Below are 121,896 nucleotides of genomic sequence, written 5' to 3' on the forward strand. Positions count from 1 at the left end.
TCAAAACCTCGGCAAAGTCTGAGAGGGCAAAAAAATTCACATATCTCAGTAGCTTTGTCAAGAACTCTAAGTGCATCTTAATTTCAGTTTATTGATCCTACTCCTCTTGTGCACCTTCCTGCACCCACTCTATGTTCCTTTGTACAGACAGATATGGCTGCTTGGCTCTGGAGGCTCTTGATCTACTGAAACCTCAAACAAAAAAGAAAACAAGTTAGGTGTAGTCTACAAAATAAATACGAATCTCTTGGGCAAACTGGAGTTTGCATGCTAAGAAACAAAACATGGTATTTCTCATGCTTTTTTGGCTCTCTTTAATAGGATGCTAATGAAAAATAAAAAGGTGTGAGGTAGAGCAGGGAAGGTCCGAGCCAAAGAGTGAGCAGAGGACAGAAAACACATATTACTGTATCTATAACCTCATCATCTAGACCACTACTGTAAGGAGACTTAGCTACTGCAGTTAGTTATACTGCCTTACCGTAGCATCGTAAATTTTATGAAGTTTCCTTGATAATAAAACATCATGCATTCATTTTATAATTGTTAGTAACGGAGAACCTGTTTAAAGATTTTCCTTTGATGTGTGTTTTTTTCTGGGCGACTGATCTTTATGAATAACTCTTCAGTAACGTTGCCCTCGAAACGCGGATTTTGTTTTTTAAACTACAGTACGTTGCAAATTAACTCAGTGGAATTCACAAGGGGCTTACGGGAGGTGTCAAAAAGAAAGCTATTGTATCTTGGTTGATTTATGACCATCTTTAAGACTCCACCTTGGCTGCACTTTGCTCAGGGAAACCTGTGACGTTCAGCTGTAGCAGTGAATCAGACTAGGATGTTAGCAGAAACCAAAAAATGAAGGATGAAATATAACCTCATTTGGCACATTTTTTCTCCTTGCAAAATCAAATAATGTAATGTGCATATGTGAACGCTCATTTTACTTGTAATTGATTTGCAGGTATGGCAACACCATCTGGGACTGATAGGGAGTAGATAGCTTCTAAGGATAAGAAACCTTGCAGAGCAGACACTGCCAAAAGATACAAATATTGGTATTTCGTGCCCTTGAAATACTCAGTAGGATGGACAAATTAGCCGTACAGTAGTAACACCTGTACCCTAAGTCACTTTTTCCATCAATATACACAAGACCTTTCACAAAAGAAATCAAAATAATCATCCACCTGTGACATGCCCGAAAGATCATTTGTCAGACCAAATCAGAGGTAGGTAGGGAACTCAGTGTGGATCCTAATTCCTCATGAAAGTCAACGACACCACATCTCCCCTCCTATATTTAGCTGAATCAGGGAAAGTGGTTTCTATAAGAAGTTTCGTACTGGCAAACTGGATACGAGAGAGCCCTTGTTCTGGAGGATTTGGGTGGTGTGCTGGCAGTCCACGCTCCAACGCATCGTGGAGCGGTGCCAGGAGAAAGCAGGAGAGGTAAAATGAACAATATCTGCCTGGGAGAACGTCCAAGATTTATTTCTGACCCTGGCCAAAAGGCAGGAAGAAAACTCTTGCTGTAACCCAAGCGGGCAGCTCTGCGGGGAAAGAGAAGACTTCTTCCTTCTGAGTGTCCCAAAATAAGGAAACCACAATGTGCAGTACAAAATCCAGTTTACTTGTTCAGTGATGCACATAAGTACTGGTCACTTCATCAAATCTACTATTTTCTCATTAAAAAAACACATCGATTATTCATCTGAATCCTTCTTGCAACACAGTGGGAGAACCAAGGGTACCTCTATGGACAAGCCCTGAGCAAACTCTCTCCTATCAATGGTTCAAGGAAGAATTTTATTGCTTTTCTCTAGCAATAATCCCAGAGAATATACCCATAAAAGCTCAAAATAGAGAAAAATGTTTCATGCTCCCTGTGTTAGAAAGGGAAGTTAGCCTACTGCCACACTTTTCCTTTAAGACCCCATAGACGAAAGAAATACAAAGAATTCTTCAGTCCAAATGGACTCTCAAGTTCACAGAATATGTCATAGGCACATTACTATTTTAGGGTTGCTTTTTTTTCTTTTTGTTTTTAAATAAATTGCCCTGTGGGAAAAGCTGGCTGCAAGTCAACACCACAGAAACCTAATTTTAACTCAAATGAATACAACTATTTACAAGGCCCCCTTACTGTAAAGGAAAAACCCTGCCATTGCTGGCAGGTTGGATGTGATATGAACACATATTTCTGAGACTTTCAAATGGACTGGCTTAAAAAAAATACTGTTTTTACTCATGCATCTTTAATGTTCAAACTCTTCTTGGCAGCTCCCAGTCAGAAGCACTGCCATTCAAAATCATAGAATGACAGACATTAATATGGAAACATTCAAGCTTTTAACTGAGCTGGAACAATAATTATGCCATCCAATTTTATTTTGAAGAATATGGAGAATATGGAGATCTCCACTAGCAGACAAGATCCAAATGGCAAAGATATAAAGAGGTGTTTAGGGAAAATAAAATAGAAGATTTTTGACCACGGCGCACTGCACAGCATCAGAAACCTCATTTGAAACTAAAAATATCATTGCAGGGGTACCGGGGGATTCATGGCATGACACAATAGTGAATCAGGTCTTTACTACAGGAAACACTAATGCTCTGAAAACACCGTGCTAACACATCAAGGAAACAGCCATCCAAAGGGGAATTCATCGTTGCACAACCTACACCACACTTTCCCTAAATATAAATAAATTATATGAACATATGCTCTGTACGCTACTCCCAGATGCTGGAAGTGCAAAGACCAATAAGGCAAACCAAGGCTCGCAGGGAAAGTCTGTCATTAAACACAACACTCGGGGAGCGTGGAGGGGGAACAGCTTTTAATGAAACAGGTCGCGACAGTTTGGAAGAAGCTGACAACAACCGGGAACGCTGGAGCTGACGTCTCCAAGTTTTCTCAGTCTTGGTTAAAAACAAGAGCCATAACCCCTCGCAGACAATGAAATTGCATTTTATTACACCTATAAAAGCGTGCAGGTTTTTTCTGAGACAATAAACAGATGGTTGTCTTATGTTCAGGAGCAAATGGGAACAGGCTACTTAGTGTAGGTATTAGGTACTGCTGATAGACTAAATTATGAAGTACTTTTGTGAGTGTTTGGCCAGCTAGGGTAGTATCTTGCACAGACCATCATGCTCTCTTCAGGAGGAGGGAGAAGAATCACAGAATCTACTGGGTTGGAAAAGACCTCAGAGATCACCAAGTCCAACCCTTGGTCCAACTCCAGTCCATTGACTAGATCATGGCACTAAGTGCCATGTCCAATCTCAGTTTAAAAACCTCCAGGGCCGGTGAGTCCAGCACCTCCCTGGGCAGCCATTCCAATGCCTGACCACTCTCCCTGTGAAGAATTTCTTTCTCATATCCAGCCTAAATCTCCCCTGGCAGAGTTGAAGCCCATGGCCCCTTGTCCTATTGCTGATGCCTGGGAGAAGAGACCAATCCCCACCTGGCTAGAACTGCCCTTCTGGTAGCTCTAGAGAGTGATGAGCTCACCTCTAAGCCTCCTCTTCTCCAGAAGAGGCAGGGAGGTCCAACATGCAAGAGCTGAAAGGGAAAAATAGAATTTAAAAAATAAATAAATAAATAAAACCCCACCACCAGTAAGATCGTTTAAATTTGACTTCAATGATCCTGTTTACAGAGATGATCTCCAACAGGGCCTGTTCACATAGTCCAGTGAGGTGATGTCTCTGCTCACCACCTGCTTGTCCACAGTCCAGGTCCAAATGACAGCGAGTGGTTTTTTTAGCTACTGCCAAGGCAAAATTCAAAAAAAGTCTTTTCCATTAGCCTGAATTGGGCATTTGCAAACATCCTGCTATGTTTGTGGGCCAAGGGACTGATAGTCACCCTTCAAACCACAGGGATAAATCCATAAGGTAAACCAAATAGAATTTTCCCTCTGTGTGTGCACATGCTAATGTGTATGTCTGTGTCCCTATACTAATGCAATAGAATTCTCTGTGAAAATCTGAATTACACTTTCAAGTTGCAGCACACGTTAATTTGTCAGGATTTGGAAACCGATTCAGGCCTTAGTCTTGTCTAGACTAGACTATCGTAATTCTCTGACAAATTACATTTTTCCAGTTGCTTGAACAGTCCTCACAAAAGGATCGTCTCCTCATGCTTCTCCATTGGGAGAAACATTAAAACACTCCTGTCCTGCTCCATTTTCTTCACTGTGTAATCTTTTAATTTATAGACAGACACCTGAAATTACCACAATAACATGCATGTACAAGGAAACAGTCAGAAACCCCAATCCCAAAAATCTTTGTGCCTGTGCTTAACCTGAAGCAAGTAAACATCACCATTTCCCCATGGGACACTATTTGTGTATTTAAGAACATAATTATTTGCAGGATCAGGGCCAGAAGGTGTGCCTTGGGCACAGCCTTTGATACACACACACAAGACATTTCTGAACTGTTACTCAGAAAAACTGCAGCACAGGCAGCACTGTCATAGTATCCTAAGGCAGGCTGAGTGCAAGATGAGACAGAGGTCGAGACTAAGTCTTACTTGGGCCAATCTAAATTGCTTGGGAGCCCCAGCCATGTGATCATGTGAATTATCACTTTTGCATCTACTCAGCTACCCCTACGCTTTGCCAAATACCCAGAGAGCTGGTGGCATTGGGCAGGCAAAGCATTTCCTCAGCATCCTGGAAAGGGTTTGGATGCAGGACATGAGTAGAAGTCAGTTTTCATGTCTGGAAGCCTCTTTGGAAAGGCTTCAAGTCGCTGCCAGTTTTTTCCCAGACTGTCCTATCTAGGCAGCCTCTAGGGAGCTTGAATAATTTTCTCTTCGCTTACCAATTCAAAGGCATTCTTTGCCTTGATATGCAGCCCCGGTGAAGTCATCTCTAAATCCCTAGTTTTCTTTGAAGACATATCTCTATAATCAGCCTAGAAAGTTTCCTGACTCCTGTATGAGATGGCAGATTTTTTAAGCCAACATTTCTGTCTGAGATCTATACTGCAGTGAATCTGGAAGGGAAAATCTTTACAAACACTCAGCAAGCTTCCCATACAGTAGGAACATAATCACCTTTTGGTTTTTTTGTATGAATATTAGAAAAACCCTACCAATGACTAACAAAACAGAGCTTCATCTTCTAGCAGGTGGGTAAAACAGGTACCAAAAAATATCCAGGCAGAAAAGGGCTTGAAGAGGAAGGAACAACACAGAAACAGTATCTTGAAATTTTGAGAGCTGCAATTCTGAGAATTTGAATTACCAGGGTTGGTGGGAACTTCATTAGAGGATTATCACCTTTCGATAAAAAAATGAGTTTTAATTGTCTGTAAGATTGTACTCAACAACCCTAAAGCAACCCAAAAGCTAGTTTTTCACAAAAATCCTAGTTTTTGACATGTTTGGGATCTGACCTGATTTTTTTGCCAAATAATTCTTTATAACTAGCAAATAGCTTAAGGTACAGGAGGTGAAGAGAAGCATTTTTAAGGCAAGGGCATCTGACACATTGCAAAAACACTGCTAAGGCAGCATTAAAGTTTTAAGCAACATTGTGCATCTTCATTTGGGGCAGAAGGGCGCAAGCTGTGCAAGTTGCATTTGTGCCTTTGCTGCCGCTGGAGATCAAATGTTCAGCGGGCATTTGCAGATGGAGGTGCACAGAAAAAGAGGAATTCTTTAACACCTGCTTGTCTGTGCCAGTTCCTTTATTCCCCGCTCCTCTGGCCTGTGTTTGGACAATTCCATTCTCCGGGTGCCGGGATCTCTTGGCAAATTTCCTGAGACAGGCAGTCAGCTATTTTCTAGGAAAAGGGATGGTAATTGGGGGGATATCCCGCTTTTGATGTGCAGGGCAATTAAATCCTCAATGAATGGAGAAGAAAATGAACCATTCGGTGTCACTTGAAAGCAGAGATGTGTAGTGCCATTTCTACGCACCGGTGTGAAATACAGAGGGGCACAAGGGCAGAGCAGAGCTCTTTATGTTGCAGCCGGAGCCGCTCGCAGATGCAAGGGCACAACAGCCCATTCACAAGGGAGACTATACAATAGGTCATGAGAAAAAACCTGTTGCTCCTTATTAAGTTTGCAAATACTGTATCTGGAAGGATTCAGAGATGTGGTTGTACCAGATGAAAGGTCCCAACTGGAATTAGGATGTGCGGCAATTCTACATCACGATCAGGTCTGATTAAACTGGTATTCATCCAGCAGGCTTTGTACAAATTATTCATTTACCATTTTTAATGGGTTTTGGCTTACTTTTAAATTAGTTCTAACAGTTCTACACCCTGAAACAATCTGGTCAATTAATAACACTCTACTATTCACATTTTTGCATCCAATCTTACAAATATTTTCAAGAAGAAAGCAAACTGCTCATGGCATTCATCCTGCCTTCAAAAGAGCTAATACAAAAGATTAGGGGAATGTAAGCAAATCCTGATACTTTCTTAAATTCCACAGAGTTTAAAATAGAGTTTAGTTTGTGTAGAGGCAACTTCCTTTTTGAACAGCAAGGAAACTGGGGAAAAAACAACATGGGATTGTTAGCGAGCTTCTGCAATGTGGTCTTTAAGCTACTTTTCAAGCCAGGCATAGTACGGCATGGCAGGACAGGTGAGGTCCTATAGAGGAAATCAAAAGTATGAAAGTCAGCATTATGCTACCTGCAAAGAGCAGAGGCCAAATTCAGGTTCTGGGTAAGCACAGCCTTTGGAAGGAAAAATATGACTAGTGAGGAGACCCGATTTTGGCTTTTCTGGTTTGAATTCAATTACACACACAGGTGAAAATTAAAAAATTCAGATGTCTGACTGATTCAGGAGTGCAAATCTCCTCTATTTCCAGCTGCTGCATGCTTTCAAGATCCTGCTCTCAACCATCAAGACTGCACGAGTATGAATGTATCTCAGTATCAGATCAATTTAAATTCAGATATACATATTTCCAGGTACCAGATGTACAGAGCTAATTGAATTTGTATGTGGATGCCATGAAATGCATGATGTAGCTATTTCTTCTAAAACACTTCTCTCTCTCTAACAAAGACAGTTCTCACTGAACAGCTTGTATGGTGTCTAGCTAAGTTAATTTATTTATAAAATTGTTTCCACCTTCAGTTGTTAGAGTTAAAATAATAATCTGAATCTGTTTACAAATCACATCAGAAAAAAAAGGCTGTGACTATTATCTTGTTACACATAAGCGTGGCCAACTGTTGGGCAGGAACAGAAGACAGTCAATTACATCTGAAATACCTCTGGGAATCAGCTTTACAACACTGTAAGGATTAAGAAACTCATTAGGGTCGTTTCTGCTCCTGCAGAGTGGTTTGCATTGAGGGGCTGATGCTGGGGCCATCGAAACCCATGGGAGATCTGTCACAGCTGGAGTGGCAGCAAGGGGGGAGTCAAGGGTGCCAGAGATGAGAGGTGGCTTTAAGTCAACATGAAGCAAAACTGATAATATAGAAAGAGTGGGAGGAAAAAAAGAAAAAAAAAAATAAAAGAAAAAAGAAAAAATGTATTTGTTCAATTCTATAAGGATTTGAGAGTTTGGGCTTTGAAATGTGAATTAGCACTCTCATATGAGCAAGTGTTTACTTTTCCTGTCTAACTCATTTGCTTCATTACTGAAGATCCCCAGAGTCTTATCTAGATCCAAGTGGGTTTATACTTTAACTCTCGACATGCCATTTTAAAACAGAGTTTTAAGAAGCCTCTCCTGCTCTCCACTGCTGATACACCAAACCCAGGGCTATGAACAAATACAAGTACATAAACTCATGAGAAAAGATTGCTTCAGAAAGACAATCTTATTACTATTTTCTTACATATGAATTAGAATGAAATCCTTGTTGCATTTTGCTACAATAAAGCAAAATTCTTTAAGAACTTATTGGGAAAAGGATCATTTTCTTTGAAGTGTTTCTTTTTCAATGCAGACTAGGTTATTTCAGTTGAAAGCAATCAAGTAGTATTTTCCAAAGCAGTTGCAAAGCAAACTCTTTTTTATTACTGCCATTCAGGAGAAATACAACCTAAATTAAAATCAAGGTTATCTGACTACTTTATTCACATGGTTTTGCATACGAGAAATGTAACATTCAAAAATTTCATGTATGTACCACAGTATTCAAGTAAAACACAATGCCTATGAGAAAAGTGCCTAGAAAAAGCACTGCAAACACAGCATTTGGTAACATGCTCTCCTTGTTTCATATTTCCTTCCTCCCCTTCAATCATTCAGAAGTGGGTCAATATTCAACAAACAGAAAATACAGATTACACAACCAGCTTGCTACTCCGCATATTATTTTATCCATCAATCTGTTTAAAAATAGCAGAAAAAAAATAATTATGAGCTCCTTTTCTACATCCAAACTGACAAGCTTGTTAGCCTATGCCCTACAATGGGCCTAAATTTTTTGTCTCAAGTACTGCCAAGAAGGTGTTCATACTTTTCCAAAAAGCACATCTTGGGAGTCTGGTTGTAAGGTTTCATGCATTGGTTAAATAAAATTAGAAATCCAGCCTAAAAGACATCAAACATGTCACAGACATCTAGACATGATATTCCATTACAGAAGTTGTTTGGAAATGGTACAGTTTGATGCTACGGTTTCCTTCATTTAATTTAAAATTACCTCAAGAATGTTAATCATGTCACAGCAGTAAATCCCCCGTGTGCCAAGTATTTTCCAGAAAACCTAAAACTCTTTGTTCACACTGATTGGGATCTCCAGGGGATTAGGTCGTCTGCCCATAGAGAGGCAAATGAGAGGGAATAATTCAAACCTGTCTTTGAAATTCGTGGTGCCTCATAATCCATCATAACCACTAGTCTCAAGTGGGAATCAATAGCAAGGATTCATCAAGGCCATAATTTGCCAGTTTACCTGAATATAGGTATTATAGGTATTGACTCAAAGTATCACCTGAGGGCTACAACTGAGCCTGCAACCCACAAGGTGCTGCACAAACCTCTAGCAAAGGAGAGGCCCTGCCCTTTAGAGAGGTGAATCACCTCCTGGTACAGCTACTGGCTGTTACGAGCAAGGTGGCTACAGGGGTCCCATGGCAGCCAAACTCTTCGACTGCTGCTCTTGGACAGCACTGTCTGAAGTAGACATCTTGCGGGACATCTCATAGGACATCTCAAGCAGGACATCTTGCAGCACTCCTGGAGCAGGACATCTCACAGGACATCTGGAGCAGGACATCTTGCAGGACATCTGAAGCAGGACATCTCATAGGACAAATTGCAGGACATCTCGCAGGACATCTGAAGCAGGACATCTTGCAGGACATCTGAAGCAGGACATCTCATAGGACAACTTGCAGGACATCTCGCAGGACATCTGAAGCAGGACATCTCACAGGACATCTTGCAGGACTTCTGAAGCAGGACATCTCGCAGGACATCTGAAGCATGACATCTTGCAGGACTTTTGAAGCAGGACATCTCGCGGGACTTCTGAAGCAGGACATCTCACAGGACTCCTGAAGCAGGACATCTCACAGGACTCCTGGAGCAGGACATCTCATAGGACTTGAGTGCATGATCAGCTACCACCCATCAGCTGAGGCATTACAGTTCTCTCCATGCAAGATTTTAGCCCACAGCAAAGGCAAAGTAATGAAATTAGCAAAACATGCTCTCCTGCAGATTATGTTATGACGAGTTGCATCACTATTGCAAAAGGGCAGGAGTACACACGAGGCTTGTTCCCAAGTCTTTGCTGACACAGGGAAATTTGATTGTGTTTTGGAGCCCTAGTTCTCCTGAGAGCCAACATGTTTATGAACATGGACTTCTCCCACACACATCTGTCACACATCTGAGGGGTGACAAATAGGCACGCAAGGAGAGCAAAGGCTCCAACTATTGAATCTCACATGAGCTTAACAAGAAAACAAGTTTGGACTCAGACATATGGGCTCAGGCTGCCAAGCAACTTGAGTTTGCAGAATAAAAGCACTTGTGCCAGCAGTGGAAGTGAGAACCAAGTCTGACTTCAGAGCTTACCAGGAGGAAAATAAAGAGGAGAAAGGGGAAGTAAAGTTTCTTTCTGTGTCACGAGGGAAAAGAGACAAGAAGCAGATGATGTGCCAGTGCCAGGAATAATGAACTCTAGAGCACCTAATAAAAATGTTCAGAGGGTCCTATGATTTCAAAGAGAAAGAGGCTGCAGAGAGATATCACTGTTTTCACACATATTCCACAGAAAAATCATGAACAGAAAGGAGGGAAGCATGCTTGCACTTCAGAGTGAAAGAGTCTGGGGCTCTGTGTTTAATTTGGAAGACAAAATGGCTCGCCAAATAGGAGTGGGATCATTTGTAGGACACATGAATAAACTTGCTTCAACAGAAGACATTTTTAAGAGAAACTGTTCCAGGCTTAGAGGAAACACCTCCAGTCTGCAGTGGCAGCTGGACAACCCAGATGGAGAGGAGAATGACAATAGCCACTAGTGGGGAGCCAAGTACGGTGACTTGAGACAGAGGCTTTGTGGGATGGAGACAGAGCATAAATATCGTACTCCAATAGAAAAAGCATTTATAAAATGAAGAAAAGGATATCCAGCTTAAAAAGGTCTGGTGAAGGATTGTCAGAGCCAATTCACAGTAAAAGCAGCACAGAAAAGCTAATTCTACTGAGGAGAACATCAACAGCAGACCTTGAACAGACACAATGATATGTCTGCGCTGAAGATGACTAACAGCTAATTCACTGGTGTACCTGGAATGAGAAGAAATCTTGTTCCAGGTGAATGATGCTAAATAGCAGTTACATGGCAGAGCAAACGCACCCGCAAACTTGTGCTGGGGGGAAGGCAAGGAGAGGGAAGCACCAGAGAGGAACCACAGGCTGGGCCCAAGCAGTTCAGAGCATCAGGAAGAAAACACGTGAGATACAGCCAAAGTAAACAGGAGACGGATCTTCAAGGCTGCAGCGGCCTATAAGAAAGTTGGGAACAGACTATTCAGCAGGGCCTGTGGAAGTAAGACAACAGCTGAGGGTTTAAACTAAAGGAGAGGAGATTCAGGCTGGACATGAGGAAGAAATTTTTGACACTGTGAGAGCCTGTCCCAGGTTGGCCAGAGAGGTGGTGGATGAACCATCCCTGGAGACATCCCAGGCCAGGCTGGACAGGGCTCTGAGCAACCTGAGCTGGTGAAGATGTCCCTGCTCATGGCAGGGGTTGGACTATGATTCTAGGACACGGTTGTGTTTAGGGAACCCATTTCCAGCCAGGCTGCAGGGTGCACCGTGCCATGCAAGGAGCCTTATAGAACCAGAGTCTGGCCACCTATTTCCAGTACCTGCATATCTCAGAGGGAGGTTCCAGGCAACCCAACAGAGCTTCACACTGAGTGAATAAAACAGTAAAACTATTCATTTTCTGGAACCGGCCAAAATTCATCAAGTGCCATAAGACGCAAGGTGAGAGAGCAGCTGTACATACAAGCCCAGATTTTATTTGAAGGAATTTTACAGCAGTCTCAGTAGCTGAACCAGCTGACATCATGATGCAGAGACACCATTCAACTCTGAGGGAAGCCAAAGGATTTATCTGCTGGTCAAGGATACAGGAAGCACAAAGGAGACATGCAAACAGTACCGGGACTGACAGGAGGATGAGTCTGTGCAGCTTTAATAAATCCAGCCTGAGAAAAAACCCCTTTTTTGCAAGGAGCCTATTCATCCACTAGCAACTCTAGGCAATGGCATATGGTAACAAGCCAAATGGCAGCAAAACATGAGTCAGAGGAGACAGATACTGACCCAAAATAACCCAGTTAAGTGTTATCAGAAGTCACTTCTGATCCACTTCCACAAAGTCACTTTACAACTCAGTTAAAGCAAGTGCATCCCCTCCTTGGCTTATAAGTTCCTAGAACTGAAAATAATGCCATTATGCAAAATGGAGTATGTTTAAATTTACCTAAGTGGGATATTTTACATAGAAGATCTCAAGAAAAATATGAGCAGTAAGAAAAACACGGCATATTGTCTAAACTCCACCTATTGCAGGCAGACACCTAACATTTCTGGAAAAACTTTTAGTTGCATCTAATGCATTAAAAAAGCCTCAAAATAGTGTTTCATGATTGTGCCTTCATGTATAGAGAAGAGGCACAAACCTCACCAGTTTCCAACTATCCAGCTGAAAAGAGCTGCAACACGGCTAGACTGGCTTGCATTAATTCCCTCCGACCTCACAGGGAGAATAAATACATTGAACATCAAGAGGAGTCCAGGTATTACTCTAAGCAGAGTCTATATAATTACTAAAAATAGATGCTATGGAAAATCCCTGTGCCTTAAGCCATTGCAGCTTCGGGCCGAATTCCAGAGGCTGTCACAACTGACAATGTGCACATTTGTTAAGCAGCAATGCAGGCCACATCTAGCTGATTGGGGACTATATAATGTATGTTTTACTAATGAATTTTATGCTTGCTTTGCCAAATCAGCTAGTTTATTTGGGCACGTTCATGCAAATTGTACGCCGAAAGAAAATTCTTCAACTTTCCAGTGCTGTGGAATAAAGAGGACGTGTTCTCTGAGTCGAGGAGCACATTTAGAACACTGAACAAGGGTCTTGAAGGCTTTGAGGAGGGTCTACCACAGCATGATTAGGGGCTTTTGCATTCTGGAATGGTTTATTTTTTTTAGAAGAAAATATTTTTCCTCTCTTATATTTCCTATATAAACTGGGCGTGGGGGAAATAGGGAAAATAACAGAAAACCATTCTTGCTTACAAGAAAATTGTGTCAATGAAGCAAGTGGGAGATGGAGGGTTCCTGGTGCGCTGTGACCCCGGCTGAGCCATCTCCTACTACTCCTGCCCATCACAGCCCATATCTCCCTATTGCTCTGGGAGATAAGCCCTCAAATACAGGATAAAACCTGATTGTCAGCAAGACCGTCTTGGGAACTGCATATTGGCTTTCTCCTTAAAACTGGTCAACAACTCTGCTGCTGTTGGCTGCTGCCCATCTTCATCCCCTCCCAAAGATGCGTCTTCCTCTCCTAGACATGTAATTTCCACAGCCTGGCATTAAGCAAACCAGGGTAGCTCATTGCTCATCTTACCTGAATAGGAGACAGGAAAATCCAGTAGTGCCCAGGTGGGTGAGGATGAGCAGAGCAGACGTCTGCATTTACAGCTTCTTCATTCCCTCTTAGGGCTCTAAGCACTTGGCCAAGAGAGAAAATACAAGAACTATTAGGATGGGAGAGGAGTCAGCACTTCCAAGTGAAACCTTGTTTTGCTGGCACAGTGTAAGAAGGGAAGAAAATCTAATTCCATACAATTTGCCACTCTCCTTTGATTAAATCTTATTTTTTCAAGTTTTTCACCCTCTGCGCTTGCTTTTTCCACGTTTTTCACCCTCTGCGCTTCTCCGTCCCTTCCCCCCCCAACCCTCCTCACAATTCCCAGATTGTGCTTTAAACAACAATACCGCAGCTGAAAAGGCTATTATGCAGATTCATGAATACATAATTCCAAAAAAAAAAACCATCAAGCTACCACAACAGTTGCTCTTAACTCTTTATTTTAACTCTATTGTCGGCCAGGCGGCGACGTTCAGCTGCGACAGTAGACGAGAGAAATATGACACACGCAGGTTTTCCCACAGCCTTTCGCCCCTTCTCCAGGCTAATCCCATTGAGAGCATTGATGCCCAAAGCACAATGCGGGGATCCCTGCCGAGGGCCGGGGACCGGCCGCAGCTCAGCCGCCCCGTGCCAAGGGATCCCCCGTCACAGTTCGGATCTGTTTTCTTCTTATTTAGGGGGGGACGTGTAGGATGAACCTCTTTGCAGTGATCTGAGTCTGGCTGTAAATGACAGAGCTGCTGTGTTAGCTTGGATGTGGGGAAAAAATTCATTTATCGCGTGGTTATCAGGCAGTCCAGTAAGCAAAACTGCATTACTGCAAAAATTGTGCTTGTTTTAAAAAACAAAACAATGACAAACAATAAAAAAAGACCCAGAAGACACAAACCAAACTCCAAACAAACCAACCAACAAATACAAAATAAAAGAGCCAAAAAAACACCACAAACCCACCAAAAACCCTATTGAATATACCAGTTTCTACCTGTTTGTTTGCCTTTTTGGAATAATTTTCATGAACGCCAAGAAACAGGCTTTACGGTCAGCACCTTCAGGAGTCGAGGAGTCCGTACACCTTCAAATCAAAAGCAGTTATTTCAATTTAAAGAGTAAATTAATTAATATATAATATTAATATATAATTCCAATACCACTCAGGTCAGTAGACCGGTCCATAGCATGCTGCCAGTTGCAGTCTGGCTCTGCATGATGTGCTGCTGTTAACTTGCCTAACAGCCCAAATGTGAGCCTCAGTATCTGTAAAATGGCCCCTCTAATTTAGCCCATAAAAGACTATTCCTGGTTAGTGTCAGTTTATCGTCCACAGTTTTCCAGACAGCTCCGTTCTCCTCCAAAGACCAAAGAACACTCAGCCCAAAGGTAGTTTTGGCATTTAAATTAAATCACAGTAATTGTGTGCCTTTTTGCCTATTTCCACATGACTGTAATCCAAACAAGTACAGTGACTCCTCGGTGCCCTGTAAAGATCCCACACAAGAGAATGAGATACCCAACTCTTTAGCGAGTGGATTAATTGTGAAAAGCCCATCTCTAAAACTCAGCACAAGAATCTCTAATGGTCTACGGACAAGTGAATGATGGTCTGATTTTTATTAAGTTTCGCACAAAGGTAAATTAGTGTCTTTCGCTATGGCAACAGCAATAAAAGGATATAGAATGACTCCAAGAGGTCCTGGCTGGCTGGGGAAATGGGTTGACATTCTGTAAGCCTATTCAAGCAGCAAAGGGTTTCATTATGTTCACTTCCCCCAGGCTGATGGGTCCCATCACGGTGGTGCCCCCCATCCCACTGCCAGGGATGGGACAAGATGAGAGCAGGAAAAAGAGAGCTCATCCAGACCCCTAAAATCATGGGGTTTGAAAGGAAACCATACAGCTAAAAGGAGGGAGAAGGATGCGGTTAAGTGCTACCCGGGGAAAAAAAGAAAAACACCAGGTCAAAGACAGCTTGAGGCTGATGAATCTCAGGCAAAGCTTAAATTCTGCTTCATCAGCCAATTCAGCAAACTGCGGACCCAGAGCTACAAGATACCTGGTGTGGGGACTGACTTCAGCTTAACCACCAGAGTTAATGCTTTTTGCCAAAAACACACACATGTGGGTCTTAGCGCTGCTGTGGCTGGGTTCTCAGGAGATGGACTATATGATGTCTTTCCCTTAAAACATCAATGCTCTTTTCCATCAATCACTGTCATCTTCTATAGATCCCAATGCCCAGAGACTTGGTTAAAGATACAGAAAAAACAAACAAACAAACTAGAAGAAAGGCCATTGTTATTCGCACTCTGAATGGAATGAATAAAGGAATAAACCACTAGAGATTGAGCATTTAGGCTGGTGAGTGTTATGCTGCTGGGGCAGGTTCCTATACTGTGATTTTTCACTAGTGAACCTTTCACCTGCATGACAAAATCCAGTCTTTCTCCACTTTCAGTTCAAAAATGTCATAAATATCAAACTTGTCATAGTAACGGGAGCCTTACAGTCTTGCACGAACCTATCAAGCCGTCCTCTGCAGAGTCTGACCCAAGCTCTTGATTTCTTCCCTACTGACTCTGGATTGAGTTACTCACACAATCCTGTGCTCCTCATCTGCTCCCACAGTCCTCCTGGGGATGTAATTTTGGTTTTCACTCAACTGTAGACTCGTAGAATGATTTAGGTGGGGAGGTGGGACCTTTGGAGGTGAGCTGGTCCCACTCCCTGTTATCTAAACATTTCCGTTCAGCTGTCTATTTTTTGAATTTGTAAGAATTCTCTTGTACCTGTCTCCGAGCTTCACTTTATCTGTCGTCTTCTTGATCCTGCAACTGCTTCGTGGACTTTCACCCTGGGGACTGCAAAGCACTTTGTCAAAGCAAAAACCAGCAGAGACGAGTGACTAAAGGAGGGGGAAGAAACTATCAGGAGTGTTCGAGGTCATAGCCCGAGGGCCTTAATCCATTAAAATAAACAGTAATCTTCCCCCAAGGAAATGTTCTGTAACTTTTAATCTCATTTCTTCTGGAGTTGATAGAAAAAGAGGGGAAAGGCATTGACTTTTTGTTACTTTTTATTTACTCAAACGCACAGGATACCGACTATCTTAGGTCCAGCTTCATTGTTGTCTTACCTTACTTGAAATTCTTCCAGACAGTTTGATAAATGAATTGTGAAGTGGTCCAGCATCAGTGGTTCTTTCTGCAGCGCTATCAATAGAATATGCTCTTAAAGTACAGATCTCCCCCAAATACCAGGGGAAAAACCCTTTCAAGAGAGCAGCTGCACACTGCATATGTGCTCTGTTTATGGAAAGAGTAAACATGAAAAACAGACACATTTGGTTTTAATTCACTTGAACTGACCCAAGGAGTCCTCCCCAGAGATAATACTCAGGTCAGCCCATAAATTTTCCAATAAGTGTGCATGAGTCTCACTGCATGTCCTCTATTAAGAAAAAGAAAAGCCAGCAAGTTGTGTAGGGATGGATTTCTGAGCAGATATCCGATAAAGACACTGACACAAAACCAGTGTATTTGTGGACTATTTCACCAGAAAGGTCGTTCAGTGTACCAGCACAGATCCACAGCCCATGTGAAAACCTTCTCCTGCAGACAGAAGTACCTCATGTTACCAGAAGCAAGAGTCAGAGGCTCAGACACAACACATTGAATAATATCTTACCCTGCAAAGAGCCTCACTGAAGCCAACAGATGAAATCATGGGCTCAGATACCATTCAACACCGCTATCACAACATGATCCATGATTACAGCTGCTGGGAAAACATTCCCACTTCTTCCCTCCACCCAATTTTTAGACAAGTTGAAGGGATTTTGTCATAGAGCAGCAAATTTTTATTTTATCTTAGTTCTTTATGGCAACATAAATCTGGAAAATCCTGAAGCAGGTTCCAAAACATGGTCCTATTAATTAGAATCAAAATCTTACAACTTTCTAAGTCCTCTATAGCAAATCGCAAGGCTGGACCACACCATGGTGTCCTGGCTCTGGTGGAGTCATCAAAACATTCCTCGTGGGCTTTGCTTTAAGCATCTGCTTATGTGGTCTGCTGAGCCCAAGCCCTGCAATGCAACAGATCCCTGCAAAAAGTGGCATTTGTCAATGGAGATCCGCTGATCTACGGCGTCTGGTGTTACCGCTGTATTGACTTTCGATATGCTTTGTATTCGTTTTAGTTGTGGGTTTTACTTTGCTGACACAGGGAACGACAATTTTGACTCATAGTTAAGGCAATGACAGCCATTATACAATATAAAGGATGCAAACGCAGGATGCCACCCATTGTGCAACTAGAGAATTCACCTCTGATTTCCTGCCGCTACCCTGATTTCACAACGCTAACATCCCAGCATTTAGTCTTTGCTGCATTGGGGGTTTCTTTTACTTTTCCATTGCCTTTTTCATGACAACGGTGATGATTCCAGCGTTACTTTAAGTGCTATACCCAATTCAGGTCTCTTACACGGCTTTGAAATTCGAAAATCCTAAACTCCCTTTCAACAAAGACATAGCTGGAAGCACAGGAGGACAGCCCTGATGTACGCCAATTTATCTTAATTCCCCAAACTCAAGCCAACTGCTCTCAGTAATATTCCACTGAGGAGTTAATATTGATGAAACTCTGCCAAATACAAGAGCAAAAATCCCTTTTTTCAATTAGATGTTTTTAACATCTCCAAAACAGAGTTCCATCACGCGACAACATCTTGAATTAATTGAGCTACGGGCAATCCTCGTTCTTTTTTGTGTACTATGAAATGTAGGAAACACAGATGCTGTCTGTTTAAACTGTCAAACAAGTTTCCTGATGGTAGCTATCATGTCTGCTACAGACTTGCTGGTTTTAACAAATGTTGTGAATGTGAAGTTGGAACATGTGTGCAAAATATTCCAAGCTATAAACATCGGAACCATTAGAAGTTTGGTGAAGGTTTGTACCATCATTGTGAGAAGAGCTGTAACCGCTCTGGTCTGGCTAAAGGGTTTCAGGAAGGCTTTTCTATTTCAAATATTACCACACTTCTTGTGAAAAGCCTTGTCACCTAAAACAGGGGACCCTTACTTAAAACTGCAGGAAACTAAGCAAATAGTTGGTGCCTAAAAATCCTTTGATTTTTCTCAGTTCAAGTTAAGAACAAAAGAAATGCTGCAGGTAATTTATGGCGTTTCTTATTAGTACAATCCTTGAAAAACAGGAGGCTTAACTCAGTAAGAACTCTGAGAAATCTCAGATGCTGCATCTAACAGCCAGATACTATCTCTCCACACACATTTCTGTAGGTAAAATTGTTGAGAAGTACGACAAGCATGAGATCTTTATGGGCCAGACACACCTGAGTGACTATTGCAGGTGTGCAGCAGGGAAAAGGGACAAGGTCATGGGGGAGAACTTCCAGAAAAGGGATGAAATCACAAGATCTGTGGTTATTCTGATGGGCTTCTGAGTCACAGCTGACACAATTAAGACATTGAGCTTATAAATTCATGCTACACACTAACTTTATCCTTTTAAGAAGGGCTACAAGAAGCTTTGCTATAGTACACGGTTACTTCTTGATCCAGATGATTTTTATCTCCAGTAAAAACAAGATGCATAGACAAGTGTTTGTAGTAGTAATAGGTGGTTCAGGAGATCATAATCCCGATTTTACTTACTATAAAATACACTAATGAACAATGGTATAGGGAGGTTTGAAAAGGATTACAGACGCTGGCTGGAACAGGAGCTGAGAAACCTCTTTCTTGTTATGTCAGAATGAACCTTTTGATTAAATATCCAACTATTACTACACATCACTAGCAATTGGAGGACGTAATGAGGTCAGACTGCTGGCTTTTAAAACCACCGCATCATTTCTGCTCGATGCAGAGTAAGAAAAACAGATTACACCCTGTGGAGCCGATTCAGAAGAGAGCTCGGGCTGCCTGCCAGGCCAGATACCGGTCTATTTGATTTCCCTGACCTTATTTTTGCGAGAAGCGGAGTCACCTCTAAAGGCCTCAAGAACTATATAGGGGTAGGAAACCATTCTGCACTCAGCTACCGAGATTTGGGAGTTGCTTCCCTGCCACAGTGACACTCAGTAAGAGCGATTTGGAGCGATGGGATTTTCTGAGACCATCAAAACACTTTCAAGTACCAGCAAATTGAAACATAAGGTGCCCATGGGGAGAGACATGACATTGTGAAGCCGGAGCCCCAAGGCATTTTGGATCAATGTACAACGCGCTGTTCATGGGACTCAGTGAAACAATTACAGCCCTCCCGTTGATTGCCTTTGTTTTCTACCGTGAATCAATAGATTATCAACTGTAAATGTCAACGTGTTCGTTCTTTCCTAGGAGGTCACTCTGCAAGGTAACGGTGAAGAACACACGTTACTTGACTAAATACACTTTTGAATTACTAGCTATGGACAAATGTCTCAATTTCTAGGGAATTGAAAGATCCCTATATGTGCAAAAGAAAAAGTGAGGACACAAAAAACCCCTCAAAATCTCCAGGGAACTGTGAATGGAAAATCAGCTCTTAAGATGTATCAAAATCTTCAGGCATAGGAAGCGTATTCCTCTTTGTAAACAGGACATCTATTTAGACACCTTCACTCCTTTGGATTGAGTAGGTTTCTGTTGGGAGAGTTCTGCCTTTTCAGGAACGTCCGTTTTTAATTTAGCAAGTCTCATTTTTCTCTTTCAGTATTCTGGTTTTTCCCCCACTGTGGAAGCAATAATTATTATTTTTATTTTACAATACAAGGCAATTAAAGAAAAATATAGATTTAATATATCAAAAGCAGATCAAAAGAAGATGCATGAGCTCCAATTTCATGACATTGCACTGGAATCCCTAGAATATCTCTATCCTGTTAAACAGGCCCATGAATACAGGAGGTTCGAGAGGATCACCATCTGCAGCAGGTATTGATTTGGAGTGAAGAGTGTCAGCCATGCAATGGGCGCTTTGCATTATGTCAGAACCTGAAGCTCGTCGGTGTAAAACTGAGACTATACATTAGTCGAGGTCCAGCATTATTCCCTTGACTTTGCTGCCAGGTCCCACTTTGGGCAGCCACCTTTTATCTACATAAATGCCCTTCTCATCCCAAGTGAACACTTAAACCACTGAAGGTTTTCATCAGGTTGCTGCCATGTTTATTTTCGCTGAGAAGGCAGCGTCTCATGTATCCCCCAATTACAACTTGGTAAGAAAGTGCTAATTTATTCCTGGCTGAAATGTGCTGACAGCCTCCAAATGAACGAAGGAAGCGACAGAAATACTTCTGTCTCACAGCACCATGGAACATCCCTATTTTATCTAAGAATGACAACGCCTCTCCATAAAAGTATTTGTTGAGAGGGAACAAGCTATAAGAGTTATTATGAAGTATACAAGCTCTCAAGGATGCTAACATAGCAAGAGGAGTATGAAAATACAATATACAATAATATTATAGAATATTATGCAATAATAATATGATACAATAACCAGGAAATCCAGTGTGGTGATTTGAAAAGTCAGCATGGGGGAAGTTCCCTCTCCTTGGATGGTCCTAAGGCACCACCAACCCTCCAGAAGACACAACATGTGGAGCAAGAGGTTCCTCTGAAGCCCAGCTCCTCCCAGCCTTCTGCCAGATCCTGGAGAGCAGTTTATTCCCTCCCTTTACTGAAACCAGCTTAGTAAGGAGTATTTATAAAACATCTGGGATGTTATGGACTGCAAAAATCTCAACTTGAGGACACCTGCAGCACCCGTCACAAGAAAGGCTCTTCCAGGCACTGCAATAGTGTATTTGTATGAAAAATAATAAATAATTTTAAACCAGGAAGCTTCTTTTTTCAACTGATTTGTCTTTGACTGCTTTCATCTTGAGCAACAGAGACCGATACGTTCACAAAACAAACGGGTTGCAATGCCCTTGGCAATAAAGTGTTGCAGTCTCATGACCTCTAAGTTCACTACTAGAAACCTGATTTTGGTATCACTTTATTACCTGCATAGGTGAGAATGAAGTCCTGATATCAAAAATAACTTATGATAAAAACAAAAGAGGGATAAGGACAGCAGAAAAATAATGTACTTTTTTTTTTTCCCCAGCTTTCACAATCAATGCACTAGAAACCTCACTGAGACAAGACACCCCAGCGCAGCTGTGAACTGAGCATTGTTTTTTCTTTAACTTAAAATGTTGTGTTTGACTTAAAACTATCAGTTGGCTTCTGAAAAGGCCTTAGCAAGGGAATGGACAAGTCAGCAGTAACCAAGTGCAACTGCTAATTGCCAGTGAGCGCAACACACACCTCTCCCACCAGCAGATGCAGCCACACCGTTCATTTTTGGAGACAGCATTCTCCCTGAGATGCACTGATTTAGTTCTTGCAAACCCATTGGGAAATACAGGCTAGTTATCGAAATGCAAGCAATAAACAGCATATTAGACATTACTGATGCTCCAACTGCACATGCGTTGAGTTGATCAATTAAACTACAACATTGAAAGGAATAACAAAAATTACTTAATCTAGAATACCATCAAAAGCATTTGGAGGTGGATAACTCCAACAGCTGGCCCACCCTCAAGTGTTCTACAGATCTTAATTTCAGTAATATGCTAGCAGTATAATTTTAATAAATCTAGAATTGTAAAATCCAGACTATTAGTTTTAAAAATCAGGATTAGAAGCGATTTCAATAAATCTGTGCATCATTCAGCTAATGAAAAAATTAAACTTGGAACGAGACGTTAATGAAAGAGACCCAGAAAATGTGGATACTCAGACAAGAAGTAACCTTAGTGCTATGATGAGGTTCGCAAGCTGGACCATGCCCTCTCGTGGCTGCAGGTTGAGAGCATTTAAGGAGAGAAAAATGCTACTTGCTGGTAGAGTAAGGGTTGGTTCTTCACTGTATTTTACGGAAGTGTGGTAGATAAACAGAAAATACAGATCTGTGTTAAACAGAAAAAATCAGTTAGGATAGTAACAGTTCTTATGTTGACAAAGCAACATTTATTTGCTGATGTAAAACACTGAAATAATTATGACATTGATTACTGGAGCAGCTGGCACTAGGACACCATGCTAAAAAAGTGGACCAATGGGGGAATATTTAAGAAAGCTCAATAAAACATTTTAAAAACATGACTATTTTGAAAGGTAATTGGGATTGTTTAGCTTGGAAAAAATAGCAGGTTGACTTGCTGACAATCTTCTAACTTGTCTAGAGCTGTTGTAAAGAAAAACTACAGGGATTGCTTTTCTCATTCAGGAAGGACAGAACAAACCAGGTTCACTTGCAACCAAAAGTATGAAAAATAAATACCAGATATTAAAATCTTTCAATAACAAGGCTACTACGGACTGCAGAAAATCACTTCAGGGAACTTATTGAACTGCCTTCGCTAGTGATTAATGCAAAGAGTGAAGTTCACCCCATGAGGCTTCAGCCTGGAGAAGACACAGGAGAAGCAGCAAAGAGTTTTTCTAAGTCCCATCCAGCTTACACTTTTCTGATACTTTGTAGACATTGTATGAATTCTGTTAAAATTCTCCAATTTTTTTGCTATAAATGCACTACACTGAGCTTAACTTATTCCCCCCCCCGCCAATATTCTACAATGCTCTATTGATTTCTCCTAGACAATGGGAAATGAATAAAATCTGACATATTTATTTGAAAGCCGGCAGCAGACTCAATTGTAAATAAATCCTGCTCTTTCTGCACACAAAGGTTGCAGACTGACTGTCCCTGAGGACTCTGCTCTCTTCTCACTACTTAATAGACTTTCTAACACTTTCTTTTGTCCTGATAGCAATCTCTCAGCAGGACTTCTGGCAGACACATGTATTATGTGTCAAAACCAGAGTGGAAATAACGGATGGGAAGCACAAAAATCTGATGGGAATAGTTATAATGAGGAAATGAATATAAATAAAACAGCAAAACATAACCGTGAAGAGATACAGCCAAAAAGCTTCTGAACTGTTACTTGATTTGCCCAAGATCAGCCCGTTTTCAGAGTTAAGAGTGTTTTGTACTAATATAGATAGCATTAACACATGCTATACTTGGTTTTATATGTTAATTTCATTTATTTACATTCCTGTTTATTTTAATACTGTTAGAAAACAAAGCTCTCCCAAGACGAGCCTTAAATGTGCTATAAAATGCATATGGTAGATTAATTTATAGAATACTGTTTATTTAGGAATCTACGGACCACAACTAGCACCTGAACACTATGTTTAGTATGAGTTGTTACTGTACATCTGTTTCTGTAAATGCATTTCAGCTTATACAACATATTTTGACACCATTATCTTTGTATTTAAGCAGTTCTATTCACAACATTTTCTGTTTATTAAGTGTTTGTATACTTGGCAACTTAGTCACTGTACTTTTAAAAAAAGAAACATATAAAATGAGCTTATTATAATCAACCTAGCTGGTATACTCATTTTGTTAGCAGCTACGGTTCACATATTTGGTTGACACCGTGTATAAAGGGTGTTATTTATTAATATACAATTTGTTTTCCACAGAGCACTTTTATTTCCCCAGTGAGACTAATCTCTGTCTTACAACTAAAGGCAAATCACATGGCTACTTACCTGTTAATGATCCTCCGACCAGGAGACACCTTCGGTTCCCCTCTCTGTCACACAGGGTCACAGAACCACAGAATGTCAGGGGTTGGAAGGGACCTGGAAAGCTCATCCAGTGCAATCCCCCCATGGAGCAGGAACACCCAGATGAGGTTACACAGGAAGGTGTCCAGGCGGGTTGGAATGTCTGCAGAGAAGGAGACTCCACAACTCCCCTGGGCAGCCTGGGCCAGGCTCTGCCACCCTCACTGAGAAGAAGATTCTTCTCAAATTTAAGTGGAACCTCTTGTGTTCCAGTTTGAAACCATTACCCGTTGTCCTATCATTGGTTGTCACTGAGAAGAGCCTGGCTCCATCCTCTGAAACCATTACCCCTTGTCCTATCATTGGTTGTCACTGAGAAGAGCCTGGCTCCATCCTCCTGACACTCACCCTTTATATATCTGTAAACATTAATGAGGTCACCCCTCAGTCTCCTCTTGTCCAGTTCCAGAGCCCCAGCTCCCTCAGCCTTTCCTCACACGGGAGATGCTCCACTCCCTTCAGCATCTTTGTTGCCCTGCGCTGGACTCTCTCCAGCAGTTCCCTGTCCTTCTGGAACTGAGGGGCCACAACCAGACACAATATTCCAGGTGTGGTCTCACCAGGGCAGAGTAGAGGGGCAGGAGAACCTCTCTGACCTACTGACCACCCCCCTTCTAATACACCCCAGGATGTCATTGGCCTTCCTGGCCACAAGGGCCCAGTGCTGGCTCATGGTCACCCTGCTGCCCACCAGGGCTGGTCATCTCCAACCCTTCCTCAACCAAGGAGAACATCTCACCACCTTGCCCTCTGAAGGACAACCACAGAGTCAGGGCTTGGAAACTCTCCATCGCTTTGACTAACTTAAGAAAATAAACCATTTGGCAAATGGAAACAATCATCTCGGTTTTTTTTTTAATGCTCAGTATGTGAGATTATAAGTAAAAGGCTCTGAAGGTGCAGCTTTATAAATATATTGGGTACAATACGTGGCTGTGATGCTTCTGGAAATGCTGATGATTCCCCCAAAACATGGTGATGGTTTCTGCCCTAGATATTGTCTACACCCTTCCAAAAGCAGACGTTCCTCTAGCAGGACTGGGACAGAACGAGCAAGAAGAACCATTAACAAACTCATGTCTGAAGGATTATCTGGGACAACCGGAATGAGAGGGAATTCAGAAATAAATGGCTGATCGGGCTGGTCACTTCAGAACAATCACCTGGCACAGACATTAACGGAACTTCTGACTGATGGATGTAGACTCCAAAGGAGCAATGAAACAGAAAAAATAAATATTCCCAGGAGTACGATTTGAAGGACAAAGCCTTGGAAACTGGGCCACCGCAAGCCTTGGCACACCGGGATTTCGAGCCCAGGTGGCATTTGGCTTCAACAAAAATCTCATTCATGGAATTACATGGAACTCTGCCCCTTTCAACGGGAAAACAAATCAGTGTTCGGTTACCTTTGTGCATGTAATCCAGATTTCTGGGTTGCTTGTTTGGCTGTTTGCTTCAGATAAAGTATCTTTTCAACCAGCTGGAAATGGTATATAGCTTAACTAAAATAAACAGCTAGTACTATCTAGCCTCCATTTGTGAAAATTATTCTATTCTATTCTATTCTATTCTATTCTATTCTATTCTATTCTATTCTATTCTATTCTATTCTATTCTCAAAAGAACTACAAATTCTGTTTCAAAGCATAAACTCTCCATTAATTTGTCTAAGCCAGAATTAAAATTTAGTTGTAAAATACGGGGATACGTTTGGAACTCAGAGGTATCCCTTCTAACCACTACTACTGTTTTTGACTCCCCTGATTCTGCTGAACACTTAGACAACCTCCAAGAGAATGAATTCCTACAAAGTAAGACAGAAGTCACACTTGTCGCTATTATTTACTTATAATAATTCACAGAGACTAGAAATAAATTTATTTTCTATACTTAGAAATCAAACAGGCCTGGTGAAAAGCAATTACAAACTCAACATGCAGGTTCTTTTGCATTTAGTGAAATGTGTTGATGCTGAAAATAAGTAAGCTTCCCATTTATTTCCAATTAAAACAAAGAAAGGTATTTTTTAGCACTGGTCACAGATCTGCACTTTCTTACAACCATTTTATGCTCATTTATCAACAGACAAGGCAACCTTAGAGATTAAATCTCACAAATTAACTACACTGAAAAACCTCTTATAAAATAGGTTTTACTAAATTAAACATCTCTAAAGTCAACAATTCTCAGTGACAACATCTTATTAAATAAAATTGTAATAGTGGTGAATTTTCAGCTCCTCTGAAGTCAATCGCAAAATTTACAGAACTTCATCCTCAGACTCTTCCATTTCTAAACCAGGGATAGAGGTATCAGTCCTGAAGAATACCACACCAATTTCCTTCTAAAATAACACTGAAGAAGTGAGTCAAATCTCGACATACTACACCCGATGAACTCAATTTTTGACTTAATTTCAACATTGACTGTTTTTTTTAGATATACATATATTTTTGAGTTCAGTAAGAGTTAGAAGCCCAGGTAGTGCTGCAGTTCCAGGGGAGGTCAGAAAGGAAAAGCACCATGTCAGAATTCACAGAAAACGGTCATTTACCTTTAGTGGTCACGCCAATCACAACCTCAAGCTGTACTCAATTTTCCATTTTATACTTACCTCACTTCTCTTTAACTGCAGCCTTTAAAAGATGCCCAAGAGAAACAGAGCATCATGTGAAAGTCCAACTACATATCTAGAAGGCAAATCAGTAACAAATTGCGGGCACAAAAGATGGAGCTCCTCAAGAACTCTCAGTGATGAGGGTGATGTTACATCTGCTCCCTTACAATTTAACAGAAACTTCTCCAGGAGCACAGCAAGAACCATCGTTAAATGGTTTTCATAATCTTTAAGATTTTGCAAGTCATACTAGAACTCCTCTGTGCCCATTAACTGATTTTATGTAATATATAATGTTTTTCTCATTTAGTTTGGTTTGAAGCCATACGGGCATGACCACTTTCCAACACATTGGGTAGGCAAAAAATGTTACATTATTTAACATTTCACTGAGTGACAAGAGTATTTTCTCCACAGAAAGGAACTCCTTATTATAATGTTCATAAGTCGCATTTAGTGGTTCTCCCCTGACAATAGGTTTAGATATAGACATGGACAAACTACCTTGTTTGGTATACAGAAGCTTCTCTGTACCAGGCAAGAGACAAACACATACCAGATTTAATGCTGACAGACATAATTGATTTTGTTGCAGACTGGGAGTAGATCAATACAATAAATCCCCTTAATAAGACATAAAATTACTTTTTTAAATTACTGTTGAAGCTGTGCTCTCTGTCAATAATATTAAAATGATCGAACAGATATGGAAAAAAAGTTAAATCTGCAATGCACTTGAATCCCCAAATTCTTACGTGTAGTTCCACATAAAAATCAACCATTAATATTATTGGCCAAGTGTTTAAAATTAAATCAAGCCCATGAATGACAAGAGATGTTACTCTCAGAGAGTAAAACTTCCCTATCTGGGGAAAAACATCTACACATATATTCTTAAATAAGAATCTTTCTTCAATGTTTAACAAGAAAGTTCAACTTGATTCAAGGTGAATATGAGCTCCTGTTATCCAAGAAGATACACAAATGCATTGGTATCATTTCGATGTTGTGACAGGCTACTGAATTATACAACGGTGTTATTTCCCCAAATTCCTATAACTTGTATGACTTGGTAGGGACACAAACTACTAATGACAGCATTCATATATAAGAAAATAAAGTGCTTTGATAAAGCATCACAACTTCCTGTGTTTCCAACAGAAGTATTTAGTAAAACATTATTAAAGATGTTAACCTGTGAGCTGCTGCACCATAAACAAAACAGTCAGTAAAAATGCAGAAATATGATATTTAAGTCTTCCCATACAATTCTGTAGAATAAAAATTGCAACAAAAGCCAGCAGTGGTACTTCAGGCCTTTTTTTTAGCATAGTTTTGAAATGTGCACTGAGGAGCTTCAGGGGAAACCTCCCAAGCTCTATTTCACATTAGCGATGTGCATTAAAAATCTGCTCTTTTTAGACACAGGATAAGGCTTATACCAAAAAACCCACTGTGCCACTTGGCTGCATATCTTTGGTATATTTATAGTGCAACTATTCTCTTTCTTCTCTAAAGGGGAAAGTTTTCCAAAGCCCTGCATCATCAACTCCTACATTCACTAGGACCTCAGACACTAACCTACGGCTTTAAACAAATGAAGAATGTGCAGTGAAGATATTTTCCTCCCGGTTTTTAAATATACTACTGAAATAAAATTAAACCATGCCAAATTTCACGTTAGAAAGTAACAGCACATTTCAATTCTCTTGCAAGAGTTTAGGAGCATACAAATGCGAGCATACATTTCATGGCAATTTTAAATGACAGATAGCCAAGGTGCTATTCAAAAACATTTGTAATTTAATTATTATTATTCTAGATTTAGTCAACCTTTGCCTCTACAAAAAAGACGCCTGTTTTTAATTTTGCTTAGATACTTTCAATTACTCAAAATGCACAGAAAGGCTAGAACTACTTAATTAAAATATATTGCAAGCATGTTTTTCTAAGCTTATATTGCTAAAGCCTTGCTGTATTATAAATTTTATTGGAGCTGGCCTTTAAACACAGTACCATGTATTCACACAAGCCTGGATATATACCCGCGTTTTGTACTGCTATTTGCGTAGACATACCAACACACAACTACAGTAGACACCATCCAGTGGCAGTGCAATAAAATGTAGCGCCATCAAAATGCCATTTAATGATTTTTTTTTTCAACTCCTAAACAACAACATCCTTTCTGAACAGGTCTGGCCAACCAAACTTGCGTATTGCTGAACGCTGGCTTCGTCGCTTGGCCCCTTCCTTCTTTTCTTGTACACGCTGTAAGGCATCACGATTCTCTTGTGAAGTACCCTCACCCTACCCAGCTCTTTAATACGACCTTCATCAACTGCAAAAGAAGCAGAGAACACAAAAAATTAGTTATGCATATTGTCCATATGATCTTAATTTATGCAACGAACTTCAATATGCGTAATGAAAACTGTATGAAGCGATAAAATTAATCTGCGGATGAAAGCAGAGCTGATCCACAGAGCTGTCTTCTTGACAACAAAACCTAGATTGCAAAGCAATTGTATTTGTGGTGTGTGAAAAAATAAATCACGCATCGCACATTTCTAATGGTGACATATAGCATTTCTGAAAATACGTCTCTTGTTGTATCTTAAAATTCACGTTCGTTTGATGCTCGCTGGAGGCCACTTCCAGAAGTGAAACTCTATCTGGGAAATACTTCCAAACACAACTAACGAGATTTGCTGTTAATGCCATATTGCACTTAATTCCTACACCACTTGCAAACCCACCAGCAAGAAGCACTCCCCCAATTGTGAAAAGTGCATTGACAGCAACTAGAAGCCTCTGCAGTGTTTGCCTCAGGTAAGCATCAGGCAAGAAAATACCTCCTTCCCAGGTAAAACTCCCTGGCCCTCCAGCCCCCATCTTTTTTCCCCTCATTTATACTGGTTCCTGAGTTTTCCTAGTAGAACAAAGGTAAACAAACGTCCTTAATTCAAGTCTGAGCGCCGAGCTCTGCAGTGCAAGCGCTTGTTGGGTGGGCATGACATAATTCCTCAAGCTTTCAAAGATACACACATCATAGCTGAATGTTGTTAACCTGACCTACAGACCCCTTGTGACTTAACTGAACCAGAATCATGCACATAAGAGCATCATGGAACAAGTTAAAGCTTCCTTATTTTAATGATGACGCTACTACTGCTGAATAATAACATTATATAGCCACTGCCTGTCAGAAAAATCTGCTCTACAGTGCTAGACGACTCTAAAGAATGTGAGAGAACACACCACATGGCCAAGGCCATTGAAGGATAAATTCATAAAATTATTATAAAACATCAGTAAAAGAAATTTTGGACTTTTTCTGAACTTTAGGTTTAAAAAGCCACCAATGTGAGAGCCAACTTACACACAGAAGCTGAAATAAGAGTTTGAGAATAGAACCATATAAATTCAAACAGTAAGAGAGATGCTCACTAGAACATCAGCATCTGGGCACATAAAGTACTCAAAGATTCAACCTTTTTTCAGCATGAGGATATTATTCTGACTGACGAGACAGCACAGATAAGTAAAATTGTTAACTTTAACTATTGCATGAACCTGCCCCAAATTAAAATATTTTATAAGTTCATGTGCTTATTTTAAGTTAGAACACTGAGGGCTCCTTGAAGAGGAGATGGAGGTACTCACCCAACATCATTCCCCACCTACAGCACCCACAATGAAACCCTCTGCTGATCATCAGTTGACTCAAAATCAAACCAACTGCTGTGGAAAATCAGATCAGTTGAACTGCTACTTCATAAGCAAAAATAGTTTTTATTTATAAGAAAATAAACAGAGAGAGAACTTTTTCCGCAAGTTTCACAAATGACAATAGATGCAAAGCACACAAGATATGACACCAGCTCTGGGAAGCAAGTCACCAAGTCCTGCCTTATTTTCTCATTTACATACCTGAAGCTCACTAGACTTGGCCCAGGTAAGCTAAACAAATTGTCTGGAAGGATCTGAAGAAATCTATAAGACAAATCTCTCTATTCAAATGTAGTCCTTACTATAGAAAAACTTAATACTCTTTATGCTTTATTAAAGACAAAGGAGGTCATTAAATGCTTTTCTTTGCAAGACATTCTTAAGACCCTGTCCTTATTCATCCACAGAAATGCCTTATAAATGTTCTCCTGCCAATTGCCTGAATTTAGTATGTGAAACTTAACAAAGTCTGCTTTACAAAGCTGAAAATGACTTCATTACTTTTATCTGTGTTTTGATTCGTGACATGAAAGCACAATGTATTTCTTAAGACTTAACTAGGAAAATGTGGTTTGAAGGAAGAAAATCTGAATGGTACTTGCTAAGATTGCATTCTCCACTAATTATTGTTGGCAATTGCTTTAGATAAACACTCAAGTCAAAAACATTTTATGGCTTTCTCTCCGTCTTTGAAATCCATTTGGTTTTTGATGTGTGGCCAACACCTTTCTGATATCCCAAGAGGTTGTTATTCCTACCAGCCCTACCGCCTCTTCTATTACATCCTCATCCTTTCTCAGAGTTCACCAAGGAAAAATTTGCAAGTTTAGCTTCTGGAGGTGACACAAGTGTAAAGTTATTTTAACTTCTTAAATTCCAAAGTTTATATTTACTGCACCTCTAGGCTGACTGTAAGTTTGTGCCCTGAAATGGATTTAGGCCAAGCCTAGCCTCCACAGTCTCACGCCAAAAGCCCTTTCAAAGCTGTTCACTACTCACTGCTGATACTCTTTCAAGTAACACTGACGCACAATACTCTGGATGAGTTCATCTTTTGGCTCGTAGCATTCCTGGCCTGCAGATTCAGTTTCTTACAGTAACTGAACTTACCGTACCTTCAGTTTCACTACAGCCTCACTGGCTCAGCTGAACTCCGTTCTTATTGCTCAACATATGTTTTTATACACTTACTTCACTTTTATGAACCACATCAAGGGTGGTCAGTGCATTATCCTTCTTGCACACTCGTTCTAGCTCTACAGCCACATGAAACTGCTACGATGACAAAGGGTTCTAGGAAATTTGCTAAGCACTGCATTTTTTACCATTTATTTATTTCTGTGCATCCTCTCCAGACATGTCTGGAAACACTTTGTCACTTGAGATGACTGGATTTGGTGGAAGCAGTTCTATCAACAAAGACGGTACAGCACTGCTAATATCCTTTCGACTTCCTGGGACTTTGCCTTTGTATCTGTGAAAATTACCTTCTCATGGAGCTGTTGAGTAATTGGAGTCTATAGAAGAGACACTGTCACTTCACATGTAAAACATACAAGGTTTTACTCCGTAATTCAGTTACATGTATCAATATTGTTTGGAGACTAGATACATAAAAACCCTAAACTTCAGAAAAATCAATTCTGTAGGTTGAAAGTACCGGTTGTTTTAGGAAACTGAGCAAGCGAGGATGCCAGATGTCTGTCTTTACAGAAGTATCATCCTGTAAGTCTCAAAGCTAAGAATACGTCTGAATTCTTGTTGAATAAATAAGCTGTCACTTCTTTCTCTTCTCCCTTTTGGTCCTAAACCATAAAATTATTTATATAGCATTCACCTATTGAAATTTGAATATAGGCGAGATTTCATATATAATTCAGCCTTGCCAATGTGATGCCATAAAAAATTGCAAAGATTGCAAATAGGTATTAAAATTCTTTGTTCCCAGCCCCGTATCACTATTAAATGCAACTCATACATAGATTTATTTTTCTAAAAAAACCCGAAAACATATCAGATCTGTTGCTAAGTATCAGTAAAAAACAAAGCACAAAGTAGAAGGGATCTAAGACTCTCTATACAATGGTTTGTCTTGGCAGATAGGAGGCACATACTGGTTTGATTTCTTGGTGCAGCTACACACCCACATGCATCTTCATCAAAGATTGTCGAGACACACTGCATAATAAGCTCAAAGTAAGAGCCGTGGTCTTCAGAGGCAGCCCCAGAAATACTTTTATACTCAAGAGACCAGGAGGAATGAGAAGAGCAGGAACCCTGACACACTCCCATTCAATTCTGCTTTTATTTCTTTGCGCAACCCAAACCAATTTCCCCCCAAAACTGCGACTTCCCTCCTGAAACCAAAACACGAGTTTCAAATCCTGATATGGGTTCCTGCTGAAATACCAACATGAAATAAGGCAGAGGAATTATTTTACCATTTCTATTCACGGCAATAGCATCGGCGTGCATTTACACAGAAATTTAATGTTTCACGTTCTGAATTTTTTCCCACAGGTAGGAATTGATTAGCACTTTTATAAAATTATTTTGGGAAGCCAACACCCAAATATTTTTGTTCTCTGGGCACATTAATCTTTATTATTACTACCTAAAACAAGCTGAAGTGCAAACCAACTACATCTGGTCAGAGAGTCGGGCAGGCACGTGCGAAGCCGCATCCCCACACAGGCGCAGAGCCAACATCGCGATGAAAACAGTGCGATGGTTCAAAGGCTTTTGGAGCAAACTGTTGCTAAACCAGCTTTTCGAGGGCGGCCGATTTGGGTCAAAGCTGGTTTTGATCAATAGCGATGTGGAAAGCCGGGTTGGAGCGGCAGCGCTCGGAGCCGCGTGCGATGGGTGTGATGGGTTCCCTCCTCCCTCTGGATATTCCACATGGACATGGCATTTGTAATTTGTCAGGGGATAATCTAGAAATGCGAGCAAGCTAACCTTTTTTTTAATCTTATTTTCCATCTACAGGAAAATAAGTGAAGAAATAATTAAAAATAAGCGACAAATTTATTGACTTTCTTATTTTTTAAACAGGAAAAAGGACAAGTGCCAATTTTCAGGAAAAAAACTCACATTAGTCATAGGGAAATATTTCTTACGTTTTCTGTACAGAGTGGATTCAGAATTAGATTAGTAAGCAGCCTTACTGAGGTCTGGTATTTCTAATTCAAAAGAGAAACGTGGCAATCCTGCTAAACTCTGAAATGATGCTGTTTCTGATCAAAGGTTTCGGTTTCCTTAAATGATACTTAAAAACCTTCTGGAACAAAGAAAGTACTTGACCATCTTCAGTTTGTGCTACACAGAGAACCTGGACTTCTTTTTCTCCATAGCAGGATGAAACAGCAGAAGAAAGAAAGTGAACAGGCAAAGAGCCAGTCCTAATTCAACGTTCAACATGAACTGAAACCTGTGATTCCCTTTGAAAGCAGTCTTTGAAGGACACTCCCACATAAATAACTCCTATTACAAACTGGTATCCATTTTGCTTAAAAATGGAATCTTAGAAAAACTATTTTTACCTCTGAGCATTAAATCCACAGGAAAAATAAAGTATGAAGATTAACGCTTGACAACTGTAACTTTGAGACTGACCAACGGGTATCCTTGGGTTTTGGTTTTGTTGCAAGTTGGTTTTGGTGTTTAATTTTCCATTCTGAAGCAGTGAGGACTTGCATCGTTGTAAAAGATGAACACTGTTCATGTTTCCCAAATCCAACTAAAATAACGTGTAAAATTCAACTTACAAGGAGTTAAAAGGTTTCATGATACCCAAGCTTTCAAACTAGGTGTAAAAATGATCAAAAGCAGCACCCATCCTTTGCTGGTTACACTAGAGCAATGTTCATTTTTTGGAGAAACACTACAGCCTTGTTGAAATAGCCACATCTGGTTTACATGACCTTGTCATAGTTAATGATCAATGATTTTAAAACAAAGACATTTTAAAAGTTAAAAGGAAGAAACAAACTAACATTTCAAATTTTATGACTGAAATATAGGAGATATGAATTACTGGAAATAGAAAATGTTTCTACCTCAATCAGAAGTGTAATGTATCTGACCTTTGAATTTAAGCTCATTTATTACAAAATTTAAAGCATTATTTCTTTTCCTTTGCCAGCAAAGCATACAAAGTCATCCTCAAAAGTGAAATAGACAATACATAGTGACAAAAGAAGCAACACCCATTAGCAGCAATATTTCTATAAAACAGTTTAAATGTGTTTTTTCTCATGTTGCTTCATTCATCCTAGACTCATACATTAAGAAATATTAAAGACTTGTATGCCTTGGGGTATAAAAATACTAACTTGAACGAAAATAAGAGTACAGTTAAAATGAAGCATAAACAACAAGTACAATTCAATGAAAAGAATTCTTAATTAAAACCAGAAAGCACAAGTCACAAAGGAAGTACAGTAATATACTCTCAATCAGCCAACTCTCTGCAGTTACTCTAACAAGAAAAAAAAATAGGAACTTTTGAAATAATTGTTCAAAAAGAGAATGTTTCTAAGGAGAAAAACGCATCTTATCTAACTATTGTCAAGAAGACAGAAGAAAACACAGTTTTAAAAGTATAACTTGAAGGGAACCTTAAAACGGGTGAAGATGGGAAGTTGCAATGAGGGTAAATCCTAAAACCATTTTCCACACAAAACATTTTCGGCTCCGTGCCTGAAATCATACGGCTGGTTTATGATTTGCAATTCAATCTGGAGAAGCAAGCAGCCTAATCACCCGACAAACGCGTTCAGAATCCGCTCCCCCTGCTGCGCCACGCGGAAACAATAACTCATTGTGTTTTGACTCTTATTATTCTAGTAGTAAACATGAATAGGGGCCAATGGAAAACATTTCCTGGGAATACAGGAGTTCAGAGCAGTTCTCGTTTTCAGCTGTAATTCACAGGAATTAAGCAAAGGCTCCTGGTTTACCTGGAAATACAATCTTTTGCCTAATGGTAAAATACAAGTATGGTCCACTGGTGTGGACACATTTGAAAGAGATGCACATAAAAGAATAAGTATAAAATCCTGGTTTATTTATGAGGAGCTCTCATAGAATAGAACTATTCTAACCTACCTCAGTTTATTATCCTGAAATATGGTGTTAGGGAACAGACTGCCTGAGCTTATTGAGACTTACTGACTGAGAAATGGCTACCGAAGGCTGGGTTTAAATGGTACTGATACTTGTCGAAGGCCTTGCTTTCCAGGGATGAACTATAAAAACAAAAACTACCAGGTGAAACGTTACTTAAATGAGACTGAACGACTGCTTACCCAAAACCAGCATCCAGTGCCTCCAAGTCAAGACACTTAGACAAAAAAAACAAACATAGGAATATAATCTAGGAGATGGCAAGTGGACAAAGATAACTATTTCACTTTTAGATGCTTTTCCAGAAGACAAAATGAACCAGTCGATTCTTTTGAAGTTGTATCTCTGACACTACTCTTGATGACTTCAGATATGAGAAATGACAATGTGAATTGCCAATGAAGAATATTAACTCCATATCCAGGAGGCTTTGGTGTTTGTTATGTTTTGTTTCTTGTTTTTAATACCCTTCCTTTTTGGTACAGCTCGGATTTAACTGCAGGAACAATGAGACACTAGCTCTGTACATGTCCCTGCTGACTGTCCCCAAACTCTTCTGTGGTTGCAGAACCAGGTTTTGCAGATCCAAACTAGTTAGGACAAAGTTTTACAAGCTCACTCAAGCCACAATTCATTTTTGCTGGACTCTGCAGGCATTTCTGGTGCCCAGTTCTGATCACACTGGGTTCTGGGGAGGTTTATTTGCTCTGGGTCAGCATTGATGAGCATGGCCAAGCTTTCTCCTGCATGTCTCTGTGTTTCTCAGAACCCCCATTAGCTGAGTTTTTCTGTTCTTCAAAGTACCTGAGGCATTCAGAACAACACGGGAATGTTCAGTATTTTGAGCTGCTCCTTTCTCTTTAGAGACAGAAGGGAAAATCACGGTGAAAATCCAACACGCACTTGGAAACAGGACACGAAAGTAAATCTCTAATTCAGTCACTAACAGGGAATTAAACCAGCACACGTATCTTTCCAGAGAGTTTAGCAAGGTATCTGTCATCTCAAGATCATCATCAAAAGTGACTCATTTACTGTTGGGAGAGACACATTAAACATGCCATTAAATCTGTGAATTAAAGGCTGAGAATACTAAATTAGGGACGCACCTTAAATAGAAAAGACGAGGGATGGAAAGCAACTGCCACACAAGCACTTCCTATTAGAGATGAATGAAATATTTCATTCCTCATGAAAAATATTACTAAATATTTTTCTTAGATAAACACAGAATGCTTACCTCATTACTAACTCCAGCAGAACTTTAAAACTAGGAACAACACTGACATCTCAAACAGAATTGGTTATTCCATCTATTTCCTGAACATATTTTACATTAAAAAAACCCCAGAAATGCTGCATAAACTGCATTTACCCAAGAAGCCAAATACTCAACTTCAAAAAAATCAGTGATTTTCTAACTACGAAGTGGCACAGATGAGTCAATCTCTGGTTTGTAGCACAAACAGTGACCTAAAACGACGTACTGACCTTCACACCTGGGTGAGAGCAAAAAGCGACCGGCCATCCCACTATCTGGAATTCTGCAAATTCCACTGATTGCAAAGCTGAGATTTATGACATGTCAAAGTGTTTCAGACTTTATTTTTCATGTCAAATAATTTTACAAGGTCTAACAATGAGAAATTGAGAAAACACACATTGTAACTTTAATAGGCCACAATCACCCTCTGGAATATAAACTTGCATTCAACAAATTTAAAAGAATTGTGGCTGAGATAGAAATATTAATTAAAACAAAAGGAATTTTAGAAATTCTGGTGTTGTGGGGTTTTTTGTTTGGTAGGAGAAGGAGAAGAAAGAAAGGAAGGAGAAGAAAGAAAGGAAGGAGAAGAAAGAAAGGAAGGAGAAGAAAGAAAGGAAGGAGAAGAAAGAAAGGAAGGAAGGAGAAGAAAGAAAGGAAGGAGAGAAACAAGCAAAAAAAACCCCAAGCCAAAACCAAATATAAGAGTCAAGCTGAGAATGACAAATGCAAGTGTTTCCATGAAACAGGCAAAACTGAAGCAATTGGCGGTAGCTTATCAGCAAAATAAATCAGATTACAGCAATCAATTTACTGGCTAAATTAATTAAAATGTGGAATCAATTATGTTGCATGCGAAAAGTCGGGATGTCAGCAGAGCGGAGAGTAAACAAGTGCTGAGGCCCGAGGATGGTTATGGAAGGTCTGACCCTGCACCAAACTCACCGCGGCGGCTGGTGCCACGTGGCTGAGCCGGGACTCATGACATCCCTGTGGTGTCCCCTCCACATCTGCTCCGTGTCTGCCCCTAATTACAGCTTTTAACTTTTATCACATTTAGAAACTAATCCCATATGCTAGTTCTCCTCGGCATGAAATAAATCTGCGTGATGGCTCTACTTATCCACGTTATTTGATTTTTAATTTCTGTTCTTGTGTCTCTAACACCTTCTGAGTATGGAAAATGATTCCTGTGAGGTTTGGCAGTCCCTGTCCTTCCCTACATTCCCCTGAATCTTCACCCACTAACGAGTTCACTTCTGGTCTAGTCACAAAAAGAAAAGCAGAATTATTCCACTAGAGAATCAAACATCACGACATTCAAATCTTGAGCACACAAAGATTCGTCTCTTCAATGTGAGGAGATATGCCAGGATATCTTCATTTTTCAAGCAAAGTCCTCAAAATTAATGTAATTTCAAAATACATCTGTTCATTACACAACCTCTATGATGGTCATTTTGGATTAAAACATATTTTTAGGAATTCTGCAGCCCAAGCCAGATGTTTCATGAACTACACTAGAAGTCAGACAACGGTGCTTCTTGAGGGGCGCTGGTTTACTGCGCTACGTGTATTATATGTTAGAGGCAGATACATTTACAATATCAATAAATACAAATTTTTAAATCACATATATTTAGCAAAGTTCAAAATTTGCAAGAACAATGCAAAACGGAGTTCACGTTATGACCGTACTTCAAATCACATTTTAAAGACCTTCTGGTCCTTGCAATCGTTTTGCAAGACTCCATTTCAGAGCGGATGGTTCAGAGTCATTTCCAGCCCACAAGTCAATTTATGCTGTGCCAGTTCCTTAGGACCCACCAATTAAGTTAATAACATTAACTTTTTATTACAGAAGCACTGGAATATTAAAGCATATATTTGCATACAAGGCTAAAATCCCACACCAGTCATTTGCATTTAGTCCAAATATACTAAAAAGTGAGGGAAAAATTTGCCTGCCTACACCTTCTTGGCACTATCATCATTGTCCAAGTATCTTATACGCTCAAGGGTCACACTAGGTTTAGAAATATGCATTTTGATGATTCCAAGTGTTTATAGACTTAATGAGAAACAGATACAAACTTGTAAGATGTGTCTCTTCTAGAGAAGCTGCTAGAAATTATATGTCTGCCTTTTTCTTGGTTATAGAATTCAAATTTATTACCTATGGCTCTAATAAGAGAGTGGGCAGTTAGTTCTTTAGAAGAATTGAGTTCATGATCTATCAGGATTTATTTAAACTGTTTCCTAACTCTTCAAAGTACACAACATTGGATCTTTAAACAAATTATAAACAGCAATTGTTTGAGAGCAAACCAGCAATTTCTCCCAATCAGATTGCACAGTTCTAAACAATTTGATCTTTTCCATCTGTGATAGTTTTGTGACCACACTGTCCTCATCTCAAGAACTTCAGTGCATTTATAAACATTAATCTGCACCACACTACCCTTATAAACATTAACATGTACTGTCTTTTGCATTAATCCATCTGACTAGACCCAAAGATGCAAAACTACACATGGACACCACTTTGACAGGGATCTAAACCATCAGACGTGACCAAATGACAACAGCAGTTCACTTCATGGATACAAATATGTCATCTTGGCCTTTTCGTTATGAGGGGGAGGAAGAATAAGACCAGAATCACACTAATACACTATACTTTTAAAATAGATCTTAAAATTAAACAGCCTCTGTACTCAATGGGGAAAAGAATAAAGAGAAAAAAAATCAAAATACTTGTATTGACATACACAGAAACATAAAACTTATTTGAAATATGCCCTTTTTATTAGTAAAGAATATCTCTAAATTGTACATAAAATTGAATGTTTTGAAAAACGCAACAGTAGAAATCAAGGTTATTGCAATAGTTGCGATGGATAATTTTTCTAGGGAAAGCACTGTGCACACAAATATATTCTTAAAATAAAAACAGTTTTGTACAACTGTCCAAGCCTGCAGACTTCTGGGTAAGAATTCCAAGTTTTATTTACTACTAGAACTAACCCTCAGTTTCTTGCAAGAAGCATTAAGATGCATAATCAAGTCATTAGTAAGAGGATTCAGAAGTAATTAAACACTGGGAATGTGGTTTGCCTTTTCCTACTCTGGCTTATTATGTCCAGCAGAATAACAATGCCACAAAGCTGTGAAAATTTTCATTTTGTACTTAGCAAAGAAAATGGAGTTTCTTCTGTCATATATGAGAAAGATGCATTTCTGAAGGATAAAAAAATCAGCTTGTGTTCCTAGAAGTTTTAAAAATTTGGTAAAAACTTGCAATAAAAGTTACAAGACTACTATGGCAAAAGTAGTAAGCAATATTCTCCGGTTCACTAACTCTTTTTTTCACTTGTATGTGAACATGAGGCAATTTGTAAGACTTTTTGGCTTTCAACATCTGTCTTTTGCACAGACACAGCCCCACCAGTTCCTGGGTGGCTGCAGGCAGATCACTGAAAAGCAGAGAGAAAGACAAATTATCTTCTCCTGATTCCAATGCCTATCGTCATTTGGGCTCAGCCCAGCTGGAAATAGCTCTAAAGCCCAAATTCTTCTAAGGACCTCCAACAGGGTCTGTATTGCTCTGTGGAGATGGCAAAGCCTGCTCTCCATCAAGAACCAGGAGGAAGGTGGGCACTGAATGATTGGGCACTGGAAAATCCCTGCTGTTGTCAGACCTTGGCTTCGCAAGCTCTTTGGGTTTCTCATCTAGTTTCTTTCTACATAGTGTACCTAAAAAAGGCCTCTCTTACTCATCTCTACAAATATCCATCTGGATTTTCAAGTTTTAATCCTACCATTACCTATTTTAACAACTTTCTTCTGCTCTTGTCAAGTCCTCAACATTCTGCCTATATGAACTACTGCAAAATTTGCTTCCCCATCTTTCCATGTGTGTCACTACCAGGTCCCCATACCCTGATCACATCAGCCTGGCCTCACTTCTGAAGCTTTCCACAGGCTGTTTCAACCCTATCTTCACTCCTAGCACCTAGAGGCAGTAATACCAGTTCTACCTCTGACTATGGCATCTGAGAGCCCAGACTAACATCTGGTTTTGAAGGAAACTCTTTTATGTCTGCCCGTATTCTTCATTTCTCCTACACCTCTCATGCTGTGGAAGATTTCCCCATAAACTCTAAAAGATAACTGATGTATTTTGTTAGATCCCTCTTCAAAACTCTACTTCACTGTGACTACAAAAAAATGATACAGTCAGTTTAGTCTATTATTACTATTTAGTCTTTTAATAGTTTAGTCTATTACTATAACTGACCAGACAAATGAGAGGTGCTTCTCTCTTTCTTTCTACCATCCTTTTGCATCCCTCATGGTTTATGTTAGACTATACTCTCTGGAGCAAAGAGGGTCTTGTGTCCAAGAACACACGAAGCCAGCACAGAGTCCATGTATGCCTTTGTTATGTGTATTTTTCAACACTGGAGAAAGCCCTTTCATTTTAATTACTATATTCCATTTGATTCCATTTTGATTTCACTCTATTATTAAATATACAGGAAGCTGAACAGATGTCTCTTAGCTCAACCAATTTATCAACTTCAGCAAACTAATCAGTTTAGGGGGGAAATAAAAAGCGCAGCATTAAAGCCCTTTTTGATCTGCACTATTCAAAGCTGCTCAGAGGACTGAGATTGAGCTGAGATTGCCATGGGCCATGCTTCAAAATTCAGATCCCGCCCAGCTTTGTCCCTTGGGTCAGAGCAGCCTGGTCACCATGGCTGGCACACGTACACCCCACATTAAGCAACGAAGTCAAGAGGCTGTTAAACTACAAAAGCTTTGAAGCCACCACTTCAGACTGGGATTGTATGAACATATCTGCCCTTATCTGAAGTTGCTTCTTAAAGGTGTTGACATCCCAGTGGTGATGGGAAAAAAAAAGATTTGAAGTTTCCCACTAATTTAATTACCATCCCAAAAGCAGATTTTCATGAAGGTTCTCCCTCCTTCACGAAGACGTTTTTCACAGGTTTTCTCAGGAGCAACAAACTGAAATTCTCAACAGATGTTAAAAACAAGACATGTCAGTGCGCTGGTGTCAGAAAAAATGGAAAGTGGAAGGACAGAAGTATTGCCAGGATACCAAGTAAATTATTTCTAGTTCTTTTCATGCTGCATTTGTTCCATGGGGCAAAGCTGTTACTGAAAGTACCAATGAAGCAAAACCCTGAAGACCAGTTTTCAGATGAATATTGTGACAGACAGACAATGCCCAGCAATATTTTAGCAGGTGCTTTCATGTGGCCAAATTTTGCTCATCGGTTTCAATATGTTGTCAAAGTGACTGACAAGTATTTATCTGCACAGCAATCTTTTAATTAACTTATTTTTTCTTCAACATAATTCCATCTGTACTTGCAGCTCCATTTCACATCCTTACAAAGTAAAGGCTAATGGCCTGGTAAATGCAGTTCAGCACAATTTCAATTTTCAGAATGCATGAGTATCCAAAGCCTCTATTACTGCCGTACCTCTCTAACTGCTCATTTATTTGTAAGTAAATGACTGGCTGCTGTTTAATAATAAAAACATCGGAAACCTAACAAACCTTTCCCATTTATAAGATGATGCCAGGTCTTCTGAAGTTTTCAAATTGAACGGACAACAAAAATGACAAATCTGTTCTGGGGCACGAGTAATTTAGGCAAAACCAGTGATTTATAAAAGCAAGAATACATGACAAACATGACCTTTCATCCATGAATGTTGTCTGAGTGCTGCTATGCAATTTTTCTTTTTGAAGTAACTGATGCTTTTTAATACATGTTAGGAACTGCACAAAAGGAGCCCATTAGCAGTTTATTTAAGTATCAGATTTGAGCGTTTGCTGGTACAAGAGCTCATCGTTGTCTCTGTAGGACTGGAGTGCTTTGGGGTTAAGTAAGGCTGAATTTCATTACACCGGCCAGAAGCATTACAGAGTTGGACCTATTTCAACCATCAGGCGCCCATGATTTTCCATCTTAAACAATAAAATGTTATTATCGTTCCTATGATTTTTTTTATGAACTGTTAGATACTTTCTTAGACTTATCTCTGTGGTATAAAGAGTTAAGAACATTGTTTAGTTTGCCTGTCCTCTCTTCGTCGTTCTCCAACTGTTAACAAAAGTATTCAACGTCAGAGGAGTGGGAGATGGAAAACAATACACTTTAAACCCATTTGAAAATGCTCAATCACGGGACAACCACATAATGGAAAACAGGCAAAAATCCTCCACAAATACCAATTAATACTTTCTGATACTTCAGAAAAGAAAAAATAAATCTGGTTATGGGAAGGAGCTCTGCAATGCAATGTGTATGAATACTCAGAAATCCTTTCCACATTGCAGAGACTTGTAAAGCCAGAGCACAGAGCACCCTCTCCTGAAGCAGCACTTGCTGCTGGTCTATAACACGTTTTCATAACCTGCAACTGGTAAATTTATTAGTTTGTTGGTGTTTTTTTTAAGGGAGGGAAAAGAAGTTCAAAAATTGCCAAACATGATGAACAAACAAGTGTGAGGTAACGTTTCAGAAATTTTCTGACATTACAGACAATATTAGAGGATGGCTATTTCCAGGGACTGTTTTATTGCCCCAGGCAGCAATGCAAGTTACACTATTTCTCCCAGTTGTTTACTGGATCTGATTATTGCCCCGTTTCTATGTCTGAAGTCCCACTCCTGATAAATCATGCCCTACTTAACTGACATAATTACGGGCTGTATTATAGAAAACTGATTCAAGAGGAATAAAGCCCACCATCATTCCTGTTGCTCTTTTTTAAATTCACTGTAACTTCATTAAACTCACATTACTGACTATTGTGGAGAGTGAAGAATTAAGAAGGAAACTGATTTTACTGTTGAGAAATAGCTTCCTCAGAGCTAGCAACTATTTAAACCTCCAGTGCCTATAAGCTCACAGTAGGTCCAGTGCATTTCAACGTGTAGCTATGTTTTAATTTCCTTAAACCACAGGACACAAGTCACAGTTCCAGTAGTGTCTGGAGCGAGATATCCGTTGCTGATAACGATGGAAAGTTTTATATCCTGCAGTTTCCAAATGCGTGGTATGCCACAGGAATTTCACAGAATTGAGAAGACGACGGCCCTTTGCTTGTATGGGGTTAACACCTTCAAAGGCACTAATTTAGTTGTAATTTTGCACTTAAATGAATGCACTTCTTAGTGAATAACGCATGTTTTGAACACCACTGGCCTCCAAAAGCATTTCCCTCCTTCCTCTTACCTTTGACATTTTTTTTTCCAGTTTTATCTCATCAATCTACCGATATAGTTGGATGTACCACCCATTTAAATCTCTTATGTATTAAGCTTTCCCCGTGGTGACAGATACGCTTTTCCAAAAGCACCCAAGTTCCCCCATCTATTTCCCACCGCATCGCATGGCTACATGCACAGTCTCTAAAGAACCTTACATAGAACACCATCCTGCTGCTGAAACTTTTAAATCAGCATCTACACCTAGAAATGTATTTCATGTCAGTACTGTAGAACATTTACAATTAGGACGCATCATTATTTCACTATTCCCGTTGAGCAATCGAATCACAGCACAAATGGAAACGTGCATGGGATGAGGAAAAGCAAGAAACTTGAAGCAGTTTCACCAGAAGTTCACAATCCTGCATAAGTGGTCACCTCTTTTCAAATTCCTTTTACTTACCTACATCCTGCCCTTCCAACAGCTAACCAGCTAGTGAAGGAAAATTTTATTAAATTAAATTAAATTTTATTAAACTACAGCCATGAAAAATAAAAAGCAAGCAGCAGCCGTTGAAGACTATTCAAACTTAGAGACACGTAAATCTGTTTCATGATGGCTAAATGCAGACCATGGCATTATGAGCTTAATCACTGACATCTCTGAATAATACCACAACCCTTCTCAACTGTTATTCAGTGGGGAAAAAGTTTTGAAAAGATGATATTCAGCCAATTGCAATTAATAAAAGAAGTTAATCAGTTTTTTGGTTTCCACCCAAGGACCACACCAGGCATCTTCTAACACGGCTCCCTTGGGGTCTACAATTGGCGCACAGAGTCAGTAGCTAAAGCAAGTAAATGTATTTTTTTTCCATTATTTTACAGTATCTTTACTGTATTATGTTCTGGTCAGTAATATTTTAACCGTCCCATCCTGGCAAATCACTAAGTACCTACTTAACATAACGTAAAAATCTACATCCCATCTACCCCAAGATGTTTAAGATGTTTCTGCTGTACATTGTATTCTTCAAATTCACGGACAGATTGTTACATTAAATCTGCCAGTTTGCCCCTTAAGAAAAGCAGCGGATGCCTTTGAGTTGCTCCTGCCCTTTCATTTCCCTGTATTGATTCTAATTTCCTTTCTTTATGCATTCAGCCAACTGGAATCTAAGTGGAAGAACAATTACTTGTTGAGTTTTGTTCATGTGCAGAATAACAAATATAATTACACAGAATCACAGAATGTCAGGGATTGGAAGGGACCTCAAAAGCTCATCCAGTGCAATCCCCCCATGGAGCAGGAACACCCAGATGAGGTTACACAGGAAGGTGTTCAGGTGGGTTGGAATGTCTGCAGAGAAGGAGACTCCACAACCTCCCTGGGCAGCCTGGGCCAGTGTCTGTCACCCTTACTGAGAAGAAGTTTCTTCTCAAATTTAAGTGGAACCTCTTGTGTTCCAGTTTGAACCCATTACCCCTTGTCCTATCATTGGTTGTCACCAAGAAGAGCCTGGCTCCATCCTCCTGACACTCACCCTTTAGATATCTGTAAACATTAATGAGGTCACCCCTCAGTCTCCTCTTCTCCAAGCTAAAGAGATCCAGCTCCCTCAGCCTTTCCTCACACGGGAGATGCTCCACTCCCTTCAGCATCTTTGTTGCCCTGTGCTGGACTCTCTCCAGCAGTTCCTTGTCCTTCTGGAACTGAGGGACCACAACCAGACACAATATTCCAGGTGTGGTCTCCCCAGGGCAGAGCAGAGGGGCAGGAGAACCTCTCTGACCTACTGACCACCCCCTTTCTAATCCACCCCAGGTACCATTTGCCTTCCTGGCCACAAGAGCACAGTGCTGGCTCATGGTCACTCTGCTGTCCCCAGGACCCCCAGGTCCCTTTCCCCTACACTGCTCTCTAATAGGTCATTCCCCAACTTATACTAGAACCTGTAGTTGTTCCTACCCAGATACAAGACTCTACACTTGCCCTTGTTGTATTGCATTAAACTTTCCCCGCCCAACTCTCCAGCCTGTCCAGGTCTCTGGATGGCAGCACAGCCTTCTGGTGTGTCAGCCACTCCTCCCAGCTTGGTGTCATCAGCAAACTTGCTGATATGCACTCTATTCCCTCGTCCAAATCATTGATGAATATATTGAATAACACAGGCCCCAGCACTGACCCCTGAGGCACTGCACTAGATCCAGGCCTCCAGCTGGACTCTGCCCCATTGACCACGACTCTCTGGCTTCTTCCCTTCAGCCAGTTCACAGTCCACCTTACTACCTGATCATCCAGACCGCACTCCCTCAGTTTAGCTGTTATAAGATAAAACTCTCTATTTGCTAATCCTTGCTGGAGGAATTGTTAATTTTCAACTTTTTATCCTGTATAGATTTGCATAATATTTCAGCAGCAGATGATGCCAACGCATGATAAAAACAAGACAGCCAATTTACAGACCTATCATTACTGGTAACCTTACCTGCCATTGCATCCTGGTTGAATCGACAGTATTTCGACTGCTCGAGCAGGGGCAGACATCGCTCAATAGGCGTCCAGACGTACGTCTCTGGACACAACAAGTCCGAGGGCCTGTACTGACCCTGGAAAGGAGAAAAGGAATACAATAAAAATAAAATAAGTCATACCAGTTGCACAAGAACACTCTGGCTACAACTTTCCAGATTTTCCCATGAACAAGGAATAGTTTTTAATCTAATCTACAGCAAATGCGTCAGGAACAGCTCAACTGAAATCACAGTATTTTCAGCACCATCTCCAGGATACAAACTTAACCTTGGCACTTGAAGAAAATGTAAAATTAACAGAACACATTTTTACGGTATCCAAGATGAACTACAAAAGTTTTGGCGTTGCTTACTGACACTTTGTATTTAAGTTGTCCTCTGGAGTTCTGCTGAGCTGGTGCCAACACTAAAGAACTCAGCACCTCCAAAAGCAGCTTGTCTCAAGTGTTGGTCATTCAAGCAAATAATGGAGACTAAAAAAAAAACCTCACTTAACAGCAAGCAGGATGCTACTTTTATTGCATTAGTGATAGAGCATTTTGTCGTTGCTACTTAAATGGTAACGTTTTCTTTTTAATTTATGGATTTTTTTTCCTGGAATAGCTTACAGGTAATGATTAGTGAAATTCCACCATTCTTTGTTGATTTATTTAAAATATATTCTTTGCAGACATTCCTAGAGAATAAACAGTTGTAATTATTTTCCCTTTAGCTACACAGAAAATCACCACCTCAGCAATAATAACCTCCTCTAACCAGATCTTCGTTTGATTTAAAATACGATTATTCATCGGCCTGTAACTTAAGTCAAAAATCTGTCTCTGAGACATCATTCATTTAACCCAAACCCTCTCAACATCCAGAGCCGTGTGGTGGAAATACCCGATTAATTTTTAAACTGAAAATTCATTTCACATATCAGCTTGAAAAACAGGCATACAATACATAGAATGAAAAAGTTTAAGGATCCCAATTATACAGGCCTTGAATCAACAGTTAAAAGACTGGGCGCTATATTAAGTCACACTGCAGTGATGCAATTAAGAGTTCTTCATATCAAATACTTTAAACAAGTAATGAAGATGATTGTCTTGATATGAAGTTGATTTTTTTCCAACTTCTACTACAAAAAAAGGTAAAGCGGCCTTGAATGAAGCCAACCAGCATTTGGGAAGGGACACAGATCTAATAACAGCGACTACAGCCTGGTGATAAAGACATTTTTAAAAGCTGCATCCACAAGCTTTGCTATTCTTCTTTTAGACACACCTTATGCAGCAACACCCAACTTTGGAGAATCAGAAGAACCATTTTTCCAATGTTTGAAGAGATTCCCCATTCCTTTTATTCTCTTACTGTTCCACTCAACAATATTTACAGTAGAACTAAGTTTTTTTCATTATGTATTTCCCACCAACTGCAAACTGTTGAGTAAGAAATACATAAATTACCTCTGATAAAAACAATGTCATAGCTGTCCACATAAAAAGCTTCATTCCGAACCTTATCAAATACCTGCTGTATCTTTCTGAAATGAGTCTCATTTGAAAAATAGTCACAGTTGACTTGTAACTACAGTTCTTGTTTTGTTTTTAATTAAATGCAAATTTCTGTACTAAGTTAAAACAATATTCCTCCAACTCCATGCAGAAGCTTAAACCTCAAGGTCTTAGAAAAGCCTCTAAAGCCAGAGAATGGAAATGACATTATTAAATAAACCGCTTTGAAATGTTAGGCTATCTAAACAGGAACAGCTGAAAGGTATGTGTCTCTTAGTCATCATTTTAAGCAATGATTGCTCAGTCACTTACTGTTTTCCTAGAAATTACTGTCCCTACACCTTGAAATATATCATACTTATGAATCCCATGCATGAAAACCATATCACCACACAGCCTTATTCTAAAGTTCCCAATTACTTCTACAATGTCACATTCTGTCATAAAACAGGATGTATAAAATCAACTGCGTTTCAGCATTAGTTTGGTTATAACAAAGATTCTTCAGCACTGAGCAAAACCGTAACGGGAAAATGTGACTATCCAATCCATCACTGTAGACTCAGTATTTATTTCAGGCATCAAAATACCCTACTTTGGAAGGAAAAAGGAAGAAATAGGTCTAAGGTAGTTCCTTCAGATGTTTTCTTCTCCCCAAATTTAGAGTCTTGTTAATTAACTTCCCTGGAGATGTGTGAGGCTGAGGTGATGACACACAGAAAAGAGGCAACACCAATCAGTGACACAAAATGTAATTAGAGGTAAAAAAATCAAACAAGCTATTGATGCTCCTCAATATCCTCCCGTTTCTAAAAGTATTTCCAAACATACTAGAAGTATGATATGAAGGCAATTTATTTACTCTACTAGTTAAACCCACATCCCATGACTCATTTGTGGAGGAAGAGGGAACACGAAGACATTCAGAGGTGAGTTTCCCAATGAACAGCATGGCCACTGTCTCTATATTGACAGAATTAAAAAGGAAATCCACAGAATTTGTTAAATCAAATGCAATAATTCCTGTGGGTTTTGTCCTCTTCTTTTTTGTCCCCGAAGAACTTACTCTCAATTCACTTACTTTCTTAAAAATGTTAAACTCAACACGAAAACAATGAATCCACCTCGCCTTCCCCCACCCAACCTTTTATTGTGACTGTGAAAAATCTGAACCTGAGAACCAGCCAGATTCTGCCTCCTCCAGAAGCACCTATAATTCAAGAAAATGTTCACATTTCATTATTCCCCCTAAAAGTATTACATCATCTAAAAAAATTGCCTCTACACATGCTATTTATATTCCTTCTTATTCTTCTTATTGCTGATTTGCAGTATACACCCAACATAAATCCAAACTAGAAAGGGGATCTCCTGCAGAGAACTGCCGCAGAGCTATTTATCACAGCAGAACTTCTTCACCAGGTTTGCAAAACTGTTTTTGAAAATAATTTCTCTTTGGCTTCAGCTTAAATTAGCATACATTTCAGAAGCAATTCAGCCTATTGTGAAAACCCACAACTGAAAACATTTTGCTTTCTTTTATCTCATGATACAGAAGTTCCTGCACAGTAGTGCTGTTTATCCTGCCCAGAACATCCTAGGAATACTTAACTACAAGATTTTCAACAATAAGTATCACCTTACAGATCATTCTAAGCACTTGTATTATGTTCCAGCTTCTTAAACCCAATACCACCTGCTGATGAAATTCACTCTCTCAACAGAAAACAACTGCCCATTTTTCTTCTGTCCGCACATCTACATTTTGTTAAGAAATATCCAGCAAGGCACAAGATGTGCTATTTTGAAATGTTTTTTGAAGTGAAAAATACATTTGCCTAAAATTGCATTATTTTTGATGCTGTTTAAAATTTTCACAGACATCCAGAAACATCCTTGTTGATACACAATGTTGACACATTTTGAGCTGTTATAACACGAGAATGGCCACTGCAGGTCATGCCGGGTGTCCATGGGACAGCCAAATATTCTGTCTCTTACGGCCATCAATAGAAAATACTCAGTGAAAACTTACAGAAAGTATAAAAGCACATAGCGTTACTCTGCCAGAACTCTCTTGACCTCCAACAGATCCTTCCACAAGTAGATAACTTCAACAATAATGCATTTTGCCATTGAATAATCCTCAACAACTGCTTTCATTTACTTGAACCTGCAAAATGTTGTTCTGCTTGATTACCATTCCCACCTCTATTACAGAAGTGCTGTGAACAATCGTTGCCTTATCACCATGATTTTACAGATAAATGTGGTATCTCCATTGGCCTGAAGGGAACTAAATTCTTTACTCGTTCCTTTCACACAGGCCATTCCATACCTTTAACAATCCCATTCAATCTGTCCTCTTTCCAATTTTGTTTTCTCTCCTTTGAGACAGGGGGAAAACATCCAAACTTGTTTAAGGAGCAGAAGAACACAAGGTATAATAAAGAAAACCAAAAGAAAAATTACATCTTTATAAGTATCTGACTAACCTATCAAATGGTTTGATTAAAATGCAATACTGAAAATTAGTACAGCTATGGAACTCCTGAGTAGATGGTTTCTTCTACCAGGTCAACTCACTGCAATATAAACTTGACTCTAATAAAAAAATACCTCCATGATATTTTATTTTCACTAATGTTTGGGGTGCATATAATATAAAAGAAAGAGCCTTTAAGGTGGTTTCCCTTACACTATTAGACATGCTGCATTTTAATTGGAAACTTCTGGAAATAGACTTTACAGTGAGGCCGCCAAGCCTAAATTAATACTTCACACCATGATATTTTTTGTTTTACAGTTTCCAAATCAGAACCGACCAGAACTTCTCTGAACTTTTGTTCCACAGGAAGGGCAAACGTTTTAATGAGACTTTAGTCTGGAGATTACTTCTTAAATATTTTGTAAAATCTGAGGGATTTGGTAAGCGCTTGAGATGAAAAACACCAGGAGAGTTTGTTTTTCTAGTCTAAGTAAAATTTAAAACGTAAAACTACCAAGAAAGAGAATAATCTCAAAAATGAAGAAGGTCAAGCACCAGTAGCACTGGAAAAACAAAACAGGAAGGTTAAACATACATTTAATTCTTTTATCAGGTACAGTTTACATCTGTATTCTATTTTTTTTCACAATAAACCCATTGATCTTTTATTAAAAGTGAATTAAGACTGCCTTCATCTCCATTTCCAGCCAGCTGCTTTAAAAAGAAGCTCTCAGACTACACAAAGAAAATAACCCCAAATTATCCACATCAATCCATTAGAGCCAGGCAGCGCCGCCCGAGAAAGAGCGCGACAGACCGCGGGTTTATTGAATTCAGTCTTTTCCTTGAAAGACAACCCCGCTGGAATCCCATCAGCAAAGCTCTACAGCAGCCCCCTGCCCCCCAATTTCGGTAGATAAACAAAAATAGAGTTTATCGATCCCCAGGAGAGCCCTTGGCAAGTCACCCTCACTGCAAGGTTTGCACAGACGTGGGTCGGCCCGTGCTAGGCTGCAAAAAACCCAAGATGAATACAAATGGAACCATCCAAGCAGCTTTATTTATCAATAAGAGATGGCTAGAGACTTCAAGTTATCACCAAATGTATTTAGCATACAAGAAAGTATATACCAAAAAGGAGTTTCATCAGCCAATGTATAGTTTGTGTGAATAGATAAATGCTATTTGGAGTTAACCGCAGGTTTCACAGCTGCACATGCAAACTGACTGCCTGATACTCCACTGCCAGTATCAAACAAAATTTTTATTCAAACTGCAAAATTTGAATTAATTATGCAATTTTTAGGGCCCACAAGTTGCGACCTGGAGAGCTGAGCCACCTTTCTGTTATCAAAGAATAATGCATTGTAATCCTTAAAAGATGTTACGAATAACAAACAAAATTCACTTTCTAGCTCATAAACTATTTTTGAGAAATATATGAAGTGCAAGGGAAATATCCCTTCTTCAAAACGCTGGGCTGATTCTCATTCTTTTAGTTACATTATCAGAGGCACAAAGCCTGTGCAATGGGAATTTCACAGGCCAGCCAGGGAGCTGTAATGTGCTTCCCAACACATCTCAAATACCAAAAGGCAGAGCAAATGCTCACCTTCTCCCATATTGTTTGATTTCCTATAAGTAAAATGCAAATATTTCAAGCTGTATTTTAAATAGAAGTGTACCAATACTTACTTATTTCAATTAATTTGTCACGACATTAGTTATTTGCTTTTTTAAATGTATCCCAACCTTCAAAGTGACTGACAAAGCAATGGCATAATTTGCCAGCTTTCACTTCTTTTCTGCTTATTTCCCAATTCAATATAATATATTAACAGAAATAATTAATGATAAAACATTTCCAAGGAGAACACAGTCATAGCACTTGTCTCCTATGTGTCTTACAACTAGTAGGAAACAAATCGTTTCCAACAAATACTGACTACATATAAATGCTTAGCTGTTCTTCAGTCAATATACAAAAATTTTTGTGTTTCAGAAGGTTTTCATACTGTACCTCAGATAAATATCTCAGGTAAATGCAAAAAAGACTAAAATAATAAGTAAAAGACAACAAAGAAGACAGCCAAGATTCATGCTCGATACCCTACAACTATCATGTCATTATTTGGCCATTAACTGTCTGCATGCCCTTAACTCACCACAAAAATACGATTAAGTTAAATTTCTCCTAAATTTCATTCAGATTTTAAGTAAATCTCAGCACTTGATGTAGTTATGGTGGCCTGGACAGAAGCACTTATAAAGAAATATTATTTTCCCCTCTTAAAATACTTTCAGAAAGTATTTGTGTTTTCCCAGCACATGATATACCTAGGAATCTCCTGAATTGTTTCAATTCTGCTATCTTCATAACTCAGTGTACAGTCCAAATAGTTGCTTTCACCTTGTCCTCTTCCAAAAATATAATCTGAAATATTTAACACTTTCTAGCTTGCTTTTGATACTGAAAAATGGCCAAAAGGTGTCTGAAAAGGCTCATGGACTGCTAGAGAAAAAATTGCTTTCCAATTGAGGAAAAAAATGGAAGAATCGGGACAGTCTGGGTTTTTTTCTCCTTTTCCCTTTAGTCTCTAACTCTGTCCAGCTCTTCTCCCTCTTTCTATATGCCCATGTTACCCTTCCCTCTGCTCACCAAGTACAACAAGCAAAGGGAGGCCTGGGGATGCTTATGTGACTGCGGCACATCAATACACAAACGTGCCATCAGCGACACCCAAGGAGCCAACAAAGCACTGGTTTAGATAATTCTGATTTCCAGTTTAAACATTAACAGCAATTATTATGGCTGGCACTTATCGTCTCTGTCTTACCAGCTTGGGACGCAAATGTCCAGAGCTAAAGATAACACACAAATCTGGGCATACACCACCAACCACATTCAGGCGTTGCTCTCTCCTCCAAGACTTCTTTCCAAGAGCTTGTTCTTTTTCCTTTATAAAGATCAGCAAATTGGAGTTTTCCATTGCTTGTTCTAAGCCACTAAAGGCACGCTATCCTAAGTCCCCATATTAAAACCACTATATTTGAAATAAAGCAGTGACTAGGCTTGCACAAAAGAGAAACATCTCTGTGTTCAGGAATTACATCATGAAAACTATATTTTTAACATCTCCTTGATCATTAGATAGACAAACACATATTTAATGGAAAGATAATTTAAAGATAACTTATGCAAGGGGGGCAGTTGCCAGTCTTTTATGTTCATATTCTTCGCATTTTGAGATTTACTCAAGGTAATGGGTGTCGAGAGTACAGTAACATTTCTGAACTTGGACACAAGCCACAAAACATCTGTGCCTATTCCCACCCCATACCTGTTCTCACTCCTTTGTTTTTCTGGCTTAGAAAAAGAGACTGAGAGACACATACAAACAAGTTTTACGTTTACCGCTCTGCTGAATTTGCATGAGCATTTTACAAGCTATTACCTGAAACAACCCCAACTTCATGCCCCTTGTGGTAGCAGAGAGCTGGGGAAAACCATTCAAAATTCAGCCTTATGGATTCCTCTTCAGCTTCACTTCTGACTCCCCAGATTTCCACTGTTTCTTCAACACAACGTATTTATCCAGAATTTCTAGTTTATACAGTAGAAGCATTGGGAAATGCTGGGAAAATTACATAAGTAATTGTAATTATATATGTGCCATGTGATAACGATAACTCACAGCGCAAAATGTAAGGATATGGCATTTCATACTGGACAGACAAAGCACAAAACATTATGAAATGGTCCCTTCAAGACCAATAAGGAGAATATTGTACCCTGGTTCGATACTTTCGATGACAGAAACAGCAAGTTTATGGATTCTGAACTGCCCTAAGTTGGCTGTTTATCTAAAGCTGAAATAATAATATCCTAATGACAGACAAGTATGAATAGAACTCCTGAAACTGAGAAACAAAGAGAAATATTACAAGTATGTAGCTACTCAAAAAAGCTTATGTAACATCAGGGTCACTGTTTAAGCATGTTTTCTAAGTACTTTTACAACATCTAACTATTGATGTATCTATTTTGCCTTTTTGTACTTCCCAAGATTCCTTGTATTATTATTATTATTATTAGTAGTAGTAGTAGTAGTAGTAGTATTGCCTTTTTGCTTATATCTGCTGATCTGTGCTGTACACAATGACATTTAATTAAAACAGACTACTGAAACTAAGCTTAGCTTTCAGTGTTGCTACAAAAACTTGTGTTTGGCACACAAAAATAAGATGCTGATATGGGGTGGTACTTATAAGAAAACCACACACTACATTCCTGCCTGGAATTCCAGAGACAGTCACCAAGAACGTTAAAACATTGCGTAGCTTCAAATATTGCTATTTTATCTCTCTCATTGACTAATATTTAGTATCAGTGACACTAAACTGACGTCAACACCAGACCGAAATTCTAAAGAACGTTTCAAATTCAGGGTGTATTTGTAGATATTTAGACACTGAGATTCCCTATGGAATTACAAGAGCCATACGTTCAAAAAATTTACAGGAAAGAAAGATTTTGTGATTTTAAATAAAATATATAAAACCATGCGATGTTTAGTGGAAATTGCCATTAAACATCCAGTTGGGAACAAGCTAATTAAAGATGGTACCATCTGGCCATACTTCTGCAGCTGGTGTCCATCTTGCCCATGGAGAAGCTACTTAAGAGTCCAAAAAGAAGTAGCACAGTTTGGGAAAACTTGAGTGGAAAACAGTGAGAAAGAAGAGTTAAGCTCGTACATTTGATGAATATTAGCTTCTCTGTATTTTAGCCAACTTTTTAATCAAGTATATTACAGGGAAAAAATGTAATACACGTTGCCTTTTTACTTCAAAAAACAAAGGTCTCGTGGAATAAAAAATTTATGATAAGCAAAACTGAACTTGTTTATTTTAAATCTGCTTCAGAAATTCTTATGGAGATCTTAGCGTTAAACTTGGAAAGAAAGATTAAAAAAAACTATGACACAAAGATAAAACCCAAGTAGGGGCCTCAAGAGGAATGCGGCATTAGAGACACACCAACTATGTTGACTTAGGTCTTGCTCAAAAGGAGTTTATTTTGGCAGCTGTGAGAAGTGGAAAAAAGAAAGAAGTAGTGAGTGTTTCAATCATGTGGATCCCATATCTTTCTCTTGAAGAGGTGCCATAAACTGACAATAATTTTTGAGATCATTACATTAAACGTGTGAAAAGAAGTATTTTCTTATATTTAACATGAAGTGCAGTAATTGCAGGCAAAAAAAAAATACACAACCTAATATATTATACTCACGCTTTACACTTACACATACAAAATTGTCACGTTGATATCAAATAGCTTTAAACATTCATTAATACCTCACTAGCTGGAGTCATATCTAACAGAACAGATTACAGACACACTCCACAGGAAAGCTAAATTAATGCGCAGTCAGAGGCTTCTACTACCTACTTATCAAAGTAAAAACACCACAGACCATATTTATTTAATACAAAAAAAAATATTCCAAACACGAAATTAAATTAATACAATTTAAATGAAAGTGAGCATGCTTTAAAGTATTTTTCTATACAGCTGCACAGGGAACCAGAACATTAACATTCACCAGGACTAAACCATCAACAGAAACGGGTGTGAGGGCTCAGTGCACAATTTTTTTAATTATTAATTTTTTTAAAAGCACCGACTGTGATTATGATGTACCAAAAAGCAAACCAACGCAAATTAACTTTTTAAGGCTTCCTAATGGAAGGAAACGGGGCCTAAACCTGCAACCCTTCCTCATATGGCTCCCACTCAAATCTGATTTTTCTCATGTTTTAAAGCAATGAATAATTCTAAAGGATGACACAGGTAAATTCTACAGCAAGATACAGTATTTATATTTCAGGTATCTATGATGTCTCCAATTTACTCTTTTTATACATGTGTAACACGAGCATCACTCTTGCAGCTCAACCCAACCAGAGTTTCTTGGCTTCTGGATAAAACTCTTCACTCCAGTGCATCGACAGGGTGCACAGAAACCTCTATTTCTAACTGGCCATGAATTTTTCTGTATTTTTAACCCTCTTGACTATTTCTTGCTTACATGTCTATCTTCAAACCAAACTCCCCATTACAGCCTCGAATGGCGTTTCCAAAAATTCAGCCAGAAACACATGAAACTTGATAAAAATCTGCCCAGACAAGAGTCTGAGGGCAAGAAAATAAGACCTACCCAGGAAAGTCTGGGCTGCCGGTAGCCTTATACTGAATAAATAATTTCACACTTCATGCTCAGCTATTGACTCAGTCTGTGGAATATTTGAAGACATAATAAACACTAGACTAATTGACAGCTTTTCAAATTGTGAAACACGGATAATCATGAGTTGGAATATACTCCTATTTAGGTGTTTAGACGCGAGACATTGGCTTTAGGTTAAGATATGCTGTGTGGGAGTTTCAAAAGTATTTATGGTATTTTTGCAACTAAATCATGTCAAAAAACAACGTCACTTTAAAAATTGCCATTCTTTTTTTACTTCTGTTTGTTTTCATACATCTAAGAACAAGCAATAATATTCTGCATTGGTAATTCAGAACAGTATATATGATTTTGTACTTCAAAGCTTTCTATCAACATATGGTACACTTGACATATTTTTTCAAGTCCAGCAATAAAAAAACTGAGTAAAAGCCAAATAATTTACCTTTAGTGGTTCAACATTGAAATATAGACAACCCAATATCCAAGAAACTACTTCACTAACAGTTGTACATACAAACAAATAGGTGTTAACAGTAATATTAGCATAGTAGAAAAGAGTAAAGTTATAGGACAAATGAAGAAAACAGCACAGGAAAACTTATTAGTGAAAACTTCATTTCTTCAGGATCTTGACTAAATAATAATGTGAAATTCAAGCTAATATATCCATACACACAAAAAGATGTTATTCAAATTAAAAATCTGAAGGAGAAAATAAACACCGAGATTGATCGTTGCCTTAAGTGTCGACAATTTATATGATCAGGATAGAGTAACACGCGTCTGCCAAAACATCTAAACCTGCTTGTGTCTCCTCCATCTGCAGATTAAAAAATGAATAAATAAAAGGCTTGCTTTACCACAGTATTGCAAGCATATGTTAGAACTTAAACCAACTGCTATCCATACAAAGCATCAACAATTATCTGTACGAAAACTCTGGACTGAAAGAATGCGCTTTAAATGAACTTTCTTGTCCCTAAAAGTGTTTATTTTCATAGGGAATTTTCATTCATGAAATAAGCAGTCTAATTTTAGGTCTGTTTTGTTTGTGGGGTGTTTGTTAAACAAGTCGGCTTTGTTTGCTGGGAGAGGAGAAGTGGTAAACAAAGTCCGTCTGTGCTGGGTCTGGGCGGGAGACACTGCGGCTGCACCTCGGGCCGGCTCAGCCTGCGGAGCCGAAACCATCACTGATCTCACCGCCTCGAAAACAGGCAAAATTCTGCACTGCAAAAACGGGTACGTTCTGTCACCAGAGAACTGGTGGTTTGTAATCTCCAAAACTAAACAAACGTAAGAATAACACATAGAAAATATGGCTAGATAAAGAGACGTATTGAATTTTTGTCAAGCTATTTTGCAGGGAAGGACAACTGCCTGAGGACATACTATAGTAAAAATAATTCTATCCTTTCAATGTGTTATTTCAACTTGTTTTCAAACTCCTTACATTAATGAATTCTGTCTCCTTAATTATAACCAAAATATTGAACTTCTAGAACTGGAATTCTTGTCAGGCAAGTGCATTTTTCTTACACAAAAGTGAACAAAATGAAATTGTACCAGCAAATTCTGTCCTGGTAATTCCGCATGCAGATTTGGCATCTATTAGCCATGTAAATGCACACGGGCATGCTTGTGGCTCTGTAAAACTGCCCAACGCCATTCTCATAGTTGGTTAGAACAGATTCACCATTATGCTTTCATCCAAATTATTACCATTAAAAGGTACACAAATGTCTACTTGCATGTTTTGGAAAACATATCGTTTAACATTATGTATCCCCAAAGTCTTTGAGCCAAAACATCAACACTCTAGTTTTCCCTTAATGCCAGATGTTTGGAAACTATTTTCTTTATAATCACCTCCACAAAACAAAACTGGTTTGAAGGCGAATGGGTTGGAATCAGTAACTATACCATATGCTGCATTTAATCCTGGTCATACCCAAACCTAGTGATTCAAGAGTATATTAAACGCATACCCAAATATAGGATTAGAGAGGGCATTAAAATTTGAATTTTGCTTAAAGAAAAAAAACAAAACACCAAGCACTTTGTTGACATTCTAACAGTTTATAATCCCTGCTTTTCAGAGTTAAAATAATTTTTAAATTGCCCAGGCAATCACTTTGCTTTATTTTAAAATCAATAAAGCTCCACACTGTATTTGAGTGCATGCCTACCTTGAAAGACAAAAGCAGTTTCGGGCACTTCTGTGCATTTTTAACACATTTTAAAAATAGAGAGCAAAGTATAATAAATATTTGAATGCTTAGCATCATAGGCCAATAAATACTGACATGGAAGTTTAATCCAGAGCTACACATCTAAAGGGCAGCTCAGCCTTGGTGGCATTTAAAGCTGCAGGGACCGGGCTCGGCAGAAGTGTGGCACATCCAGCCCCACCACCAGCCCCAAGGTCTCCAGTGGCCCCTTGAGGGACATTTTCTGCTGGTGTTGCACTGTCCAAGCAAGCCAAGGCAGCCCGGAGCCAAGGATTTGGCTGTAAACCCAGAACAAGTTCATAAACCTCAGGGAAGGAGCAATATTGGCAGTTTTAAGAGACTCTCGGGAGAAGGTTCACACTCGTTCTTGTTTCTTGTTGCTCTAAAGACGTGCAACCACCACCAAGCCTAGAGGATTAAAGAAAGCCCATTTTAACGCAGAATACAGCGCACTAGAGATTTTGAGGGACTTTTGTAGCAGTTTACAACTTTACCAACTTAACTGGTATTGGTGTGAAGAATTTTATTATCTGTTTACTTGGATCATCCCACTAACTTCTTCCCACATCACAAAGAGGTAAATGCACTAGAATTTAAAGTTTCATCAGAAGGTGGGGCTGTTAGTACAAGCGTAGAATAGAATCATAGAATCATTTTGGTTGGAAGGTCAGGATCATCGAGTCCAACCATAACCTAACTCTGGCACTAAACCATGCCCCTAAGAACCTCATCTAAACACCTTTTAAACCCCTCCAGGGATGGTGACTCCACCACTGCCCTGGGCAGTCTGTTCCAATGCCCGACAACCCCGTCGAGAATAATTTTTTCCTAATATCCAATCTAAATTTCTCCTGGTGCAACTTAAGGCTATGTCCTCTCATCCTATCACTTGTTACTTGGGAGAAGAGACCAACCCCCTCCGTGCTCCAAGCTCCTTTCAGGCAGTTCAGAGATCAGAAGGTCTCCCCTCAGCTCCTGTTCTCCAGGCTGAACCCCCCAGGTCCCTCAGCTGCTCCTCACAAGACTTGTGCACTTGAAGACTGACAATTCAGTCACCAATGTGGTCGAGAAGACATTTAACATACAGAGTTTCTTTACCATTCCCTACTGACACAGAATCATTTTGTGCTTATAGATTTGTTAAACCATCATCAGCACCAAAGCAAAACAGACAACAGTTATGAGAAAGAAACTCATTTGTCTTCTAAAATAAAGTTGCAGTCAGGGCTTACAAATTGAGATCTATTAGAAGCACACAACGATTTATGAGAAATACATAAAACACCATCTTGAAATAATTGAGGCTGCACAGGGGCTGTCCTTTGGATCCTTTCTCAATGCCCCACCTAGTTTGGTGGGAATTGTGGTGGAGCATCCCCAAAGCCTCTCCCTGTGGAGACCTTCCCAGCTGATCTCCCTGCCCAGCACCCTCAGATCACCCAAACTGGGACCAGCTCTCAGCCGGCACTACAGCTTTTTACTCAGCATCCTTCACTGTCCCTTTAAAATATAAATGGAGGAGGCAAAGAGTAGCAACCACCCTTCACTCAAATATACTGTAATATCTCTCTCTGCTTTCCTCTCTTTTCACCTTGAATGGAAGATAATTAAAAGCAATTAATATCAAGCCACACGATGGCAGCTGGTAAAGACTAAAGTGGAAAGAATGCAAAAAAAAAAAAAAAAAATTAATTCATAAAATAAATCCCGGATCAACTTTACTGACCATATTAGCACTAAGTAACCCTTCGGAACACTAGCTTCAATATCTTAAATAAATAAATTAAATCAGTGGAACAAAAAGCTCATCTTGTCTTCTGTCCATTCATAAAACAACAGCGCATTTGTGTTGGGGCGAACAGAGAATTTGGTTCCTGTGTACTTTTGCTTCACAAACCCATTCTTCTTCAATTAGTTGACAATGGGGTCATTTTCATATCCTATTTTTTTTTTTGTCATTCTAGCTCAGTGTTCGTTTTGAAAACATTTTTATTCCAAACAACGAAGGGGAAGGAAGCAAACAGTGCAATATTCTATTAAAAAGATGATCTTGTCCCCTGAAACCTTTCTGGTAGGAACCCCAAAATTAACTGCTCTTACCAGTTTCAGTCATTCACACAGAATCCCAGAATGTCAGGGATTGGAAAGGCCCTGGAAAGCTCATCCAGTGCAATCCCCCCATGGAGCAGGAACACACAGATGAGGTTACACAGGAAGGTGTCCAGGCGGGTTGGAATGTCTGCAGAGAAGGAGACTCCACAACCCCCCTGGGCAGCCTGGGCCAGGCTCTGCCACCCTCACCATGAAGAAGTTTCTTCCCAAATTTAAGTGGAACCTCTTGTGTTCCAGTTTGAACCCATTACCCCTTGTCCTATCATTGGTTGTCACCGAGAAGAGCCTGGCTCCATCCTCCTGACACTCACCCTTAAATGTATTTGTAAAGATTAATGAGGTCACCCCTCAGTGTCCTCTTGTCCAGCTCCAGAGCCCCAGCTCCCTCAGCCTTTCCTCACACAGGAGATGCTCCACTCGGGTCAGCATCTTTGTTGCCCTGCACTGGACTCTCTCCAGCAGTTCCCTGTCCTGCTGGAACTGAGGGGCCCAGAACAGCTCAGTTATTCAGCTGAAAACTACCAAATAAAACAAAGTTTCCAGCAGTGGTTAACTCACGAGATAAGCAGAAACCTCAGGGCAGCGTCTGGAAATACCAAGGGCATTTTGCAGTGGCTTTTTTGTTTCATGCTCAAAAGACAACAGTTCACCTAGCTCCCATGCCTCGCTAGGCCTCCCCAATAAGATCACCTTTGAAAGCCTTTGGGAATTGTTTTTATTAGATTAAGGAGCTGTAACAAAAATACTTCACTTCTCCACTGACCCTTCTGCCTGGGGTCTGTGCAACCCCCAGAGCTCCGGTGCCCTCATGTTGGTCCATGTGCAAACGCAGCTCCCTCCCAGAGCCCACCCCAAACTTCAACTACTGCCTCCAACACCCATTAAATAACATAGATTCGATTTTAAATCACTTGCATCTCAATATGTTGGTGGTAACCACAGGCTGCAATGAAGAGAGCTCCTCCCCTACTACTGATATGCTGGTGGTGTGAAAACACCATTAATTACCATCATCTGCAATACAGGGCTAACGAATCTTTGCTCTGGGTTTCCTTCGTTCTTCATTTCATACTTTCTTCAAGCTGTCACTTCCAGTATTTACTATAATACAATCAATAATAATTTACTACAATAAGGAAGATAAAACTCATCCAGATCTCCATAGGCACTGTATGGAACAACCGTAAAACCGTCTATGTTTTTTCACCTCATTTAATTCAATACTCTCTCCTGAAAGACAAAATGCAACTTTTAACAGAGACTTAGCTAAACCAGAATTAACGTCAGACAGATTCAAGAGCATATTACACGTGTGCTTTCAGTCACAAGCCTTGGCACTAAAAATAACTCAGCCCAAGTCCCAATTTAGCACATCTTGAAAACTTTGTAATTGCACAATTCCCTTTTTTTCCTCCTTTCCATCCTTTTTCTTTGCCTCCAGAGCCTACTACCTGCTTTAGTACCCTGAAGGAAATAACTCATGTTATACAAACCAAAGGCAGAAGCTGACCTCAGCATCTGAGGGCCCTAGAGAGAAAGCCTAATTTCAGACCTCGTTCTCTAGGATACACACGCATCAGTTGATGAAAATCCACTACAGTGCATAAAGAATAACAAGAAGTTTACAAAACATCAGCGGGAGAAAACATTAGAAGGAACTGAGGGGGTTTTTGGTGGGTGGTTCGCTGGGTTGGCAAAACTTAGAGAAGGACAAGAAGAGACATGACGGCAGTCATCAGGTTTAGCAAGAAGGGTGTTGCAAACAAAAGAGACTTTAGGGGGTTTTAAAGTGCATGGTAGGTAGGATAAAATGTAGTACTTTTTAGGAAAAGTTCAGGTCAGACATGATAAAAAACATTCAATGGGAAGACTAATAAAAACAAGAATATATAGGGCTATAACCACCAATGCAGAGAGTTGTGTGTAAGTTTATCGAATGAGCCTTTTGGCACACACATGCCCAACAGATTTTAAAACTTTGCACAAATATAGTTGAGCCTGCCTTGGAGTAAGGGGATAGACGGCATAATCCCCCATGGCCCGTCTATTTTCCTCTGATTGCACTATTCCAAATCATTCTCCTCTATAGGGGTCTGGAACTCTCATTCACAGACACTGACGTTGAAATTTTCGCGAACTAGACTGTCAGGAACATTGTGTTTAATATCAGAATTGAGGATAAATAATAGAACCTCATTAATATACTTTCACTTGGAGACTCAGTACAGTCACCAGCTAAACAAACTCAGACAAAGAAAACAATAATTCAAAATAATGAATTGTCATCTAGATTAAACATACTGTGATACCTCTGTAAAATAAATGAGGTCTTAGTAAAAGCAGACCTCATTAAAGTATCTACCATTAAATCTTTCCTGGAAAATTGGAGAAAAAAACATCTCTTATGCACATTAACAGATTTGTCAGCCAGCTCCTACTGTAAAGCCCACAAGGTGAACAGGGCAGAGCCAGGAAAAGTAGGAGTTCCTGGCTCTCAGACCAAATAAATTCCACTTGACAACACTGCCTGATTAGAGCTAATACAATCAGCAAATTATACAAAATAAGAATACAATAAGACCAATAGGATCTGAAGCTGAGAGATCCAACTCTCCGAGTGTTGCCGGATTCAATAAATGTGGTGCACAGATAAAACTAACCAGTGTTTCAGTGGCTTACACTTCAGTGACAGATTTAAATGGCTGATTTTTGTCCAGGACACAAGAATATTTGATATTTGGCCCAACATTTGAAAACTGGCATCGCTATGAACAACATCACCCAGAGACGATGTTGGGAAAAGTAGAGAGCATTATTGTCATAAATATGTTCTGACCTTTTGCATCATGGCATTGCAACTCCGCATGTTCAAATTGACTCACTTTTGGGAATAACCACAGAGAGACGAGTAGACAGACAAAATTCAGAAGTGAAAAATGTTCACTGGTGTTTGAGGACCATCAAGAAATGATTCAATCAACAAAAAATGAAGTGAAGCTGAAAAAGCAGCACTATATCAATTCATTTGCTTGTTAGAAACCTTAAAAATACACTCATTTCCATGCATTCTTACACTTACTATGGAGGGCTAATGGATTTATAGAGCTATAATTGGAAAATACTGAAATCTGAGTTTTGACTTCATTCCTCAGATGATGGAGAAAAATTAAAGACACATGAATATGTTATTCCCTCTTCAAATAAAACCCCAACCAAGCAAACCCCACACCTCTTTTGTCTACATATTTCAGAGTTTACGGTTCTGACTTTAATTGCTAACGTTTGCTATGGAGTGCCCAAATAAGCCTTCAAATAAGATTTAGTACAAGTCGGCAGTAAGCAGTGAATATATGAGTATACAGAGTCATGAATTAGACATGATAAATTTCTACCAGCTATTATCATTCAGATGGTTTGCCTCAGGTTTATTAACATGATCCTGAATAAATCTTTTTCGCAGTTATTTTTGACAGAGACAGTAGAGTTACCTCTAATAACTCCAAAAATATCCACCAGTGTAGAACTGGGCTGCAATTTAACAAATTGTACCCCCCATTCTTACGCTTTTATGAAAGTTAGGTCAGATTTTAGATTTTACTTAAGCCTGACACAAATTAACAAAATCACATTGATCAAATAAACGCTGTAGGGAAGTTATCCCAAGGTAATAAAATTGCTGTAAGAAGTAAAAGGTGTGGAACTTCTCCCTATTGATGTGCATATGTGAGTAGTTATATCATCTCTATCACATGTCTATGTTTATTCTTCAAGATATCTGAATTGTGAATGCTGAATATATGTACCTCCTTATCTACATAAACGTATCCTGGAAGAACCGTATGTGGAAGAATCTTTACTGGTGGATACTAAAACTATTAGTAGCATCAAAAGTATCATCATCAAAATCAGTAAACCATCAATATTCAGGTCTGATACTTAAATCACCTCGTATTTGGAATGACTTAAAAGACACTGTATATGACTTTGAACATTTCTCTGAAACAACCTATTTGGGAACTGGTTCTCTAAGGGTTTTTTATTTGGTTGGTTTTGGGAGGAGGGACACAAAAATAATGTAACCTGATCCAAGCTTCATACAGCAGATAACAAATGGATAGTTTTAAGAGGACCTACTCCTATTTAATAACATTTACTTCTCCAGTATAGAGAAATAAAGCATCAAATAAAAAGCTTACTCTATTTGAGAACATTAGTAGTAAAAAGTTACACGTATACAGCTGAAACTGTAAGAGAGGCCAAGTCTCACCACTCACAAACAACTTCAATCCGAAAATGACATTCAGATACAATTCCTTTGAAGCTTGTACAATATACACCCCAACATTTCTGCTTTTGGACATGTGTTTATTTACTCAAAGGGGCAATAGAGTAATGAGAAAGAGACTTGTTCACTTCAGAGATCAGCTGAGACCTTTACAACAGACATTTCTTTCTGGCCTGATAAAAGTCTACAAATAATACAACTGGGCATAAATATACGTATTATATTCACTTCAATTCTGTTACACTTGAATCACTGTAAACTTCAAGTAAACAACTGCAAAGAAATACACATTTCCAAACTGAGAAAAATAAGTCCACAGGGTCATGTTCATGTTGTTCTAATTGACAAAAAAATAAGTCCAGATTACAAATATTTTAAAAGAAAAGTTAAGGAGAAAGACGCCCTGGGATCTGTGTTTGTTTCTAGCAGAAAACAATGGGATTCCATCTGGCTTTAACCCTGCAAACACTGAGTGAAATTCAGCACAGCTCAACGCTTGCACCAAGGAAAAACCATAATTTACCAATTACACACAGTACAAAACAGAGCAGCTTAGGAAAAAACAAAGAATTGCAGTTACTATCTTTACCTGCTATGAAAACAACATGGAAACTGATATTTCTGCTTTTAATAATTACATTTTCAGTGGAAACTCACTGTCAACATTCAGTAATAACTGTTGCTATCCAGAGCAGACCATCCCTTAGTCTTGCTTTTTGATGCCCATAATAAAACCCTAGAAGGTAGCCTCAAATACTCTGTAAGATGCTGTTCAAAGTAAATAAGAAACACTTCTTAATATTTATCAGTAGTAGTACATCAAGAGCTAAAGAGCTAATAATTTTTCACCTATGGTATTTTTTACTCTGTCCCATATTTTCATAGTTGTTTATTCCAACGTGTTTAGTTCCATTTACTCAGTGTGAGTAGTAAGTAGTTAGTAAGAGGCTTCCAAGTGAGAAGAGGTGGAAGGAGAAAGCTTTTATGGAAGAAAGGGAGGAAGGGGGAAGAGGAAGGGGGAAGAGGAAGGGGGAAGAGGAAGGGGGAAGAGGAAGGGGGAAGAGGAAGGGGGAAGAGGAAGGGGGAAGAGGAAGGGGGAAGAGGAAGGGGGAAGAGGAAGGGGGAAGAGGAAGGGGGAAGAGGAAGGGGGAAGAGGAAGGGGGAAGAGGAAGGGGGAAGAGGAAGGGGGAAGAGGAAGGGGGAAGAGGAAGGGGGAAGAGGAAGGGGGAAGAGGAAGGGGGAAGAGGAAGGGGGAAGAGGGGGCAGCAGCAAACCATGAGGGACATTGCGATCCTCAGTTTTGCAAACAACTTATCAGAGCCGAAAAACAGAGCCAGCCTTCTAGGCAAAACACATTTAACAAAATACAGGTAAAAAGATCAGGATTTTTTGCGCTAATTACAACTTGAAGGACTATTAAAGCAATTTGATTTTCAGAACCATTCAACACATGTACACTGCATCGGTCTTCCAAAATACATACAGAAGTCCTGGCCAGCAAGAATCTTCTCAAAATCTCTTTGGGTTTAAATGCCAAAACTCTGATAGAATTCAGAATAATCTTCCTCCCTCAGTCACCAACCCAAAGCATGAGAAGGACACATGGGGTAAGTTCACAGCTCTGAAGAAAGAAATGTTCTCTATAACTACCTGAAGGGCAGTTCTAGCCAGGTGGGGATTGGTCTCTTCTCCCAGGCATCAGCAATAGGACAAGGGGGCATGGGCTTAAGCTCTGCCAGGGGAGATTTAGGCTGGATATTAGAAAGAAATTCTTCACAGAGAGAGTGGTCAGGCATTGGAATGGCTGCCCAGGGAGGTGCTGGACTCACTGTCCCGTGAGGTTTATAAACTGAGATTGGACATGGCACTTAGTGCCATGATCTAGTCAATGGACTGGAGTTGGACCAAGGGCTGGATTTGATGATCTCTGAGGTCTTTTCCAACCCAGTCCATTCTGTGTGATTGTGTGTGTGATTATAGATGCTGATGCAGAGTGTCCTGGCCAGTGGGGGAACCCGCTGAAGAAATGGGATGAAAGAAGGAGGGTGGCAGTTAAAAGTCATGTCAATAACACATATAGATAAACAGGGATTTCCCACCACTTCTGTAACTTGTAATTCTCAGGGCTTCATTACTACTATGTTTTTGCCTTTGTTTACTATTTTGCTGTTTGTTTTTAACAGTCTTGCCAAAAACACCCATAACCACTGTGTTGCCAAAGTGTTTATCACTTTGACTAGATAATGGTTTTTCAACGCAGATACTTCAGTTCTTTATTAACTAATGGCATTGCAAACAACTTGGCACTCTATAACAAGCAGTGACTTTTCAGAATATTTAGCTGACTTTTTTTTTGTGTGTGTAAACAGGTCATAAATAAAGTTTTGTACTCATTTGTATGCACAGTTATTCCTATAAACTGACAAAATTAATCCTGGGAAAGCCTCTAGTACAGGTGCTAACAGACTTGAGTGGAGCAATTCCAAACTACTCTCAGCTTCTCATCTTTTCCCGCTATCAAGATAAACAGTAATACCAGTGAGAAAAGCAGCTTCAATACATGGTGAATATAGAGATCACTCATAGAGGTATAAAAATCTCTGCTGGTTTTGTGCGGAATTAGTGACATATTTTCAAAGCTGTCAGCTGCACAGTGGCAGAACCCTTGTACCCCAAAATCATTGATGGCCACATCACATTAAGTCTCTTTCCCTGACACATTTCAGCTTGCAAAGCAAATCCAAGCACATTGAGAAGGTTAACTAAATACCACGGTTAGAAACGGTGAAATAAGCAGGACAAGCCAGGATAAGCCAGACCTTTGTACATCCCGCGCAAGCCCAGGCTACCACTGCATCATTTCACTGCTGCTGCAGGAGCGATGCTGAAATTCCTGAAAGCAGCCAAAGAAATTGGCTCTCGAGTGCCATAAAATTCCAGGGGCACCGCTTAGGACCACAGTCGGTCTGAGGTATTTAGTTTAAGGATGATTAATCACAGATGAATCAGCCTTTTGTTTCTTTTCTGACATTTCAGAGCCCTTTCTAGTATTCCATCTATCTGAAGTCTGGCCATGCCTTGATACCGAAGGAGACTGTTTGAAAGAATTCCATTTACTTTGGCCTACATACAAGTCTGGATAAAGATTTCAGTCAAAACACCTCTTCGCATCATAGAATGGTCTTAAAATGGTACACAGCAAGAGGACATTAAACCTGTTACGCGCTTCAAAGCAATGCTTGTGGTTATTTACCAGCTTAGTGGAGCGGCTTCAGGGCATCATTGACCAAAACAAGGAAGGATAAGTGCTCCAGCTGCAGTTTTGCATGCAAATATTGACATTGAAAAAGCCTGAGAAAACCCAGAAGGAAGGAAACTGGTAGAAAACATAACCAGCATAACCATCCCAATACAAGAACTTAGAGAACTTGATTTAGGGTGGGCAGAGATCTAAATGGCAAAGGCAGGGCTGCAAGGACACTTACTGTTTGCACCAAAAGCACAAACCCAAAATCCATCCATGTGGACAAGACTCAAAATCAGTATCAAGCAACTGCAATGGAAAGAACAGAAAGGATCCCGAGTGCAGTAGTGACTGGAAAATGTGAATTTAGTAACACAGAGCCATGGAGTGAAATGCTTAACTTGGAAAGATGTGGGAGAAAACAGACAGAATATCAGCACAGGGGAAAAACAATCCTCTCAAACATCCCTCTGATATGGCCGTTTGCTAAAGGTGGTTCTTTTATTTCTGTAATTCTATAAAAATATTTCTAAACAAATTATCTTCAACCAAAAAGCATTAGTGCACACAAATACAGCACTTAAACACATGAGAAGCGAGCCTGAGAGCAACACCATCCTAAAGTAAACTACTTTCTTATACTTCAAATTTTATCACAGACTCCAAAATGCATTAGGAAAATGACTTTGCATCTTAGGACTCCTGGAAATTTTTCCAGGAGACTGTTTTCCAACATAAGATCTACCACATCCAACAGAGCCTGAAAACTTTTACCACAGTGTCATGAATTTCTTCAGAGAACTATTTTAATATTGGATCACCATAACCTACCCAGAAAAAATGGAACAATGCCATTGCTTAAGGTTTTTCATCACATTTTTCCACATTAACATAGTTAATACAGCTAAAGAAATCCTTTTGTCTCAGTTTAATGTAGATTTTATTTTACCAGTTCATGAATATTAATCCATACATGAGGACAAATCTAAGAGAACCTGGGAACTAAAGAACAACAATATTGCAATATATTCCCTTCCCCCATCTTAAGCAGTTTCAACATTTTAAAATGGTAGCTTCACATTTTAAAATCACATTGCAATCAAGTGCAAACTGTTTGGGAACAAAAGGAAAGGGAACAGAGAGTCTACAGAAAGCTTTATTTTAAAAATTTCTGTAATTACATCTGATCCATGGGATGGGTGATACTTGTTAATCATCAAACTTCCCGCCTGATAATTCTTCAATTCTGAGCATCTTGGGGATGCTCCTCCACGACACCCACACCTCTGATCTTGAACTAGATCACACGCTATTTACATTCAAAATCGTACCATTCGTGGAAACACCAAGGCTTTAAAAAACAATGTTTGGCTATTACTTCACATGCACAAACCAGTTAGAATCCAGAAGATATGTCTACAATTTGCATTGCAAGAAGCACCCATGCAGAACGAGGCTGTGACGCTTGGTGTTGGATATCTACACCTCCCATCTGGGAGTCGTGTGCATTTAAAACCCAAACGTCCAGCTGCGTCCTCATGTACACAACATTAATGCATCAGTCTTGTAACACGAGTACAACAGTTCATTGCGCAGATCCCTAATAACTCCACCAACGTTTTGTACAGAAGACACTCCATGCAAAGCAGAACATTGTCAAGCTCCTTAAATCCACATCATAAAGTCACTGTTCCTTACACACCCCAACTCATCCACTATCAATCAGTGGGGACACAGCTGTTTGGTACAAACCACTAGTCAAGCTCAGCATCTGCACTAGAAGTAGCCTAGAACTGCATTTCCATCAAAAATATCACTTTAGGCACTTCCATTCATCACAATCTGTGACTACAAGATGGAAAATCTTCAAAGACTTCCAAAATCCTGTGAGTTCACTATAAATAAGTACAAGCATGCACGTGTTGCCCATAAGACACTGCCTGTACAAAGAAGTGATACAGTGCCTGGCATCCATTTCTAAACATCCTAAGACAAATAATTGGCAAAAAATATTACAAGTAGAGGATAAAAAAACAACGGTTAGCTCTTCAGCTCCGTCCTTTTCTTTATTTAATTTGACAAGTTTACCAACAGTTCCCTACCACCTGCCGTTCTTTCAAACTAATATCATTAAAGGAACGGTGCCTCTAGCATCTCTGTTAAACTGTAATAAAGCAAAATCTTCAACCTGTAATGCCTTTAAGTCAACCAGGCATTAATGAAGTTATTTAATCCACAAAGTCAGTGCTCATCCACCCTACTCTACCATTACCAATCACTTCACAAGAGGAGGAGCGTTGTCCGACACACTTCAGAGCCCAGTGTTAAAATTTGTTTCTGATATGTTATTTCAGTGAGGGTTAAAGTGGAACCGGAGAATTAATGTCAACCTGATTTTCATTTGGCCACTTCTAGAATAAATTTATACAGGAAAACAAACAAACAAAAAACCCCCCACACACCCTTGCAGTAATTTACTCAATTATTGCTCTCTCAATAAAGCACACGACTTACCTGCCATTGCATGTGTTCTAAATATGTATGTATAGGCTTTCCTCTCCCCACCCCCTGGCCCGGTAATTCTCACACTGTGCCACACTTAATGACCTAAGCACATTGACATCTATAGGTTTCTGGAAGACTAAAATGTATATTCTACCAAATCAGAATCATGTCAGATAGTCATTAAGTCTAAGGAAGGGAAGAAAAGGAACTCTTGTGGAAAAAAAATACATTATACTCTCACTACAATTTATTAAATTTCCATTATTTGAGAATGAAAACTAGAAGCACTGTGAGAATCTTATATTTTTGGTGCAACCATTTTCAAATAACAGCACAGGCCCAACAGAAGAGATACCACATTATAATAAATAATACAAGTGTATAGTGGCTACTGAGGTTAGCCCTCAGTCTTATAGCATTTAACCTTCATATTTTAATGGTGTGCTGGCTACTTTAAGACATAGACTCATAGAGGAGTTATGGTTAATGCATGTATATAAAGTTCACAATTTTATTAAAACTTACTAGAAGCAGCTGAACACAAAGTTTCTCAGCAATGACATCTTGCAGAAGTGGGACACTTTTTTGCCATTATATTCAGATTTGTTTCTTCTCTTAAGTGCCCTAGCAAGTTAAATGCATTCTTTTTACACTTCTTGAACAATGTAGGTTGTAGAATAGACAAGAGATGTTAAATTGTAGTGTTGCACCATGAACAAATAATCCCAAACTTGTAAAAAAGAGTAGAGCAAGTAACCAGAGTCTATGGTTCAAGCAATAACCTTTAAGGCAATTTAGATGACAGAGGTGGTGTTTTCCAGCTCACTTATTTGCTTCTCTCAGACTTAATATTCTTTTTGTTTTGGTCAGCAGATGTAGATCATAAAGTCAAGTTGGCAAAAGGAGTGGGGGTAAAAAAGAGGAGAGGGAGGGACATCATGCTCACTATAAAGCTGAAATGTTTTTTCCTTCACATCCATCACCTCAAAGAGCCTCCCAATTGTTTGGTTATTTGAGAAGTAGCTGAAAACATTTCAGATTTTCATCACACTTTAAGGAATAAAAAGAAAGTAGAAGAAAACACTGCACCTCTTACTCTAGATTTCCTGAGCTTTGTGTCTTCCCACATTATAAACAGATCTATTTGGTTATGTGTAAATGTTCAATCAATTTCTATCCATGTTCAGTGTTCTGAAATTGTATTGTAATATTCAAAAATAAATTATACATTAACAAAGAAAAGATACCACATTCATGACACGTAAAAAACACAGTTGAGAAACATCCTTAGGCACTTAGGTCTAAACAAAGTTGAGGCTAAAGGGGTACAAGGGAGGTTTGGCGACAGATCGGTTATTCCAAATGTTCTGTGGATTGTCCTGACCCTTTCCTCAAAAATCTGCTACCTGGCCCAAAATTGCTGCTAAGCAGCTTCTCTCTGGTTGGGTCTGCAGAGCAAGTCCCCTATTTCTAACAAAAAACAAAGGGGAAAAACCCAAGTGCAGCCAAGACCACGAAGGCACGTTATCGCTGCCCAGAGTCACTAGGCAACAGTTCCACAAATATGCAAACCTAACAAAAAGGGAGACTTTTAATCTATTGGAAGATACCCTGTAAACATGAGATAGCCAGGTAACCTAATGACAGACTATTATCTGACAGCCTTGAAAACCTCTCCATGTGAACTGCTTTTAAGCCAACTTGTAATAAATACCACATGCAGCTAAATTAAAAAAAAATATCCTAAGCCAAGTTAAATAGTAACCAACGTTCAAATTTAACCATATAAAGTCTACGTTGAAATCCAAAATGACAATTACAAAAGATTATATTACTATGAACATTGTGAAATCCTTTGAATAAGAGTACGCTAAGGAAATAAGTAAAAACACACTTTACCTTGTATCTCATTTTGGGGCATGAATGAATGTAGAAACCCATATAATAAAAACAGAGATCAGGAGCTTTCTCATGAAGTTGCCGAGTAAAAGCAATTTCCCTGTGAAAGGAAAGAAAATACTAATTACTTTTGAATACAATTCTTGTATTCATTTTACCTCTTCATATTGAAATATTTTACAGCTACCTGGCTCTTGACCTATTTAAAGGACTAGGCTTCTACTAAATAAAATATCAAGTGAACAAACTCAAAACTAATGCTTTCAAAAACCCAAAGATAATGAACTGAAAAATAATGCTTAGAAACCAAACAAACAAAATGCAAAACACCATGTCAGGCTTAAAAATACGTTCATTTTTGTGTTTTGTCCTGCCAATTGACTGACTTGAAATTCAAATAAAAGTGACTAAGAGATTCTGTTTAACAGGTTTCTTGTTCATAGTCACGTTCATTGGAATTCTACAGAAATCTGGTCCAGTTATTGTACACAGACTGGCTAATGTGGCTCAGGAAAACTTCAGAGTATTTTTATAAAACAAAGATGCTGAAGGGAGTGGAGCATCTCCCGTGTGAGGAAAGGCTGAGGGAGCTGGGGCTCTGGAGTTGGACAAGAGGAGACTGAGGGGTGACCTCATTAATGTTTAGAGGTATATGAAGGGTGAGTGTCAGGAGGACGGAGCCAGGCTCTTCTCGGTGACAACCAATGATAGGACAAGGGGTAATGGGTTCAAACTGGAACACAAAAGGTTCCAGTTAAATTTGAGAAGAAACTTCTTCTCAGTGAGGGTGACAGACACTGGAACAGGCTGTAATCACCTTTTCGTAAAACTTTCAGTTATGGTACAATATCTCAAAATTGTTAGCATTTGGCAAGAGCGGCCAGCTAGTGAGGAAGACATATATTACATATTCAGACTGTATCAGTGCTACATAACCCCTTTTCAAAAATAAGTTCAAGTATTTCTCCTCCTACTAAATAGAGTTTATGAATGCTATGCTTGTCTAATATTAGTGATTTTAGGCAGTAGGGAGAAGGTTTAACTTTTCCCTGCAAATGAGACTCACTCAATATTTCCTGATGATCTACCTTCCTTTGGTAAGACGGATAATTCCACAAGTAGCTTCTTCTCCCCTCATTCTTTACTTACACGCCCACATATTTCACATGATCTCCAAATCCCATCCTTTCCACGACTCAGCAGCAAAAATCCTCAAAGTAGCATGAAGTGGAAGTGACAGCACTGCAGAGCAGTTCAACCTCCTCAGAGTCAAATTAGCAACAGCTTGGAAGGTATCGGATTCCTTCACAACTTCCTAAATCCCCCCTAACTCTCAAGCTTTTCTTTTTCCATTTTTGAAAGAAGAACAAGCTTGTCCCCTCTAAGACTGTTGGAAACTTGTTTTTATTGCCTTAAATGCTGCACAATTTAAAAGCTGCTTTTTCACTAGTTGAGACACGTACGCATGTCGCACTGACAAAGTTTAAAGTTAATTATGTAGAAAATTTTAAATAATTTTGAGATTTCATACAAATGGATTAAGTCAGTCTATTGTTCCATAAAGTAGTGTGATGTGTACAAACAATACAAAAAAACGCTCTTAAAGGGACTGAGTATTTTATGACATATGCTCCCCTTGTATGGAAAAAATAAAAATCAGTCTGATTTCAAATACCTAGCATATGGAATAATTCTAAAAATCTAGACCATTCATAGACAGAAAAAAGATCAATTCTAAATTATAACATTTTTTTTCTATATTTCTTAATTCTGATTAATTTTATAAAATCACCAGCACCGCTGAACACCCCAGAATAAGGACAATTCAGACTCTTTTAGGCATAGACCACTGGAGATGCTACATCAACAGCAACATTAACTCTCACGATGACTTTAAAGCTGGCCCCGATTTGTGCTGGAACTGGACCAGATGACACCCAGAGGACCCTTCTGACCTAAACTCTACTACGAATCTACAGTTTCTCCTTCACAAAGAACCATTCTAGTGATTGCAACACCTCATTTCAGCAGCTATAAACCATTAGACTGACGTCAGAAACTTTACAGTGCACTTTGTGGGAAAAATCCTTTGACGTATGCATTTGAACAACTCACGTAAAGATGATGCAGAAATCATAAAATTCACCACTACATTGAGAAGAACACACCCCAAAGGAGAATTTTAAAAAAGTGTATGAACTAACTGTGATAGGAAGAGGTTTCCTAAAAATAGCGTTTGTGCTTCACATATCACAGAATCACAGAATGTCAAGGATTGGAAGGGACCTGGAAAGCTCATCCAGTGCAATCCCCCCATGGAGCAGGAACACCCAGATGAGGTTACACAGGAAGGTGTCCAGGCGGGTTGGAATGTCTGCAGAGAAGGAGACTTCACAACCCCCCTGGGCAGCCTGGGCCAGGCTCTGCCACCCTCACCGGGAAGAAGTTTCTTCCCAAATTTAAGTGGAACCTTTTGTGTTCCAGTTTGAACCCATTACCCCTTGTCTTATCATTGATTGTCACCGAGAAGAGCCTGGCTCCATCCTCCTGACACTCACCCTTTATAGATCTGTAAACATTAATGAGGTCCCCCCTCAGTCTCCTCTTGTCCAGCTCCAGAGCCCCAGCTCCCTCAGCCTTTCCTCACACGGGAGATGCTCCACTCCCTTCAGCATCTTTGTTGCCCTGTGCTGGACTCTCTCCAGCAGTTCCCTGTCCCTCTGGAACTGAGGGGCCCAGAACTGGACACAGTATTTCAAAAGCCATGTGATACGTAACACTAGACAATATCTAAGAAGCTCCACCTATGGGGAAGGTGCCTCTCAATGGGATGCCTTAAGAATAAAGCTGGATCTCACAATTCCGGCGCTTCTTTCACACGTGAAAGAGTGTAGTGCCCATCTTGATACTTTTGCTAGAACTTCTCAGACCCAGGAAAACCTGAAAATAGACACGTCTGGCACAAGGTTCAAATCCAGTTGCTTCACAAGAAGCTCCCTGGCAAGACCACGTGTCTGTGATCAGCTCACTTCATGTAAACAGAAAAGCAAAAAAGCTGCCAAAATGAATTGAGATGCACAAATATTTCCACTCGTTTAGGATTTTTTTTCCTTTTAATGGAATCATAAAATTGCTCAAGGAAGAAAAGCAGTAACTTGCATTTTAGCACAGAAGTCTTATTCATAGTGAAATGTATTACTCACTATTCCTACTGTTTTGCAAGACTAGCTTGGTAGTCAATTTAAGGCTTTAAAATTCATAGGATTACTCTCTCCATCAGGCTTTCGAAAGACAAAGATAATGAGATTAACATACCTGAAAAATATACATGGTGCTAGTACAGCAGGAGACTACTCATTCAGAAGACAACAGGTTTTAGGTATTCTGTTATTTATGATCTCAATGTGCATAAAACTATAAAAGTGATTAATTTCATTTGGTGACGGGGCTAAGAAAAAGGTCAAAAGAGAAATTATTTCTATTCAAACAAAAAAGCGTTTTCTCCTGCTGAAACTAAGCAATACTAAATTACTTTCAGGAACAATAAAAACTAGGTAGTTAGTTTCTGAGTGGTTTTTTTTAATGTCTAAAAGTATTTAGCTAACTACAAAGATGCATCCCTATTCAAGGATGCCAATTAAACATTTATTTGGAATACAACCAAAAGTAGAGAATAAAAAGAAATAAAAACTACAAAAAAAATGTACTTTGCTAGAGATAGTATTACCAGTATATGTTTAGACTGGAAATACAAGCTCAAGTTTAGGAACAAGTATCAATTCTTACTATTACATCTAACCAGATAATAAAAACGTTGTCTTACCGTAATGCAGAGTAGACTCCCAAAGATAAGAAAGAATAGTCTGGATCATAGTACAGATAGACGGAGGACACGCAGTAGGGCAGGATATCAATGACACCGACAGCAATTATCTTCCCATCCAGCCAGTACTGCTGGTGGAAAGAACCATAGCCACATTCCGGTCCATTCGGTTCATCTTCTGCCTAATCAAGAACAGAAAAAGGGATATAATTGTCTGACTTTAAGCATTAAATATATATATATATATAATTTTAAGACAAAAGCAAATATTGTGAGAAATTACTCCTGCCACCCTTGTTTAGAAAAAGGAATTTGAGAAGTAGGGAAAACAACGCTAGTTCACTGTGTTTTTTCTGACTTTTGTTGTACTCATGATCGGTAACCTCTGCACATCCCCCACGCCAAACACAAGTGTGCAAACAGCCTCTGCCATCCAGCATTTCTAGCACCGACATGATAAAACAATGTGACTCACCAAGTTATTAACTCATTATTACATGCAAACAAATTCTGCTGAAACCCAGAGGCAGAATCTGTGGACATGAGACAATGCTGTGGTGGCACAACCCAAATTTGGCTGCAACTGCCACGCTCCTCCAACACTTTCTGTTCTACATGGACCTACAGCTTCTCTCCATTCACCCCACCAGGGGCAGCACCTTGGCCACAGAAATTCCACTTCTCAGAGTGGCCATTAAAGTTGCTTAAGAACATCTATAAAAAGAACTGAAGGGCCTACTCTATATGTGAGGTTTACTCTTTATGAGGTTTACTCTTAATGACCAATGAAACACCTTTTATCTAAGAACTTGAAACTCCGTGTTGCAATAAAATCTGGGGAACCGATTCTTTGCCAGCCCACATCAGAGTATCTTCTGCAGAATCACTAAGGAACTCACTATTGTTTTTGTCGTGCACTGAATTAGGTCTCCGGACGGGGTAAAGCACCTAGAGCCACAAACTGATGCTTCAAATTAAGAAGAAAATGATCTCCTAGTTTAAAGTGGATTACACAACCCACTTTGGCATGCCATTTTCTCCCACGTCAAGTTTGCTTTAATCCTGAATTCCACTGTGCTCAACTTAATTATCCATCTAGTCATGTTTTTCACTGCATTGCCAGATCTTCAGAAAGCTGCTTCTCACTCAATAAATCTGACAATATTGCCTACTATTGCCAACTGGTTTGCATTACAACAACAGAAGGTGGGTTTAATCACGTATTTTGATACAGTAGCACAGACTGAAGAGATGATGGGCAGTAGAAGTTATTCTAATTGGTACCACATGTGTCAAAAGAAATCAATCACGTGAACAAAAACCATTTCAACCGACTGACCCAACCAATAAGTCCCAAAATAAAGGCCATATAATAAAATGTTTGGGTAAAACTAGACATGGAGCTACAGATACTGTAAAAGTGAAACAATCAAACATTCAAGGGCTCAGTCTGCAGTTTTTGAGGATATTAGACTCGGATGCTAACATATTAAACAGGGTTTCTTCTCGTTCAGGTAAAGTCTACTTCTTCAAGAGTCGTGGTTTCATGTAATATCCTCGGCTTTTCCATAGAGCCAAATGGAATTACGTGGTCAGCAGTAAAACCCCAAAGCTGGGACACAGTCGAGGAACGGATTTTCCCTGTGGATCCCTCAGCACAGGTTAAGCTCTGCTCAGCTACCAGGCTGTACTGGGTGAAGCATCTCCTGCAAGCCAAGGGCAAATGTGATGGGTAACACAACACAGACTCGCTTAAATAAATATCAGGTAAATCAGATTTTCTTTCTTTGCCAAAAATTCATCATATAGGATTTAATGAATGCTAAAAAGGGTAATTTAAGCCAACATGGAAAAAAATTTCACTCAAAGTCTCGTAAAGTTAAACAAATGTTGTGTCTGTGTGCGATCCCAAACTCCACGTGGCATCGTGTGGCTTTGCTCACCAGACCTCTGCAAACTGAAGTATCAGCATCAGTTAAGAACGTCTAGTAAGTATAAACTGCAGTTATTCCTCTAATGCAATTACAGTGAAATGTCATGGGCATAAAAGAGTCTATGTTCTGTGACAAACATAGTAAGCACAGCACTGATTTCAGGCAAAACGTTCAGGGATCACCATTACATTAAGTAAATAACATTTTAAAAAGAGCAAGATTTTCCTCCTCCCTGAAAAGCTTTCATACAATGTAACCCTTTGTAATGCTTCCCAGTATTATATTTTCTCCAATTTCTCAATGAATACTTGGCTCCTTTAACTTGGTTTCTTGTGCACCATCTAGGCAATTTGACGCGAAACAGGTCAAGGATATGAAACATTTTCCTGAAGCAGGTTGTACCATTTCACACCATTCCTGTGTCCACCTGGGACCGTGTTTGTCAGATGTGATGTAAAATACACCAGTGACACGAGGGGAGCGAGTCCCACAAGAGGGCTTATCTTATCTACCTGAAATAGCAGCCATTAGCACTGGAATCAATCCGGGGGGGAGCAACTAACTTAAAATCAACAATTTATACTCAAACTTCAATACAAGGAATTATTATAATCTGATGATATTTAAACAATCAAAAAAACAAGAACTAAATCCCGGACAAAAATTAAAACAAATTAATTTTTCTACAATGTTTAGACTAAAATGCAGAGAAAAACACAATATATTCCACCACGTTAATTCTACCTGTCTTCACATTCTGCTGTAGCTAATGATTCCACAAATACATTTGATTGCTTGTATTTTATGACACATTATTAAAATTTAAATATTTAATAGCAACTGGTATTACCTATTGCCCCAATTAGGATACCCCAATGTAATAACTGCTTACAATTGAACTCGATGTTGAGAGCACTCTATTTTCTTCAAAGCACATCAGTCTTTCTCTTTACTTTCAAGGTGTCTTATTACTTTATTATTGTTATTATTATTGTTAACCCACATGCCAGATCAGCATGCAATCACAGAAAGTATTGAATACTCACTTACCAAAATGGGTCTTGACCACACTCACTGCATGATTATTTTTTGTCTGGAAGGTTTAATGAAATTCCCTACTTTGAACTTTTTCATTTTCCCCTTTGCTGTGGATGGAGGGAGGAGGAAGATACGAAACCCATGTTATCCCTTACACAAAGTAAATAATGAATAGGACAGGACAGGATAGAATAAGATAGGACAGGATAGAATAAGATAGGACAGGATAGAATAAGATAGGACAGGATAGAGCAGGACAAAATAAGATATTAAAAGCCAGGAAATGCTTGACTTCTACACTCCAGTGGTAATTATTTGCCAAAGAAGCCAAGTGATTAATTCCAGCAGTTCCTTTCCCAAAGGTACACACACAATCTACCATATGGTAGATTTCTATCTCTTGGTTAGCAACATATTTCCTTTTCAGCACGACGTCCTCCTTTCATTGGGGATTAGTGGAGATGCTGTGAAAGCAGCCTACAAATATCGGCTGCGTCAGCAGAGGTACCACTGCGTGTTTTCATTAAAAACAGCCTGAAATGGACCCTTGCAAAAAATTTGGGCTGGAGCGGGCAGAGCGGTGCCCGCGGGGTGAGGTTGCTGAGCTTTCCTCTCTGCTTCGCACCAATGAGGCTGCACTGGGACCAGTGCTGGGCTCCCCAGTACAAGAAGACACAGATTTACTGGGATGAGTCCATAAGGGCCATAGGGATGATTAAGGGGCTTGAGCTGGGACTGGTCAGTCTTGAGAACAGATGATGTGGGGGAGGTTTTATTGGTCTGTAGAGATACCTGATGGGAGGGAATGAAGATGAGGGAGCCGGACTGTTCCCAGTAGTCACCCCTGACAGGACAAGAGGGAATGGGTGCAAATTAAAACATGTGAAATTCAATCTGAACAGAAGGAAACAGGTTTAGCTGAGAGAGTGGTCAAGGAATGGCCCAGGCTGCCCAGAGAGTCTGTGGTGTCTCCATCCTTGGAGACGTTCCAACCTCATGGTCCTGCACAACCACCTCCAGCCAACCCTGCTCGAGCAGGGAGGTTGGATCGGGTGGTCCCATGAACTCCCTTGCAACCTGGACAATTCTGTGATTTTGTGTAAATCAACTCACTGCACCAAAACCTAAGATGCCGTCTACAGAGTTAACTTCTCTACCTTCTTGGAAAAGTATCATATTTCAGCTATACTGGCAACTATTTAATCAGGACAGTAAGCTTAAAATGCTAAAAAGATTACTGAAGGTACAAGGAACTTCAGCAGCAAGAGACCTTGAGTATCCCCATATAGACCTTGTGGGGATGTGTACACCACTACAGGAAAACAAACTAACTAATTTGCCAAGATTTCTGAATGAAAGAAGTTTTGATTTGGTGCCGGTCAGTGCATCAAATGTGACACAGACACAACATTCTACAAAATGTGATCCTGGGAATTACAGACCCGTAACCATATAATTTTTTATTAGATCTCCTAAAAACTAACACATATCAACAAACAAAATAACGCCAAGCAGAGCTGATGTGTTTTTCGAAGAGCAAAGAGATTCACAAACATCTTTCACTTCTTTAGGATTCAAAAGCATCTTGATAGAGATAATAGAAAACCAAGTGAAAATAAATGTTCATTTACATAACAGAAAGCAACTCATTTTCCATGTTCATTTTCTGCTCTGTTCTCCATGGTGCATCACTGAAGACTGAATGATGCTGCAGCAAACTGAGCTGATGATTTAGAAGTATTCAGGATGGTTAAACAAGAGTTGAGAGTGAAGAACTACAGAAAGATCCCATAATACCAAGTAGTTAAAAAGGCAAAGGAAATACCAAATGTTCATAAATGCATGGGGAAAAAAATATACACATATCCAAAATAATGGGTATAAATCAGGAATTCACTCAAAAAGATGCTTTTCAGAGCCCTGTGCCTCACCTTGGCAACAACTGGGTACCAGCCCAGATGGGTTTCTGGTTAAGACCCCTCCATGCAGTCCTCCTATACTGAACCATTATAACCAATCATCTCCAAACAAGGTAATGTTTGCATATGTAAAGTGGTAAAATGGCGAATATTTAAATGTAGGTTCTAAGACGAAAGAATGAATAAAAAAACTCCAAACAGTTCTCTCCACATTATCCTGTTTATTGCTAAAAAATTACCAAGTTTTCAGCTACTATGTCCTGTATCTTTTTTTTAAACTATTCATTTTTGGTGCCAGAGTCCATAGCCAAAACTGGAACTAAACCAAATAATAAAATGAAGAAGTAAAAAGGACAGGAAGAGTTTGGCTGTTCATACCATTCGCAGTTAATAACAACATCAAAAATTCAAAAAATTACAAATTGAAATCATGTAAGGTTTAAATCCAATCTTAGATTATTTTTATCCAAAAGAGCAAGCAGACTACACACTACTAGATTTGCTCGTGGCAACTGTTTCAGAATAAAGAATTTCAAGAATCCCTTAGTCTCTGATACACAACCCCTTTTATTTAACTTCATCTAATTGAAGACATCTGCAGCGGTGCCACACAAAATTTAATTCAAGCTTCAAAATGTCAATAAAAAGTGTCTGTAAGAAACAATAGTGGTATAAACCTGGCAGGGAAGCGTGCATCAACATCTACGTAGCTATACAAAATTAAGACTATAATGGCAGTCTGCTGCCTGAGTTGACGAGGTGATAAAAGCCCTTTTCCTATAAAGTCTAACGAGCTCTATTACTCTTCAGCTTTCAGGAATGCAAAGGCCAGTGGACTCGCAGAGAAAAGCAACAAGCTCCCCACACATGGATTCATTCAAACTGCGACGTATCAAATTACGAGTGTAATTACTATAACCTGACAATTTCATTACGGTCACGCGGTATTTAACTCTTTAAGACTAACGAGAAAGACAGCGCAAGGAATCCGCAGCAGTTCACTTACTTGAATGAAGCAACAGCATCTCTCCTCAACTTTTAACTCAGATCGTAGTCAGCATGTTATTTAGGAATACATTCTTTTATTGCAAAAACATAAATCAAGAACAAAAAAGACACAGAACTTTCTGCTACTGTGCAATGATAGGAAATTCAGTGGTAGCTTATTATCCAGCCTATTATCCAGCAAAGGTGTCCTTTGAAAACACAGCGCTGCCTTCTGTACTGATGGGTGATGACACAAATATTGTGACACCCACCTACACCAGGGGTGTCAAACTCATTGTCACCAGGGGCCACATCAGTTGCCTTCAAAGGGCTGAATGTACTTTAGGACTGTAGAAACGTAACTACTACCACATAATGGTCTATTGAGACCACATCTGGAATATTGTGTCCAGTTGTGACCCCTCAGTTCCAGCAGGACAGGGAACTGCTGGAGAGAGTCCAGTGCAGGGCAACAAAGATGCTGACCCGAGTGGAGCATCTCCTGTGTGAGGAAAGGCTGAGGGAGCTGGGGCTCTGGAGCTGGACAAGAGGAGACTGAGGGGTGACCTCATTAATGTTTACAGATCTATAAAGGGTGAGTGTCAGGAGGATGGAGCCAGGCTCTTCTCGGTGACAACCAATGATAGGACAAGGGGCAATGGGTTCAAACTGGAACACAAAAGGTTCCACTTAAATTTGAGAAGAAACTTCTTCACAGTGAAGGTGACAGACACTGGCCCAGGCTGCCCAGGGGGGTTTTGGAATCTCCTTCTCTGCAGACATTCAAGACCTGCCTGGACACCTTCCTGTGTAACCTCATCTGGGTGTTCCTGCTCCATGGGGGGATTGCACTGGATGAGCTTTCCAGGTCCCTTCCAATCCCTGACATTCTGTGATTCTGTGGTTTGCTGCCTACAGAGAGTGGAGAGGAAAGAATACACTCCATTCAAAACTTGGATCCAGAAGGTCTACGTACCTCCAGGGGAGAATCACAGAGGAATCGGGTGAACTGCATGGAGGGAGGTTCATCAGAAACACGTGCCCAAGAAGACGGTCCAAATATGCAAAGCAGAAAAAGAGGAAAAATATTAGCACTATTTCAGGATACATTAACAGTCAGACAAATGCAATTTTTCAAAACCATATATTCGAAAACACCATCACATTTTAAGGTTTTAAACCAAATTTCCATAAACCATCTCCCACTTACTATTTTGTTTATGAGTACAAATAGATATAATAATTAACCATCCAAAGCACTTTGTTTCTATAAAATAGAAATTATTTTTTAAAATGGCATGCGAGAGAATTATCACCTTGTAATACAGGTCTGTTTATCATGTTTTAATTCTAAATTACACATTACCCTTCTCTATGACTGACAGTAACAGGGAGTTTTTTCCCACCATTCCATCGGTACTGGCCCCATCACTAAAGAAAGGGGTTTAGGGCCCTCGTATCTCTTAATATAAATTCATTACATCAATTTATATTCAAAATCATACATAAAACTGTTTTAAGTCTAAAGAAGAGGAAAAAGAGAAAAAGAAAATCAACTTCCTGAAAGTGCAAGCATTTTCAAAACTCAGTTCTTTACTCAATACGAAATGATGTGCTGCAGGTAATCAACCAAAAAGTCAAGGTTTTAATGATCTGGAGCTTGTTCAGGGTTCTAAGAGTAATAAAATACAATAGTTATTTACATACCATTATTTACTTATTTGATACAAATACTTCCTTCTTGGTAGATTCCACATTAATTGTGTTACAAAGTTCTAATACATATTCAACCCCAAAATATTCCTTTCTTAAAAAGCCAGTTTGTGTTACACAGTTTAATTCCCTCACTTGTAATAACTGGGTGATTTACTAGGTCAGCAGCTCCCAAAGAGCAAAGTAGTAGTAAATGGGAACTTTTAATTAAAAGTTTGATAAAAAGAATATACAAGACACCTACAAAAACTTGAGTGTGGCCTAGATTTTGTTGTCAAGAATTCTATGAATTTCTGAGATAAATAAGAGTGTTCTATTTCAGGGGAATACAAAATATGGGGTGATTACTTAGCAGTTATCCCATTTTTCCCAGGGAAGGGGAGGAGAGGAGGGCAGGAACAATAAGAAGTGCCAATTCTGTAAGTTTCTGTTTTCAGACAGAGTTCCGTATACAGCCTAAGCAATTCAAATTGTCTCTTCAGAAGATGGTATAAAGCAGATTTTGGAAATAAAAATACAGCAGCTGGCAGATATCTACATATTGCTCTACAAACATTAACTGGACCATTCTCATTGTAGCTCAAAGGGAATATTGAACCTGAACCTTCACTAAGACACCCTGGGAGGTGCTTCCATTGATGCTAAAATAATCAATTCTATGGAAAAACACTGAATTTCTCTAAAGTGCTGGTGAAGAAAGGGGATGGCGCATTTCCTATAATTAACCGCTTCAGATCATCACCCCTCTAAATTACCTGGAGTTTGGAAAAACAAATGACTGCAATATCTTTATTAAATTCTAGAATTTGTATTGATTTGGTGGATGAGAGAATAAGAGGGGGGAAAAAAAGAGATTCAAACTTTGAATTATTGAGTTATGTTCCCATAAAAAGAAGAACAGACTCATGAATTCCTGCCCTGCGAGAGCATCAGTCCTCATAGCCAGTGATGCTGGAATGTGCAGGCTTCAGAACAAATCAACCATGTGTTACTCATTTTCATGTCAGAAGACCCCCAAGAGTTCTTAATCTGTAACTTTAGCTTTATAGGGCAAGTTAAACCCTGTGGGTGAGAAAATGGAGCCAACGCCACTTTTCAAGCAGTTTTCTCCGTTCTGCAGGCCCCGCGGTACAAGCCCTTGGCCTTGGGGGTAGGGGGGGGCTATTTAAGTGTATTTAAGCATAAAGTGCTTGGCAGGGACTATAATACTTTTCAACTATCTATACTGCTGGCTAGAAAAAGAAATCTTAACTGCACTTGAATTTGTATCATAATCGTATGGTGAAAAAAGACAACTTAAGTCCTGTTACGTATTATTTCACCTGTTGGTGCTGAAGTTCCCATGTGAGACGATTTTCATAATCAGGTCCTAGAAAACTTCAGAAGACTCTGAATCATCTCTAAAAGTCAATTAAGCAACTTTTACCCAATTATTTCCTTTAAGGAAGAATTTGAAACACAAAGCTGGACAATTTAATAAGTATTTTATATCCACTGACCTTACTCTCCCCTCCTACCCCCAAATCCACTTTCTTCATAACCTAGGAATATACCCGGTCCATACATTTCTTTAATCTGAAGTAAATGTACCATCCGGTTTCTAAACTAACAAACTCATTTTAATACTGCAAGATTATTATGAACATGACTCAAAAGTGATTCGAAAAGCCATGAAAGAAATACAGTCAGAAGCTGGTTTTGCATGTAAAATAACTCAATTTGTCACAATTAAAATTCCTTTCACAAAGCCATGCTTTTCTCATTTTAATTTCAAATGGAATTACGTGAACTTTAGTCTTTTAAAATCTGTCTAATATATATGAAATCTACAATATTTTTTCCTTTGGTGCAAACTAATTGCCAGAAAGAACCAAGAGAACAATGGGAAATGAGCTTAAACATAATTAAGAAAACTAAGAGAGCAACACATCACTGAGAATTAAATCAGAGCGGGGAGAAAAGCAGAAAAATAAAAAGAAGGTTTGGTTAAACCCAAAGCTACTGGCTTGAGGAAAAGCACATGAACAGCTTTAAAAAGCTGTAATAAACCTGGAATGTTAACACTTGCTTCTTTTTACAAGCAGGGGAAGATCTTCAGATGCTTTGGGTTCTAAACCAGAAGCGGTTTCACTTTGTGAAAGTGAGAGTGATGATGTCACGCAATGACATCATAACCTTCTTGGGACAAACCAGCTTTGAGCTGCCACCATCAGGAACCATAAAATTCCATCTTCAGTGCAAAGACATCACCGAAAGGCGCTCATTTATAATCTTCCCTTTGACAGAGTTTGCTCACATTCACAATTCACTACCAAGGAAAACTGAGTATTTGTCTTTTTCCTTTGATTAAAGGAAGGGTGAGGAACAGATATGGGATTTGGTCCTTTAAAAAAATCTCAATGGGATTAAAATAAACCAAGGCTGTTGGTCGTTATTATGGTTTTGTTGGTTTGGTTTTTCATAAAGATGCCGGGCTCAAAATACAGAAGACAAGTCATACAAGCTACGGTTCCAATGTATCATGTGTATCAAGCAAGTTTATTCTCTCTTTCCTTCCTGTGTTTCCAAGACCAATATAATGAACGCTTCTCATCTTGGGAACTAAAAGCAACTAAATGAATCTTGGTGTACACCAGAAACGAGCCACCAAAAGACGGCATTATTTCTAGAGGGCTCCTGACATCTTCATTTCATATATATATATATATATATATATATATATACATATGTATATTTTTATTTGATAGAGAGTTTTCTCTTCAAGTAGGGCAATCATTAGGTATCTTACAACTGGAGAGAAACGAAGAGCTCAGATCCCTGTTGAGAGGATGGAGGATTTGTGGGTTTTGCTTCTCTAGAAGCTCCTTTCCAGGTCAAACTCTTTTCTTGTGTTCTCCAGCTCCTCTTGGCTTCATTTAAACCTTGCACAAGCACATGGGACATCCTCCCACTGCCAAAGAAAGGGGCCACGTCCCCCTTTTCAGCTCTATTACTTTCAAGAATAAATAGGTTTTTGCTCTCTAGTATCAACCTCTTGTTCATCAACAAAACCTGTTTCTAAGGCAGTTTACTTGTTAAAGAACTTGGTCTGCAGTCACAAGCACGCTTGGCCCTAGGAAATGTGATAGGATTTATTCGGTATATTGGGCTGCCATATTTTAATTTAAATACGGCAAAACAGACTAGAAACAATATTAGCCATAAAATTGTGAAGTGAAAATAGGAACAAATAAGCGATCCAAAAAAAATAAATCAGTCAAATTTTCTGTAACACTGAAAGAAAAATCATTTCCCACCCCTGCAAAAAAGAAAAAAAAAAAAAAAATGAGAACAAATTGGAATTAAACAAGAAAACAACCAGAATTTTGTGACTTTCTGTAAAAACTGGGAAAATGGGACAAAATGTAGCACATTTACAAGGAAATGCAGTGCCAAGCCATCCTGCTGTCCTAAAAGTGGACAATATGTTAGAGCTGAGGTAGCAGAGGAATCAAAGACTTATTCTGGGCTGGCTCTATTTGGCACTTTCAACAGTGACTTACAAAAATACAGGAATGCTATAAAAATACAGTTTCAGAGGTATCCACAGACCTGAAGGTGAAGAAAGCACAGTATGTAAGGGAAGAAGGGATTTACAGTCTCAAATGTAGCTTTCGCGACAAGAATCAGCCTAATGAAACAAATGAAACATTCTGATGGGACAGAATGTACATTTCAGAATTAAAATGTCAATTCCCTTAGTTGACGATGTCCCTGCTCATTGCAGGGGGTTGGACTAGATGACCTTTAAAGGTCCCTTCCAACCCAAACCGTTCTATGATCCTAAAAAAAGTTGCTGTGGCTTCGTCTGCTCGGAAGAAACTTATTCAAAATAAAGGAGATCTGCCATTCCTACAGTAAAGTTATTATTGTTGTTATTATTATTTTATAGGGATTTCTACAGAAAACAGTGTCAAACGTCAGGAGGAACATTGTAAACTATTACGCAAAACGAACCTGACCTGAAATGACTATGGACAAGTTGGTTTATCATCTGGACACCTAAACTCTTCGGCTGCTTTAGACATTGTAGAAACACAGAGCTGCCAAGGCAAGCTAGAGAACGTTAAAAATAACCACAAAGGATATGGATCTTTTCTTTTTTAAGCATTGACTCACTAGAAGATTAAATAAAAATTGAAAACTAGGTTAGAGAGACCTAAAAGTTTGCAAGTGGCTGCTGATATTAATGCCAACATTCAAATGGATCGGGATGTGCTCCTTGGCATCTCCCAGGCTGCTCACTCCGTTTTCTATATTGGTTCAAGTGGGTTTTTGGGATGTAATTAAAAAAAGAGGGGAAAAGAAGAAAAAAACCACCACCACACTATACCTATTTCAGTAATTTTTTGCACCTTTCCAAACAGTGTATCTTTTGTGTGTTGCGAAATTCTTCTCTTCCAAGACAAATATTTAGTTAAGCACAAAGCAAAGAGAGCGCCCAGCGAGCTCTGCAGAGGGAACAGAGACACGCACTATTTTGCTACAAGTTTGTCATTATAAAACACTTATGAAAAGTTAAATAAAACATTCGCTTCAGAAGGTCTAAACAGCAATAAACTGTTCGCTCTGACTCTTTCTGGAAACTACTGTAGAATTTTTTATGATCTTTTATGGAAGTGTTTTCTGACTCGTGTAGCTGCCACATCACTTGTTTCGGTTACGCTTCAGCCGTATTTCTTAAAGACAAAGACTATTGTAATAAGATTTAAGGCCTAAAAATCACATTAATGTTTTAAGCCACCCAAATCAATCGTTAAATGCACTACAGAAGCAGTAGGAAGGGAAAATACTTCATTTCAAACTTTTACTTGACAATGTTATATGTAAAACTCAGTTTGGAATTATAGGCACTATTTTTTTTAGCTAAAGAACAGAATGCAGCAAAAGATTAAAGTAGCTGAGAGGTTTTAGATATATACGTGTGTGTGTGTCTATAAAATACGCTGACAGCTTCTATAATTGACTTCAAGAACAACTTTAAAAAAAAATGCATTGGGTCAGAAACGCAATGCCTTTGGTGAGACGATACTTCATTAAAATTGCCACAGATATGGCCTTTATTCTTTCCAAATGAGCCATTTATTACATTACTGGGATCAAAAAATATATACTTGGGGGATGAAAGGGCCAAGAAATGTTTTCACTGTATTCATTTCATCTTTGCCTCCAGAGCTACACAGCCCCACGTCTGTGTCTATCATTTAAATACCGCAAAATACATTCCGACGCCTCATCTAAAACACAAATGACATGTAGGTGGCTAAGTGTTCTGAAACATTTACATACATATTTCCATGCGTTCATCATCCTAAAGCTGGGGTAGAGTTGGACTGTAGCATCTTGCAGGTGATTTGTGTTCTGCGAAGTCCTCCCTGCATCTCTTACCCAGAAATACAGGTGGTGAGCAAGAGTTTAAACGTTTGCAAATACGGATTGCTCTTAGCAAAGCACAAGTCAAGCCAGATCTATTACAAACCCTTCCTTAAATCCAATGTTATCACCTGAAGATCCAGCCCTCGGACCCAGTAACTCCTATCTTGTTTCTTTCTATCATGTTCCTACCTTCAGATTTTTGTACTGTAATTCTACAAAGTTTAAGCATCAAGTACCACCTGGTCACTCTCGTATTCTTCTCTGTTTCTTGAAGTAAAACCAGAATAACCAACTGTGATACATCTGTAGAGAAACCACCCCTAATCACACTACCCAGCACCAGCACTTGGTTCCACGATTGACCACAGTGTTTCTACCTCTTGGTATTATACAAGGCACATAAAAAGTTCATCCTTCTGTCTTATTCTGTTCATAATTCCATACATTAATCTGCACGTTTTCTCCCAGAAATATAACCACATGCTATTGAAAATTACTCAATTAAAAAAAAGAGGCTCCAAAACCATATTTGTCGATTGCTGTGTGCATGAATTACGTGACAAGGCTACGATACGATTTATTATATTTCTTATGACAAAGAAAAAAAGGTGGACAAACTGCCATTCATACCATTTGTGTAACTATGGTAGTCTTGGTCTACTGATCAACTCTACCAGTTGTGCTCTGACTGACCTTCCACTGATAATACAGGGAACCAACACCTGCTCAATAAAGGATGCTCGGCCCATTCTCTCCTCTCTGTTCACTGCACAAATCTCCTTTTTCCAGTTTTTCCAGGCTTTCATGATTTCAGCTTTCTCATTATTGCTTGACTCATTTCACAAACTAAATATAACCACCACCCAAGCAGAAAAAAAAACCCAAGAAATTAACCTGTAAACACGTAAATAAATCTTTGCAATTGATTACATCAGTGGCTTTTTGTTTGCTATAGACACAGACCCCCGTATTAAACATGATTATAGTCTCCCCCTACTCTAGTAAAAAACAAAAATAAACACAAAAAAAGCCAGTGAATAACAGTTCTATTACATTGGGAACAGCCCATGGTAACTACCGTCTTGGACCTGAGATAAAGGTCCATTTACAGCATCTCCATAAAGGGCCAGAAGAAACACATAGAATGTGAAAAACACTACAACATATTCTTCCCTTGCACATTTTCACAGCTTCCAAAAAACAAGCAGTTCGGGGACTTGGCTAATTCAGGAGTAGCCCTGGATGAACTCTCCAAGAGGCAGTGATACACCTATTTTCCATCACAGTATCTTACCTCATTCAGAAGCTATTGCTACTTTGCCACTTAATAATCTGTTAAGTTTCCCCTAATCCTTCTGAATTCTTCCAACTCTTTTAAAGATAAGAGTACGTACATTATAATACCAAAACAGTAGATGACTCTGCATTAATAAGGTTTTGTGTTCCCACAGAGAAAAAACGGAACATCAGTTCTTCCCCAGCACTATTTAACAGCAAGTATTATGAAGCAACCTTTAATTAGAAAATCGTTTGCTACGTTTTTCCTCGGGACACAAATTCAATTCAATAAAAACATGCTGACTTAAATATTTTTAGGTGCCAACAAGATTGTGTAACCCCAGCATTTGACTGTGCTCCGAAGCACAGAGACAACCGGGTCTGTTGTGAAGCTGAAATCCTCCAGGAACCCACCAAAAGTTTTGGAGAGGTTTGAGATTTCCAAGGGAATCTCAATTTATACAGACAAACTATGAGACAAGGGGATCATCAACAGTGTAAAAGCCTACACAGAAAATAGTTGTAAGCTTTTATGTTAAGATAAAAAATGACCTGATTCCAGGAGCAATGAGACACTCAAACGGCTCCTGGGATATTAACTTATTGAGCAGATAGGAAATATACTTTACCCTATTCTCTGGCACTGAAGATTGTGAGGATACCTCCATAGAAGAGGCAAGTTTCATCAGCGCAAGGGCAACACCAACTCTGGGACTCAGAAAAGGTTTATTCCGCTATGAAATTTCTGCCTTGCTCTTTATTAGAACAAACAGAAGCCACCGCACCAGGCAGGAATCGGCATCACCAAAACCCATCGCAGGACTCTCTCCAGCAAAATCTCAGGCTAAATTCTTGTTAATAATAGTATTATTAGTGCTACTGTAAGCTCCATCAGAGATGCAGAAGAGGAGGAGAAAGTAAGGAGGAAAACGCTAAATTCAAAAAGCCCCACAGTCCACTGACCCACCAGCTATCATTGGGCCCAAACTGGCACTAACTAAAGTTCCAGAGGTTCAAAGTCACCTTTGGTGTCAGGTGTTCCATGGATCCCCTGCACTGGAAATCAACTGTTCCCTTTTCTCACATCGAATCATGATGAAAAGCTGTACAGACATTACATGGATGCAATGAGAGGTCCTTCTTCCACATTCCTTCAGCAGCATCAGCTTCATGGTTCACATACCTTTTCTTAACATCGTGAACCGGTTTATAACTTTCCATATTAGTGTTATTTTCAAATAATCACCAAAATTCAGAATCTATATCTAAAATTGCCTTTTAATGTAGTAAGGTTAATCTTAAACTAGCAGCTAATATAGGCAGAGAGTATATTGTAATACTAACGATCTAAGAATATATTCCTAAAAGAAGTTGTCGCCATGCCCCGTAACAATTTTTGTTGGATTCTGAATTTAAATACATGCAGGTTTCTGAATATGAAGTGTTCAGCCAAATATCAAATTAAATACTTTTCCCAAACTAGAAACTTTCCAAACACAAAAGTGTGCATGGCTCTCCCTGAAAAAGAGGTTCATTCACCTTACATGGATTAGCTTGTGCATTTTAAAAGCTAAATTTAATTTTTAGATTTTTATATATATATATATATATATATATCTTGGATGTTTGCCAGTTTAAAGCCCAAACCAGACTTGTTACTACCCTGATATAAAGCCCTGTGTATAGGACAGAATTTCAGTCTACCTTTACTTAAAAACTGCTTGGCTCCATAATGTCTATTGAAAAGGCTGAAAAGGAGGAAGAAGATCAAGTTTGAGGTTTTTCAAACAGCATTTTCCACCCTTCCTGGCAGTAACTTGGATCAGTTTTACCCTACCTGGTATATTCTGTTCTTAAAAGTGACTCAGATAATTATCCTCCCACACACAGATTCAGTATTAAAACAAAAAAGGCTCCTAATCTATGTCAAAACACATTTTGTGTAAAGTGTTCTTCAGTTTTCTTTCTGCAGGGATGAAATACAAAATGCTTTTGATTGAAGTGACTGAGCTTTAGCGCGTAATAACTGTGAACAGATAGTCACATGAACACACAACATGTTTTACTAGTGCTCTAGAAGCACCTAAATTACAAACCATGAGCAACAGGTTGAGTATTTACTCTTACTAGAAGTTTCAGACAAGGTTCTATATCTCCTCTGGAATATTATACTGAGCCAGCACAAAGCTGATGCCAGACAGAGGAGATAAAGGCAGAGCAAGGAAACACTGGTGGTGAGTAACAAGGGGAAAGAGGATAAAAATCCATTAAATTATGGGCAGTGTGAACAGAAATTCACCTCATTATTCAGCAACAACTCTCCCACAATCAACTTTATACCTTAAGGCGGTGGAAACCTGAACTGTCCTTAATGCAACTTTATAAGCTTCCCCCCCTAGACTTCTCCAATTAAACAATTAAGTTCCATAGATGATTGAAGCCACCAAACCCAAATCTACACCAAACCACACACTGACCCAAACAGAGATTTGAGGAACTGAGACAACCGCTATTCAGCCTGAACTGCAAGCAGCCATCGCGATTTTGCCCTTGATTCTTCACGATGTGATAACTGTATTTAAAAAATTCATCATTTTTAAAAAGACTAAGTGTAAAAAAAGAATAACTTTTGAAAATAATAAGGAAGTATATGAAGTTCTTACCACGCTCTCTGCAGCAACAGTTTTCAGAGCAAATTCACAGTGGAATATATGCTATAGTGAAGCATTAGAGCTGCAAAACATTCATCGTGACAGACACACCAAGTCCCCAATGAGGGCAGGTAATGCCTGCTACAAATCCAGTAAATAGCCCATTTTTGGGGCTGTTTCCAGTTCTTACATTATTATAATTAACCTGGTTTATGTCAGTAGTTATAAAAAGCACAGAGACTGCTACTTATTGTTATGAGTCCTATTATTTTACAAAACAAAGCAGAATAAATTTTACGGCTTTCCACTGGAGCATTACAGAGATCTCAGAAAAAAATACCACTCTCCTTACGCTCTTTTGAACTAAAGCCAATAATGATGACGTGGTGTTATTGTTCTACCTGGAAACCAGCCACAGCTTGCCCGGTATCACTTCTACAAGTATTTTTCTCAAAACCAGAGAAGTTTGACTTAGAGCTGATCAATATTGAAATATCTCTTTTGCAGTAGATAGGGGCAGATTGATTAATTTCGCTAATGAAAATGTTGTGCCACCTGCCAGACAAAGGGAGAACTGCTGCTTGTTTAGAACCCCACCAGCACTTTTTAGAATTTACTTATTAGATTAGGATTAGCATCCTGTAAACAGGCTTTTCTACTTTAAAAGCCGCCTTTATTCAGTTGCAATGGAGTCTCATTGAATCTCAGACAATCAGCTGCTGAGAGTACTTTTTCACTACTGTAAAGGTGAGTTCCAGTTGAGAGGTATGTTCAGTGACACAATGTGAATAAAACTGAGATTTTTAAAGCCTTCACCTGTTAAATTAAGCAAGACAACTAAAAAAAATAAGGAGAAATGTGGAAAAGGCAGCAAACAGCTTTACAGCAGAAGATGCTTTTGCTGTTAAAAAAGCACTTTCATATCATTATCCCATTTCCCGTGGAAATCTCGCTCCCAGACCTCTTTACAAATCAGGTACAAACAGCAGTTGTACTTAACTTATCATGTACTTAACTCTTATCATGTACTTAACTTATCACTAATATTAGGGGTTTTTGTTATGATGGTGCATAATCCCTCTCTCTTCAGCTCCGTTTCCCCCAGGCTGAAGCACCAGAAGCTTCCCCAAAACCGCAACGTTCCCCCTCCCAAATGGAAACTCCAACATTTTACAGCTCAGAATCACTCCAAGAGACAACAGCGTTTAATTGCGTATTATAAAAAAATGCTTGGGTAGAGGGGCATGCAGTGAACTGTACCTCGTGTTCGCCACAGTCAGCAGGCGTGTCCTTATGTATGGCCATCTGATACTTGGCAAATAAAGAGGCTGACTGGCTGAAGGATGATTTGAACTGGGGGTCCTCAAAGGAGACAGGTACTAACCTCACCTTCAGAGCAAGGGAAATACAAACAGACTGGTTTGAGTGCACGTAAGCAGGTCACACGCTTCTGAAGGGAAGGCTAGTGAAAGATCTCCTCCTAGCCACTTCAAAGCCTCTGAAGTCGGTGTTCTGCTTTAAACATGGCAACAAGAAAATGGGGGAAAAGTCTGACCTAACACTATGCTCAAACTAAGCGTTGATACTTTCATCAAAGATTAAAAATTGTATAACGCCAGAACACTCCAAAGAACGAGTTTAGTCAACCTATTTTTTGACACAGTTATCTAATAAATCAACCACAAATTTTATTTTCATGGTACAGTCTCAAGGCCTTTTAAAATGTAATAATTTTAATGGCACATCACTCATTGCTCTGGTTTAGCAATTACATATTCTTGCTACATATACTTTTTCTCTAAACTCCTGATTCTTTTCCTTCACAGTATTAGAGACGTAATATGTCTGACAGTCAACTATTACACATCGCCTGCTCATTACAAGAAGCAGTAATGATGTGTAATTTAGATGGAGTGCACAGATTACTCCTTAAAGGGCCTGAATTGAAAGTGAAGAGGTTTATGAAACTTCTGTGAACCTTAAACCAACAATTTGTACGTGCGATAAATTCTTCACTCATGTTGGCCCTGATCACGCTTGTTCCTCCTTAGGGAACCATTCAAACCAAAGCCAATGAGACTCATTATCAGGGTAAGTGTCTCCCTGGCTTTAGTTCTTATGAGATTCATATTTATAAGGTCCACAAGATCCACCTCCCAAAGCCGCCTCCTCTCCATCTCTTCCACAACGGCATCCCCAGGTAACTCCTTTAACTTCTCTGTCTGCAATTAATACCAAATACTTGTGGCACTCACAAAAAGATATCAAAAGAGTTTGCACTTTCAGGACGTTGATTTTATTTGAACGAGTATTTTACATGCTCCTGATTACACAATGGATATAAAATCCACATTTGTTTCTCCTAGAAACAAGACATGTGAAATGGAGGGGAAGCTGAGCTTCGCACAAAATTCATTTGCCCTTCTGACCTGATTTATAGTTGGTTTATCAGGTGGGTCCTTGTGAATAACCATCTGGTAACGTTTATAGACCTGGTAAGACTCCTGAAATGTGGCTTTGAACTGTGAACTTGGCGGAGATGATCTCACCACCCTCACCTTCAGAAGAAGTTAAACACATTTTATTCAGTATCATGCAATAACTATATATTTACACATATACAAACATCACAACAGAGAGAAACTTGGACTTTCTGCACAAGGGTCCTAACAATTTCGTTACTATTAGCCAACAGCCTTCCAATTCTTCAGCTCAATTTAGGCTATTGAAGCCTTTTATATTTACGCTGAATAACACAGAAGGTTTTCAAACTGCAAATGAAGATAACTAAAATGCCTATAGAGGAACTCCACAAATAGTTCTCAGGAAATAATACCAACAAATGTTATGCAGATCAACATTTTAAAGAGATTTTCTGTACTTTTTAAAACCTTCTCTTCTTGCGTCACATACACTGAAAAATACTTAAAGGAGCCATGCAGATGGAAGACTCGTATCTGTGCGCTTTATCTGTGTTTTGATTGCAATAATCCCAAGGGGATTTGTTGATATTTTTCAAATTGAAAGAGGAGGAGGAAACAATGCTTCCATATTCAATTATGAGTTAATTGTAATAGGAAGTTATCCATCCCACCATCACTCTGACATGCACAAAAATATACTTAAAATATAAACATCTATAAATTAGAAATTGTTCTTAGTAAAAATGATGGCTTCCTAACCAAAAGAATGCGATCACATGAATAACATTGCATTTCTTTTCAAGCATGTTTAAGGTAATGTTCATCTAAGAAAAAAACCCACTAATTTTCAGTATGGTTCTATTTTAAAAAATAGCATTGGCTCTGAGCTATTAAAAAAAAACCAAAACAAAATAAACCCCCAAAACCACCACCCTTGATAGCCATAGTAAGGAGCAAAGTCAGTCTGGGACAACACTGCTGGAACCATCCTCTTTTTAATTCTCTCTGCATCTTCCAACTGAAGATACATAGAGAAAACCATCAGAATTATGTTATACAACTCATCGGAAAACCCGGAGGAGTTTGTGAGATGGATCCATTTCACAGCTGCTTGTCAGTTATTTAGTGAATATTTTAGGTCATCATCACTGCCTCTTTGAATAATTAGCAAAAGAGGACTAAACACTTAATTTCCAACATCATCATTGATAATCAGTAACTACAGGAAAACGTTTATATTCAGATAGTTTTCCAGCTTCCAGAAAAAAGAAAAAAATACCTGGTTTTATCACTAACAAGTGTTAAAAGGTCCAAAAGTCTTCAAGATGACTTTGTATTAGTAATAGATTTAATGGCAACCAGTATATTAAGCAAAATTTTCTACCATCACTTTTACAGCTTCCAAAGACATCAACATATGTGAATGATATATAAAGAGCAGCTGTCTTCTTATCTGCTTATTTTTAGGAGCAGTCACTGCTTTCTTGTCAAGATTGATTAGCACAGACAGTATAAGTATTTGTATACTGCAGAACTAAATATTGAAACTCTCTCATTATTCAACACTCAAAGTTAATTCAAGGTATTTCATTCCCAAGTCACACTGCATGGCATCAATTTACAAGTTATTTTGGTAAATGAACTCGTCTCTGCTATGACTGACTGCAAGTGCACGAGTACCCTCTTGTGGTGACACAGAGCTCAGCTCAATCGTATATATATATTAATATATATCGTGCCATACCACGTATATTGCAAGGTTTAAACTACAACCTTTCCCTTAAGTCACAGATCCAGAACATCTAAGCACTTCAAAACCTCCTCAACTAGACTTTGCCTTAATTTGCCTCAAACAACGAATGAGACGTTACCTCTAATTTGTGTGGTGCATCATCAGGTAAAGAGACAAAAACGAAGTCCTCAATGGTTTTAGGTTGGTTTGGTTTAGATTTAGAGTTTTGCAAGAGGAAACCTGGATCTCCTGCTTGAAATGGAGAGCCTTCAATCGTGCACGGCTGGTTCCGAAGGAGCTTCTGCAGTTTTCTTTCTTTCCGTATGTCCTTTGCTTTGCGACAGGGTGGCTTGCTCAGGTCAGCCCCTTTCCCTACAAGGGCACGGACAAAGAATTAAACCCCACATTCTGCAACGAACAAGTAGTTCTTACATAATCACTGCAAAGAAACGGTTAAAAATCACCATTAATATCTAAACATGACATGGTCTTTCACATTTGCAACTACCACCAATGCCCAATGCCAAGTAAAGTTGCGATGGTTCTTCCTCTACAGCTGTTTAAGGCAGCACTTTGACCACGATTCCATCCCAGAGTCAAGGTTATATTTAAAAATTAAAATGAAAAGGCTTCCTGTCCATAAAAAAGTCTGAAAAGTCTGTCCATAAATCATTATACCACATCTCCCTCTCAGAAATAAAAGCAAAGCTCCTCTTTCATATGTGGTAGGATGATGTACTATATCCAGACAGCTACGGGATCAGCTTGAAATACTGAAGAGAACAATCCACACCAAAACTACAAAACCTCGCTGCCAAACTCATACAGAATTGTTCTGCTGCATTAGAAACCCAGGTGGCTGCACAACAGACTCATGTAGCAGAATGATGCACAAAATAATGCATTTCTTCTTTTTGTCATCTGGAGTCCTTATGGAGTCATAGAAATACCCCCAACACCGCTAATGTCATGTAAAATAAGAGTAACAGGCCACATGAGCTTACATCTTTGTACAAAATTATATTCAGATTGTATGGTTTTACTAATCGATTCACTCTTAGCGATTTACGTCTTTAACATCCCAACTGTTCATAATGTTCTATTTGTGAAAAGTTGTTTACTCAAAGGAGAAGTCAAACCTAGAAAACAAATGGATCAGCGTGGAAAATAGTATGTAGTAGTACAAGAATTTAGATTTAAAGCAACACAAAGACATGCACACAAAAGAAAAAAGAAGTTCAAGTTCAAATTCCCCAACGAAGAGGCCGGATTAATTTTATACTTAGGACACTAATGAAAAATAAAAAGTCAAGAAAAATTAAGAAGTCCAGAAGCTGTGCAAGAGCCATAGGGATCTGCTGCATCACTGGAAACAGTGCTGGAAGAAATGATCCATTTTCAGGGAGCATCTGTCTCAGCTCAGTAGCTGCTTCTGCAAGTTCCATACAGAGGAAACGCTGCACTCCAAATTGCATCAGCAAAAGTAACAAAGTAACTGTAATTCTGCATTTTCTTTATTATTTGGAGGGCACTGGTAGTTGAGTTCACAGGCCAAAAAACAAAAGAGCCATAATATTAAAAATTTCAAAAACGGGAAGATTGGAAAAAACTACTCCCATCTAGGGAAATACAGTCATATATCTTGCACAGAACAATAACAGTAGCAAATATTATGACAAACTGCTTTTACTCCATTCAAATTCTCCTGAAATCCACGTATTTGCAAAAGACAGGCTGGCAACTTTGCAAAGACTGATCTTTTGGAACAGCAAAGTTCCCTGAACGCTGAGGTGCTTTCATTTGAAGCATCAAGAAGACACATTTCCAACTCTGTTAATATTTATAAGTAAAGAAGAAACGCAGACTTAACTACGGCTTATCCCACTTGACTCTCTTGAAGGCCTAAAAATTACATGGAAATTGGTTTTTTTTCCAGAACTCCTATGACAGCATAATAAGAGCTTTCTCTCCTCCTCACCAATAATTTATTAGCCAAAACTGACTTCTTTCTTGTCCTCTACCCACTCTGTACTGTCCCATGGACACTGAGAACAGTGGAATCCTTCTGCAAACTGGAAATGCTGAGAGCGACGATATTTTACAACCTCACTGATGCATTTAGAGTCACTTCACCTGCAAAGAACCGCAGCCCTCAGAGCTGCTGCTTGTATCTCTCGTTACCAATAGATACACCATAGAAATTGGCAAAATATAATATTGGGATAAACTTTTAACTACTGGTAAGGCTGTAAATTATTCTTTTTAATGTGCATCCTTTACAGAGTTTGTAAGTGCACTCCTGGGGTAAATTAGCAGCGAGCTCTTGGCGGTTCACCCGGAAAAGTCCCGGTTTGGCTTCTCCACGTGGATTCCATGGGAGCTGAAATGCTGAGAGCATCTCAGGGACTCAGAAAAGGAGCAATAACACCCTGGTACTCCTCAGACATCCCATAATTGCACTGGCAGATTCTATGATGGAGTGTTCTTACCTCCTAAGGTTTTTGAGTATTTGTTTCACCCACACAGCTAAAATTATTCAGCAGAAAATGACAAATATTATGAGGAAATGACAGATATTATGTGACCTGTCCACGGGTAAACAAGTCAGAAGAAGATTTTATTCAAAATACCCATGACAGATTTGAAGAATGAGGATTTCATCTGTATGGGGATCTGTTCCAGGTCTCGCATCTTCCATAAGCTGTAAGAAAAATTCCTTTAAAACAATGCATGTGCACACAGACATAAACAAACCTTCTTTTCCACCTGAGACTGTGCAGAAACAGCCCATTATTCCTAAAGGACAATGACCCGGTTTGTTTATAAAGGAATAAAATGCAATTAAACAATCTTATTACGGAATAAGTCTACATTTTCCATGATGAAAACTAAACATCTTTCTATCTGGAAAATTTTAAACTAAATTTGACCTGTGACACCATCTACCCTAAAAAAAAAAATATGAATGATTAATTTAATAAGCTTTCCAATGCATTTATTATTCACTTTTATATTTCATTTAAAACTTCCAGAAAGGAAGCAGCACACTAATGAATATTTCACCTCTATATTCTGAAACAGTACAAACAATGCTTCAAGATTTCTTTATCATTTTCAGTGTTTAAAGTTTCACTTCACGTTATTCTTAACGTAACTGAAGACTATACCTCACCTTCTACAAAACATGGGCAGGTTTACACTCATCTTTAGCCAAGACCGCCACCTGCTGTCAATGTTCACTGCAGTTTGCTTCCAAAATGAAGTTTGCACAACCCAATACTTTTCATTATTTAGAAAACAAGGGGGTTTTGAAAATTTGCACAACAAACACAAGTTATATAAACGCTTTGAGGGTTATAAACGTTTTGACTGCATTTTATAAGATTAAAATATAAAATAGTCTTAAAAACTCTGGACAAGTTTTCTAGGAATGGGTAACGGTGCCGCTTCTGTGCAGCAGTTTTCTGATCGAGCATTTCTGAAAACTTTGCTTATTCTTTAAATGCAAAATTCCATGTTGAGCTGCTGAAAACCTGCACCAATCAGAACGAGTGTTCATTAAGGACAAAACATTGTTTTACTCAAAATTAGCCAACAACCTATTGAAGGAGACAAAAATCTTTACGAAGGAAAAAGTACTTGGAAGTTCTCATAAATACTGGCACGACATGGAATAATGGGACAGTGAAATTAGGAATTAGTATGATGTCCCAACACACGCAGAAACTCTAGAATGTCCAGTCTTTGCTAAGATTTTAACTAACATTACTCACCATGTATCAGCTAATTGCAATTCAGAAAATACCCTTTATTTTTGCAAACAGGTCATTGCAGACTCTGTGCAAAACTGGAAACAATCTGTAAGCCAAAGGTGCCTCATCTGCAGCCTCTGGGCCACAAAGAGCCCATCAGCAATTCCACCTTCTTTCCCAGTGCAAGTTGTTGGTCAAATTCATTATTCTGGCACTAATCCATCCATCCCTTAACCACCTTCCTTCCCAAAATTGCCCACGTCCCACGAGAACACGGCCAGGACACAAAAGAAGCTGCAGAAGAAGCAACCCACAGCTTCCAATGCTTCCTCAGGAACCCTCGAGGACTCCTCCGCCTGATCACAACACAACGCAGAATCACCCACCATGGCCTTCCCCATCACAACAAGCTACCCAAAAAAGATGAGGATTGGCAACGAGATCATTCTTTTTTGGGGTAAAGATTTCATGGTTGAATTCAGTCCAAAGGCAGCATTTCAGAAAACTTTACAATTACCATGCAAAAGCTTGACCGAGGAATAACTTCCACACTGAAGAAAAAGCAACCACAATATTAAAATTAGTATTATAATAGAAAGGCCGCCAATATTTGATGGAGGTTCACATAAAACTCTAGAAATTAATAATCATTTACCTTCAGGTTTTGGCACATTTTGTTGCATTGTATGAATGCGTCAGAAAGTAAAATGAGGGTGACTGCCTGACTTCTTGTCCATACTTACTGTAGTTCCTTAAAGAAATGCAACAGTAACTTCAGAGCAAGAAAAAACAGTAGAAATATCTACAGTTTTTCTTACATTCAAATCCTCTTTGACACTGCTTTTCTCATCTAAAGTTAAAACCTAAAACAAGGCAAGCTCCCAAACGGACAAAAAATCTCAACTAGAAAATGTCTTTCTTTATATAGGAACAAAAATACCTGTGGGTTTGTTTTTGTGTTTGGTTTTTTTTGTTTGTTTGTTGTTGTTTTTCAAATCAGCAGAAAGCTACACAGTTTCCTTCAAGTCTAAGAAATAGAAACACGGTAACATACTAAATATATTTCCAGTGCTGGTTAAAGTCTGTGGCAAATAGTCCATGAAAGCATAAGAAATACAGCCAGAAATAAGTTATTCACAGAGGGGTATTCACGGGGTGTACACAATATAATTTATAGAACAACAAGATGACTTGTAGAAATTAATAAATATAAAAATTTGGGTCTTAAACTCACAGAATCACAGAATCGACTGGGCTGGAAAAGACCTCAGAGATCATCGAGTCCAACCCTTGGTCCAAGTCTAGTTCGTTTACTAGATCATGGCACTAAGTGCCATGTCCAATCTGAGTTTAAAAACCTCCAGGGACGGTGAGTCCAGCACCTCCCTGGGCAGCCATTCCAATGCCTGACCACTCTCTCTGTAAAGAATTTCTTTCTCATATCCAGCCTAAATTTCCCCTGGCAGAGTTGAAGCCCATGGCCCCTTGTCCTATTGCTGACTGCCTGGGAGAAGAGACCAATCCCCACCTGGCTAGAACTGCCCTTCAGGTAGTTCTAGAGAGTGATGAGCTCACCTCTAAGCCTCCTCTTCTCCAGACTAAACAAGCCCAGCTCCCTCAGCCTCTCCCCATAGGTCTTGTGTTCAAGTCCCTTCACTAGTCGTGTTGCTCTTCTCTGGACCCGCTCCAGCACTTCAATCTCTTTCCTGAAATGAGGGGCACAGAACTGAACACAATACTCCAGGTGTGGCCTCCCCAATGCAGAGCACAGGGGAAGGATCACTGCCCTTGTCCTGCTGACCACGCTATTTTTGATACAGGACAGGACACCATTGGCCTTCTTGGCCACCTGGGCACACTGATGGCTCATGTTGAGCTTTCTGTCAATTAGTCCCCCCAGGTCCCTTTCTGCCTGGCTGCTCTCCAGCCACTCTGTGCCCAGCCTGGAGCGCTGCAGGGGGCTGTTGTGACCGAAGTGCAGCACCCAGCACTTGGCCTTACTGAACTTCATCCCATTGGAATCAGCCCATTTTTCCAGTCTATCCAGATCGCTCTGCAGAGCCCTCCTGCTTTCCAGCAGGTCGACACTCCCTCCCAACTTGGTGTCATCAGCAAATTTGCTGATGACGGTCTCAATCTCCTCATCTAAATCGTCAATAAAAATGTTAAACAGGACTGGACCCAACACTGACCCCTGGGGAACACCACTAGTGACTGGCCGCCAGCTGGATGCAGCCCCATTCACCAACACTCTCTGGGCCCGGCCCTCCAGCCAGTTCTTAACCCAGCGTAGAGTGCACTTGTCCAAGCCATGGGCTACCAGCTTTTGCAGGAGTATATTATGGGAGACAGTGTCAAAGGCCTTGCTGAAGTCCAGATAGACCACATCCACAGCTTTCCCCTCATCCATCAGGTGAGTCACCTGATCGTAAAAGCAGATCCGGTTGGTCAGACAGGACCTGCCCCTCCTAAACCCATGCTGGCTGGGTCTGATCCCTTGTCCATCCTGAAGGCGCTGTGGCACAAGAGACAAGGTTAAGCTTTAACCTACCCCTGGACCTTCCTGCAGCATCAGCCAAAGCCGCATTCAGCTCTTTGTCCTGCACTACCACCCCTCAAGGTACATAAAGCCTGAGTCACATCTCATAGAATAAAGGGAAAGCTGGATGTACATCTTATTCTGCACACAAAAGTATCCCAAACTGGAAACTGGTCTGATGAGATTCGATCACTTTGACCTGACAGCAATCTAAATAGCCTACAGAAAATAAAAGCATACAGTATCTGCAGACGTAGATACATCCTCTAAATAACTAAACTTAAAAAAATAATATAACGAAAATCAACGCAGCTTTCAGGAAAAATTAAGAAAAAATTAAGACACAGCACCTCTCAATTTATACACCATAATTCCATAAATTAGAAAGAGCGTAGGGAACAAAAAGAAACAATTATTTTTTCTAGGCAAGATAAAAAGATTTTCACCAACATTTAGATCATGATACTATATTCCAATTACTACCAGAAACTTGCCTACCTGGCTTAGGAGGTGCATGAGCAATTTTAGCCGAATGTGCTGGTCCTCCGGTGAGCGGCGTCTCTTTATCTGCACATATCTGACGAGAACCCGATTCCACCTTGTGCTCATTCACCTCTTCTTTTGTTTCTCCTGTATCCTCATCTTCATTTTCCACCCTCTCTGCGTGATCTACACTCAGGGGAGTCAGTTCAGACTGACTGACATGAGATTCAGCTTTGTATGGAAAATCACACGCGACTGCATCTTCTACATGGGAATCCATAGGCTCTTCTGTAAATAATTAAAACTGCATGAGTGGATTTCTCCCCACATAACCACAGCTCAAGCTTTGCACGATTAACATTATTGTCAATTTTACAACTGTTTTCCAACAGATAAAGTGACTGTTTGCAATCCTCCAATAACAGAAAGTTTCCTTTCTATACCTGGATTACTAGCACCAACTCAGAAATGAGAACAGCTTTATTTTCTTCACTAAAAAGGAGTAATCAACTAATCTCATGCCATAGATTCAAACAAACATAAATACAAAAAGACCAACACACACACCAGAGGCAAATTATAATGATTCAGAACCAACACAAGCTTCACCAAAACTGAGAACAGCTGGGTTTGGTGTTGGATAAATGATGGGTGATCGTTAAGTCACCTGGAAGAAAACCCTCCTTTCCTTTCCCTGCTCGCTCTCCCTTTTCTCTGCCACCTGCTGCCCTACTTAGTCCTCTCCAGATTATCACCTTTATAACAGAGGTAAAAATAGGGTCTAATTCTCTACAGCACCCAGCCAGAAAGTAAACACGTGACCGGAGATGAAAATAAGCTGGTCTGTATGAAAAATAAGGAAACATATTCGTCAACAGAGCAAGTCAGCTGTGCGGTTTGGTATCCCAGCTACACAGCGCTCGATTCGAAACACACCATAAAGACACGACCAGGCCAGCCCTTTATCAAGGGGTTTATATACAAAAATTTGATCTGTATCCAGCCATCTGATCGCTGCAGCAAGTATTTGATCCTCCTTTCAAACATCAGCGTTGGTTTTCAAGCACTAAGGAATTCTTACCTTCACTCGCTGCCTTCGAAACATCTCCTTTGGAAATGAATTTCAACATCTTCTTCAGAACTTTCTTGTGAGATTTAGAGGCCTGAAAATGCAAAGCTTGGCACCTTAAAAGGATAAAAAATATGATTAATTCTTTTGTGAAAGATTATTTCAGAAAAAAAAAGTGTTAAGAAACCACTTCAAAAAGTTACACTGTATATATGATTTCTAATTCTATCTTATATTGTCTTACAGTAAGTGGCCAAATATTTTACTGACACTTTTGAGTTAATGAAGTTATGTTGCCTTGTACCGCATAATATCATTCGTAATGTCATGTTTCATGTGTGTATCACTATAATATGCCAAGGGGGCCTCAAGCACTGCATTAAAAAAACTTTCTTAGCATGGTAATACACCAGGATTTTTTCACTTATGCATCTTATAGATGCACTACTGATACTAAAGGCAGAAAAGTATATCTACAATTATTTATATTTATTCAACTGAGAGCCTCTTATTTGGGCTACTAAAGTGGCGTTTGTGCAATACAGACATGCTGGTTCACCTAAAACCAGTGAGCAAGAGAGCCACTGGTGTGCCCGTGCACAAACCCAACAGCATATATTCATTATTCAAAGCATCATTAAAGCAGCAAAACATATCAGGTATTTGTATTTAAAGCAGTAAACATAAATAGTTGGACATATTTGAAGAGATCAAATCACAGTAATATATTTCGAGCTTCTTACCTTATTGTGTATTGAGGACAACACGTTTGATTCATGATAGGTTTGTAGACGTACTTTCCACATCTAAAGATAATAATAAATATGGAACGATTTCTTGTTGGTTATACTACAAAATAATTGAAAGACCAACTTTTTTTGTTAAAATATCAAAATATTACATGACAAGCAACAAAAGTCAAGAATCAAGTTCTTCACCTTTTTGCTGCTATGCTAAAAAACCGTTCTTCTAAAATAACCAAATATTTTCCCATTCAGTAGTATCATGTTACAAAAAGTCACGGAACACTGGACAAATACTTCTACCCTCGTTACTTATAGAAATTAGTTAACTGGTTTCACAGACCTAAACTTTAAATCTACATTCTAAATTGAATCAAAATAGAAAACATGGCTTTGTGTTTTCTTTTTCAATTTACCTTCGCCATCCTCTGTCTATGAGATCCTGGTAATCTTGAACTGTCATTGAATGCGCCCACATACCTGAAATAAATGATACAGTAATATACTTGACTGACCACAGTCGTGCTTTAAAACATTAAAATACAACGTGTTCTACAGAAATATCACTATAAATCTGAGTAGCTAATGGTAAGTTTCCAATAGATGTCTTGCAAGGTTTTGGCATATTCGTAAATTTCCTTCCTTTCTTGTAATTTTCCTTCCGACATCCACATTAGAGTAAGAAAAATCAAAATCAAATCTTGGGATACAATCAACTGCATTGCTCTGACTGTACAAGTTGAAAATCAGCCTCTCCACCTGCTATATTTCCCAGAGATACACCAAGAAAATAGCATAAAATTGTTCTTTAATTTTGTAAAAATCGTTTGGAAACACTGGATCAGAACTCTCCGGAGGGCGCTGAAACTGACACAGACCATGCGCAGGGACCTCCCGCAGAAGAACCTGGCTGAGCAGAGCTTGGGGACTGTCACCTCTTCACCATCTGCTTCCCACTGAGCTGGCCTAAGCAAAACCGGCCACAGCTTTAGTGGAAAGAATGAAATTTCGTCCTTTACAAAGCTTTCACAGAATCACAGGCTGGTTGGTTTAAAGGGACCTCTGGAGATCCCCCAGTCCAACCCACCTGCTCATGCAGGGTCACAGAGCAGATCACACAGGGTCGTGTCCAGGCGGGTTTGAATGTCTCAGAGAAGGAGACTCCACAGCCTCTCTGGGCAGCCTGGGCCAAGCTCTGGCACCTCACAGGAAAGAAGTTTCTCCTCATGTTCAGATGGAACCTCCTGTGCTTCAGTTTGTGCCCGTTGCCCCTCATCCTGTCACTGGGCACCACTGAAAGGAGTCTGGTCCCTCCTCTTGACACCCACCCTGAGATATTTATCAGCATTGGTAAGATCCCAAAGCATTTATAAGATCCCGTTATGTTTGGTGTTTTCCTGCAGAACACAGCAGCTCTCCTCTATAACCGGGCCACCGGGTGAGGTTTCCCGCCGAGCCCCAGCCCCACACCGACCCCTCTGGCTGCACCCCGAGCCCGCGCCCGCCGGGCCCGGCTCAGCCCCTTCGGCTGCCCCGGGACGCCCGCAAGCCCGGCGGTTCGGGCACCTCCCGCTCCCGGCGGGACAGACGCGGAAAGGCCGGGGCCGCTGCCAACCCCTCGGGCAGGAGCAGCCCCGCGGCCTCCAGCCGCCCCTGCCCGGCCCGCTCCCCGCTCCGCTCCCAGCCCGCCCAGCCCCCGGGCCGCACCGTGGGAGAGGTTGCCGGTGTCGCTCTTGCAGTAGCCACAGCGGTAGCCATCCTCTCCTCCGAAGTACTCGACGATACTCGGAGAGCTGTCGGCCGCCGCCATCTCCCCGCCGCTGACCCGCCGCCCGGCTCAGGACAGCGGCCTCCCCGCCGCTCCCCACCGCACCCCGGGGCGCCCGGAAACAGGCGCTGCCGCCGCCATCTTTGCTACGGGCAAAGCACCGGCAGCGCCCACAGGAAACGGCGGCCCCGCCATATTCACTACTGGTTCCCCATCTTTAGTGCGGGCGGCCGCGCTCCCTCACCCTGGCCCCCGGTCCCGCCACCGGCCCCTGGCCGGTCCCTCCTCCGCCCACTTACCGGCGGAGACCTTCCCCCGCTCCGAGGCGCAGTACCCGCAGCGGTAGCCCTCCTTCCAGCCCTTGTACTCCACCACGGCGGCAGCCATAGCGCCCGCGGCCCCACTGCGTCCTGCCCGCCCCCCAGCGCCCCGCCCGGCCCGGCCTCCCCGGCCGCGGGAACACGGAGCTCCAGCTTCGATGTAAATGACCAAAAATGATCAAATTCACAGCCTGACCTCACGTTAGCATCCCGAGAAACGTGCTCTAACAGGGGCGCTAGCAGCAGGACGGGTCACTTGGTACCCACCACCCCAGCTGCTCGCTCAGAAACCCTTATTATAACCCTTATTATCATAAAAGGAAGGAATACTAAAAAATCCAGAAATATTTTCTGGAAATGGAGGTAGAATTTATTAATTTTGAAGAAAATACCTCCATGGCCTAGTATAGCTGTGCTGCTTAAGTTACAAAACCAAATACATGTGATTGACTTAAGAAAAAAGAAAAGGAAGAAGGAATTTTTATCTGTAATTAAGGTTAAATTTTCAAAGCCAAACCTTGATTGCCAGAAGAGTGAGAAAGACAATATTAAACTTCTCCTGCAGCACCCAAGATCATTTAGATAAGATTATCACAGCAGAGGTGGTTAATCAGGTATTAATAAATTCCACTTGCAGGCTGCTATAGGGGAGAGACAAGGGATGAAAGGAGGGGGACAGCATCTCCTGTTTATGAAAGCTTGTAAGTGTCAGTAAACTATATAAAGTAAACATAGCCATAATAAATAGAAAATACACGGTAATAACCTTGTGACACGTATAAACAAGACGGCTTATAGAAAAGCGCTCAGATGTTCCAATAAAAATAAATTTAATTTTACAATATATACATATAAAATTCTTTCTGAAGAAAACATTTTAAAATTCTTTAAGGCACCTAGAGGGAAAGAAAAAAAAATACAGAAGACAATCAGACAATATGCATTAAGATTTGAAACTTACCAAACAACTGTGACAATAAAATCATTCAGTCTTATCTTTTAAAGCACTTTAGAGGGAACCAGAGGGTCTTCCCCTCCCCTTCTCCCCTAAGTCCTTCAGCCTAATGTATTCACTCATGAACTGTCAGTAGGTTTAAAAAACAAGAAAAAGTACAAAAACTAAGCTGTTTCTTCACTGCATTACATCCCTAGTATATATTTCCAAAAATTATCTCAAGCATATCACTTAACAGACCATCAAATCTAAAAATAAAGGGGTTTTTTTCAGTGAATTACTGAAGACTAGATGACATTTTGTTCCATGAAGAGATCAAGACTATAGAAATGTTGCAGACCTTACACAGTTATCCTGCTTATAGTTTTTCTACATTTACAAGTCACAGGTGGTTTCCCTGCAGCAATTCCACATGCATAAGGAACTCATACACTGCATCCTTATTTAGCTTGATTCATTAAAAGAACTTACTGTAAGTATTAAGCTATCTCCATGTCATCTTCATTTCCATCATCAGGAGGGCTAATCATGGGTTCTGTTATTTCATATGTTTCTACGATCTCCTGGTGAGAGATGACAAGAGTATTTAAGTTACAAAAGCTCAATTACTGTAATTTAATTGCAGTTACCACCAGGTAAGGAGTAAAGTTTCTCATATTAAAGCACTATTTCAAATCACCAAGTTTCTTCTGCACATTCTGAGTGAGGGATAAAGGAGAAGAGCTGTGTGTGGTAAAAACTACTTTTTGTCTAAGATTTATTAGAAACAGCAAGCAGTGAGGAAATTGTACTGAGAACTTCCCCACTAGACACAAGTATCTTATAGAAGGGAAGAAACAGACTCCAGACTTACACCATCCTCACATAAAAACGTAAAAGCAAGTCACTGCACAGCTTAAAAGCACTTAAACTGACCAGGCTTCAAGGATCAAAGATGAAATCTCTATCCCAACTGTCAGTTTTTTTGCAGTTAAGAGCATTTGTTAGATTTGTGATTGTTCTGGAATGCATAAAATTAAATGAAATTATAATGTACACAGGAACGCTTGCCCTCATCACAGTACTTAACAGCACAGCTCTCAGATTTATTCTTACACTTAAGGAAAAAACAAATAATCAAAAGTATCAAGCTCTCTCTATTATACCTTCCATTCTTGCTGGTTCAGAGATATGACAATCTGGTTCCGCGCTCCAGCACCACGGTCGTTCTCTCTTCCCTCGCTGTCTTTTGAAGGCTCTGTTCAAAGTAGAGTTATTTTTATAGTCTTTACACTTTCAAAGTCCGTTTCCTTCAAGAATACAAAAGCTTCACCAAAAGCAAACCAATTATACCTGCTCCAGTAAGCCAGGCTCTATCAATAGCCTGTACCATATGCTTAAGAAATTTCTTCGGTCTTATGTCCTAAAAATTTAGAAACTTACATTTTTCAGTCTCAGAAGGACATAAGTAATCCTTTCAGAAATCCCACCAAAGTCTTAATCCTGTTGATATCCCGTGGGAATGAAAGCCAAACACCTCATACATAGGATGGCGTTTCCTTTTCAATTTGGAACTTGCAGCCCTTCCCAGCTCACACAAAGGAGACCACTTGCACCTCAAAATATATCTTCTAAGTGTAACATTGTTCATGTACTTATTAGCAAAAATATCTCTTAAAAGGAAAGGTAATAACCTTTTACTTCTATTAATATAATTTGTATAGATCAGCATAATGGCCTTTTCCTGTATTTTGATACATAAAGAGACTCAATCTTTCAGTTCCTCTCATTAATCTCTTTACACCTTCAGTTACGTTCACTGGATGTACCCAAATCTCTACTCCTGCAGTGAAAAATACACCTAAAACTCTGTGAACATGTAAAACGGAGCTAATTCTCAATGTTGTAACAAAAAACAACTATAGTATTTTAAAGCCAGATTTTACCTATTATTGGCAGTTTATCGTCATCCAACTTTAATCTTGCAAAACCATCCTAAAAGACAGTAGGATTTAAAGTTTCAGAAATTAGAACTAATTACGATAAGGTACTGAGATTTCATATATTTAATATATTACATCATCATAAACAGCTGGATATATTGATAAATAATCTTAATTGGCATATCAAATAATAAAAGTTATTTAAATATAGCACTTTATTCATAAAGAATGCAGCTGATATAGGGCAGTTGGTAACTGATGGATTTTTTTTAAATTGATTTATTAAAAATAATTATTATTCATTATATATACTTGAGTCAACTCTTCACAATCACATCACTATTGACTATAAGCCTGCATTTAGTCGAAATATAAGTTTTACCCTTTTCCCAAATTCATTTGTTGGACAAACTAAGTACAGTTTGAAGTGCAAATCTAGAAATTCAAAGAGAATATAAAACACAGAACTGACAGACTTTCCTACAACCTCAATAACTCTTCTATAACCTAAAATAATGTGAGCTAGAATCACTGTTTGAAAAGTGTATTGATAACCAATAAAACAATCGTGAAATTTTTGCTGTAGTAGAAAAAGCTAATTAAAAAATTAGTTTGCCAACTCTGTTTTCTTTTTTATTCAATTACCAAAATATCATGGACTGTTCATAGAAAACTAATTAGGATTCCTGATATTTAAATGCTAATCTGTCAATATGAAAGTTATAAAACAAATCAGTATTTCCCGACAATTCCAATATCTAAAATAAGATTTCAAGAACATGTCACGCCTTACCCTTATAATGAAGGACACGTGAAAGATGTTTTCCACAGTGCGTGCAAAAGAGTTTGGATCAATCACAAGGTCAAAGAAGGAAATAGGTGTATCGGCTAGAGATGAAAAAATGGGTTTGTTAATAAAACCATCAAGTGGTATCGTATACACAGAGCTAATACACATAAACACAAACTTAGCGAAGTCACTAGTGGCTTTTCAAAGCTAACCATGTTTATGTCAATTTAGTTACACTGCTGAATTCCCACTTGCCTACAGAAAGAAACAAAGTTTCAAGAGACTATTATCTTCTTCCCCTCTTTTGCCACATGTAAACACATACGCAGGGACTCTTTGCTTTCTAAAAAGTGCCAGGCTCCAATAAGAGGGAGAGGGTAGGATTTAAACTTACTTTTCTAACAGAAACTGAGCAGTGTTCGTAAAAAAACACATAGTATATATCCTTCAACATAAAGATTTCTACTTGCTAACTCCACCTAACTTTCTTTCTACAGTTCAGTCACTCTTAACTGTAGAAGAGTATTCGTTTTCTCAAATCAATGCTTTAAAAGCTTAACTGAATCATACTTACGATCATTTTTAAAATGGGTTTGCAATAATCCCAAAATCCTCTCTACTTCTTTTTCTGTAGCTTCCTGATGAGACTCTTCCATTTTTTTTAACTGGAAAAAGAAACATATTTTCACCTCAAACAATCACTGTTTTAAAACAAGAATAACAAAAGGGCCTTTTACGACCACGTGAAATAAATTTTTCTCTCTATGCCACATATGCACAGTTACAGACACACACAAGCATGAGTGAGACAAGTGACAAAGTGCTTTAGCAATTAATTCCCATATTACAATATCAAATTGAAAGGTCTGTTTACTGAAGAAGTTTATTTATAAGGGTAAAAGGGCAGTACATTAAGATCATATAATCATAGAACGGTTTGGGTTGGAAGGGAGCAGGGCCATGAGCAGGGACATCTTCACCAGCTCAGGTTGCTCAGAGCCCCGTCCAGCCTGGCCTGGGATGTCTCCAGGGATGCTTCATCCACAGCTGCTCTAAGCAGCCTGTTCCAGGGCCTCACCACCCTCATGGGGAAGAATTTCTTCCTTATATCCAAGGTAAATCTCCTCTCTTCCAGTTTAAAGTCATTACCCCTTGTTCTATCAATACACCCCCTTTTAAAAAGTCCCTCTCCAGCTTTTTTGTAGGCCCCCTTTAGGGCCTGGAAGGCTGCTGTAAGGTCTCCCAAGAGTCTTCTCCAGGCTGAAAAACCCCAACTCTCAGCCTGTCTTCAGAGGAGAAGGCTCCAGCCATCTGATCATCTTCACAGCCTCCTCTGGACTTGCTCCAACAGGTCCATGTCCTTCTGATGCTGGGGACTCCAGAGCTGGACACAGCATTGCAGGTGGGGGTCTCACCAGAGCAGAGTATCACCAGGAGCAGAATCACCTCCTTTGGCCGGCTGGTTATGCTTCTCTTGATGAAGCCCAGGCCACGGTTGGCTTTCTGGGCTGCAGGCACACACTGCTGGGTCATGTTGAGCTTCTCATCAACCAACACCTCCAAGTCCTTCTCCTCGAGGCTGCTCTCAATCCATTCTCCACTCAGCCTGTTTGGGATTGCCCCAACCCATGTGCAGGACCTTGCACTTGGCTTTGCTGAAATTCACAAGGTTTGCATGGACCCACCTCTCCAGCTTGTCAAGGTCCCTCTGGACAGCATCTCTTCCCTTCAGCCTGTTGACTGCACCACACAGTTTGGTGTCACTGGCCAACTTGCAGAGGGTGCACTCTATCCCACCGTCCATGTCACCGTCAAGGCTATTAAACAACACCAGTCCCAGCACTGACCCCTGAGGAACACCACTCGTCACTGGTCTCCACAAGGACATCGAGCCGTTGGCAGCAACTCTGGGAGTGACCATCCACCCAACTCCTTATCCACCATCCTTCAAATCCATGTCTCTCCAATTTAGAGACAAGGCCATCATGCGGGGCAGAGTCAAATGCTTTGCACAAGTCCAGGCAGATGGTATCAGTTGCTCTTCCCCTGTCCACCAATGCTGTAACCCCATCATAGAAGGCCACCAAATTTAACAAGCATGATTTGCCCTTAACGAAGCCACGTTGCTTATATTCTCCCAGTCCCTGCCTTTGCCTTCTGCAACTTGGGCAGTGCACCTAGAGCTCCTGTCAGTGAAGATCTTTAACTATTTTTCAGGAAAGGAACCCAAGTTTACATGGAAGAAATGTCATGGCATGAAGTTTAACGTGGTCAAAGGACACGCTTATTGTCATTTTACAGATTTGTTCATGATCTCTAAAGCAGGGTACCCCAATCATCCTTCAAGTACTGTAACCAGCAGAGTAGCAAATTCACTTTTCAAGTACAGTCTTCAGTAAGCTGTTTGCTGTTCCCATGAACCACCACTTTCCCTTTGACCACCTCACAATAAAGCAAGTTACAGACACTTTCACACAGCACCATGTGTTTAACACATGTTAACAACCATGCTGATCATCAGCGTTAACCTGAGCAACCCACAAAGACCCATCACTCACTTCTGGAAGCAACTCTCTCAAACTCTCCAGCTCCTCTTCTTCCCACTCCAAACTCTATCTGAATCATTTCTATCACTATTTGGATTATTATGAACTGGGCTGTATTTATAAAGACACACTCAACGTTTCGCCTCTATGTACTGGCATTATCAGCCAGAGGTTCCCCATAACAATGTGGTTTACTTTTCCAAAGTTTCAAATATAAGCCTCGCAGTATTCTCAGACTTTTGCCTTTCTGCCAGAGTAGAACAGAAAGAAGAGGGAAACAGTAAACACGGAAACTAGTGTATAAGTGAGCTAATTAGCTTGCTGCTGTTAACCACACTTCTGTGCAAATGCCACACACTGTTAGACATTTTTTAAATAAAATTTGAAAACACACTAACTTAAATAAGTGAGGTTTTTTTGTCTCTTTTCAAAGCAATCAGCAGAGCAAATAAGCCAATTTGAACTTGAAAAATCAGACTGTAAAACCTATTTCTGAACTTGAAATCAGTCTGGGCATCATATTTCCTTCCATTCGGTGAAATACTGCAGTCCACACAAAACAAATCAAGAAGCCTACTAACCAACTCTCAGTCCTTTAGTACTACACAAGTCGTAACCACAAAACCCAAACCACCATGAACAGAAAGATTTAAAAGCCACTTGTAATAACTATGCCATTACAAATCATTAAAAAGGTAACACTTCACAAACCTGGGCAGGCATTGCCCGTTTTTCTTGTCCTCCTGGAGCCTTTTTCTGCCTTTCGATCCGTTGCCTTGGTACAGGAGGTTCAGACTTGAAAGATCCCAACCTAACCAAAAGAAAAAGAACATATATATAGAAATATGTTTTATATTGTATGCTAAAAAAAACCCTACATACCGAGCAGTTGATCTCCTGATAGAAGTGCAAAGTAATGACTCATATCTAAAAATAAAACATTCAGAGATTTTGGTAAACAACCATCCCCAAAAGTCGCTCCCAATTTATGTTGGCAGCCTCATACCAGATTGTCAACAGGATGTATAAAATTTGATGCAATTATTCCAATTCTTTTTGTTTAAACTGAAAACTTTAAATCTACTTTTCTTAAAATGACTTAGGAAATAAATCAGAGTATATGGTTTATACTCTCCTATATCTCCATTTCTATTTGTTACATTTCTCTGCCTGAAGACTCTCTCCATACGATATTTATTTCTTTTTCATCTATTGTTTAGTTTCTGTAAGGTCAGGTTTGCAGTAAGCTTTTTTTTTAATAAAATAAAATACAATAAATTTGAAAAGATAGTCAATTAATAGAACATTCAGTATACTAAGAGATCCAAAGTTTCTCATTAAACAACATGAGCGTAATATACCTGTTAGATTTAGGCACTTTCTGGAAGTGCTTACCTCTCTCCATTGACTATATAAGGAACTTAGGTTCCTAACTTTGGTTGCCTTGAATCTCCATCAAGTTAGATGCCTAAAGGAGAGAGTGTGAATTGAGACTCAATTCAAGTTAGTTCAGCAGGCACCCAAAAATTCTGCAGTACATATTTTTCCCTATCTTGAGTGAGTTGCAACTGCTCAATTTCAGAAGTCACAGACTGAGTGTGAAAAAAACCCCACAACTCAAGCCTCATATAAGAATAAATGGAGTAGTTCTTTTCCCAAACTGAGTACTACACTTTATTATTTAAAAATCAACATTTTGCTAATATTCACACATCTTCCGTCAAAAGAAGCCCATCATTACTTAAGATGTCAAAATGCAACTAATGAGAAAAAAAGAAGTCTTTCTCACAATCAGTTTTGTCTTAAGATTATAAAAACTTATTGGAAAATAGACTTATCATAGACTTATCAGCTAGAGCTTACAGCTTGAAAGTGCAAACACAAGTTTGAAATATGTGAATTAGCTATCCAACATCAAATATCAGGTATTGTATGATTAAGTTGTTACATTCAGCAACTTTCTTACAGTGATATTTACATGGGAGTGGAACAAGTATAAATGCACAGACAACTCATTAACAGTCTATCAGCTCTACTCTTGATAATATAATTTAACTAGATCCTGCTATTGCCAGCTGACTTCACGAGAGATTTAAATTGGAGCATCATCTATAAACCACACAATTAAGGGCCATTTGACAGTAGATAAAAAGGCTCCAACTAAATGGGTTGTCTACACATCAGGAGAGATGACGCTGATTCTACATCAGGCCACTTCCCAGTAACCAGGTGATTTTTTTTCTGAAGGCAGAGCCAGAAAACAAGACTCTAAAAGACAACCCATTAACACAGACATAGGAGAACTGTTGGTCTCTTCATGATAATACAATCATCAGGTAAAAGATATAGACCCTGAGAAATTGACCTTCCACAACTGTTTAGGAAATAATAAAGCAAAACCTTCCTTTATTCATTATTCTGGCTGCAGATTGTACAGGGAGAGAAAGATGAGGGAAGAGTCAGCTTTTAAAGAAAGGAGGATTATGTCTACTGGTTTTGGTCTGAAACGGGTCAATCAAGAACACCTTGCTATCACTACTAGATCCAAGCAATATTATTCTGTAAGTTAAGACAAACCAAAATCAAAGACAAAAATATTATGAAGTATTTTGTAGTCAAGGAGTTCACTGCACCATAAGAACAGAGACCACACAGAAGTTCTTGTTGACAGTTTGTGACCCAAGATTAAACTCTATTCAAGCTCAGGGCATTAAAGAATCAAATAAGGCCATTAGCTTGTGCTGTAACATATACTATTTCCTTAAATAAACTTACATATAGTGAAAAGAAGGTGCTCTTCTGAAGTACTTTTCCGTTTCTTCCCCCAGCTTATGCCAGGCATTACTGGGTAAGTAGCCACCTGAAATGCCCTCAGAATCACTATCATTTTCGTCCACTTCTATGCGATTTATACCCATGAAGGTTAGCTACAAAAGAAAAAAGCTTCAATGAAAATTCACTTAAAGATCAGTACATACATGAATGGTGAAACACTGTATTATGGTGTTTGTCTTGCTAGATTAATATTTAATATCACTGCATAAGGACCTGAAGATACTGTGAGAAGATAAAGACACTCACAGACTTGTGTTCAACGAGCAATGATTAAAAGAGCTATAGGTAAATAAAACCACCTATATTCCAATATTCTGTATTTCAATTATGCATGAATTATTACTGAAATTGCACTGTAAAGCTAAGATGTCGCACAGTTTCTGAACCCCCTCAAATATCAAAGAAGAACTTAATTGGTCTAACTCTGCATCCCCCAATACAGACTTCCTCAGGAAAAAATTCAAGAGAACAACTGAACTTGATGGGTTTTTTTTATATTGCAGAGCTCTAGACTGGACCAAAGACTCAGAATCCTTATTAGTCTACTCTAACATAAGAGAAAATTTTCAGGAGGAAAAGGAAGTCTGTTCAAAGCTATTCTGAACTGACTCTTCCACCAGTACAAAGGGACAAACATGTCAAGTCTAAAGCAGGCAAGTACTCCAAAGTCCCATTTCATGTCAGTTACACAGAGTGTGGAGAACTTCATTCAAAAGCATATAAAGCAGTAGACAGGACCAAGAAAATACTTAACTGCTGGTAATCTACAAAATAGTGAGTTAAAAAAAAAGTGCATGAGACTACCTTAATGGCACGAACTGACCAAACTGTGACAAAGCAGCAACGCAACACCAAGGAGGGTCGTCTGCATTTTGAGTTAATATTCCTCTATGGAGGGAAATTAACTGTCCTCTAGTATTGGAAACATTTATATAGTTTTAAACAAATAACACTAACATAAAAGTTAATCAAATAAATTTATAAGAAGAGTTAAATTCAATTAGAACTGTACCGCACTGCCAGACAATGAGGCTTTTACTTTATGATTCTGTAACAAATAGGACAAACTTCTAGCAAAATTGTTGGCAAATTCAGTCTAGAACTCACCAAGTCCTCTGCAAATGCTAGTGAATCAAATGCTGTCATCTCAGAATGCAACTCATTGGCCTTCTCCTTCCCTAGATTTGATGCTAAGACAAGAAACTGGGCATCCAGCGCAGCCTCTCGTGCACAGGAAACTGTTACAGAAAAGATTTGGGGTTAATAATACGAAATTGTCAAAAAATGCAATAATAAAATTCAGCATATATCCTGACTATAGAGCTTTGTAAATTGTTTTATTGCAATGACCTCTAACACAATTCCTGACAATATCTGCATTAAAATAAACAGAGAGAGAAAACGAGAGGACAACACTGACAAAGGCAAGCATGGAAAAATAACATTCTCTTAAAGAATAAAATGCATCTTTCATTGACATGTTTTCCACCTCTCCAAGCGAAATGAAACCCTCTACACCAATATCTTTTACATATACGACTTACGCATATTGTTCTACAGTGTCGAGATAAAGCAAGGGGTATTGCTAAGTGCAAATAAACACTAATTACATTTATTATATTATTATGTATAGATCCTTATTCAAACAATTCCTCTTCAACTGAACGTATCTGTTTCAAATTATACTTTAATAACTCTCATAAAGTACTTGGACCTCAACTTCATTCTCTGGCCCTTTTTTGTTTATAAGGCATCATCACCTCATACTTGGACAACTGTCAAACACCTCTAATAAGGACCAAAGAAATGGTTTTACCTCCACTAAAAAGTTTATTGGCTTCTTCCAAAGCTTCCGTCAGTCTGTTGCTTTTTGAACTCAGCATATCCTCGCGATTTTCTGGGGGAGGAAAGGACACAAATGAAATCCTAAATTACTTAAATATTGAAGCATCAAGAAACACATACTTACACCTTAATCAAAAGTGGCTGGTTCATAGCCCACCACACAAAGAAAAATACGGAATACAGTTACAGTACATTAATTGCAAGACTATGTAGACTCCAGTTTTATTAATGTTTATGGATTAACTCAGTTTGAAGAGGTAATTTTCCATTTACTTCAATGGAATAAGATTTATACGATTCCAATAAAATATGTAAAATATACATATCTGCACAAAGGCAACTACCAGATACCATTGTTTTCTGCATGTTGCCATACCCAAAAGTCATTAAAGATTTTCATTAAAGAAGCAAATAGCCCCCCAAAAATGCCTGCTTGGTGATTTCCGAGGATCAGCATGTCAAACACAGTCACTTACATGTAACAGTTGGTATACGTATGATTTAACAAGGCTTTCAGATGTCCAATTCTGAACAGCTGCTCACAGCACTGCTTTTAAGGATAAACCCTATCCTCAATGCACTGACACACCACTGCTGTTTTCATCCATAAACTGTGTTGTATTCTCTTGTAAAACAACCCTACGAATTTACCAAGCATGCAGAAAGCAACTAACACCACAGGTTGCTTAGTGAAATTACTATTGTTATGCTTTCATGAGAAAAACAGCACACTCCGAACATTCATGGGGGAAGTACTGACACATTTATCTAGAGAGGTGCTAAAAATCCCATAGCACTTTCTGTAAAGCCTAAGAATGATTTCCTGGTCCTGATACTGGTACCTGCAGTTTCAAGACCAATAGCTTCCCTGCATCAATGCAGTCACACACATTACATGCAAGCAAATCTCTCACAACCTTCCTAACCCTGGGCAAAATTTCAGCAGCCCAGGGAACTTGGGAGTTCCCGCAAAAACTTGAAGAGTTCCTCAAACAATAAGGCCAGGTTACCAAAACACCACAATCATAGAATCGCTTTGGTTGGAAAAGACCTTTAAGATCATTGAGTTCAACTGTCAAGTCCACCACTAACCCTTGTCCCTAAGAACCTCATCTCTGCATCTTTTAAACCTCTCCAGGGATGGTGACTCCAGCACTGCCCTGGGCAGCCTGTTCCAATGCCTGACAGCCCTTGCTGGGAAGAATTTTTTCCTATTATCCAATCTAAACCTCCTCTGGTGCAATTTAAGTCTGTTTCCTCTCCTCCTGTCGCTTGTTACTTGGGAGCAGAGACCAACCCCCTCCGTGCTCCAAGCTCCTTTCAGGCAGTTCAGAGATCAGAAGGTCTCCCCTCAGCTCCTGTTCTCCAGCTGAACCCCCCAGGTCCCTCAGCCGCTCCCATCACACTTGTGCTCCAGCCCCTCACCAGCTCCGTTCCCTTCTCTCAACTCGCTCCAGCACCTCAAGGGCTTTCTTGTCGTTGCCCAAAACTGACCCCAGGACTGGAGGTTTGGCTTCCCCAGTGCCCAGTGCAGGAGGACAACCACTGCTCTGGTCCTGCTGGCTACACTATTTCTCACAACAAGCCCCAGCATCCACTCGCAGCCCCATTTCCCCGACACACACACACACACATCACCGCCGGAGAACGGCGCCCGGGACCGGGCACAGGCCGCTCCTGAGGGCGCAGCCGCCCCGGACTTACGCTGCACGTTGTAGATGAGCTCCCGGTACTGGTTCCGGATCATCCTCCTGCTGCGCTCATCGCCGACGCCCCCGGCGCTCTCCGGCTGCCCGGGCTTGTCTCCCGCCGTCTCCGGCTCCTCTCCCTCCTCCCCGGAGGCCGGCGGGCGCGGGCGGCTCGACAGCCGCTGCTGCCGGTGCTGGGGCACGGCGCCGTTGCGGGAGGTGGACGGCAGCGAGAGGCGGCCGCGCTCCGCGCCCTGCGGCGAGGAGGGGAAGGAGGAGAAGGAGGAATCGCCGCTTCCACTCGCCTCCGACATCGCTGCTCGGCGCCCCGGCCCTTCAGCAGCCGCCGCAGAAGAGGCGCGGGGAGGCCGCCGCCCGGGCAGCCCGGCCCCGCGCAAGGCGCCCTTGGAGGCGCCGTTACCGGTCGCGACGGCGGCCCGAGAGGGCCAAACCCGCGGGGAGGAACGGGGCGGAGCGGGGCGGGGCGGGGCCGCCGGAGCGAGCGCTGCCGCGGTTGCTACCCCGCGAGGTCGCTGCCGGGGCGGCAGAAGAGCGGAGGCCGCGGGGCGTGCGCGGGTGCGATCGCTCCCGCCGGCGGGAGGCGGCGCGGGGGTGGCGGCCGCTCGCTGCGGTACCGGCCGCTCGCTGCGGTACCGGTGGCTTCGCTGCGGTACCGGCCGCTCGCTGCGGTACCGGTGGCTTCGCTGCGGTACCGGTGGCTTCGCTGCGGTACCGGCCGCTCGCTGCAGTACCGGCCGGGCCCGGGGAGGCAGGAGCCGCGGCCACCAGCGCTCGCAGGCGCTGGGCTTGCCCCAAAATAA

General features: G+C 39.7%; 2 protein-coding genes across 4 annotated transcripts; both read right to left on the reverse strand.

Annotated features, from left to right (window-relative positions):
- Positions 1-25,774: 25,774 nt before the first annotated feature.
- Positions 25,775-108,273, reverse strand: ATE1 (arginyltransferase 1). Of its 3 annotated transcripts, none has more exons than XM_080348009.1 (12): positions 108,114-108,273; positions 106,823-106,886; positions 106,407-106,469; positions 105,676-105,779; positions 104,610-104,882; positions 97,960-98,192; positions 94,926-95,054; positions 83,585-83,617; positions 76,731-76,912; positions 72,908-73,007; positions 46,348-46,468; positions 25,775-28,821 (listed from the first exon to the last, which is right to left on the reverse strand). In XM_080348009.1, exons 1-12 carry the CDS (start codon positions 108,214-108,216, stop codon positions 28,643-28,645), a joined length of 1,584 nt encoding a protein of 527 aa, XP_080204135.1. In that variant the 5' UTR covers positions 108,217-108,273; the 3' UTR covers positions 25,775-28,642. The 3 variants fall into 3 exon arrangements, with proteins under 3 accessions (XP_080204135.1, XP_080204134.1, XP_080204136.1); XM_080348008.1 differs by lacking the exon at positions 94,926-95,054 and adding an exon at positions 96,095-96,223; XM_080348010.1 differs by lacking the exon at positions 94,926-95,054.
- A 1,027-nt stretch (positions 108,274-109,300) lies between these two features.
- On the reverse strand, positions 109,301-121,511 carry NSMCE4A (NSE4 homolog A, SMC5-SMC6 complex component). Its single transcript, XM_080348094.1, has 11 exons — positions 121,092-121,511; positions 119,359-119,439; positions 118,650-118,780; positions 117,483-117,634; positions 115,419-115,518; positions 112,736-112,826; positions 112,165-112,259; positions 111,375-111,423; positions 110,595-110,686; positions 109,921-110,012; positions 109,301-109,390 (listed from the first exon to the last, which is right to left on the reverse strand). The coding sequence occupies exons 1-10, from the start codon at positions 121,387-121,389 to the stop codon at positions 109,929-109,931; spliced, it is 1,173 nt and encodes a 390-aa protein (XP_080204220.1). The 5' UTR covers positions 121,390-121,511; the 3' UTR covers positions 109,301-109,390; positions 109,921-109,928.
- Between the last annotated feature and the right edge of the window lie 385 nt (positions 121,512-121,896).

This window comes from Nesoenas mayeri (assembly GCF_963082525.1).
Source record: "Nesoenas mayeri genome assembly, chromosome: 7".
NCBI classification, from domain to species: Eukaryota; Metazoa; Chordata; class Aves; order Columbiformes; family Columbidae; genus Nesoenas; species Nesoenas mayeri.

Excerpts from the sequence above, each read along its gene's own strand:
- ATE1 (XM_080348009.1), bottom strand. The coding sequence starts at position 108,216 with ATGGCGGCGGCCGACAGCTCTCCGAGTATCGTCGAGTACTTCGGAGGA. Across the intron at positions 83,618-94,925 it reads CTGACTGTGGCGAACACGAG|TTCACCCGATTCCTCTGTGA; the intron begins GTACAGTTCACT and ends CCCTCCATGCAG. Across the intron at positions 28,822-46,347 it reads CAACCAGGATGCAATGGCAG|TTGATGAAGGTCGTATTAAA; the intron begins GTAAGGTTACCA and ends CTTCTTTTGCAG.
- NSMCE4A (XM_080348094.1), bottom strand. The coding sequence starts at position 121,389 with ATGTCGGAGGCGAGTGGAAGCGGCGATTCCTCCTTCTCCTCCTTCCCC. Across the intron at positions 115,519-117,482 it reads GCACCTTCTTTTCACTATAT|GTTGGGATCTTTCAAGTCTG; the intron begins GTAAGTTTATTT and ends TCTTTTGGTTAG. Across the intron at positions 111,424-112,164 it reads ACGTGTCCTTCATTATAAGG|GATGGTTTTGCAAGATTAAA; the intron begins GTAAGGCGTGAC and ends ACTGTCTTTTAG.